Here is a 144179-nt window from a genome sequence, read left to right as displayed (position 1 = left end):
GGGGAAGAAAACAGAAGCCACAGGATTCTTCTGTCCCTTTTTAAAGGCTGGAAAACACCATACTATATTTTCACCAGTAGATTACTCACAACCTTTTCTCTGAAACTGGACCAGTGAATTCATCTGCCATACATTCACTGTGATAGGACAGCAGCTGCTGCATTTCCTGAGGAATCACAGCAATACAGATTATCTAGTCTAGTGCCTTCGTTGTGGACAACAGTCATTCCCGAAGAAATTTTCAGAGTCAACTGAGTTTCCATTCTTCATGCGAACACAAGCTTTCATTCTGCTTTAGTAATCAAAACAGAAATACCTCATGAGTGCTATGGTATTGCCTGGTCACTGTGAGTTCCTCTAAAACAAGGATTTTAGTGGAAGTAGAGCAGATATGTAGTTTCTCCAGCATCTCTCCATCTTCAACCAGAAAGAAAGAGAGAACCTAAAGGCCATAGTTATGAACAGAAGGTACTGACAGTTTTAACTTAGTCCTGAAGCACCAGGAGGGGGAATCCTTGCTGCTGGCCCTTCTGCAGGAAGGGAGTTGCAGGACTCTTCCACCTGAACCTTTCAGGCTCGTATTCTTAAGGGCAGACAATTGTATTTAGCCAGGGTGTAAGTTACACCACACCAAAGCAACCAGACACTGCAAGGAGCTTCAGTAGAAACAGCTCAGCGGTGCTTTGTCATTGATTTTCTCGTCTGTGGTCCATGGTGTGTTACAGGGGATTGGCTGGCTGTTGCTCCAGGCTGATGGCTGACGGTGTATGGTTTGAAACAAGGTGTCAGGCTCTTGTCCGGACTTTGCATAAAACCCTCACAAATGGCCGTATGTTGAGCTAGTGATAGATGCAGTGGAAGGACGCAACCAATCTAAATTTTTTCAGCTTGCGAAAGTTCATCTGACGGACAAGCCTCTTTAACTCTGGGATTTTACTGGAAAAATTACTTTATCAGAAACATTATCTCAGCATACTCAAAAACTTGTATGCAAATTTGGTCCCTTAAGAGAACAAATGGGTGTTTTAGCAGACTCAGCTGCAGAGGTTTTATTGGCAGGTTATTAAAAGCTTCAAGCTTTTGGATATAATTTCAAGAAAAAAAATGTAGACACTTAGAGGAGACTGATAATACTAAAATACAGAGGAAGAAAGAGACACTGGGCAAAATACACAAGCAAAAACCAGAGCTGTTTCTCCTCAGAGCTTGCTTTGGATAAATTATTTCTGATCTCCATAAAAGTCCAAGGATTTGCATAAATTTAAAGAGGAGTCAGTCAATGTATTTACTGCATAAAGTGAATGCACAGGAATTCTTTCTACCCCATAGATTCTTGGACAGTGTCCTGCCACTAGAAGTTACAAACCATCTAAGCATTGAAAGTGCTTTTCACCAACCACCAATGCCACTGAATGGTCTGGTTTATGACTTTTGTGTGGGATGATATCAAACTCTGGAATCAATCAATTTTTAACTCAAGGTGTGATCTATCTATTTTTTTCTACTAGGTAAATATTCTGGCAATTATATTCCTTTGGTATCTCAGCATCTCCATTATTTGACATTATGGACATCTGCCTGTGTACAAAATTTTCATAAACTACCCATAAACTTGCAGATACACATATAAATCATTCATCATTGTAAGAGAAACTCTGGCATGTTGGAAGTCAATGGCAAGACTTGCCTTGCCTCCAACAAGGATCAGATTTCGCCTCTCCCCCGCAATGTGTCTAGCAGGTGCCTCTGCCTTTAATGCCAACTGTCAGCAGGTGTCATTGCTAGTAGTTCCAAATCACAGCGTTTGCCTTATTATCCAGTATATTAAAAATGGATTTACTGCTGGCTCGCACTGCGCTTTCAGTCCAAGGTGAAGGTTGTGACATCTGCCCAAACGAGATTGCATGCTGCTGGAATGAATTCCCGGCTCCGTTCCAGACTCTAGCTCTCTGTTCCTTTGTGGCTTTGGAGCTAATAGAATCATAAATCGAAGCTGATTTGTATTCTGTGTGGCCAGAGAGTTGCAATAAAGCCTTAAGATGGGTGGATCTTCCAAAGCACCCTGCCAGTGAGAACTATTGCTTATGCCGTTGAGCTTCTTGTTTGGTGAACTGGCCAATACTGCATTGCATCCAGTAGGTTTCTACATGTTGCAAAGATGTGAGCAAACCATCTGGGTCTAGAAATAATAATATTAACAAATATTTTGGACCTCTAGCACAGCTTTCAACCCAAGAGCTTTAAATAACCAGACATGTTAATTAAGCTCATCCAGCTTCCGCTATGAGGTAGGCAGATGTTAATATAATCGTTTTGCAGATGGAGAGACGTTAGCACAGATCTGTTCAAAGACTTGCCTAATGGCTGATATGACTTCTGTGGAAGGTGGATCCTTTATCTCCAAGACTGTTTTTCATGTGCTCTTAAGCCACCAAAGATAAGCTGACTACATGTCTTTACATGTTCTGCCCAATTTCCCCCTATCTTTTTTTTCATTCCCAAAATAGGATATAGCTTGTAGGTGATACATGGATTCTTAAAACCGTCACGCTTCACATCCTCTGCTAGAAACATTTATGTTCACTGAACTGGTGACCTCTGCAAGAATTCATACATCTAATTAATGAAGATTTTGCCTTTGGGAAAAAGCAACCCACAGGGATATCTTTCTATCTTTCTTCAAATAAGTGCTCATTTTAGAAGAATGAAAGATTCATTTTCTGTCATCATTTTTGAGAGTCAAAGCATATCTAATTTTCCCCATCCTTTGTCAGAGTCCTCCCATTATACTCAGAAATTTTATGCTTCTTTCCCCAATGAAAATTCACCTGGAAATAGTGATATAAAAATAGGATGTTAATAGCTGTGGAATTCTGTTGCTAGTTTTGATCTCTAACATAGTTATATCTATCAGTCAGATGTGCAATTTGACCCATCTTCCTTCATCAGACCTCATCTATTCAAGTCCAATTTTAAATTAAAATAATCATATCTTTTGTTTTTACTGTTATCATAACCAAATATGTTATCTATTAAACCTGCCACCTATCCTGCTAAGATTTGAAATATCTTTTTAATGTTTGCCAGACCTAAAACTTATCCCAGTCAACCTTATCCTATTATTGCCTAAGAAATTAAAGGCATTAACCAGCTGTGGTGGAAGATAATTCATTTTATATTTTCGTTTGCATTCATCAGTTTTGGAGGGAAGAAAGGGCTGGTATTTTTCCAGTTTCCAAAAGCCAAAGATTCTGTTTAACTCCATGCTCCCGTAGAAGTTTAGACTACCACTTGTGAACATGGTATCTGAGATCATCCCATATGAAATCTATAATAATATATAAGTCTCTAGGAATTCCTCATCTCCCTATGACTTGGACACCAGTGAAGGCATTTAAGTTTGTTAAATTCTCAACAGTTTAAGCCATGGAAACAGAGGACAGATTTATTTTATACCACACATAACATTGACATTATCTACAGGTAATAGTATATCCATCTTGGAAGTTACAACTGTAGAGATCACTTTGACTGTGGTGTCACTCTGATGTCATCTGGAAGGCAGGTGGAACTTACCTAGAAAATGGTTTTATAGCTGATGTAGCATACAATTTCAGGGATAAAAAAAGGGGGGTGGGGTGGGAAATTCCTGGAGTTCTCGCATATGCAAGTATATTTGATTTTAGTATTAATTGCAGCGTGAACTCCAGAATAGAATTCTATTGCCACATTCAGATAGCTACAGTATGGAGAACAGTTTGAGTGTAGCCAATCCATCCCACTCTATCAAAATCCTTCTTGACACCTCCTGAAAATGCTCACATTAGACTTATTTCTACATTTATGAAAATGTAAAATGAAATCAATGAACTAACATCATAATGAACTTCTTCTTAATTAACCTGAAGTGATACATCTGACTTACCCTTGAGATTATTTCCAATCTACTAGCCAGAATGCTGCCAAGCCTCTTACAATCCATCTTTATTCAGGATCTGTACTTTCTACACACCTTCATAATTTCAGAGGTTTTAGGATTATGATTAGAAACATTCTTATCACCAAAATCTTTCTGTCCAACTCAGAAGAGGTATCTTGCCTTAGAATTAGCATTAGTACATCTTTTTATTCTTTATAGAACGGTCTCAGGAATTCATCGAAGCCTGGATTCCTGTGGCTTTTTATAGCTGAATTATTTCCAGAATCTCTGCTTAGTTATATTTCCATCCAAATGTTCTGTTTCTAGACTGTCTGTAGGACTTCAACTAAGTCAAAGTACTTCTTGTATTTTGCAGTGCTTGTGCTGTCTTTTAGTGTATAAATTTGACAAAAATTTTTAAACGCTTCTTTTAAAGTCATTGGTTAATATTCTCATTTTTACCAGCCCATTTTATTCATTAGATTCAATGGCATTTGAGATGTTTATTTCATTACTCATGTGTGACATCTGAGCATCACTTCTGACTTGTCGCACACCTCACCTTATAACTGCTATCTCCTTCAAGCCTTTAATTTGCATAGCGAAAGGAGGCAAGGGGCAGGGAACATGAGATGTGGCTGAGATCACAGGACATATCCCAAGTGAAACACAGTTCCAGAGGTGGGGTGTGTCATAATTTCTTCAAACACACAAGCAGTGTTTGTGCTGCTGATCCTTGATAAGGCTTCATATTCCTAAAGAAAGGCTGACCCACTGACTACGGCACTACCCTTAGGCAGGGAGTACCTCCTTCCTATGCCCCACATCTCTCACACACCTTCTGACCAACCTTGAGGCGAGGATTTAGCCTCATTCCAGCCACAAAATGGGAGCGGTACCTCTTTCCTACCTCACAAGGTACTGTGAAGATAAATATGTGAATATTTAGGTGCTAGTGTAATGATGACCAAATAAGCCACTGGCATAAGCTTATTGGGTACTATATTAGCATGGAGAGGAATTCTCCTGCTTGCCTGTAATGGGAAACTCCTAAAATCTTGCCTTAAAAGGAATGGACAACAAACAGCATGAATCCCTAAGGGGGATGAAGGAGAGGTCATACTTTACAATCCACAGAGGCATTTTACTTCCAAGAGTGGCATTTTGCACATATTCTCAGTACTTTTTCCTCTATAAACCTGAAAGCATTTTACTTCATGATGAAATATACAAATATAACATTTCTACTTTTTTATTAATAATAATAGTAGACCATGTTCCTTTTCATGTCCTCATCCCAACCTGAGTAGAAAACACACATCTGTTTGAGTATGTTTAATTGCTTTGATTTTACTTAAGAGAAAAAGTATTATGAAAAAAAAACCCAACCCACTTTTCTGAAATTGATATTTTGCTCTCTACTAAGTATGGGGTCCTTTCCACTAGTTTAATTTAAGCCTCTGATTCAGCAAAGAAACTAATAATGCATATAACTCAGTGTATAACACTTAATTACTCTCAAAAATAAATGAGATACATGTTTAATTACTTTATCAACTCAGTGCTGTAGAGACTTGAACAGAAAAGTTTTGCCTTTTCTTTATAATGTGAGATTCTATAATGCTAACATGGAAAATGTTCGGCAATTTCATCTTCTTTAAGCTTTTTCCATTTGCCACGGTCAAAAATGTAGAACCTCCAATATTCAGTTATCTGGGTATCAGCAACAGAGGACAGAATGTACTTCTGTTTCTTTGTTTGTTTGCTTCTGACCATGCAGAGTTCACAGATGACAGTCGTGGTTGTTCTCTGCTTTGATGTTTCATCATGATGATATTTATGTGTTTAGAACAATTATTTCAAATATATTATCCAGAAGTTAGCATAGTCCTTATGGCTATCACTTAGCTTTTGAAGGTAAATTACATAAAAGGATGTGGTGTGGTTCAGGGAGTTTAGCCAAATAAATAAACAAAGCAACAAGAACTGGCTGGTGCCAGTCAGGGTAAGGAACACTATTTACACCTGTGGTAAATAGAGCGCATTGGTCATTGCATGCTGTATTAGCAAGTTATATGTTCTAACTTTTTATTAGATTATATAAAAAATGTGCATTTCACTTCATTTTTCCTTATAACGTGAGACTAAGCTGATAACAATTCCAGGATGGATAAAAAATTGGTTTGTTGACTTGGCAGCAGTAGGGAACCGGAAAGTTTACTTCTCTTTGTTCTTTTGTTTGTTTTTGTTTTTAAGAGGCACACATAAATAACCTGACTAAAATTACAACATGTCCTTTATACCTACTGTTTCCTTTTACAGGTACCTCTCCCAGAAATAGCTAGTCTTGGCTGGCACTAGCAAATCTTCATATGTGCTAGTTAGAATCAGGAAAAATTTCAAGACAGAAATTCAGTAGTCTTAACAGAGCTTAGATTTCATCATAAATTTGAAATTCTGTCCAAGTTCATGGTGTAGAAACAAACCAGAGAGAAACATGCAGTGATACATAATTCTGTCCGGAAGGTCTGGCAAAATTTCTGTCTGGACCAATAATACCTCCCTATAATCTTCTTGGCACTTGGAGCCCTACTCTTTAATTTCAGTTCAGAGTGCTCCTACAAACCTCTTCTGAGGAGGTGGTTTTGTAGGAATTGCTTTGGCTAAAAAGCCTGAGAAGCTTATCACAGTTATAAGCCACTATTGACAAGAAACACATCTTGTGATAGTTCCAGTATCATGGAAGAAATGGCCTGCCATTACCCAGTGTCTGTGTTTACCTCAAAGCAAGTATCTCGCACATTGCCTGGCAAACAAAAACTAAATCACTGGATTTTCATGGACTAAACAAAGTGCAACAGCTATGCCTATTTGCAAGCAAGTTGCAATCACATCCCAATAGCCTCTGATAGCCGAATCATAAAGAATCGAGTTATTGACGTTCGATGGATGATACGAAATGTATTTTATACCTATAGAACAAGTCCAAAGTATTGCATAAACTAAAAAGGTAGGAAAATTCCTCAGGCATGATGAGGCAAATTAAAAACGGAGAAAAAGGAGAACTTGCTTTTATTGGCTTAAGGGAACACCTTTACAGCTAGATATTTAAAACATTGTGCTGGTTCCTAATTATTCAGTCATGTGTTTCTCTGAATAAAGTCCACAGGAATTGTCTGGTCAAGACCACCCATTCAGTTCTTAAATTTTAATCCTTAATATTTTGTGTTGATTTTCCATAAATTGTCTGTTCGCTTTCCATGTTTAAACTCTCCTACATGGCATGAAAACCATCCCTGCCCAGCATAATATGCACTGTGAGCTGCTACTCTTGTCATATGAGGAAAAGAGAGATTTTGCTGGGGAGTGGGTAGGAACAGAGCCCCTGCTAGTGGCTGGAAGAACAAACAAGCAGTGCTAAGCAGAGCTAATACTTACCTACCTAATTCACTCTCATGACGAGAAACACAGCTGAACCCCAATCCCATAGAGTAACTGTACAGAGTTTACAACACACGTACAGTTACACTGAAGTTACCACAGGCAGAGAAGCACACGTCCCCACATGCATCCTTAAATGCCTCCTGACCTAAGTATTTGGCTGAACGGGCGCCTGGCAGGCTAAAGCGTCTGTGAGGTCCGTATTGAAGCACCCGTTGTACAGCCAGGGAAGAACTCTCAGAGTGCGTTTTGACAGCAGTCCCTGCCTGCCTCCATCAGGTACCAAAAGGAACACATCCTTTCCCAAGGCTTCAAGGTGCTGGCGAGCTCAGGTAGGATGCTTACCATCTTGCTGACTTCAGCAAGATACCTGATACTTGACCCTGGACACTAGGTCAAGAAGAGGGAATGAAAAAAGAGAATACTTAGGTCTTCAGAAACGGAATGCCTAGTTGACCCAGCAGTGACCCAAATTACAGACCATGTTACCTGATCACATCAGATGGAGTGATTAATGCTTCTTCTTAAGCCTAATAGTGAGTGGTAACCTACTGAGAGCGTACCCAATGTGATCGATCCTATTTACTGTCCTCCAAACGGGATAACGCTTCATATTCAGGCTGAGTTAGCCACATGCGCTAATAGTAAAGCACCTGCAAAAGGCAATCAGAGTGATTCTTTTCAAAGATAAAATATACAAGATTTTTTTAGCAGCACAGAAATCTGATAAGCTAACGGGAGTACTGTCTGAATGATTCTGAATTTACTACGCTGGAAAAGAGAAAAAAGGCAAGAGGATGTCATGACATCCTTCTCTTCTGTTTTTTTCTGAAGCAACTGTGACAAACTTTTTTTTTCCTTTGGTGAAGAAATATAAAAATGCTTTTACCTCAGTGTTGCTTAAAGTTTTGGTTATGATTCAAGCATCTCAGAATATTGAGAATAATTGCAACATTGTGTGCTGCCAGCATTTGCAGTACAAAACTCTTTGTGTTTTTCTCACACTTTATTTCAAAAGAGAACATTTTGCACCTCAATAGATAGTTGTGGTTTTGGATCACAAAGCAGTAAGGGTTTTGATCTGATTCCTACCCCTTGTGTCTCATTTTTCTCATGGCTTAGAACAAAATATTAATGTGACTCATTTGTCATAAGTAATTTTCATATCCTCTACCCTCTCTTTCGGTGTGTGACTAGAGGAAAGCTGTAGCTATGTAAAAGTATTTGTGTACTTTGTGTAAGGGAAGATGAGAATCATAGGTACTTTAAGCAAAAAAAGAGCAATGTCAGGAGAAAAGAGTGAATTATAAATGAAAACAAGTTATATATATTGTAATTAAATGTAATAAATACTTTAAAACATGCTATTTCAATTTACTATTTCGTAGTTTTAAATACCACAGCTGTCATCCCTGCAACATTGGAAAAGGAAATAATAAACAGGGGGAAAAAAAAAAAAGTAGAGTTTATGGACTGGGTTGTCCAAAGTGAGTCCCAAATTTGATCCTGAAACATTTACAAGGACGCTAATTATGCTTGGAAAGTTGGTATTTGAAATTGCAAATATCAGTTCCAGGATGTCAATGTTTTCTGGTACAGTTTAAGAAAATCTATGTAGTGTGCTACTTTCAAAAGATCTAATTATGTGTACACATTCCTGTGACTTTTCTCCAGACCAGTCTTCTACTCCACAGTAGTTTTCTCTCACAAAAATTTTAAAAATTCACTAGAAAATAGCACAAACAATGAGTACAGCAGCGATTTTGCTACAGAGGCATTTGCAGCAATTGACCAGATTCCTCTTTTCTCCCTCAAACAGCAGATTGAAGTATTTTACTAAGTAGATCCAGTTCAATGCAAATCTCATTCCACAAAGGTCATTTGAATTTCAGCTGAATATTGAATCAGCAGGACTTAAGTCTATGCTTAAAATAGAAGTTATATTTATGTGACTACTTAAATTACCCAGGGGTCATGCTGTTTCTGTGTTAAGAGAGCAAATACAGTGATTTTCTGCCTTTCTGCTTTTGCCTTTCTGCACTGGAATTGCAAACACAAAATGTTAATACCTGCAGGCAGCAGAGTAGGAAGGAAAGCAGTGCATGACACCGTACTGTATTTGAATATTTAATACACAGAAAATAAATCCTCCCCTCTCTTTTCAGCTACAGCTTTGCACTAAGTAACTCTTAAAAGCAGAGCAATGAAATGAAACTCTACCAATCAGGAAATCTAATACTGAAGTTTCCTCTCAGGAATGGTTTCTCTCATTCACCTCTCTCATAATCCCTCCTTCCCTTGCTTCTCCAGGAAGCCTTCCAGGGACTTATTTTCTCCATAACTAGAAAGACTGTCCTGTGTTGCTTCGTGGTCCCCAACTCTATGGCTTTAGACTTGGAACTTCTCCAAATAGTTCTAATATATATATCAGAATCTCCATGTGATTAACATAGGGGAGGTAGGGATTGTATCAGTAGGAAATCATTCCTGAGATTATTTTTTCAGGTTAAAAAAAAATATTGCACCATAATAGGTTTTCAGTTCTGAAAGTAGCTAAGAGGAAGAATGCACACGAAGTAATCAGTCTCAGGACATGAAGAGCCAGATAATAAGATTAGATGAGTTTTAAAGAGAACATCTCAAAATTGCCAGGAGTTCCTCTCAGAAAAATCAGTGGGAGCCTGTTGAGTGATTTACTGGAACAAGAATTTGGCTTTTTGTTGTTTACACTGTGTAGCAAAACCAAACTCTCAGCACTAGCCAAGGGCATCCTTGGAGCCGGCAAGGCAGGCACGGGCAGAGGTGGTGTGGGATGGGGAAAGGCATGTGAGAGGGAAAGGTGGGGACTGTCAGTGATGTTGTTGGGGCTTTTTGAGGACCAAGGGGACTGTGTGTGGGGAGGTTGTGAGGGGACAGGGCACTTTTCCTGCTCCCACAGTTATCTCTTCTCCTTGAGACCAATTCTTTTCCTTCGTTCCCCTCCTGCCCAAAGGCAGGATGCTCAGAGACCTTCCCTTCACTTCCACTGCCTCCACCATCACCGCCTACACATTTTTCTACACTTTGTCAAGGAGGGCTCGGACCTGGTTTGGAGGGACAGGAACTAGGACAGGACGAGGGCAGAAAGCCAGAGAAATCCTGCTGCTGCTGGAGGTAGAAAGGGCAGATGTGGTTGCTGCTGTACTGGGGCCCTCTGGTACACACTGGCACTCCTTTACCCTCTCTGTAATCCCACAAAGGCAGTAACAGCAGCATGGATGGTACAAACAAGAGGCAGGAATGAACTGTTTGGCTGAAATGCCTAATCCCTCTCTCCTCTGGCACAGGCAAAGTAGCTTGCTGTCCCCTTTAGTCTGGCAGCTCTCCATTTTGCTCACTGTTCAAAGCTACTGCTGACTTTGTGACTTTCCTTCACCCACACAAGAAGCTGAGCCAAAGCCACTAACCTAAACACCTGCAAGCTGCAGAGAAGTTTGTTTCCAAAGCTGAACTGTGGAGCCCTGAGCCGTCTCTAAAAGTGATGAATGAGTGTAGATGTGTTCTGAATTATCGACTCATTGTTTGAAGGAGAAGGCCTGTTTGGCAGTACGAACAATAAAAAGCTACTCTTCATAAAACTAGGAAGCAAATGGCAATGAGATTGTGCATAATGCATTGGCAATTTCTGCTCTACAGGCTTTAGAGTTCTCTCAGGAAGGGTGCCAAATGCACATTTCTTTGTACAGCTTCGATGAATTGGATGAAACCAATTGCAAACAATCCACAGGACTTGGACGTTATCTCCTATTGGTTCCCCAGGTGGCAGCGCATCTGCTAAACTGCACCACAAGCTGAGCAGGGGTCCGTTTGCGAGAGACAAAGGGAGTCAAGAGAAAATCACCACGGATTATCTACCGAAGCAAGGGCGGATTGGAAGCCAGTGCTAGATCTGCTATTGCCAGAGAATTGAGCTGCCAATCATAAGAGAGATTTTTTAAAATAAATTTGACAACAGGGGCCAGAAAGCTTTATCATCACTAATCTAATCCCTAATCTAAACCAAAGGGCCTGGAAAGACACCAGTTACTCCCTGTGAGGGCTCTGGGCTTTGTGAGGAAGGCACCTACCTGGCTGCCATCCTGCAGCAGCTCCCAGGGCCGGTGCTGGGGCAGGGAGGGCAGCTGGAGCCACCTGAAATGCAGGAACAGATACCAGCCAGCGACCAGAAGCTCAGGAGCTGGCTGGTAACAATGTCTCTGGAGGTACTTAGGCTGATGTTTTAAGATCTCCTTTCAGGCAGAAAATGCTCTTCTTTCTACAAGATTCAAGCTCCTTTTATGAAAATGTACTGGTTTGACGAAAATTTAATTAATTCTTTTGTTAGATTTGAAAGAGAGATCTTAAAATAGCCCAGGTGTGGCACTCAGAAACAAGGTAGAGGGCATGTTTCAAATGGGCTGGAATAAATCTGAGGTAAAACAGTCAAGCTACCCGCAGGTTTCCCTTGTGAAATCAGTACTCCTTTTTGGCTCTCCTCCCTCTCCAAATGCTTCCTCCCTCTACGGTTAGCATAGTGCAGTGGTGGCTGGGCCACCCAGGGCACAGCTCCCTGGGGCCCACTGGGTTCAGCCACTGGTACACAGCACTGCTGAAGCTCAGCTGTGCAGAGGTTAGGAGCCACTACTCTTGAGTTTTCATTTTGCCCTGGCTGATAAAATGCTTAAAGTAAATGGAGAGATACCTTTGGGTGTGTTTGGCTCTCTGACTGATGGGAAGTCAGTGACTCTGGAGAGTGAATACACAGGTAAGGAAGATCTTAGGACAAATATCTCAATTTTCAACCACAAAGCAAATCAACGTGTAAAGACCATCACCCCGCTTATCAAAGGGGTGCTTTTCTAGTAGCCTGTGGGTTCGTGTGGGATGGACTCTGAGCAGCAAAGGGAGCGTGTTGTCAGCAAGTGAGGGCACAGGCCAAGCAGAGAGATGCTGGGCCCTCCCTTGTTCTGATCCAGCAAAGCACTCAAGTATGTGCTCACTCTCCAGCTGGAGCACAGGTCTCCAGAATTCACCATCCAGGACTTTATCACACTGAACCCAAATACCTCAATGGCAACTGAGCCCACCAAATCACAGAGACTCTTCCCACTCATATCAGTGGTATTCAGGTCAGGCGAAGCACATATGACTTGGTAGCAGCTGCATGAGAGTGATTAGCCTATAAAATAGATAAGGATATTTTACAGTTATATAGGATATTAGCATTGCCTGTGGCTCCCCTTGTTAGCATCCTCTCATTAGGAGTGCAGTCACGCTTGGGACTTTGCATGGGGGTTCCAAGCACACTGTATCAATCCAAGCCTCGTGGGAACTAATGACTTTATGTTGCACATTGCATGAAAGGGTTTCTATGTACTTGTTCATGGGGGCAATATATGTGAAGAAAGGTAAGGTTAAGTAAAAAATTTTCAGCTGCCTTTCAAACTGATCATTTTATACTTAGTAATCTGAAAAAGCTATGCAGTGTCTCTGCAGAAGGGTGGGAACAAGGCTCAAGGCACTTTTCTTGAAATCCAAATACATGTTTTGATTTACAGCGTAATTATTACTGCTTTGCCAACAAAAATACCAAACATTAGGATTTTTAGTCCATATCCAAACTGCTACATCAGTTTTCACAAGCATTGAGTAACTCAAAAAGCTACTCAAAGTGAATGAGTTGCCAGGTTTTCATACTTCTGAACAGTAGACCTTGAATAAGGATCCTGAATATGGAGTTAAAAGACTATGTTAAGCCACTATGTTTGAAAATCTTGGCCAATATTCCTTAACATTTCTGCAAAAGAAAGGATAGTGTGCTCATACATTTCTTATAAGCTTTCTTTTCGCCCTAGGGACCAACTTAAAATCAACAAAATAATAACGGGCCTAACACAATCAGGAAATCTAGGTCTCTTAAAGTGAAAAGCAAACAACCTGTCCTTCTTCTGCCCTTTCCCGAAATCTAAATGTAAGTATATCCAGCTTTGAAATCCTAAATGATTTATACATAATGCCAAAAACAAAGTGCAAAGGCTTGAAACCGAAGTTGTCTTAAAGCTATCACCTACACAGGATTTGATCAGTTATTCAAGTGTTTGCTATACACCAAAGCTTTTGAATATTATTATTTAGAAAAATATATGGTACATAGGTTTTGATGATCATCCTCAGCAGCATTTTTTTCCTAGATAATTAAAGAAATCTACCCTTTTAGTCATTCTGCATTGTTTAGTAGGAGAGAACATGTAATTTGGGCATTTCATGTTTGTTTAAAAAATCTTGGTTTAAATCGACTTTTATAGTCAGGAAAGAGTAAGAACAGGTTTCATTAAAAAAGAAATGTCCAAAGCCATTATATCCTGGGAACAGAGTGAACTGTGCTATTGATGTGCTTCTGATATCCAAAATGCATATGTACATGTGTCTGCTTCCATATGTACGCACATGTGAAAATAAACAGCAGTAACATTCATTGGGAAATCCGTGTTTAAGACAACGTTTAGTTTAGCTCAATAATGGGAATAATATGTTAAACATCATTCTGAGCCTTAATGGAAAAGTTTCTGACAACTAGACATTAGCTCATAGTATCCAGAGTCATTTTATGCCTATGACTATTGTTTGTTATCAAGTGTGACTTTTGGAACAAAAAATGCATTATTGCTTAACAAGCTGCATTGCAGCAGTGTTCTGCACTCTGCTTTGGTTTCTAGATAGCTAATTAAAAGAGTCCACATGTTAAGAATGAATCACGTAAATTCCTCAGACTTTCTGAATATCTTTGAAGGAGGATGAGCGCTACGTTCAATCGTGTTTCTCTCTTGCGGTCAAATCCAACACAAGTTGTCTGAAATGAAATGAGTAGAGTCACATAAACATGACTCTACATGCAGGCGGCTCTAGAGCGTCAGCCCTGGCAGAGACTCTGCTCTGTGAACCCACTGAACTTCTCCAGGCACCCGGGTGGACTGGCGCAACGCCAGGGCCTGAGGATCTCTGGCAATGTCCGCCGCCGGAGCTGTCCCTGGTAACCGTTCGCCCTACACCGGGTGCTATAAAAGTCTAACAAGGAAAAAAAACATTAAAAAAAATTGTATAGCCCAAGGCTCCAGCCTACAAAATATTAATAGAGAATAAAACACTTCCTAGCTAGTATTTACCTTGTCCCAGAGCATCCATAAGAAAGTTTTAGAGCCCAATCCACCTAGCAGTAAAACATCCATCCAAGAACGGCGGGGGACTTTGATAAACTCCGCTGCAAAGTTTCTATAGCAGCTGATGAAAAGACTGTATGAGAACACTGCTTCTTTTATTAGGAATTTCTTTAAACCTTACGATAAAAATCTTCTGGTGTTATATAATAATATAGAACACTTTGAAAAAAAAGTATCGTGTTTGGTATTTTAGAGTTCTTTACCTGCAGCAGGTGAAACAGTCATAGAAACTATTAAATTTAAACATAGAAACTACTAGACAGAAAAAAGCAACAGTTAAGCTAAGCATTACAAATTAGCACCTGCTACTTTTCATGCATGGCAAAATTGCTTCGAGAAAAGAAAAACAATGTCCTCAACAATTCACAGATATCAAGGAACAGAGAATTAAGGAGAAAAAAGCCTTAAAAAAAGGGTTGAAAGTTCTGGAAAATATTATTATTTCCTTTTTTATTTTTAATCTATTCCAGTGAATAGCGAAGAATTTCAGCAAAACATTCAGATCTGGATAGAAATATCCCACAAATGAAAAGGAAACAAAGCTCTTTATCTGTAGCAAGAATACAGAAAATGTTCAGACTTGAGCATCAACTGGCAGATAGACTTGAAAAGCATTTGGGTCCAATAGAAGTCCTGAGCTGCTACCAAAATCAACAGTCTAATTGTCTCAGCTGAAACTGGGGCTTAGCTTTTGGGTTTCCTGTAACTGAATCTTCCCACAAACAGCTCTGCTAAGTTTTTCCTCTAATAAAATAAAATACAGCAAAATTAAGCTAAATACAGGAGACAATGAGGATGAGTATGTAGTTCCCGACATAAGGCAGGGAGCAGATGTTAACAGAAAACTCGTGAAGATATCAAAATAGTACTTGTCGGTTCTAAATGGTTGATATGACAGTTCTTTAAAAATAAACAATCAAACATTTGAAAGTAATTGCTAGCCTAAGAGATTTAAGTTTATTTTATTTAAGCAATAAGGTATTTTAAAAATGTACTCAGAATGTCTAGCTTGCTTCAAATTGCTTTGGTTTTCTACACAGTGTCCTGGTAGTGACTACCCACCCAGCTGTGGTATTTCAATAATATTTTTAAATTGAAAAATGACAACTGAAATGAAGAAAGCAAAACTATTCAGAAAGGTTTCCAGAATGCAGTTTAACTTCAGACACTTTCTAATCTGATCAGGAAGCAGAATGAAAAAATGTATTGTGCTGAATTCAGGGGCACTGAGTCAGGTGATAAAGTTATACAATGTTATGTGCGTTTACTGAGGTCATATCTCAAATTCAGCAGAAAACCTAAGCGACCGAAAGTAATGTTTTGGTTTATGTAGTCCAGTGTTCTTTCTGTCCATCCTTCCTGTTGAACTGACTTTTATGCCTCTCACTATATAAACTTCTTGAACATAGTCATCTTCTTTGTCCTCAGTTTCCTCCTCATTTTCTCATGCTTTTTGTTCCTCCATTCAATCCCTGCTTATCTGATAATAATGATTAGTTTACTAGCCTGCCTTCTCCCTGTCTGACTTGGGGAGCTGGAAGTACTGGCTGATTTTTAGCAGAACTTGAACCTCATATTACTCATGTGTCTATGGAAATGTTACCTTGCGTTTCCAGTACCATTGATTTTAAACAGGAGTCAGTTGCTGGACTCCTTTAGTCACTCATGAAAACCTAGCTTCAGATTCCGCTCAGCAGCTCTGGATGAGAGGAAATTAAAAGGGAATTACAAAAGAAAAATCCTTTCCAAACATAGCAGTGTTATTCAATAGCTTAGAAATTTACTTCTCTTTTCCTGTTGGTGACTGTGGTTTCTTTAACTAATCCAAGCATTATTGTGAATAAACCCTATGGTTGCTTTTGTCTGTGTTTTGAAGAAGACGGACTTGTTTAGGGCTTTAGAAGCAATAATTGACACGTAAAGCTCTATATAGAACACAGAAAAAGAACAAGGAGAACTTTGCCTTCACAAATCATTAGAATTGGGGATATTCCATGGATACCTCCTGCTTGCTGTTAGCAACCATGATGACAAGTTTACGATCCCAGGGTGTACAAAGCAGAGACCTGAAGGACCTGTCGCTCATTAAATTCTCTGCTTCTGTAGTCTCCTGCTCTCCAGACAACCTCACATGTGCACACGTGTACACACTTACCTCTAGTCTTTGGCAACAAATGCACTGGTAGTACTTTGACTAGTGGTACGCAGTGACTGCCCCTTTGCAAAGTGAGGACAAGCAGCTAACTCCAGGTTGCTCAGGCTGGAAAGAGACTTCAAGCCAGCAGGCAGCAGATTTTTATACAGATAACAGGAAGTTCATGGAAGGCTAGAGCAATGTGCCTCTCTGATGTGGGAAACAGTTGTACCAAACAGTAAGTCTTTTTATGGGCTTGGCATTAAGCATAAATCCTTCTGTTCATGTGCTGAAGCATATGGTTTGTTAACAGATAGCTCATTAACAGCAACAGACAGAGCATAGAGCTGCAGTCATCACTTTGCAAATGTTTTCCACACATTTTCCATAGCTTCCACGTTCAGGGAAAAATAGCACTAAGTGAACAATCTTCTTTCAAAAGTCTCGTTGACATAATTTATCAATGTAATGATTCCTTGTGAACTCACTGAGTTTCTTTAGGAAACACCAATGTGTTTTCTATGCAGGAGTCTCTCTGGACATGTAGCCTTTTAGGACAGTTTTCTAGACCTAAAGAGTTCAGATGCAGAAGTCTAATACCTTTGTCTTGTAAAGTTCAGGGAATGCTACCACAGAATGAAATTTAATTTGAAATACAGTCAGAAGAATGAGCCAGCTAATAATAATAGTTCAGCTAAACTATTTGTTATATAATTCAACCTTCTATTTAGTTTCACAGGAGTTCAATGTAGTAGTTGGGTTTATTTAAGTAACAGGTTAAGGATATCCTTTTTCATAGAATCATAGAATTGCCTGGTTGGAAGAGACCTTCAAGATCATTGAGTCCAACCATTCACCCTGCACTGTCAGGGTCCCTAAACCATGTTGCTCAACACCAAATCCACACAGTTTTTAAACACCTCCAGGGATGAGGACTCCACCACCGCCCTGGGCAGCCTGTTCCAATACTTCACAACCCTCTCCGTAAAGAAATTTTTCCTGATATCTAACCTAAATTTCCCCTGGTGTAACTTGAGGCCATTCCTTCTCGTCCTGTCAGACGAGACAGGACAGAAAAATTTTGCCATTTTTTCACTTGCAAAAGTTACACAAATACTGTCAAATATTACAGTTCATAGTAGTCTTGCACAGGAACCATTTCACAGAATCACAGAATGGTTGAGGTTGGAAGGCACATCTGGAGGTTATCTTGTCCAACGCCCCTGTTCAAGCCGGTTGCCCAGGACCATGTTCAAATGGCTTTTGAATTATCTCCAAGGATGGTGGAGACTCCACAATCTCCCTAGGCAATGCATGCCAGTGCTCAGTCACCCTCACTTTTCTATTCACTCTACTCACTCTCACAATTTCTACTTTAGATATCTGAAATTTCCCCTGTGCTTGTTCACTGCAGCAGTCTAACTCATGGGGGTCTAGCTCATTCACAAGGGGGGGAATGAATGTTGGAGCATGATGCTGAAATCAGGGATATTTTAGTTGAGAAGCTGACGCAGGAGTTTACTAATGTATTTTTGGACCATTTACTCTGTAGTCACCTGTGTATTCCCAGTGTAAATGGGAGATGGTGTAAATGAGGTCAGTAGGATGGCATCAGTGCACAATGTGGGAACGTGAGCCATGCCAGCTGTGGCAAAGCTAAGGCTTTCTGTAGAATACTTGCTTTGTGTGCGAACAGCTTATTTTATGCTACTTTGCTTGCATTACAGCTATTTTTAAGCAATCCACAACATGGAGACTTAGTATTTTGAACCTGCAAAAAAGGTCTGGAATGTGCTCAGGTCCCCCCTCCTGTGCAGTGTTTGTGAAGCTGTCCCTCGATACATGACAAACTGGAACGACAAAGAAAAGGCAACAGCATGGAGCCTGTGCTGACAGTGTAAACAGAAATTTGAGTTTAGCAGACAAAGTTCGCAGTTTGCAGTGAAAGGTCATAAGGATTTCAGGCATTTCTGGTGTTTTGTCTCTGCTGTCTGCACAGTATCAAGCAAATAAAAAAACCCCGATAGACAGCTTCCAATTCTGTATACTTGGCATCCCTGCTCAGCCCGAAGGAACACGGGAAGCTCTGTTTGGCATTCTGCAATTATTTGAGGACACGCCATCCTAACAAAGCTTTAACACTTACTCAGCCTCAACTTGCTTGGTATTTTTTCATGTGACATTTGATAAGCTAAAAGGCTTACCCAGCTTCAGTGAAGCCAAGTGGCCTGCACTTTTCTTGTTGAAAATGCAGTATCGAATTTAGCATGATGAGGAAGAGTCCTAAAATGTTAACTCTTGACAGGTTATGTTCCTCTTTTCCCAGCCAATGTACAGTCACATTAAAATATCAAATGCTTTTATGAGAAATCTCCTACAGTCTGTAGTTGAACCAAAGGAGGCTTGGAGGAGTCTGATTTTTTATTATTATTTTTATTATAATTTTTGCCTGCAGCGAGTTCATTCCCTCCTCTGGATATTATTATAACATCTCCTTTAGGAAAGATTTAGCTCCGGCCTGTGAAACACTGGCAATGACATTTTTATTTCCTGGACTCAACTGCTTTTAAACCAAGTAGAGACTGTTTTCCTCGAGGTATACAACCTCAGAAATCCAAAGAAGAGTTTTATTACCTACGTACCTAAGAACTGAGTACAACCACTGCTTTTTCTGAAACCACTTCTTCCAATATTCAGGCCCGTACTGCTGAAGCAACAAATGAGAAAAAAAACGTTCCGTATTAATCTTGTCTTTGTGTGCATCTCTTCTGGGTTTAGAATAACCAGAGGTATCTTAGGAGTGTGAATGGGATTAAACAGGTAGGGATAGGATAGTAGGTGAGCCAGGTATTGGCTAAATTTTTTGCAAAGTGCAAATTTGCAAAAAATTTTGCAAATCTTTGTGCTCCTAGCTTTGCAACCTCTAGTCTATGTCAGCGTGTTCATACATTAGGAGTTTGGTGTCCACACTGAGTGCCAAACACTCAAGCCTACGCTGTGCCTGTGGGTGCTGAGAGGTGCCTGGCAGTGTTTTCCCTGTAGCTCTCACTGGCATACCTGACAGTGTCATGAGGGATGTCTTTCCAATCTTAGATGCTAGAATACCCGTTCTAGCTGCTCTGCAACATATTCCTTCATACCCTTCTTGAAATAGATATTTTGTGTCTTGAAATACAAAACATATTTTATTGTTGGGTCTCTTCATCACATTTTCTTTACTGTACCTGAACCTGATGTCCATTCTACCTGGCTTTAAATTACAGTAGCGACCTCCACAAGTATTCAGTGGTTGTGAAGAGCTGAAGATAGAAGATCTCTCCAGACAGTCCTCCTTTGAATTCCTTCTCCTTTTAGTTTCCTCTCCCCCCTCACTTTTTACCTTTTTATATATGGACAATTTTCTGTGAGGTTTAGTAGTGCTGAACAGAGCAGAAGAGATGCCTGAACATACATGCTACCTCCTCCTGCCATGGTCAGGTGTGGAATACAAACACCATTTCACATGCAATTCCTAGCCAGGAATTAATACGATCCCTAAACGGGAGGTGTAACTGCATAGGAACTGCAGATACACTCTAAATTCATTCCCTTTCTCCCCCAAATACAGAAAGATTAAGATCAAAGGGCTGGTGCTCACCATTTTCAACCCACCAGCAGAAAAATCTGCAGGTTTTGATGTGCTCAGAGCAAAGCATATTCCAACATGATACACTCTAGGATGGCTAGAAAACAAAGTCCCTTGCCTTTTGACAAACAAGAGATAGTGTTTGAAAAACTAAGCACGGAACTAAAAGACAGGAAGCCAGAATGGACTAAAAGGGAATATATTTGTTAATGCTCAACTTATATCATATTGGCCTTGGCCAATACCAGGAATATGCTGTTATGAGCTGTCTGTAGCTGATTGAAGCGACTGGGAGAAGATAGTACCCTCATTCAAAGACACAGGTGAATGCTGTGTCTCAAGAGAAGATTTTACCTTTACCAGAAAGAAATATCTTTATAATTTATCATGACATGATAGCTCTGACTCGAAGGCAATATAACACAGCAGTGCCCCAGCCAACACAGGCAGTAGCACCGACATAAAGGACAATTATGTGAACGTGGGTTTGTTGATTTGCGTTTTTTAAAAAAATGCCAGTGGAGTGTTAGGCCTGTGTCTGTGCTTGAGTGGATGGCTCACGCCACCTACGGGGCTCCTTCAGCAAGCAAGACGTGTCTGCTCTGAAGGACTTCTGAAAACCCAATACAGCTTCCATACTGATCAAAAATTGCTCCAACAGACATTGGAACTGGCTGTAGTATCTGTTTGTATTTAAATATATACACATCGATAAGAAACATTTCATCTTCAGATGCACAGCTAGAACATTTGACATTCCGTGTGCTTGATTTTATAAATGTATTTGCTAACGATCCATTTTTATCCTGATTACAAATAAGGATACGTAAACATCGAATTCTCTTTTGATTATTGCCACAAATTAGTAATGGTGACTATATGTGGAATTAAAAAAAAATCATACAAGATGGGTTTTAAATGTCAAGCCCATTTTGTCTACTAAAGACTGCAGTAGGGAATCTAATAAAAGTCCAAACAAAGCTTACACAGCTAATGTTCCTCCTAAGAGCTGGCTATCCCTGAACCGCCCAACGCAGTGTTTGCATTAAGCCCAGATGAATATCAGTGTGTGGCTTTGGTGCTAAAGAGAAAAATGTCGTAGATTATAGCTTTAGAAAAAGTACCTTTTCCTTAGGAATAACAATATTTCCTTTATATAACCATGCAAGTGCCAGCCTTTCCACTGCTTTCAGAGGCTCATTTCAATCACCTATTTCAGCTGTTTTTTCACTCATTAGCACTACCTAGTTGTTAAGTCGTAACAGGTGAGCTCCCAAAGCAGGGCACAGGCTGAGCAGCTAAGCCTTAAGCTGAGGCCACTGGTAGTGGTAGGAGTCCTTCCCCCAGCCCCCTGGCAGCAAAAGGCGGCAGGGCTAATCCAGAGGGACCAGGGTAGGCCTTGGGACAGCAGGCCCTAGGCTGGCCTGCTCTGCCACCCTGGGAGAGGGTGGAGGTGGAGGAAGCAACAACTGAATCGATGAAGACACAGGGACTGCAGCATCCCTTCCCCACCCAGCTGGAGCACTGGAAACTGCCTGTGGCAGGAGGCCAGTGCACGCAAAAGATGTGGCCTCCTCATGCATTTTACCCAAATCATGCCCTGTTTTGTTTTCTTTGTTCCTTCGGCAAACTCAGCTTCAGTTTAGAGCATGACAGGGACTTCTGTGATTAAAACCAAAGTTAAAACAACCAACTACTCCACACCTTATTACTCTCTTTTCTCTTTTAACGGACTAATCTACATCAGGTTAGATTTTCAGTCAGTGCTTCTTTATTCTCTTCACCTCCTTCTCCCCCAGGCTTTTACGGCCTCGCTGAATTTGCAAAGTTTGCAGTATGGAAGGCTCCTCTGTTTCTCAGGAGATGGACTAGCTACAAACAAGCAGCAGGTGTTGTTTCTGCTCAGCCATGTTATCCCAATTTTACACAAGGACAATGCCATCAATACAAAGGAAGATTCTTCTAAATTACAGTACTCAGAGATGAGTATCAGGGCCTAAAACTTTATTTCTCTCTCACAATGTGTAGGGTTGTTGTAAAATTTCCTTCCAGTATGACCTGTTTCTTCTTATAGTGTTTGGTTTGGTATGAAGTGAAGCACACATTTTTCTAGGACTGAAGCATTTCTGGAAAAGACTTTTAAAAAGGTTGCGCTGGTGGTTTTAAAACTGTAGTGAATAGGTATCTTACAGAAGCAAGCTAATTACAAGTGGCTCTAAATGATACAAATAGTGATCTAATCCAGGATAAGTGATAATGTCAAGACAAAGAAATGTGTCTCTTTAATCATAAAGTACTATTCCATCTCTGAACGGCATCATAGACTGCGAAAGCAAATGTTCTTGAAAGCTGTGTAATTAAAGATGTGGTGAGGATGCTTGCGTGGGGGTTAAAATAGGGTTCATGAATTGCATTTGCTCAGACCAAGCAGAGAAACAATAGCATGTAGAATTTACATAATACAGTGAGGATTTAAGAAAAACTGCGGATAGCACCTACAGTTTCATAGTAACTGCAACTAGAGTTCTAATTTGCATGGATGAAGTAGAATAACTGATGTGAATAATTGCTTTAGACACTAATATATATACAAAAGCAAGGCTGGAAAAAAGAGCAGGCAAAATATGGCACCTAGCATGAAAAAAAAAAAAACAGCTCCAGTCCTGGGGTCCCTAGAGACAAATCCGTCTGATTTTGCTTAAGCAAACAACGTGGGGGGGATGTCCTGTTTTAATTTCATTTTCGGCCTCCACTACAATGTTTATCTTGAGTGCTCATCTTCTTGACAAATATATTTTCAGGAAACTATTCTTTCAAGTCTCATAGCCCTGAAGAGAACCTGAATAAATGTGTCTGCATCAAGACTGACTTGTGGTCTCTGTGGTTTTATTTAAAGTTAGAGGTTCAGAGGGACCTGTAAACAGTCGACTGCAGGGACTGGAAACTCTGAGAAACAATGTAGTACATAAAATCGCTTACTGCCTCCAAAAGTTTCTTCACTCCTTAAATTAGTGTTACACATTCATGAGCACAAGAAAGAGAAGACTGATGACTGAGTATAGCCCTCATTAAAATGCTCAACGTGCTTCTTACAGCATGGCTCCGAGCTAAGTAAGGAGTTTCAGACCCATTTTGCAAATGAAGAACTGAAGGAAACTGGCAAAAGATGGCAATACCTATACAGCAGTCTCAGAAGCATCTGCAGTGTTTTGCAGAGGTTTCAAAGATACCAACTTCCAACCAGGTAGCATGGGTACCACTAGCCAGTCAGGCTGCACCATCTTCCTGCTCGCCACAGGCTGGCTTGCCAAGTTATTTCTATTCCTGCATTGTAGACCCCATCTGGAGTCCTGAACTCCAGATGTGTCCTAAATGAGATGTATGAGCTGAGGGACCTTAAGACGCTACGAGAAACTGCACTGCCTGTTGGTTTGCTTCTCTTCATTGCTCCTTTCCTTCTCTAATATAAACTGTAATGCTCAAGGTGAAAGAAACTTGCAAGCAGGATTTAGAACGTGCCAAAAAGTAGGAGCTGGGGAGCGATAGCAGGCAATATATACATGTGCAGAGAGGGAGAAACGGCTGGTGGATCAGGCCTGCCTTTTCCATAGGAGTGAAAAGAACCAGTGCTGTAACTTGCCCAAGGTCATAGATGTAGTTTTGAACAACCTTACACACATGCTTTAAAATCTCTAGTTCTTTTAAAACTTGAGCCTACTGCTTGAGTGATGGTGTCCAGACGTACCGGATCTGGACTCACAACCGGAATTCAACCACTCCCTACCGTAGTCCCGTGACGTGAGTAAGCAGGCAGGATTCAAGTCCAACATAGGAGTTTTTCTCAGAGCCAGGAGCCAATCCATTATTTAACTCAGCATAACCAGACAGTTTATAATCTGCCTTTGGTCTTTTTCAGAGATACTAGCATGTCTAAGTCTATCCTTAGGAATTCATTGGGAAAAAGTATAAGCCAGATATTTCCTTAGTTCTCTAGGGGCAATGTGTCCTCACAGGAGGTAGAACAGTATTTCACAATTATAATTTTCTAACCTCTCCCCTCTAGCACTATAGCAAAGAAGGAATATCTTACGAGAACAGTAAACATTCAGCATGTGCCTGTTTCACCATCCTGATTCAGAGCATCAGCCCCACATTCAGAGATAGCCACTGTGGGAGTCTGTGTTATATCTGCAGTAAAAAATGTTGGCTTTTCTGGATCTGGACACTGCCACCTCAGCTCATTTGTAACGCGCGTGCTTTGGCAGCACGCGGCTGAGCAAGGCCATAGATGTGCATTTTAAAATGTGGTAACCTTCAAATTGTGTTTTTCTTGAGAACCATCTATATTATAATGACAAGGAAAACAGATGGCACCACTGCATTTCTTTACAAACAATCCAGTTTAGGATTATTAGTCTTAGTGAGGTGTCATCACCAAGACTGAACGATGAGTAAGTTTAAAGTGTCTTGGTAATGAGTTTAACACATTTGGAAGCCCTGGATCCTCCCATGCACTTTTTTGCACCAATTTGCTGTGGTTGGGCAAAGATCAAACACAACAGCGTGCGTAGCCAGCACACAATATACATGATCACTTTGGTTAAATTACAAAAAAGGCTAACATCTAACTTGTCCATGTCATGTTATTTGGCACAACTAATGATATAATTAAATGGGTTCAAATATCAAAAACATATGTATCTGCTTACATTTAAACTTTTTTTTTCCATTTACAAAATAATGCTTTTGTTAGAAAATAAAACTCAATGAGCTTCATATGTGCTGGTGGAGTTCTGCAACTCAATTATTTCCTCATCACAATGGAAAGAGAAACTCCAGCACACATATAATCTAGAAGATATATAGACCTGATTGCAACACTGACACTTGGCCTACAGAGCTCCCTTGCAGGCCAAAGAGAAGCAGTCTTTTCCACAGGTATGAGGCGGGTTGGCTGATAGCATCAGCTAAGCCATCGTGAAGGATACGAGCAGAACCTTTACAGCCCTACTTCTAGCTAAACTAAGAAATCTTTGAAGTATGATATGTTGATTTCATGAGTGTTTAAAGCAAACTTCTGCAGGAAATGGGATCCACATGCATGTTTTCTTGGGAGTTCCTTGTAAAACCAACAGTCAAGTCTGAATATAAGTATGTATTTTCAAATTGATAGGTTTACTTTACAGGTTCTTCCCTTATTCTCCTACTGCCTGTAGGACTGTACATCAAGAGACATCCAAAGTCTGCTTTCATTTAACTAAATAGAATCTTTGTCATGAGTTTAAGAAAAAAAAAAGATATCAGATATATAAAATAACGTCTGTTCTCATGACATCTCCAGCCCAATTTCCAGAAAGAATTTGGGATAGTTTTAGATAGATTAAAAGAATGATAAGAAAAACATTTCCTTAAAAAAAATTAAAAGAAACCAACTCTCCCACTTACCTTCCAATTCTTCCATCTTTGAAAATTTTCCTTTTAGCTCAGAGGGGCCAGGCTAATAAAGCTGTTACATATCTGTGACATTCCATTAAATGTCATCATTAGCAAGATAAGATGCAGTAATAAAATGGATTCAATAGCAATCAAACTTCATTTGTCCACTTCAAACCACAAACATTTAACTCCTGCGATCGTTTCCACAGCAGAACACCAATGTCAATAAATTGAGCCCATGGAAAAGTTAGGACTCGGTGATATTGGTTATTCTGTTTATAAATAGGAATTACCTCCGCTGCAGTCAAAACGCTACTACACCCGAGAGAGAAACTGGGCCAATAGTGGATACCTGTTTACTTAGCTACACAATAGCAGGCCAGGGTTTGGATATTCTTAAGCTAATACAAACCAGGGCAATTCTAATTTTACTGCCTGGAAATGGGAATTTCATAGATCTAAACTGACATTTGTTCCTTGCCAAAATATTTTGCACTGGCACTTACTGTTGGAAAGACCAGTTTTTCCTACTGCCAAGACTGAATAAAACTCAGCCAAATTCTTCAGTTCTTAATTGAGCAAAATTCTCATTGTACTTTTGCTTGATTAAGAAAAACAGGGCACTGTCTACTGCATGGATAACTGTCTGGGTATATATAGGTTGAGATGTATTTAAAAATATTTAATAACTAGCAAATTTTATACGGGTTATAGTTTCCATTAAAAATTAATGGGGTTACCTATATATGTCAAATTGCCTGTCTGCACAAGTGGCCAGTTCCCCAACTGTTGAATTTCACAAGCTTCTAATGTTGCTAATTGTCACATGGAAGTAATTAATTGAGTCATTTGAGAAAAATCTGTTCCAGGTCATGTAGGGTTTTTCTTTACAGCTGTGAAGGCCTGAATTACTGAAGTCTAGGAAATACTCTTGGGTTTTTTACTTTAAAAAATAGCTGTTTACCAGTGTAATTGATGCACAGGAACTGATGGGACACAAGTTTCTCAAAGCTACAGTCACTACTGCATCTAGTTTTCCATTATGTCTGTTCAGTTTCTGCATTTTATCTGTGTCACAGATCCTCCCAAGGAGAATTACTAGACCTTCGTAGTCAGGAGGATTCATAAAATATTAAACTTTAGCAGTATTTTTCAGCCTGAGGCAGCCAAGGGAAAACTAGCCAGGAAAATTCTTCAGCGATATTGTGTTAATAATGTTGGATTTCCAAATGAAAAATAAGAAGGTAACAGTTATCACTACATTGTGAATGCCACACCAGTGTTGTATGGTTGCAATACACTAACTACTGCAAGCAGGGGAAAACACAAATCTCTCCCCCTCCTCTGAATGAGTTGTCATGGCTTAGTCCTTTGAAGACAAGTTCCTTTCAGGTGTAACATTTAATCAAGACAAGGACTTCATTCCAAACCAAAGACCTAACAGCACATAATCATTATTACAATATCGAAAAAAGTAAATCATTTTCAGCTGACCACTGTTAAGAGACTCTGTGTCATTTGGGGAATAAATATAAGTACAAGAAAGGATAAAAAAAGGTATAGCTATTAGTCATTAAGAGAAGAGAGATAAAATATGCAGGAATGCAGGAAGAGGAGAGGAATGGGTAAAATTTAACAGCATTTCTCAAAGGTGATATATGAGATTTGTACATACGTTAGGAGATAATCCAGTCTAGAGCCTAAATAGGCAAAAGAAACAAAACTGCCCAAAAAGGAAAGATACTGAGTTGTTGTTGGTTTTTTTTTTTTTTTTTTTTTAAATTTCTTAGTGATTTTGATTACTGGTGCTGCCTTTTAGGTTGAAAAGAAGAAAAAGAGGAGGGTGGCTTTTTTTTTTTCTATAGATACTCTTTGAAATTAATCCCTTCAACTATGCATTTAAAAGCAATGGCACTGTCATGTGGCAGTAGTTTGTACATTTTGCTCACTATGTCTTAAAAGAAGAGATGAAAACTCTCCATAAGCTTGCCTTACTTCCTTACTTTCAAAAAGCTGTCAGGAAAACAGTATCTAACCGAAGAGCAAACACAGATGCCACACAATCCCACAGATTATATAAACTCAGAGATTTTTGTTCAGCATGATCACTGATTTATTATTAAATTTATTATTCAATTATATGTAATTATTAAAATTAAAAATATTATTAAATTATATTTATTATTAAATCAGTGAAGACGGAAGAAATTTTATTATCCCTCAATTCCAAGCAGAGAGCTGCTAAATCTCTGGTATCCCAGCTAATTCCTTCACATGTTCCCTTCCATTCATAACCCAGCTTTCCTCCAGGCACTTCTTCCTTTGCCTGCCGTGAAGCTGCTGTGGTCCCATCAGCCAGCAGCGTGAAGCAGTTATGCACCACAAGCTATTCATATAGATGCAGTAATACTAGCAAAGTGGACTTGGGAGGTTTTGATTTGTTTATTTTAATTCTTACTGATCGGTTCATTTGTGTGCATATGCTTATGTGTGCATGTACGGGCACCATGTTGCTCAGAGTTGCTCGTATGGCTGCTTGACAGCTAGAAACACTTTGTCATTTAGTATTCCTTCAGCAGTAAAGTGCTCCTGCTCTCAACACAACCCAGATTGCACCCTGCATCCAGTACTGGCACTCACCAAAGGACCCCTCCAAGGCTTTTGGAGCTTACAGAGCTGTAAACACATCTTTTGGAAACATTAGTCCCTGGATGGCTTTACTAGCATAACTTGCGAGTACAGTTCTTTAAGGAGCTCGTTCCTGCAGGATCTGATCAGCCTTGGTTTTTAATTTATTGAGAATTTTGCAACAATTTTCAGGGAATAGAGCTCAGATCTAAAAAAAACTCACTCTCAAACTCTGAGCCTGTGGGCTATAATTATGCACTCCACATTATCTCTTTCCTTAGCATGGTTAAACAAGCCTTCCACAAAGTACGTTAAAATCATTTCTATTCAGAATACATGATTTCTGCTAACATCTGAAAATCCAAGCAGGTTTCTTGACCCAACACAAAACTAATTTAGAATTAATGTAGGTGTCCCATTTCACAGTCAAACAGAACAACCAAACAAAAGAAAATCATTGTAAGCATTGCTGATAGCCATTCTGCTGTTTGGAGAGAGAAGACTCCTTTTTCCTTACTACAGAAATATCTGCCTAGTGAATTTGTGGTTTATTTGGTTAAATCACAGCCTGTAGGTAGCCATGAACTTTTGGTTCTGATGTTCAGCAGTAAGAATCTGGTGGACAAAGTTTGTGGGGAAGAATATGATCTCGTTTAAGCACACTGACTTTTCTAACGCCAGATTTTGTGAAGTTAGTTATTGTTGTCTTAACTGCAGCAACTTGGGAATAGCTAGCACGTGCCCTAACTACTCCTTTGCATAGGTACAAGGAGAATCTTTAAAAATACAATTCTGCTTTAAAAAAATCCAGATTTTGAAACAAAAAAGGAGGCCTTAGTTGATTGACAATACAGGATATAGACCCTTTCAGATCCTAATCCATAAGGGGATGTTTGCATCTGGCCCCATAATGGACTCCACATGCCTGAATTAGAGGCCTGGACTCCACGCATGCGCATAAGGGGAGTTCAGTGCCTCGGAGTCACAGAAGCCACTGTTTGGGGAGATGCCTAAGCCAGCCAAATAGGAAAAGCTGAAGACTGCAGTTCATCCTAAGTCCTAGCTCTCTCCTGGGTTGAACTGCCTTCTGGTGAACGAAGTACACAGGCACAAGTCTCTCCACCCTCAGCTCATAGCTCACAATCCTCTTTTGAAGGCAAGTGCCAAATTTTTCTTTCAAAGTCAGAGCAGCCATCAGCAGCTCAAGCACAGTCTTAGGCTGTAGAAGAGGGGTCTGATTCCTTCCTTTAGCAAAGGGCCTTGAAGTGCGCATTTCCTACCTCCTAGGCATGCCCCCTCCAGCAGGCTCCAGGCATCAGCTCCCAGGAGCTGGGTGGGAGCTGACACAGGTCACAGCAGACCTGAGGAGGCCTGGGGAGGAGGAAAGCCAGGGCAGACTTCATCTGAAAGCTTGAGAGGCATCAGCAGGCAAAGGGAGCCTCAGGTCCATGCCCTGCACTACGGAAGGTTTGTGCACTGGGACCAAGCAGCCCTTGAGGAGGACTTTAGTGGCCTGCCAGCTCAGGCAACAGCTAACCAGTTGGGAACTATATCAGGGACTTGGATTTTGATTATGGACTGAAATGTTTTAATTTCCCCCTCCAATCCTATTTTGTCACCCGCACCTCTGCCTCGTAGCGCTGCAGGCAGCTGAAGGGAGGCTGGTGTCTCCCTCTGATCCAGTTCAGCAGCTGGGTAGCAACAGCTTCGTCAGCCCATCACCCCTGGCATGGTCCTGCATCCTGGCTACAGTACTGAAGAAATGCCAATGCCAGCTCCCGCTGCAGACATTTTATAACAGTTAGACAGGAGACCTGAGCACTGACCAGCTTTATAGCGTGTATATTTTCTAATCTCACAGTTACAGTGATCATGAGTCCAAATGGCTGCACCGAATGTTTCATATTGTTTCTCTTGGAGTAGAGTGGAGAGACTTAAGTGAGTGAGCGATAGTATTTGCTCTTCAGTACTTGGCTTTGCTTTCCTTTGGCCTTGGTTTGGTTATTCCAAGGTGACAGATAGGGTAATTTCAAGTCCTGTAAACCATAGCACATTAGATTACCTATAGGAAATTAATTCTGCCTCATGGTATCTTTGGAGTTTAAACAACTATCTATTTTCATGGGTCCAGGATAAGTATGTATGAGTGGTGGTGAGGTGCCTTTTGTGTGTGCGTGTGTATTTCAGGTAGTATTCTTTTTCTTTACTGTGCTTTTGAGAGACATCGCCAACATTTACTATAAATACTCACTGAATCAAACCTATGAGGAGTATTTAACATCTCAGGCTGAAAGTTTTTTTGGTGGTGTCATGCTGCCCTTCTTTCTGCACTTCTACACTGTGAAAAGAGTGGCATCTGTGTAGGCCCATACACGTTACACTTGTTAACAGGTAACAATGATTTCAATCTTTGTCTCTCTGCCCATTGACTAGTCAGGTGGTTATGTGTCAAAGTAGACTTGAATAAGAAGCAGTTTTTACCTGCTGCACAAGACAAAAAGACAGAAGGTCTTTATGGGCAGATCCGTCTGACGTGACACAGGGATGCATGGATGTGTGCATTTCAGCCATGGTAGCAGTGTAGAGGAGCACGCTCAAGTTTTTGGTGGCGATTGCACCCAAATGCCAGGTTATGAAGAGATGTACATTGGTAGATCCACTATCAACCATCTAGCAACTTCCAACTTCATGTCCACCCATAGATATGACACAGAGAACAAAGGGTCTTTTATAAAAGTTAAACCCCAGTTTTGAAACCATTTTAACCAAATGAGTCTTTAGTTGTGGTTACTGTCAACTTAGTCTTTATCAAGAAAAGTAGCATAAAAAATAAATTTACCCATTTAGGAAATATGATTGTGAGATAATATCTGCTTTATTTTTGTGAATGGAACAGAATCAGGTCATGACTAAGATCAGCACATCCTAACCAATATGATGGTATCTGCAATATTTTATAATAAAATAGGAAAATAACTGTTGCTAAATAATTTTAAACATCCTCCTGATTTCTATCTAGGTGGAGTATCTAGTATGATTAACTTTCTAACGCAAAATCATTTATTCCACTGTTTGAGCAAAGGTAGGAAAAGTATACAAAAGGCAGGAATCTTTTTAATGGCAAATAGCCTTCAAATAAAAATTGTCTGAGAGACAGGAGGTTTTTTCAAGAAAAATATTTTACAGACATTTGTTACTGTTTTTGTATCTCCCTTGGACTGGGACTTTGGGGTTCTGAGGAGCTGCAAAGTTAGAACACAGCAAATAAAAACAAAAGAGGGAGAAGCTGCTCTTTCTCTTGATAGGCTCATCAAAGCGCAGCAAAAGGAAATATTGTAAGTGGTCACAATTCATCTCCAAAATAGAGCCTCCAAAGCCTTTTGCTTTTATTTAAAAAAAAAAAGTCATGAAGCAGCATGAGGGTGAGAGCCAAGAAAACACAGTTTGTATGCCATCAAAGTGAGAAAAAGAACAGCAAGGCTATGCCGTGCCAGTTTCAGAAAGAGGCAATCAAGCAAGTCTTGTGGCAAGAAAGCAATGCGTAAGGCCACAGGATTGCAACAGGAGTCACAGAGAACAACAAATTGTTTCAAATTAAGATCAGGCCAAGTACTTCGGAGTCCCGCACGGATTTCTTGCTTTATAGTTCAAGAACTCCCAGGACTGTTAAAGCAAACACTGTCTGGGTTGCAAAGCCTAGAGTATGATCGCTACAAATGGGCATATGAAATAAAGATTCTTTATAACCAAAAGACTTCAACCAAAGAACCGGTGCAACCAGAATTAGACTCTTTTTCTTAATGAGATTTCATGATCTGGATGCCTTGTTAGGGGTTAGCAGCTCCCATCTAGATCATTGTAAAGCACTTCAAATTTGATCAGTAAGTGTGCAGTGCTAAAAAAAACACAGGAGGGGAAACAGAGTTCTAAACCTTAGAGAAGTCCCTGCTTCATCACTGATAATGAAGAGGCTAAAACTTACCCCTTTCCAAAAAGCCAACCCTTCTGCCTGCCTCAGGCACCTGAGAGGTGCCAGCAGCCCTCACCTCCCAAAACACCCCGCTGCAGAGTACCAGCCAAACCTCGGTGGTAATGGAGACAGATACCTGCCTTTCCCAAAGCTGTGGCTGGGCTCTATCTACCCAGGACACAGTGCAGCCTTTCAAACCCCAAAATGAAGAAACGGTGACAGTGGCCATGGCGTGGCAGGACATCACACAGTGGCAGGGCGCCCATGGGTGGCCCACAGGCCGTGCAAGGCAAGTCAGACCTCAAGGGACACCAGTGACTGAAACAGCACTTGGTGTGGCCTCAGGATCAAGAGAAGTACGAGAGCAGTTTTCAGCCACTTTTCCCTCATCTCCTCAGGTTCAGCACCAAGCACAGCTTAGCTAGTCTGAAAAGTCCAGCCTACACAAATATTACATCTGCATAATGTTTAATCTAGTAAAAAAACAGATTATCTTCTCTGTAACAATCAGGCATTGTCATTACCAAGAGCACTTTTATAATCAAGATTTTCCTTTCTATTGCCACTTCTTGGGAAGTGTTTAAGAAAAATATGGATTCAAGTACCTATTTGTGTCCTGCGGATGTTAATGAGTGGGATTTTTGCATACACATCTAAGCTTTCCTAAAGGTATCAAGATCTACTAATTCACACAATGCTCCCCCTCTAAGCAGTCTACCCAGACATATGAAAGAAAATCCTAAACCAGGCTGTATTAGAATAAAATATATAGCCTGTTGATCTTTTGTCTCTTTAGGACTCAACGCACGTTCACAAAGACCATATTTTATTTTTTCTACTTTTAGTACAATACTGTGTGTGATTAATCAAATGAGGGACTAAGAGTTCTCTGAGCAGTAAAACTGGCAGATATCCTTCAGAATAAGACTCTGCCACTTGTGAGTATTTGAGTGAAAATTCAGAATACATTTGATTTTATTAATTGCCACAGAAAGAGACAGTCTTCTTCCCTCGTCTTTGTCTACTCCTATACATCTGATAAGATGAAGCATTTCACCAATTAACAAGCTTAACACTAAACTGTGCAGATTATTCACTTGTCCTTTAGAGCCAGTTGCTAGCGTGTGGCTTGCTTACAAAGCTGTGGCTGGCTGTACCAAGAGGCAGCGCAATGGAAACTTCTTACACTTCTACCAGGGAGTATAATTCATAGCAGCACTGCTAGAAGCACTGCTTTGGATTAAAACAGTAAAATGCTGTGATATACTTCGCAAACTATTGTACCATAATAACATGCAAACAATTGTACCATGAAAATTTGGGAGGCTTCTACTGCACGCAGCCAGCATGACTTGTCTCAGGGCAGAGTAAGGCCAGGAGTCAGGCATGACAGCTGAGAAGGGAGGATTCCAAAGCAAGCCAGTAGTTCCCTGGCCACACTGTTATGCAACCAGTAATCTCCATAGTTCACTATCAACACCTTGAGGTTCAGCCTACTGGATCAAGTGCTTCAGTCTGAAGCGCATCTCCAGTTGTCTGTCTTTGCATTTATTTTGGGGTAGGGGACTGGCAGTAGATGTGAAGCATTTTTGCCAAAACAATCCCCAAACTAAGAACGCCCCAGGAGACAGTCAGTTGACTATAAAAGCACTTCCATGAAAACCAGCCTCGTTGCCGGTGGGCTGCCCACAGCAAACCTATTACATCTGATAAGGCAACTTCCTTGCACGGTATCAGTGCCTGTGCCCTATGGGGAGCTTCTTCTGCAGTGCTCAGTAGCACCACGGCTTCAGAGAAGGAGCCCTCAGTTCAGTTCCCACGTTGAACAAACAGCCCGTGCTCAGCCGCATTGGCTGCCAGTCCTGGGCTGGGCGCCAGGAGGGCGATTATGTGCCGATAAGCAGGGAGTCAGCTCTGTGCTTTGATCACTTTGTGTGTTCCACATTATTGGGTCCGGGTTTACATGCCTCACGCAGCCGATCACTGAAAGGGGAGCTAGTGGCAGTCGCTTAAGTGTCTCCATCAAAGCCACCTGCCACCAAGACTGTAGGCAAACTGCCCAGAAGAGAGCATTAGACAGAGGATTCAAGCGCATGCCATACGGCAGAGAACAGGAAAATGTATTCAAAGGCAGGTATTTGCTAAATCCTCCCTATAATTAATTCTAATCCCATAATTAAAGTCGCATGCTTTTCTGCAAACATTCCCCCACGTTGGTCCTTCCTCGCCACCCCGAGGTCAGACACCGATTCGTGCAAACAAGTACACACCACCACGCAAGAGAGCTGCGTCCCAGGGGATGGTGGTCACCCGGCCAGCGATGCCCAGCTCGCTGATCCTTGTCACGGCTCCCTGCCGTCTGACTGCAAGTAGCTTTCAGGCATTTTCCAGCAAACAGCTTGTGGGCCAGATCCTCAAAATCACGCAAGAGACTAGCTCCCCTGGAAATCAATTACTAGCACCAGGCATCTGAATACCATGATAAATTGTGAGCTTTGTGTTTGTGTTGAGTCGGCAGAGCCCTGTGCCTGGGAGTTTTGGGTTGTGGAGACATCAATCTAATCATGCCCAGATTTGCAGAAAGAGACGGAGATGCCTACTCAGGCCCACGTAGGTAGGCTCGCAGCAGACTGGGCACAGGGAGAAGACTAAAGGCAACATAATTATGTCTGCATGGCCTAATTTCTTCTTCTCATCATGGCTGCTTCCAGTCCCAGGATGTGTGTTTTCACACATATGCACACATAAATACCTGCACACAGACAACTGTTTTCATCTATATGTAGATACAGACACACATGCAAATAAATATACAGTTTGGCAGTAAGGAACAAGGGAAGTCCAAAGGTGCCATTTTCATACACAGAGCTGGGTGACCATCCAGACTGAGCACACACGTGAATGTATGTGCAAAAAGATTGGAGCAGAGGCAGTTTCTTTGTCTTTGAAAATGGATTTACAAATGGATAAACATTAAAAATGCCTCTCCCCAGGCATTGCAAGAAAAGATCACATAATTACCGCTGAAGTGAAAGATACCTTATAGACGATTATCAGGTTTTAAGAAGTCCTGTATTTCGATGTTTTCACACTTCTCCAAGAAAGCAACTGTAGGCAGCATTTTGAATTTTTAAAAAATTAGAAATAGGCATCCACCACATGCTGAATATTCCCCATTAGCAGCAGGTTTATTCATGTGTGCATTTTAAAATGTTTATTATGACAATCCTTGTTATGACTGCCTTAGATTTAGTAAATACCACATGATAATCAGGCACAGTTGTTAGACCTTGAGCAAAATATGATTTAATTTATTTTTAACATACTGAACAATAGCTGTTTCTTGGTAATCTAAACTGAACAGACACTCAACACTACTTCCTTTCCTTGGAGGGGACAGTGAAAAGGAGGGAGGGGAAAAAAATAATAATAAACCTGATCTCTGTGGGAGAGTTTCACAAGAGACAAGAAGGCAGGATTACATTTTCCATAAATCCTACTTTCCTCCCCACTGAATACACAGGCCCTTAAAGACCCTTTAGCAAGGTAAACTCTTTGCCTACTCAAGAAACAGGTATCGCCTTCAATGAAGCCACAGGTACCTTTAAAAGTAAGATGACGCGGGACCCCAAACCTGCTTGGGCTGAAGTCAGGCATGGAGCAACTGTCTCCTGCCAACAGCATGGCTGAGTCCCCGCACAGGGGCTGTGCTCTGCCTTGCCCCTCCTGCTCTTTACTGCTGGAAATAAGATTAAATCAGCGTAGGTAGTCTTAATTTGCGTTACAAAACTGGTTAGCTTGCAGAGGAAACTTGTGCCAAGTTGCATTTGGTTGCCTTCACTCCCTGTTTTTACATGGAGTATAACTGAACTTTGAAAAAGAAACTCCCCAAACTGAGTTTAATTTGTTTGATTGCAAATTCGAAAACTTCCGTCCAAATGACATAAAACCTTGTTTGGCACAGAAAGGCAGAAGAGTGCTTTACATGCAAGTGGTAATGTATGTATGAAATGGCACCCTAAGCTTTGAGCAAATACAAAATTATTTGGCAAGCAGAAGGTTGTTGTTTTTTCCTGCTCCTGAAAATACAAGTTCCTACTAAAATTTAGTCTCCGCGCAGTACAGGGTATCCTCAGATCCCTTCAGAAGTCACTCATTGACTGACAAGTTAGTCCTCAAGGGAGTTTAATGATCCAGAGATTAATTTTAGCTGAGATTAAGTTTTGAAATAGCGTCTTTGAAAATTGTGGACAACACTCTGGGAAGATCGCTGCTCAAGTCACCTACACATGACAGCGCTGCTGCTGAGAACGACAACCAACATTTGCTTGACTTTTCACATCTAAAGACATCCCCCACTTGAAGTCACCCCAACTATTCACTGGTGCTGAGTGACTACAGGAGCTAAGGCTGCGATAGCTGCTCTTCTCATTTTGTGCTAAAATTTCTTAGAAGAAAGGTAGCTGGCTGAAAGAATTAGTTTACAAATGACAAAAAAAAATTATATGCCCAGTGATTAACCTAATGCTTTCCAGACGGTGGGGACCTTAACAAAAATACGTATAGGAGTGAGGGTATGCATTTCTCATCAAGACTAATTTTGTCTGATCCCCCTTCCTTTGGGAGCAGGGGAAGAGATGAGCCGTACAGCTGGTGCCAAACACAGGCCACTTCCCAGGTACCTGTGGCAGATCCCAAGACCCAGACAGCTCACGTGAACATGTATAACCCAGCAGTTTAAGGGAACCATATTGTACAAAACAGGAACAGCACAGGTTATTTGTTACCAAAGTAACACTAAAAACGAAAATGTAAAAAAAAATAAATGGTTGTTGCCTTGTGAAGACTTTATAGCTTTCTCTCACAAATCCTTCTTTGACTCCGCATAAGCTGCCACGTAGCTCTGCCCATGAGCTGGGGGACAGGCAGGGAACTCCCCACAGAGGGCCACTGTGCATCGAACCCACCAGCTCTCTGCAACACAGCGGTGCTACTCCTTACACGTGGTAACACGCTATTTGCCATTTCCATTGCTTTACGCTGGCCCTGCATGTCTCTGTAAGACAGACTTTCATGAAGTTTACAATACTCCCGTGGGACTGGACCCATCCCCGTCCCCAAGATCCCTGGATACACCATTGTAGATATTTGGTAATATGATCAGTTACTCCAAAAATAGTCATGTTCCTAACTGCTTTTGATCTTGAGTCAAAAACATCCTACAGAATTTAGCTTTTTAGCATCAAATATTTTTAGTAGCCCTCTTCCGGCCACAAAATCTTCAGAGTCACTAGGCTTTTTATTTTGTGAGTTTTAAAGCAGACATTTTCCATGTGGAAACATGAGCGCTAGCAGTTTCATCCCCTCAGCGCAGTAGGGAATGAGTCCCTGCAGCTTTAGGTACCCCCGGTGGAAGAGACTCCAGGGCAGAAGAGTTCAGGTCACTGAGATCTACTCACGCCTTATGCCTCTTTGCAAAACACAGAAGTTCAAAAGCACCATGTGGTAAATGGAGCCCATAGGGCTAGTCACTGGGCAAGTATCTTGGAGGTTCCGAGACATGGGTAAATTCACTTAACCCCAAAATCAGTTGCAGAGCCATGACTTCCCTGCAAGAACCCATAAATCAAGGTCTGGCTTCCACCCTTTGCAAGGCCACCTATGATTTCAAGTCTCACGTGGACGGGCATCACTTTTTCCATACATTCTTTACACAATTAGGCTAAACCAGTCATTATTTCTTCACACCAATTTAAGAATTACAGCTGCTGGTAGATTTTGTTTTGTCTTCAGTTTCTACTGACAAATGTAAATAGCCAGAGGAAGGTCCTTTCTAGTTTTCTCAGGAGAACAGCTCTACCAAAGAGATTATTGAGAAATGTTCTCACTTGAGCTCTGCCCGTAAAAAATGTGTTTTTTCAGGGACTCTCTCTCACCCACAGAGCGAACCACACGCGTTCACACACAAGCAGCTGAACACTGTGGTTTCGGATAATGTTCCTTCGCCCTCGAGTGGCTTGTCCTACCCTAAGTAAAGCAAAACGTTTATTGTGTCTTAATCTGAATGACTGGTGCAAAATGACATGTCACACACTACGAAGGCACAGTTGCTTCTCCTCCATCTTCCTTCAGGCATGCAAACAGTTAAGGCAAAACTTTGCTTCCTCCAAGCCTTTGGCCTCTCTAAAGGTGCAGGCATGCGCTGATTTATGTGCCATAAATACGTAGACACATTCCCATTGCTTTCTGACAGAAACCCAGGAAAATCCCACTCCAAAGTCGTCTTATTGCTCTGCTGACGGACACCTTTGAAAGCACGTCAGATCGCATTACATGAATGTGTTTGGAGATGATCTCTAAATTGCTGGGATTTGGGTGAAGGGTGTGGGAAGTCTTATACTTTGGCTGCATCTCCAGCGCAGATTTTTCTCCTCCTTGCTCTGGTATTTTCCTTAAGTCCTGTCACTGCTGAGAAAATCTCCTTTTGCTGTTCATAAGCTCTGGAGGACCTGTCCAACGTTTAGGATCTATATGCTTCTTTTAAAAACCAAGATCAGGATTTTCAGAAGCTTTTATGCATTTAAAGATGCTGGTGGTTTCCTAGCAAGGTCTTCAAACAACCATAGCTGTGCTCCCAGGCATTCAGACACAAACTGCAGGGTAGAAAAGAGAGACCTTCAGCTTCTCTCTCACAGTACATAACTAACTTTTCAGAGAAGCTGAGTAGGATGAGACAGGCAGTGAACTACAACACCGAAGGACTATCCCAGGCATCTCTCATGCTTCGGGGCAGGCTTGCCTTATAGTGACGGTATCTTGATAGTGATAATCCAGCTGGACCCATTACCAGCAGGCAGTGAGCAGTAGCAGTCGCACACATGACTTCACCGCATTTCTCGTCAAGACTAATTTTGTCTGATCCCCGCTTTCTTTGGGAGCAGGGGTAGAGACAAGCCATACAGCCAGCACCAAACACAGGACGCTTCCCAGGTACCTGCAGCATATCCCAAGACCCAGACAGCTCACATGAGGCCACCAGGGAGGCTCTGACCTCCTCCTCCACAAAGATGTCGGGCAAGTTCTATCCAGCCCAAGGTTGTTCAGTAAGTAACCCCCACCTTCCACCTCAGCTAGTCACAGCCACCAGCCCCGGCCAAAATCAATAGAAAAGAAGCAATCTGTCATTTCCAGGCCACACTGTTTTAGTTATGATGGGTCAAAAAACGCTAAAGGAAACACAGATGCAGTGAGATCACCTCATTTTCTGGAGCCTTCCTATCTCTAGGAGTCTTGCCTGATCTAACTCAAAAACATCTCGTTTTTGATATGTTTTTCTCTCGTGGTCGCGCCTGTTGAACCGCAGGTGCGGTGCGTGGTGCTTGGCAGGGCCGAGGGAGCGCGGCTCCAGCAGTGGGAAGCTGCGCTCCCCCTGAGCGGCAGGCAGGCTGCTGTCTCCCCCCGGGAAAGTTTTTTCAATTATTTCAGATAGCTCCCACTCGCACACAAAGCCCGTGTTTTGTAATAAAAACAAGGAGAAAAATTACATCCAAAGGAATTTTACCTATTTCCCTCTCCACTTATTCCACTGAAGTTACCCTTTTTAAAAAAAACAAACCCCCCCAAAACAGCCACCAGAACAACAAAGTAGCCAAGAAGCTAATTTAATAACCTCATTCTTCAAAATCCACCCTGCCCTTCATACTTGCAGGTTTCAACAACAGTCCTAAATCATCCAGTAACTTCTAATATACATTTTTTAAAGGTTTCACTGCATTTCTGTCTTCGTACGGGCAACGCTTTAAAGTCATGAGAGATACACAGAATGCTGCAGGTTTTCCAGTAGCTGAGTTTTACTCTGAAAACTGAGGCAGGTGTTACCCTACTCAGCTACAGAGAGCCAAAGCTGCAGCCAGTTCCTCATTATGGTACAGGAAGAAACAGAAAGGCCAACAGAGACAAAAGCAGGGATACCCCACCCCCCAAAAAAAAGGTCACTCGGGGTCCATGGGCCCAGATCAACCTGCAACAGGTTAGTACGTTGCTACATCCCAGCTGAAGCACAGTAACACGCACAGCGATCGCACACAAGCTGTCCTCGCAGCCCAGTGCCATTGAGCTTTACGCAGAAATACCGTGTCCTCAGGCCCTAATCCGTTAGCAAAGCAGCCAGCCACGGGATAACAGCCACGTTAAACTCGCTGGAAGTGTTTGCTGAAATGCTTTGCTGTACAAGGATGAGCGACTGTGGTTGGGCTTTAGCTACACTTACAAACTCCTGTACATCTTGGCTTTGGTTTTCTTTGCCACATGGCAGCTGGTTACATCCAAGACCTTACATTCCTGGGAAAGAAAGTGACTGTAGAAACTGAGCTGTGCAACATATGCTCCATCTAGTGTTTATTCACTAATACTTCATTTTCTTAAATGGTTTGTTTTGCTGTTAACACACAGTTCCATCTTTTCTGTAGTTCATTTGGCTATTTAGGATCATTATTGAATATGTTAACCTTCTGCTGGTTAACGACACAATTTTGATTTAGCCTCAGCTTATACCTTCAGTAATGATGACACACTAATTTCCATTGAGAGATTAGATCTCGTAGAACAAAATGAAGGAGCAATGTTTTAAAAGAGCAGCCAGCATTTCTCCAGGTGCTTTGCTAACGCAAAATGAACACAGAACTTTGAGCAGGAATAAAACATAAAAACTAAATGACACCCAGCGTTACCACCTGGTCAATAACCTTCAGCACAGCATGGAGCAGCGAGAGCAGTGGTTTCTCTGGGATGTTCCATGCCAGCCCGCCTGATGCCGTACAGCGGCGAGCAGGAAAAACCTGAGTCACAACTCCAGGTCTGGATGCTCACGGTGCCACTGACCCACTCCCTGAGTGCGACAAAACTCGCTCACACGCTCTATCCACCTGGCATGAGTCCCTCATGGACGTGTTGCAAAGTCCCACCCTCCCAGATTATTCGGAGGCCCATTCCAGAGGCCTGCTGAACACCATGCAGCCTTAGAGGAGGCAAGCGGAGCTGCGAGCTGCCCCCTCCTCCATAATACATGTCCTCCCCCCAGCCCCACCTACCTCTCAGCTTGCCCCCTGCTCTCAGCGGCGGCCTCACCTGCGCGCAGCCAGGTCTCTGCAGGGCCCTGTGAGGACACGTCCAGCCCATGGCAGGTCACGCTGCCCCCCAGGCGAGGGGGGTCCTGCTACGGAACCACCCTGCGCAGGGTGACTGGACTCAGGCAGGGAACAGCCACAGCCGAGAAAGGAGAAAAGCTGCTCCCCGCAAAAGATACCTCCCAAGGCACAGGGGGCATGGTGCTGAGCCCCTTTGGCACAGACCACGGGGCTGCTTTGTCCTCTGTGCTAAGCCACACTGTGGGGGAAGGACAGGAAAATCAACAGGAGGCACAAAGCCCTCCCTGCCTCCTCTGTCCACCCTGGTCACACCTGGGCTCAGAGGGGCCGGCAGCTGCTGGGAGCAAGTCCTGACGAGTGGTTTGGCAAAGCTCTGCCGGCATCTGTGTGCATGGTGGGGGCTTTTCCAGGTGCACAGTCTTTGCATGATGGAAAAGCAGGGACCGGGGTGGAGGGGGCACAGCTGGCAGTTGCCATGTGCATTTGAAAAGAGCAGGACTTGCCTACACAGCGTGGTTGTGGGACAAACTGCAAAATACACGGGGAGAGTCTCCCTTGTTACCTCCGGCTGCCCTCAATTTTGCACTCATTTAGGGAGTTCCCAGCTCCTGATTTGCTGCTCACCTGCTAGGAATGCCCTTACTGCAGAAAGGAAAGCCAACAGCAGATGGGACAAGAAGTCCCGAGCTTGTTTTGATAAGGAAGAAAAAGAAAGAAAAAACAACCCTGTTCTATTGTGTTAGCTGGGCTGGTGAAGTGCTGGGATGGGCTGCTGGGGAGGGGACACAGTCTGCAGCAGGGGAGACCTTTAGAAAATAGTCAAAAAGAGTGAGTTGGCTGATCCTGCCCGGAGGCAGTGATGGCCAGACAGCCCCTAGATGGCTCAGTTCTTCTGGATGAAGGCTGAGAAGATCTGAGCCCAACCTAGGAGAAGAGCTGTGAAGAAGCTGTGATAGAAATGGAGAGCCCCTGGACTCTGCAGCCACAGGGCACAATCCTAGGCACAAATTTTAAAAATCTGCAGAAAGCGAGCTTTTATTGCTATGGAAAGCAGAGCAGAAGGGGCGTTGATAATTTAGCTTCCTGGGCAGAAAGTGTTTTAAGAGATCCTCACATGCCCCTGCCTGCTCTCCCCCTGCGCCAGAGCTTACAGCTGAGCTCCCCAAACCTTGTGTTGCAGCACTAACACAAGCTAGAAAGGGGCAAATTGCAGCTTGGAGATGGGAGGGAGCGGGTCTGCGGATGGAGAAACTGCTGAGGGTGCTGCCCAAGGGGTGTGGGGGGGTAGTATAAAACTAAATGCATATAAAGATATTTGCTATAATAGTTCTATTTGAGTAAGAGCCTCTAATAAAGCAGATACAGGCCTGCTGCAGGATGTCCTCCAGCGCAACACACAAACCATAGCTGGTTTGCAGAGGTTTAGGTCCAGTTTGCCGCAGAAAATGAGAGCAGGTCAGCCCCAATGGGAAACGCAGGACATCAAAAAAAAATTTTCTGCCAACTGTGGGTTTTGTTATGTTTTTTGCAGGTGATGGCCATGCTGCTCTTCCCTGTGCAGCTGCTGGCAGTGGCTGTCACCATCTACCTAGAGCTGGTGAGGTCTGTTCAAGGCGGTGTCTACTATGGGATCAAGCAGCTGCCACCCCAGGTGCCCCAGTATCAACCCCTTGGACAACAAGTACCTCACATACCACTGGGCAAAGAAGGCATCCCGATGCAGCACATGGGCAAGGAGGTGCCCCACATGCAGTATGGGAAAGAGTACCCCCATCTGCCTCAGTACATGAAGGAGGTCCCGCAGATGCCCCTGCTCGGCAAGGACATGGCTCCTAAGAAAGAGAAAGGTAGGCTTGGTGCGTCCTTCACCACCCCTGCATGGTCCTGCCTGGTGCCCCACAGCACCATCTGCCCACGGGGGGCTGAAGACGGGGAGCAGCCTGCTGCAGCCTGGGCACGGCACCCAGGTGCTCCCAGGGCTGGCTATGTTGGTATCTGGCCATGGGTAGATGAGATGGGCTCATATGAGCTGTACGGCAGCTGAGGTCACCAGAGCAAGACCATAGTCATCCTCCAGGCTGCAGCACAGCCTTTGAGCAGCCCTACCTGTAATGAGCCTCCAGCCCCTGGAGCTGGCCCCAGGTTTGTTTGGGTGCTTGCTCCAGGCTAGGAGAAACCTCGTAATCTCAGCTGCCTGCAGAAAACCTTCTGATGGGGCTTCAAAGGATGGCCCAGGTAAATGGGCTGGGGTCCTGCCTGGAGGTGCTCCCACTCCCACTGCAGCAACCGGACATGAAATAAGAGCTCAGAGCCCCAAGATTTGAATTTATGGGAATATCACAGTTTTGTCTGGATTTGTCCAGACCCTGTGATTTAGAGGTTTGCAGATAAAAACATGTAATTGCTCTTCTGACTCTGCAGTCCTCTTTCTGTAGGTTATTTATGGGAGTAACGGAAGCATTGAAGGCACAGGGCATTACTGCATGAGTCTGCATGTACAAGCACTTTCAGTATTCAGTAAAGGAACTTTGGACAATATTAAGATATTAAAGAAAACAACAAAAAGTGTCAAAAATACAAAGGGTAACTAGGAACACCCAGCGTCATAAAATCCTTGTGGCGACAGTGAGCGTCTGCGTGGCTTCAGACAGCTGGTTAACTCTGTGTCTTACTGAGGGTTCGGCGTGACCACAGCTTCCGCTGGCTTCAGCGGGAAACGAAGGATTTCAGGGCCCGTTTTTAGAGTGTCTGAACAAGCACGAGTGGCTGTAGTAAAACCAACCCCTCCGGTGAGCAAAGGAGGCTTTTTACGTACGTAAAACGCAACGTGCAGAGAGGGAGGGTTTCTGCCTCCCAAGGAACAGCTAATTCACTTGCCCTGAAACCTCATCTCTCCCCTTCCCCCAAACCTCTCACTTCTTTATCTGCTTTGGAGCCGGAGAGCAGCAGACTTTCCACTTGACACAAAAAGCCTGCAGCTTGAAAAGCAAACAGCCCCAGCACAACCACTCCCATGCAGCAACTCCCTCACCCTGACCTGACACACTAAGTGGTCACAGGCACAAAAATGTGGGTTTGGACAATAAAACCATTTTGTGAAGTGTTTAGAAGAGTGCTAACTAGACACCGCTTTGCCAAAAACCCGTGGGAGCGTAGCGACGCTGGGTAAGGCTGTAGGTTTCCAGTAACATCTTAACAGGAACCAAAGCCTTGATGAAAACACAGCCACACCTACAAACAAACTTCTTACTGATAAAATCTTTTAAAATTGATCTTCCTAGTGTAAGCACCTCCAGCAAAAGTACTTTTATGCCAGAACTCCTCCTGTAGCACAGGAGTACCAAGCGGCTTCGGTGTCCTGCAAAAGCTCTTAAAAGTAGATGAGTCTACAACACTATGGGACAAAAAGCGGACTTCACTGCTTAATATTACTGGTGTTTTCTACTTACAGGAAGTGCAATTGGCTTTTGCATGGCAAAAAATAAGCAACTATGATGCAAAATAATTATTTTACGGAAACAGAAACACGCGCAAGTTTGGGCTATGCAAAACCAGTAGGAACATCCTCTTTCTTCCAAACGCCAGCCTGGAACTCGCTGGCCGGCTCTGCCTCCCTGCCTACCACCAAACCAAGAGGCACCGTAACAAGCTCGTTCTATTCAAAGCTGCCGTGATGTGGCTCGCAGGATGCCACTGCAATCACCTTTTGTCTCTCCCCCTCCCCTTTTCTTTTTCTTTTCTCCCCGACCCAGAAATCCCCATACGCAGCCTGAGGGGTGAGCAAGGTCCCCCCGGCGAGCCTGGACCAAGAGGGCCACCGGGGCCACCAGGATTACCAGGTCATGGTGTGCCAGGAGCCAAAGGAAAACCAGGCCCGCAAGGATATCCGGGAATTGGGAAGCCGGGTTTGCCAGGGATGCCAGGGAAACCGGGGGTCATGGGGCCCCCGGGGCCACGAGGGGAGATGGGGCCAAAGGGGGAGATCGGGCCCATGGGGATACCTGGGCCACAGGGACCACCGGGGCCCCACGGGCTTCCTGGGATAGGGAAAGCGGGTGCTCCGGGGCTGCAGGGGCAGCCGGGGCCGAAGGGCGAGCCCGGGATGAAGGGGCCCCCGGGCATCCCTGGGATCCCAGGGCCAAAAGGGGAGAAGGGCATCGGCATCCCGGGTTTGCCAGGGCTGAAGGGTCCACCAGGGCTGCCCGGGCCTCCCGGCCCCGTGGGGCTGCCAGGGGTGGGCAAGCCGGGCATGGTCGGCTTCCCCGGCCCGCAGGGACCCCTGGGCAAGCCCGGGCCGCCGGGAGAGCTGGGGCTGCAGGGGCCCCCGGGGGTGCCCGGCATCCAGGGACCTCCTGGCGTGCCTGGCGTCGGCAAACCTGGCCAGGACGGCGTCCCTGGCCAGCCGGGCTTCCCGGGCGCCAAGGGGGAGCAGGGCCTGCCGGGGCTGCCCGGGCCCCCTGGCCTCCCCGGCGTGGGGAAGCCGGGCTTCCCCGGGCCCAAAGGCGAGCGCGGGGTGGGCGGGCTGCCCGGCCCCCTGGGGCCAAAGGGGGAGAAGGGGCACGCGGGGCCACCGGGCATGGGGGGGCCGCCGGGAGAGCCAGGCCAGCCGGGCCTGCCGGGCATCATGGGCCCCCCAGGCGCTGCCGGCTTCCCGGGTCCCAAAGGAGAAGGTGGCGCCGTGGGGCCACCGGGACCGGTCGGCCCCAAGGGCGAGCCCGGCCTGCAGGGGTTCCCGGGAAAGCCAGGCTTTCCTGGGGAAGTGGGGGCGCCCGGGCTGCGGGGGCTGCCGGGCCCCACGGGGCCCAAGGGGGAGGCTGGGCACAAAGGCTTGCCGGGGCTGCCAGGCGTCCCAGGGCTCGTGGGGCCGAAGGGTGAGCCGGGGCTCCCCGGCGCCCAGGGGCTCCAGGGCCCCTCGGGCATCCCAGGCATCGCGGGACCCAGCGGTCCCATCGGCCCCCCAGGGCTGCCAGGGGCGAAGGGGGAGCCCGGCCTGCCCGGACCCCCCGGCTTTCCTGGTGTGGGCAAACCCGGTGCTGCGGGGCTGCAGGGACCCCCCGGGAAGCCCGGGGCGCTGGGTCCCCCTGGCCAGCCAGGCCTCCAGGGGCCGCCCGGCCCCCCCGGGCCCCCCGGGCCCCCTGTCATCATCCCACCCACTCCGCCAGCCGTAGGACAGTACCTGCCCGAGGTCGGCCCAGGCATAGACGGCGTCAAACCCCCGTACGGCTACATGGGCAAGAAGGGAAAGGCTGGCGGTGTCACCTACGAGATGCCCGCGTTCACGGCGGAGCTCCTCACCCCGTTCCCCCGGGTCGGGGTGCCTGTCAAGTTCGACAAGCTCCTCTACAACGGCCGGCAGAACTACAACCCCCAGACAGGGATCTTCACCTGCGAGATCCCTGGCATCTACTACTTCGCCTACCATGTCCACTGCAAAGGGGCCAGTGTGTGGGTGGCGTTGTTCAAGAACAACGAGCCGCTGATGTACACCTACGATGAGTACAAGAAGGGCTTCCTGGACCAGGCATCGGGCAGCGCCGTTGTCCAGCTGATGCACGGAGACAAGGTTTACGTTCAGATGCCATCCGAGCAGGCGGCAGGACTCTATGCCGGGCAGTACGTTCATTCGTCTTTTTCAGGATATTTATTGTATCCCATGTAAAACAAAAACCAGACACACACACACACACACAAAATCAAACCCTTTCTTCTCTGCTTCAAACTTTCGCACCATGAAAGCCGCATTCTATGACTGTTTCGGACCATCTTGTACAAAACCAAAAAAAGTACCAAGTTTAACGTTATGCACAGCTAGTTACAAAAACAAGGTGTGGTGAACGTATCTAACGATGTGTATCAGGTTCACAAACGGCTGTTTTGCCCCCGAGGGGGACATGTTAGCTGTACATTATGTATTTCTGTGATGCCATGCTTACTCCATTTCATTCACAATAATTCAGTACGAAGGCTCCAAACTCACTCCTCTTGCATTGATCATATTTATGAGATGAAAACCAGTGGCTTAAACCAGAGTAGGTCAGTCTCAAATTACATGGAAAATTTTGAGTGGCTTTTTATTTGTTTGGGTGGGTGTTTTTTTGGTCTTCTGACAGCAGGTCTGCCTGACAAGCAAAGGTTCTCTTAGCTGGAGAGCTTTATTTCCCTTCCTCCATATAAAATATTCCTGCAGGTGTGTTTTTTTCCCTGAACAATTTATTTATGACAGAAAAGGAGTATCGATGGTGTAACTATTCCCCACGAGCCTCCTCCAGCTGTCATTGGACCCAGAACGCTGCCATTGACTCTGCCGGGCGCTGGGTTCACCGCCAGGTGCCACAGCACTCGAAAAGCCTCCGTCTGCGTTTGCACAGTTGAAGCAGCTGAGGTGGATCAGAAAGAAAAATGGAGGGCCCCCCGTCTGCCTTGTGCCACATGATGGAGATGTTGTGGCCGACACGTGGCAGTATGGCAGGGCAGCATAAATTTCCTTGGATTTGTGTGCTCATGCTGAGAACCTGCGTCTGTGTGGCTTGTCAGAAGAGACGCCTGTTCTGCCGCTCAGCAAAAGCGAAATCGGTTTACTCTTCAATGACTAGGCAAAGCAGAAGTAGCTCTGTTTGCTAATTAACTAATTTGTTCTTTGAGATCAACTGCAACTTCACCAGCAATACTGATCACGCAAATTTATCCGAGAACTTCATTTTATGTAGAAGCTGATTTCCAATCCTTATTTCTACGTTACCGATTGTCAGGGAGAACCTGCAGGCCTCGAGCTTTTCCGTACCAGAGGAAAGCAACTCCTCTGCGAGAGCTGCCTGTTCATCAGTGGTGCTAATCTCACTCCAGAGTATTCGCTTCCCGAGGGCAGTGTACTTGGCTGTGTTTCCCGGTACAGTGCTGCACATCACACACTGTTACGCTAGCTGAGGAGCTACATACGCATCACTCCTTCCGTGTCTTTAGCTAACGCTACCGCTTTTGATTCAAAAATGAACTAGATTTTTCATGCAGAACTAAGATTGGATTTAACTGGCATTACCATTATTTAAATGCAGAGTTTAATGCAGTCTAACATTGACTAAGGACTCCAGTGATATAATGTGGTGCTTTATCTCAGAAATTTTATGGAACGGTGGCAGGAACGGACGGACAGTTTACCAGGCATTGGTGACTTCGGTATGTTCCCAGAATATATGAGATATGTCAAAAAAGCAAATAATTTTGTATTTAAAATTTTTGTACTGATTTGAAAAAAATATCTTATTAAATATCTTAAAAAAAAAATCGAAAAATCCCGTCTTCTTTCAGCAGAACTGTTAAGAGGAACGTTCAACCCACTGAATTAATGCATCAGACCACAAGGGCTCCGTGAAACCACTGATGGTCTGATATGAAAACCCCACAATATCCTTTTTCTTTAGTTCCCCTCCACTGGCCAGACCTGACCGGAGCCCCTGGGGGGATGGGAACACGCTGTCCCCACGTCGCATTTAGTGGGAGAGTGCGGCCAGGGCGAGGGGACGGCGCAGAGCCAGGGGCTCCCGCGGAGACATCCAATGCGGGAGTGCAGCTGGAAAAGGCACGGGGGCATCAGTGGGAAGCCACAAAACTGGACAAAAAAGGCACGGGGGCATCGCGTGGGAAGCCACAAAACTGGACGTCCTAGAGTTTCGCTTTGAGGGTTTGTGCTCACCTAAAAAGCTGGAGCCATGTGCACCACGTCCCAGGCTCCCCCTGGCATTTGAAAACAGCTTTTCCCACTCCTCTCCCTCCTTTTTTCACCTGCAGCAAAAACCCAGTGCGAAAGCGGCAATGCGTTCGTCACTGAGCTACATCGCTCTTCAGCTGTGGCTCCACCGCGGGGAGTAAATCACAGCCCGCGGCGTGGCTCCCCGATCCCACCTCAGACAGGCGTTTCCTCCAAGGTGCCGAACCCGAATGCCTAAACTGTCAATGCGAAAACGAACGCATGGAACGCCTACTTGGTCAGGCAGTCATGTCCTAAGTGCCCCTTAAACTCCCCGAAGCCACTGGCCAGGCAGCTCCCCGCTCCCTAGTGTCTGTTTTCACTGCACAGAGAAAATGAGTGAAGTACGACAATCCGTGTCTCGCACTTCCTATCCAGAGTCTTCTGTCACACACCATCTTCTTAGTTAAACGTCTTTTATTTTAGCATTTCCCTGAAAGCCCCCAATAAGACAGGCAAGATTAAAAAAACATGAAAAATTAAAATCAGGAGGACGCTGCTCTTGATCTTACCCACAAAAACTATGTGCCTGCTTTGCTTTCACCCAGCCTGGAGTGAGATCTCCACCCGCAGGACAGCTCAGCTGACCTCGGTTCAAAAATTTGCAGCCCTGTTTGCTCTACTAAGCACCAAAGTTTGTTCTGAAACTCGACACCGGATCCGACACCGCGCGTGTACTTTACACACCATTAGTAACAGGACTGGGCAGGCACGCGCACCCTGCACACACATGGAGAGAGCACGGACCCTGCAGAAAGGAGCCTGAGGGCACCGTCTTTAACACGATTTATTCACAGGAAAATTCTCTTTCCATCCATAGCATTCAAAATTTCACTCGAAACGGCTGTAAGAACGTCTTCAAAATACAGCTGGCACTTTAAAGGCATATAAAAGTTCAGACAAACGGCGCATAAAATAGGTATTTACTGATACCAAAAACAGATGTTGAGCTTCGTTTGTTCTTAAAAATCAGACTTAAAAGTTCAGGTACTTATACTGCCTCCCAGGGCATCGTTAAAACGGGAAGCTGGCACAGGAAACAAGAGGTACCACACACTCAGTATTAAACACCAAAGCTGTGATTCTGTATTGTTATCACCAATAGTCACTAGAAAGGTCATTTAGTGATATCTTCTGGGCACTCTCAGATTCGTGTTCAGTGCAACAGTTTGTGACCTTCCTTCTCACGTCGTGTCTCCGTACTTCTCTTAGTTATTACAGCAAAGGAAAAAATACTTTTCCAACAGAAAATAAAGAAAGAAACCCTCCTACAAGTCTGAGCCAAACAGAGCGTTCAGCTGACGCGTGTCATCCTGCCCACTGCGTGCAGCTTTGGGCACTCAGAGCTGGGCCTCTCTGATGGTGCAGCGTTTCGAGGGGCGCAGCAGACAAAACGCAAGAGCACCTTTGCTGTAAGATGCTGCTGTCTAGAAATTCAGCAGGCTGCTGGAGAGCAGGACAGAGAAGCAAGGGATGAGACCATCTCGCTTTGCAACCGACACAGGAAGAAAATTCATGGGAGACACTGGGTGCCTATAGTTACACCTTTACCAGACATGGAAATAAAGCTGGCAGCACCCTGGGATTCAAAATTTGACACCTTCGCTACTGCTGCTGTGATTAAACAACCAGGGCAGCTTTGAAGGAAAATTTCAGTGCAGAGACTTCACTTTCAGAAATGGCAAAAAGGGAAAAAGAAAGTCTGAATAGCAGCTCACTGTCAGAAAAGATGGAAGTATCTGGCGTTAGCGTGATTGCTTGTTTCAGCAAATCCCAAGGCAAGTCTTTGGTATGGCAAACGCCCGCGAAAACGCACGCCCCGACCGAACAGCCGCTGTGATCCGCGAGCGTTTCTGAGAAACGCGCTGTGTATCCGCATTCTCGCGGCACGCTGTCAGTGTGAAGGCGATGGCGGTCCTCGGCGCAGAGGAGCAGAAAGGACCGTGTGAAGCAGGTGATGAAGCAGGGCTGATGGACACAGAATCCTACCAAAACATCTTCCAGGGGGAAAATTAATCACTTGGCTCACTGCTTCTTATTGAAGAGAACAGCTACTGGCCTGTAAGCTGAGCTTTCAAAAAACCCAGTACTCCGTGGTTTACCAACAGCATCAGCTCTTGGCTCAGTCCTAGGTGAACAGGTCTGGCCCTAAACGTTACTGTCACCCTGTGACAGCCACCAAGCACCCGCGGACTTAACATCCCTGCAGGAGCAGAAAAGTGGGAGAAAAATATCCCTGGGAGTGTTGCTTCCTTCAGAAAGAAGTCAGTCATACCCATGAGAAGGTTTACTAAGAACAGGTAAAACGGAGCAGCTGATAGGGACAAATGCTTGTAGACAGCATGTTAAATGCATTGAGGATATCAAACACATTATCCAAAACAAAATGACTAAAAAAACGCACCAAACACTAATCTTAGGGAGACCAAAAAAGCTGATGTGGTTAAAAAAAAAACAATAAAGGAGTCTATTTTAAATAAAAAGTTTTGGGGATGCCATTTGTTTGCTATGAAGCCTTTTTTCCTTTTTTTTTTTTAATTGTAACTATAGCAGAACAATCACCCCCTCAAAAAAACCCCAAAAACTTCCTAGGAAAATTAGGAGAAGGAAACAGTTTAGATTAGTGGGCAGACGAAGAGGAAACAAAGCAGAGAAGATAAGCACATATGCAGAAGCACAGCTCCCTACCCACCTCCTGCCACTGGGGACAGGGGTGAATAAGCAGAGGGAAGCAGCCTGCGCCATGGCCAAAACCAGGCACTGGGCAGAGGGGGAAATTCAACAGCTCTCCTGGAAAAAAGTCCTCACAGCCAGTGTACTGCCAGATGTTATGTGGATGCAGCCGGACCCACAGTGGCAGCCCATGGAAGCGCTGGGGCAGATCGGCTCTGGGAGCAACTGCAGGTTTCAAGGGGGAAGAGGCCACCCTCCACTTCTGCCTGGCTCCACTCTCAGCAGAGCCTGAGGTCTGCCGAGGACTTCCACTGAGAGAGAGCTCAGAAAACACTGCGAGCTCTGTGAACAGCCTTCCGTTGGCGGTGTTTCCATGTGGAATGGCTATTGTCAGTAAACCACTGCAGGTCTGGGGCTGCAGAGGCACACGCAAACCTCAAACCTTTTTGATTAACTGAAGTAATCACAAGAACTGACGGCTGGTAGAACTAAAGACAGTAACACCACTGTTCGCTGGTGCAAAACCCCACCTGTTTGTACACAGATTTTTGAGCGAAGACTTCCTCAAAGGCAGAAATGTGCGTGTTTAAAAGAGAAAAAAAAAAAAAGGAAATGCAAGTATCTGAGCCCTTCTGCCAGCCTTGTGAGGAAATTCTTGTTTCTTCCATTTCCACCAGAGTCACCTGCTCCAGTGTCCCCAGGATCTCTCATGCTCCCTTCTCCACAATCTCTTGTGTCTCCTTGCACGCAGCTGGACAAGGGGCCACCCCCTGCACCATCACCTGCAGCAGATGGGCCCCATGGCACAGCCTGTCCATTGCTGGGCACACGGCTGGGTCCTTCCCCGCCCTCTGCCACACATTTTTGTGACAGCCGCAGTTATTTCAGGTACGTCCAGTTTGGTTGAAACGGACCAAAGCTCAGGAGTCATTAGGTGAAAACGCCACGTGAGAGCACAAGCCTCCTCCCCTCTGGCTGTGGCTCCCCTCCAAATCACGCTGCACTCACTGATTTCCAAACGACAGCGCCCAGGAGCTAAAGAAGGAGACGAGAACTACAGGAAGGTGGGGTTTTTAAGTACCTATTGCACTCCACAAGCGAAATATGAAAAAGGAAAGATGACTCTTTGGTGACTTCAATGCTTATTCCTCTACATCGCTGTGTTCAGTCCTCCTGTGATCCTCAGCTTCTGAAAAACACAAGTACTGTGCTCTTGACCTGCTAGAGAGGTTTGTATTCGTATTTTAATTGTTTGCACTGCTCCTAAACATACTAAAGCTCTCTAAAACATTTTATTAAAAAGCAGCAAAGGTTTTTCTACCAACTATAAAGACTTTTTTTTTTTTTTTGAGGTGGACTTCTTTGTGCTTTTTCTAGGTCAAGATAACCACAAGATCTTGAAGCAAACCCGCCACAATTACAAAAAATATATATACACTCTATGAGAGAATTAGAACAGCATATTACTTGCTCTTCTTTGACAGTTGTCAAGGACAACAGGCAGATTTAACTTATTCAGCAGGCTTGTCCAAGACAAACCAATACAGGAAACATAAATGTCCCATTAAATGTTTCAGTTAAAATCCCGAGTTAAGTTCCCAGCGCTAAATGATTTAGTTAAGCCACATCCTTTAAACCTAAATGTCAAGGCAGGAGAGGTAAACGGAAGCCAAATGATAATTCAGCTGAGGTACATCTTAGATATTCCCAAGCACACTCTTCGGCCGAAAACAGGAACACTCATGGCTCATATTGATGCATTCCGAAGGTGGAAAGGCATTACAGCATCTGAGAAAGTAGATTGTGCTGGTTTGGAAAAACACACCTCGATTCTTGGGGAACAAACAGAAAGATACACGAGATCCTGCCCTGGAGATCCAGGAATCCAACAAACGTTGGCTCTAAATTTAAACTCGGGTGTGAACATCTCCATCCCAGCTCACATTCCTGTTGTGGTCCAGGGGAAGTGGCTGACATGCAGGTAGTTAGGACAACTGTTCAGTCTTCATACTCCCTCTTTTCTAAGTCACCAACTGTAAAATTTATTGGGGCACAGCACGGGGGGAAGGTGTTCCATAAACCGGGTACAACACAAGCACTGTCAATACCAACATCTCCGCAACTCGGACCGAAGGGTCTTCACCTTTGGCAAAGGCAGGCAGCAAGTCGGAGTGGGCGGCCAGTGCAGGAGCTGTGGCTTCTCTGCTGAAGGTGGACATCCCCTCCTCAGTAGGGCAGACTAAAACCTGTACACTCTGTGTGTTGCCCCTTCTCCAACCACACAACAATGATTTATAGGTATTGCTTTGAAGCCATTTTCATACTGCGAGACAGACATTCAACACTTTACATCCACCTACTAACGAAACACTGGTTGTCTCCATCTCTTGACAGTGTAACTCTTTTGGAGGACAGCATTGGAAACGGAAGTATTCCAGAGAAGTAATCATTTGGAAAAAGTTCTTGCTGATAAATAAGTGATGTGCATCATACATTTTTATATATCCCTGATACTTTCAGCTGAAAGTTTCATGGTTTTCCCATTATTAAATAGCTTCACAGAAATTCAGTTAACTCTCTTTGCAATAGTCCATTACCCTTAGGCTTAGCAAAAGCTTCTGCCTTGGTGAGGTTTCTGTGCTCCTTTTAAACAGTAAACAGTTACGCTGCACTTAAAAAATAAAAATGTCATACAAAAAATAAATTTTTTTTCCAAATCTTGAAAATAGTGATTGTATTTTCCATTTCTCTTTCACGTCAAATTGACCACAAAGTTCTTGTCTATAAGCTTCTTCAAAAATTTCTGCTCAGCGTCGATGTTGTGGTATTCATTCTAAAGAGATGTGAGGGAATAATAAAAAAAAAAAGAAATTCAAATTATTACCAGAAGCATTACTTCATTGTTCTTTCCTTTTAATTACCTGTGATAGCTGGGAGATGCCAAGAGTAGGAAAGCTCTGGGGAAAAGACTTCTTAGCAAAGGCTGTAGCACAGTCTCCCAAGAAAACAGGTGAGTTTTGCTGTTGCAAATTGCTCAAAACTAGGTGAGATTTCCCATTAGGACATAAACCCAAAGGGATGATCCTTCAGTGGCAAGGTGAGATGTGATCTCACAGAAGTCCCTTCTGTTACTAACTCTCCCAAGTCCTCCCCGTGCTTAGAGAGAACAGCTGCATAATCACATTGACAGCACAAGCAGTCAGAAAATGACTGAATCTCAAAGCTCAATGCAGGTTTTGAAAAGCACACACTGAGCATCTGCAAATCAGATGCGTCCTGCCTATCAGTTTCAAGAGGTCAAAACCATCTTCTGTGCTGCATCCAGATCCTGGGTACACAGGACATCACTCAGGTTAGTGGAGGACAGCACAAGGGAAGTCAGCTTACTGGCTGCCTTAGACACTGAATCCAGTAAATTGAAATGAATACAAACACTGCATAAAAGATTATGCATGTATAGTATAATATTTACAACTAAAGAATTAATGATAAGAGTTTTGTTCAGTTGTTTGGCTTTTAAAAACCGTCAAGATCTTAGAAAACTTATGGATGTCAGTTCAACTCGTGATCAACCTTACGCTAGCTTTGTATACATTGCAAAAAAGCACCTGCAGAGAGGAACCTCAAAATGAAGGCGAGGTCAGTGTCAGAGGAAAACTATCTCAGAGCAGTGGGCACCTAAGCGTCCTCAGAGACATGAGTGGCTCCTCTGGACATTGCCCCATCCTCCTTCTTCAAGAAAGGGAGGAGAGAAAACAGTCCTCACTTACACACACTGGGCATGCACATGGGAGAGAAAACTGTTCGCATGGAGGTAAAGAGCTGAGATGGAGTTGCTCAGAGTACAGAGCTGAAGACACGAGCACAGACAGAAAAGAAAACCGAGGCATGACTGCAGCAAAGCAGGAGGGCCCTTCTCTGCAGGATGGGAGGAGGAGGCACCCCTGATGTTTGCAGCCTCCTGTGGCTCACTCCCCTGGCAAGTTGTGGCTTCCCCCTCCTGTAAGCAGTTTCTTCTCTTCCTACCCTCCTCTAAGAACTACTTTGCTTTTCTGCTTTCCAGTTCTGAAACTCAGCTCTTTTCCTAATTGCAAGCTTATAGATCTTTAACTCCTTCCTTTCCACTGCACTCTTCTTTCTCTTTTTTAAGAGATTTGGCAACTATGACAAACTGTGCCAGTAGCTGCCAAGGAAAAAAGAGAATGCAAACAGAAGCAACACTACACGTGTTCTGACAGTGCTAGCAAATATGCTGCATAGCCTAAGGAAAATGCCAGTAAAGCAAAACGGAACATACAAATGGACATATCGCATGCAGACGTTGCAGAATACGGTGCAGCACAAGAGAGATCGTTATCCACGTTGTCATACCTGCATCATCTGAGCCATCGTGTCGTTGCCATAGTAGTGCAAAGAACTGTTTCTGTCAGTGAAGTCATACTTGAAGCCTGCCAGGTGAACTTCATGGCATATGTGAAATGCTAGAGTAATAGCAATTAGCCCCGTCGTCGGATGCTTGGGTTTCTGAAGTGGAACACAAAGAGCACACGTACGTAAATAACCAGCAGCTGGATGGGAACAGCAGCAGAAATCAGGCAGCCTGGCTCTTCGACACACATCTGCTTTTGTGGTTTGATCCCCTCATATACCATAACAAGTAAGGTGCTGCCCCCAAGTTTTCCATGACTGGGGTATCTGCCATGTTGGCCTTCCCAGGGATTTGCTGGTTTCTAGTGAGGGCTGAGCCCACACTGCAGTCCTTCCCTCAGCAGAGGCACCACGGAGGTCTCCCCATCCCTTTCACGAAATTGGTCAGGCTTCAATATATTGCAGACCATTTCACCCCACCAAATTCGACTGCATTAGCAGATGTGTTCAGAAGTTTCTAGACAACAGAGATCCAAACAAGCAGAAAAATACCATGCCTCAAATCTTGATAACATTATGCGACAAATGAACGAATGCTACTGCTGCACTAACTTGGCTACATTTTAACTTTTTCAGAACAGGGAAATTGCAGAAGAACACAGCTTTAGACCTTCCCCCACTGTTTCCATCAGAAGAAAATAAACTGTAAAATTGCTTATTTCTCCTGAGAGTGAGATAGCTCAGAAGTAAACGTAACGTAAAAATACCAAACACTGGTCACAAACGGGTTTTAACCAAGCAAAATTAAGAGCACCTAATCAAAAATTAGCATTTCTTACAGGAGCAGAGAACAACACATTGCAACTACCTGTCCTGTCTCGTGATCAAGCATATGACTCTTAGCAGCAGCTAAAATGATCTCAGGCAGTAAAAGAGGCAAGGTTTGTACAGCGCGGTGAACTCTTCTTCCATTAGTCTCAGTGATGAAGCTGAGGGGGAAAGCGCCCTCAGAAGTGGACAAAACTTTCAGGCACTAATGCCGTTAGCTAAAATAACAATTTTATCAGAGACTGAATGAGCTAAACACTTCCAGTAGCTGCAATCAAACCTCAGCTGAGCACAAAATCGTGTGCTTTTCTGATGCCCCAGCCAAGGCTCCGTTCATTTGCCTCTGAAAATGAAACAGGCAAACTAGTACTGAAACACTCCGCGCAGAGAGAAGGGACGCGCACTCCATGGTACACAAAGATATTTCTTTGCATGGTACGATACCAGAACAAATACCCAGGCAAAGATTACTAACATCAGCTCCGTAAGCCTAATTTAAGCCACAGAATTAAAATATCACATTTTATGTAAAATTTTTTCGTACCTTTATACGACTTTTGGAGTATTCCAAAAATAGCATCAACTTAAAACGCACCCCATTGCCCAGGGCTCCTGCCAGTCGGCAAAGTAACTCCCTGCCCTGGGGGCCCAACAGCATAAACTTGGTGGTGACTCTGTCGCAATGTCCATACTAAACAGGATCCAAAAATTATGGCAGGAATGCTACGTGTCAGGATTAGCGCTATTTCTATTTGGAGTATCAGGAACAGCACAGGGTGCAGCCAGCTCTGTTTACCTTTGGCTATCACAATGTTCCCCTTAAAAGAACATACCAAAAAGAGCAACGCTACTTTTAAAATGTGTTGTCGCACCAGCACCCTGCCAATAGCTGGATATCCTCGGCCTGTAATGAAATTTGTTCAGCCAGTCACGGTTAATGGGAACAGGCGCAGTCCTGGAACGACTCTGCAACGCTTTCTGACTTCAGTGCTGCTCGGGCAGCACATCTGGTTTTACAGCTGTTCTTCCCGGCCCTGCTAACACCATCGCAGTTGCTAGCAAAGAAACAGGAACACTTGCTGGGCTGCACGTGACACGCAGAAAATGCCAGGATGGCTTAATGGAAAAGGCAGAGACAGCGGGAAAGCGACCGCGGCCCTCGGCACCTGCTGCAGGCAGAGGGGGCTGAAGCACAGCAGAGCGAAGGCAGCACCAGCCCTCCCCGGGGATGCCCTGCGGGGACAGAGGGCTCCAAAGCTGCCCCACGAAAAGGCCACCCGGCCAACAGGACCCCCCGAGGCAGGACCTGCAGCCTAACCAAGCCACTACACAGCAGCTGTGCCAGAGCAGCTGCAGATGTTCATTCTTCCAGCTACAGCCCGCCTTGGAGATGGGAGGAAAAGTGAGGACAAGCATGCCTGAGGTTGACCATTGCTGCCGCCTGGGACAAGGGGCTGCAAAAACCCTAGGACGGAGCAAGTGGGACGTGGAGGTGGTGGAAAGGAGCTTCAAGCATGGGCGCACTCTGTCCCAGCTCTGGGCAGGGATGCCCAGCGAGCAGGAGCGGAGCAACGGGCGTGCACATTACCCCAAGTGACCAAGGGGTCGGTGGTACCAGCTCCAGGACACTGCGCTCATCTGTTTGGCTCATTGGCAGCACTGGTCTTGCTTTTACCCGCACTGAGAGGGGAGCACAGGAAGAGACAGGAGGGATTTCTGGAGCCATGGAGGCCACAGACGTTCTGTGGCTCTTCAGGAGATCATTAGATGCCCAACTACTACGCTGCTTTCTTCCCACCCTCTGTTGAAGAGCTGAAATGTCACAGAGCCCCAGCAAGCATGCAGCCAAACTGGGTAGTCCAGTTTGAGAGTTAATAAGGGAAGAAAAAGCCACTAGTAGGCTCAAAAAAAACCCCACCAACAAACAAATAAAAAAAAAAGAGGAAAAAACCTCAACTCCCTCAAATATTAGAAAGATTAAATTAGAAAAAAGTTGTGGTAGATACTCCACAGTGACAGCCTGTCAAACGTTTCCACATGTGTCAGCTGGCTGATCCCAATGAAGCAGCTCTGTTCCCTGTGACCCCAGGGAACCGTATTTGTGCCAAACAGCACATGGTCAGTCCAGACTACGCAAGGGAGGTCTCCAGCTTGAAGCCTTATCTTTCATCAGAAACGTTCTTCAGTCATGAACTGACAGTTAAAATGTATTTTTACGTCCAAATTGTTGGTTAACTCCTAACAATGCTTGGCATTGCATCGGTACGCCCAAGAATGCTGCTAGACACGTCATTAGCGCAGGCTGGAATAGCCTGTGTGCTCCCTAGTCCCTACCCGCCCCCAGCAGAGTGAAACTGCAGCAGCGTTAGAGTTACTGGGTTGTTGGGGGGTTGGTTTGGTGTGGAGGTTTTTTGGTGTTTTGGTCTTGTTGGGGATTTTTGGTTTGTTGTTTTGGGGATGGGGGTTTTTTGTTTGTTTTTAAGAAAAACTATAAAACATCCTACATTTAATAATTCAAGACTCCTTAGTACTTCTACAGACTCTTCAGATGTGCCATGTACCAATGCCTGTCTGCTCTTCCCAATTTTGTAAAATGAATTATGTGTGTCTGCAAAAGCAGTCTCGTTTAACACTAACTACAGTATCCATAAAAAAGAGATTTTTGGCATACAAGGCTACCCACTTTCTTTCTAGATTCTATTTTCTCATCTTTTTTGAGGACCATCAAAATGCAAACTAATGCAACGTGAACTTAAAAGATGTTCTAACATAGTCCACTATAACGAAGAGATAATTACCTCTGAGTACACATTTGATTGCACAAAACTGAAAGGCACAGAAGAAAAAAGCCCACCTCCTTTTTAGGAAACCTGGTTGGGAAACGAAGCCATTCATAAGCCGTTTTTCTGGTGATGCTGGGATCAAGAATTCTGATTTGACTAGATTTGTATATCATGTTCAGAGCTGGTTTCTTCCAAAAGCCTTTAGCACTCTGTAACAGGCAAGCAAATACACATTTTTAACAGCTACAAACAGTTGATTTTGGTTTTGTAGCAACTCTAACCAGAGTAAAATCCAAAGGCAGGAGATTGAGGAAGAAGAGAACTGTCGAACCTCTCAATGCTCAACAAAAACACATGTCAAATCCGGCTCCTGCAACAGGCTAACCCACTACAGGGTTATAAAGAAGGGTCTGAGGAGGCTGGGTTTGTTCAGCCCATCTTCAACTATCGGGTAGGATTTTACAAAAAAGACAGCATCAGACTCTTCTCAGAAGTGCACAGTGAAAGGATGCAAAGAAATTATTTCCTGTGAAGGTGCTGCAGCACTGAAATAGAGGTTATAGAAATACCCCTGGAAATGCTCAAAACTTATCTGGATGAGACCTTGAGAACCTCGTACAGCTTTGAACTTGGTCTTTCTTTCATTCAACAGGGTTCTGGACTAAAGACCTCCAGAGAGAGGTCCCTTCCAACGTTATTCTGCAATTCTACCAAATGCACGGGATAAAATAAACTGGCGAATGTCTGGACCACGCATATCAGAATACAAAACAGTGCTAGGAAGAGGATAAAAAGGTATTTTCAAGAGAAAAACTGCTTTGAGGTGAGGCACCGATAAAATATGTGGGTGAGAAAGAAGATAGAAGCATTTACAGGAAAGGAGAACTGAGCAGACTGACTGGGAGATCCAGTGCTCCCAGCTAGGAGGACCAAAGTTAAAAACAAACCAGGTATTTCACGAGAGGCGTGTAGCAAGCTAAGCCAAAGTGCATGAATAATTAATAATTACACTTACTATTTTCTGACCACTTAGTATCTCCCAAAGCCACTTCAAGTCACGTGGTTTGAAGACGATGAGGACAACAGTCGTGTTAGGGTCGTAGTGGATCGGATCTGAGAAGATAGATTCTGGGTAAGAGAGGCGGAAAGTCGTCCTCCTCCCAACATCCTCTTCATACCCTATAACAGGGCCATTATTCATTCTGCAGAGGACAGAGACACAGAGATGGCAATGACGACCCCACCCATGTCCTTTTACTAGGCAGTGACTGGCACACAGGTTAGTTTGTGGGGCAGAATGTGCCTCCAGGTACAGGAGGGTTTAGCAGCCCAGCATTTACCTGTCACATTACATGGCAGATAAGCAATTATCAGGTGCACTCACTCTCTAACCCAGAGGGATCAAGCACATACGGGAACTTGGCCAAGGTGGTTTAGAATACAGTCACACAATGGCTTATCGTGTGTCACTCACGCAGGCAGCCTTCTGATTTAGCTCAAATGCAGAAACTGGAGAAGACCGAAGAGAACATCTGGCTTGGAGAACCACCCATTGCTCCATCCATGCTGCTAGGTTATCCAAGTCACACAGGAGGCAATTCAAGAATGTTTTAATACTCTTCACTGTCTACAGCACACAGGGACAAGGATTATGACTGTGTACCTGATGCTGATACATCTTTAAGTATGGGCTATTTTGTTTGTTTGGGATTTTTGGGTGGTGGTGGTTTTTTTTGTTTGGTTGGTTTTTGTTTCTGTTGGTTTGTTTTTTTTAAAATAGTGCTTGTGCTGCTGCCACTGCTTTGGGATATAACAGATTAATGAGCAGTGAACAGGTGGGTCAGGCCTCTTCTGCTCTGAGGTGTTAGAGAGGTTGTGTTTAAGTCTCTATCTTGCAGTTTTTGCTTGGTGGCTATGTTGCATATTTTTTTGAGAATTCAGGCAGCCTGTGCCTGCTCCATTCCTGCCACTGTGACTGACTTCTCTGAATAGGAGGCATGCTGCTTAGGCGCAAACATTTGCAAAACAAGACACACAGACAAGGGAATATTTCAGAGTTTTATCAGAAGAAGTTATTAAATACAGAATGAAAACATCACCTCTTTGTCCCTTCACAGAAAATAAATGCGTACTGTATTTCTGAAACAGTTTTGAATTTAGAGCTGGTTTTAAATACGTGACACCAGTCTACATAAAGATTTCCATTTACTTGCCATAGCTTGAAAATAATTCATAGAGCTTCCTTCCATCATCATACTACAGTGAAAAAAAATGCAACACGTTTGTTTGGGGTTTTCTTGTAAAGCACAAAGCTGCCAGGCAAGTAAAGTTTCCTAAGAACAGGGATATTATCTCAATCACTTTCTATAGTTTTAAGTTTGTAAGAAGAGCAACAACTGAAAAATTCCATGTATTCATTATTAGTATGTTTTCAAATGTATGTCAAACTCTAGGCTTTGTATAAAACTTCTGATGGTAGCACTTCAAGACTGAAACACTATTGCTAAAACGAGCATTAGGATTGATGGCAAAGTAACAAAAATGACAGTTTGTTCAGTGTTCAACGCAATGTTGAAGCAGACAAACTGAAAGGGCAGCTCAGAGGTTTTAGCGAAACAGGGTTCAGGCACACTATCTGACATGGTATCTACAAGAAGAAGGGCTGCTTCACCAGTAACTATCTCTGTTTCTGCAAAGGAAGAACTGATTTATCTTTTTCTTATTGTGCAGAAAGTTCTCTCATCATTAGCCAAATAGACCTTTTCCAGTTTGCTTGGCATTTGAACTTTATTCTTCCTCCTCCTTGTCTGTTTCTCTGAGCACTTCCCCAGTGTCCCTAGTCCAGATGCCTCTTCCTCAGACCCCAGCATCCTCTTGTAGGTCAAGACATTTCATAAGTTTCAAGTATGAGCTAACACGTTTGAGCTAACAGGGCAGACATCAACATCATCCTTCAGCTGACGTGTACCTTGAGGTAAACTTCCCAGTATAAACGTCAGATGTAATCCCCATGCCAGCACAGGAGTAAGACAGGCACGGTGTGGAAGGCAAGAGGGAAGGCTGCCCGGGATGCTGGCTCACAGCAAGAGGCTCTGGGCTATCACATGCTTGGACACATCGCTGATGACAGCATCTTGCAAGTGTGTGTATCTGTACATGAGGCAGACTGGCCACTCAGTGATCCTTCCCCCCTCTCCCATATCAGTCTTTGTAATAAAACATTGATTATTTTTTTCCTAAAATTTTTTAAGTGTAGGTCATGACAGAGTACGTAAAATGGGAAGTTTTATGCATTTTCATTGTATGATAACTGAACTTCAAAGCTACTGGCTGACAGCAAAAGTTTGTTAATCTTTACACACACAAAATGAAAAGGGGATACCATTTACCTTATTATCACGTCATACGAGTCAATTTTCTCCCCTAATGTCTTATTTCGAAGTACTCCTCCATTACCGACCACAACACACCGTCGACAGGCAATGCTGAGGAACAAACAGAACTTTAATTATGGACAACTTCCCTGGCTTCACATTGCTATTAACGATATATTTGCATTTAGCTGATTTATTTACTAACTAAGGTCCAGTATCTTTTAGGCTTCTTGTCCCCTACAGAGCCATCTCAATCCTGTATCACGTTCTAAGGCTGCTTTAGAAAAAAATGCAGCTGCATTATCTCAGGGACTGCTAAAGTCAGAAAATGGCTTCTCTCATGTAAAACTGTACTTACACATGTCCTTTTTCTAGTGGTTTGCTGTTTAAGATCATCTAACCACAGCTGGTGATATGTGTGCTGTTAAGAGAAATTATCTTCCACAATACTTCTAATTTGTCCTAGTCTGGATACATCAACCAGGATCAAGTATGTCTGGAAACACTAACTCAAACCAAGGTGCTTCTGCAAATTGCACAACTCCGCAACTACAGCAATCTCCAACGCAGACTATAGTGGCAAAATTTATGTTCGCAATTACCTTACAGGCATCTGAATTGTAAATGTGAAAAACCTTAGTCCAATGACATGTGATGGCTCTTCACACGGATATAATTATGTTGGTTTTCCTCTCTCTATTTAGAAAGGGCTGCCTAAACATGTTTAAATGTGTGCCAAGAAGTGCATGTTGTCATGACATAACACAAGTGGTATGCTTGATTAAAGGCTGCATTCTCATGTGACTGGATTAAAATTAGACAGCATTACTAAGTATATAAACACTTTAATATAATAATATATCCAATCAAAAGAGTAATTCAAATTTAGAATATATTTGCAGATAAAAAGCACTCGAGAAGGTATTACACAAATGCTAAACTTATGAAAGGAAATTGTAATCATAAAATCTTCCAAGCTGTCGTCCCAGGTTTTCCAATTTTATCTTTTACTCTGTATCGTCTTATTTCAATGCTAGCAAAATGTGTGCTTTACTTAAGAAACAATGCCTTGTTAGGGGAGGTTTATATCCAACGTGTAAGATTCCAAACTCCTCCTTACAGACCAAGCACATCATTTTTTGCCGCAAAATGCCTCTTTGTCTGGAGCAAAAGCAGTTCTTCAACTTGGTTGCAGTAGGAACAATGGCAAAATACAAATGTAGGTATTCACCTCGGACTCGAACACGGTCACAACTTACTGAGGATGAGCAACCTCCCAACATCCCACCCCTACGGTTCTTCAAGCAAGAAAAAGGCTCTATGACATTTCTTACGGTAAAGGACCTCAGAAGTCAGTCACAAAAAAATGTTGTAATCTGTATTAAATGCCCAGTGTGGCCCTTCATGCAGACTAATTAACATCTTTCTCCCCAGGTAGTCCAACCTGGTTTTTTCACCCGAATATTATTCACCCTGTTTTTTCACCTGAAGAGAGCATTATTCAACATCAATGAAAAGAGACTGTTCCAGCCCCGACTGACCAACAGCCCAAAGAGGTTCCCTACACTTCCTACAGAATTGTTAACACAGTTATGCCGTACTGCATGTGGGCAACGGAAAAGAAACTGAGACCCAAAACAATGCTGAAAATCTGAAGCTTACAGAAAAGGTGAAATGAGAATAAATGCCAACTGGAGAAAGCACTGTATTTCAACAGAAGTGCTGGGATGGCACCTTCTCACCTGCTGCTCTAGGGTCACATCTGCAGAGGCTATTACTTTAAAATTTTTTTATATATCATATATTTATTAAAATAAATATTATACACGTGTATATATATATAAGTGTGTGTATATATAAGAGCAGCTTTCAGGGTGGAGGTGACATGGAAAAAGCTGGCACACTTTTCTCTAGTATTTGCTGAGCTGCAGCCAAGCATTCATAAAAAGATTTCCAGCTAATGCCACAAGTCTGCATGACTCAGTACCTAAGAAATAAGAGGGGTGAAAACCTGTTACACCATCCTGTTCTCAGTATGCCCATTGCCTCTACACTCACAAAACCTCTCCCTCTACTCCAGGACTGCTTCGGTCCATTCATTTTCCCATCAGTTGTTCAATCTACTTTTAAGGGACCCTGAGAAGGCAGGCTGACGAACACATGCCTCTTGCAAAGTTTACAGTGGGAGGAAGGGAGCAGAAATTACCCTTTTCCTGAATTACACTTTGTTACTTGCAGCTGTATCATAGAGCTCAAAGCAACATCCTGGGCTACAGAGAAGCAACAGTGAGGAGAAACAAAGGAAAGAGGAAAACTGGATAACAAATGTGATCAGTAAGTGATGAAGGTGGGATGAAGGAGAGGGGGAAAGTGCAGAATTAGCATATGGTTGTATCACGTTTTCCTGTCATTACAGCATGACTCTGAAATCACCGAAAGCTTCAATCATCTCAAACCTCTGAACTCAGCGTCACCAAAAGTTACATGGCCGCAGCTGGGTAACTGAGGTACCAACCTCATCACCACAATGCAAATCCTAAACTGCTATTCATACTCCAACTCTTGATGGTACCTCCTGGCTAGAGCATCCATCGTCTACAGACTCCCTGGTTTGGCAGTGACTGACACACCATGCACGAACTTATCTTTGGGTCTCAAGAAAAAGCCAGAGAAATTGCTCCTAATCTTGCTGAACATTTTCTTTTATACTCTCTGACTATTTGGTGCCAATTCACAGAAATTATGTCAATTCCATTACAAGTAATTTGTATTATTCTGACCACGGTAAGCAGCGAAAAAGTTATTTTGAGGAGGCACTGCTTGCTCTGTCCCATGTAGTTGAACTTCAAGTCATCCCTTATGCTATACACCTTCCACTTTTCAGCAGAGGCTACAATGCAAGAAGCTTTTTCACTATGTCAATCAACTATTGACATAATGCCTTCCGTGCCAGCGTGAACCTGAAGAGTTCTTTGGTTTCTCCTCTCTGCACTGTGCAGTTGCGATGTAGCAGGACGCTCAGGGCAGGGAGGGTAATATAAAACATGACTTTAGAGCTGGGCAATCGAGGTTTGCGCAGCTACAGAAGCCAGGTAGCTGCTCAAGTCAAATCTGAACTCTCTTCTTTCTCACTGATGGACGCAGACCAGATCTGGTTCACAGCTAAGGGTTGAATAATACTACTTAGATGGAAAACGGAGTGAAATTCGAAGTTGGATTAAGCTTTCAAACTCCAGTGCCCTTAACATGCATACTCAGAAATAAAGTTATCAGTTGCCTTCAAATAACCAATAAAGCACCTAACATAGATAAGTGAACTTTCGAAATGGATAAAGTCAACAAGCAAACCAAATACTCCAGATGAATTGTACATGAACTGTACAGTCATACAGTCAAACAAATTAGAAAGACCAGCTTTTAATCTCTGTCAAGCTCAGGAAGTCGAAGCGGGCCAACTCAAACAGGAAGTTTGGCATGAACATGCTATTTCTGAGTTGTCTCCTCCCCTTAGCACCCCTCAGTATTCCAGCATCTCCAGTTACGATCACAGGTCTACGTCCACAGCAGCACAGATTCCATTGACAGCAGTAAACAGGGAGGGAAATGGTTTACGTAAGAGTAAAAAAAACGGAACGTAATATCATAGGAAACCAATATATGAAATGGAGGTAAAGAAAATGTAATAAGGCTGGACTGTATTCAAAGATATTTAAGTTAAATAAACTGACCTGTACTTACTGTAGATCACAGAAATCAGCACAATGATATTCAGCAGACTGTTATTCTCAGATATTTCACCAATCCACCTTCTTAAAGTTTCCTTTTTCAAAATATTTTTACATTCAAAAAAACACCCAAACAAGTAACACTCACTCTTTCTCCGAGTCAATAAATTGACAAGAAGAGAAGTAAATTCCCAAGTCCTTAAACAACATCAGGAGTGATGCAAGTGAAATATAACAGACTGAAGTGTCTGGAGGTCCAGCTTACAACCACCAACATAATATTGATGAAAGTGAAATAATATTTAGACCTCAGCTATAACAATTGCTCTAGCAACAGTTTGAGTGACTAAGGGATTGCACTTCGGCATTAGAGATCTACTCAGAGTATAAATGGATCCTGATGCAAATCACACATGGTAACTGATCTCCAACATCTAAATGCAATCCCTTTAGTCCCTCAAACCATTGCCCTCTTCACATGGTGTACAAGAGCCTCTCAACCTCAAGGCCAGGCATTAGTTCACATATTTTGTTTGTATGTTGAAATGCTAAGAGACACATTTTCCTACAACATAAAAGAAAAATATCATTAAATGGAAGTATAGCCTTTAAAGGTCAAAAGGCTTGCATCCTCCACATTCCACTGAAATACTGTTTCTCTGGAAAAGGAAAAATAAGATCTCAACCTCAACTCTTAACACACATCCCTGTAGTCAGCTGAAGAATGCAAATTATTTCCTTTGAGGTTATTTGGTAAGAGGAGGATGCAGAGGTCACAGTTGGTTGACTCAGGTTTGTGTAAATGCATTTGTAAGAATTTACTGCTGTTGAGCTTAGAGTCCTGAGAGTCCTCAGCGAGTAACCATGAGGAAACAGGCAGAGTAGGTGTTCAGAGCTTACTCTGTGGATATACCCCTCGCCTGGGAAACCCTTCTCCTATGGGCTATTCCACTGAAGTCAGTGACACTGTTCACTTCCAAGCAGTTTTGGAGAACTAGACCTTTACACAGTGAGAATTCCACTGAAGTTTGGAAAAAAATCTTTTGTAGCTCACTACGTACAGTTTTACTTAAGTCACATACAAATACAGCTATATGAGCACCATAGATTTTATTCTCAGATAGTCTAATATTTGTTAACATGCTTTATAACAGGTTCCTCCACTTTGCCTCAATAAATGTTTATAGGAAAATTCTGTTCACATTTTGCCAAGAAGGCTGAATTAGGCAGCAGCAATACAGAACTGCCTAATAATTCTGTTGCCATATTACTGGAGAATGTTGTTAGGATTAATTTCCAAAGTGTTTCACGTGTAAAAGCCACTGTATCTCAGTTAAATATATCTATAAAAGCTCTTCCTTACTACAGGGATTCATGCCATAACAGTGATATACACAAAATCTGATGGATCTAGAAAGAATACATTGCATGAAGTCATTGTACATTTGATTTATTCATACTACAGCCTATTAAACAGTAGGGGTTCTCATTTTGCTTCAGTACCACTGAAGTATATTACTTTTATTAAAATGAAGCATACTTCGCAGAACAAACGTATAATCTATATCTCGGAGAAGCTACATTCAAAGAATACTGGTCACCTTACTTCAGATCTACAGGACAGACACTTCCATTTAAAAGGTGCTATGCTGTACTTCAAGTGTGTCTACATACAGTCAAAACGATTATAATGCTGAACTTGTGACTTCAGGAAATTTCTAATGCAACATTTGGCATTATCTGCCAAACTCCAGATAAAAGACTAGACTTTGTCAGCCAATTCTGTATAAAATTCCCCAATTATCACACTCCTGATAGAAAACATGTTTTTTTCCTTCCCCCCCAACTTAAAGGTAAATCTGAACATCCTAGAAATAGATACTAAACACAGGGAAAGGAAGGAGTACAATAGGTGAAGAAAAGGAAAACCGGGTATTAAAATCAAGGTAATTTTTTAGATTGAACACCAATTATTATGTTCATATTCCACGCAACTTTAATTAAAACATGATCCTGGCACTTGGCTTGAAGCAACAATTTCCTGTTTGATCTCCTTGACTAAAAAACCAAAACCAAGTGGAGTGAACCTCACCATTATTTGCATTCAACTCTAACAAGAAGCCTGCATATTAACACAACGTATGGCAGGTTGTCAGCCCATTCGCTAGGCTGCAAATCTAAGAAGTCATTTGCATCACTTGGTAAACATAGGGGTTTAGTATACTTGCCAATCCTACCACACTATCTCCAAAAAAACCAAACAAAACCCCCAAAACAAACCCCAACGAAACAAACACAGAAAGACCCTCCAAAAATAAACAAAAAAATCCTGGCAGAAGTAGCTTATATCCAAGAGGTTTTCAAACAGGACAATCTAATGCACGGGAAGCGAGTTATCTAAGGCATGCTGCACTCCGTGCCGCACCCTGGTTACTCCCGAAATGCCAGGAACAGCCGCAGCAGGCCAGCGGATGCAGTGGCACAGGGATATGCGTAAGATTTCTTTTGTGTAGAAGCAGCCATTGGTTTGCATCTGCGTGTCTCAAACACTCTCTTACACTAATAATGACTTTGAAAGAGGAGATAACATTCAATTTAAGGGGTGGTTTCACCTTCCTCAAGTATCAAAAGCTACTATGGGAAGATAGGACACATTCAGCCAGCAAATTCCTAACATGCTAATAAAAACAAATCCTTAAGCTCCCTCACAGAAATATTATTCTTGAATGCTGGTGCCACATATGTTTAAAACCAAACCTATTTAATTCTTGGAATCAGTTACATATTGCTTGGACACCGTCGGTCAGATCTGCATCGCAGCTAACGAGCAATTTCAGGATAACGCCACAGACTTCCCTTTTCAGATAAATACTAAATATTAAAAATACAATGAACAGAGACAGTAGCAAATAAACCATCTCACCTGTCATCTTCACTGAAAAGTCCACAGTTCTGCAGTCTTGAAAGGGCTAAATGAAAAAATTGCTCTAGAAAGCAAATATAAAGAAGATTAATGAAAATGTTCAGTGCTTTCCAATACAAAAATCAGTATGCTATCCTGACTACAGCGTTTTCAGACACAGTAGTTTCTACATACTGTGCATAAAAAAACCTCAAAATAAGAACACTTGCAATTTAGGGCCACAGGTCAATCAATGATGTCAAAGAAATTCAGGTTTATCAGAGCTCCTCTCTGGGAAACTTTTCCTGCCCCAACACTCCCTTGTTGGAAAATAGCATGGGATTTGTATCAAAACAATCTTAGTTACAGTAAGTAAACGTAGAAAGAAATTCCAAGACCTGCATCCTAATTGACTTTGTTTTTTCTTCTGCCCATCTTCAGCCAAAACAGAAGCAGCCTTGACCCAAGAGGAGAAGCCACACAGCCAGGGATGTTAACAGCACTATGTATCTTGGGAGAAGACATCAAACCAGCCTGTGCTCACGGGCAGAGCTGGGCAGGGGCACCCTCCCAGCCCTCTCTCAGTGGGCAGCTGCCCGCTGGACACACGTTGAACAAGTCTGTGAGACGGGACCTTAACTCATTCCCAAACGTACTTTTCCTCACCGCATCCCCAGAGGTATGGGAAAACGCACCATCCTTGTTATGCTGATGGAGGGCAAACCGAGAGCCCAGATCCGCAGGGTACTAGGAAGGCGCACTTTCGGCATTAAAAATTGAGACTTGATACTTTACAACCCTTTCCAAAAGGATGACTAAGACCCTTAGGGTCTCTGGCCCTGTCTACTCTGCCCTGACCAATGCAGGCAGCAGGCATGAGCGGGCACACTTTGCATGGGTACAGCAGCCACGGAACAATAGGAATATCCCCTGCAGCCCCAGTGACACCTTCCTTGGTGGGAAAAGCTAGCCCAGGAAAAGGAAAATTTTGCTGGTGTAACTGCCCTAGACTGGGGACTTCTGCCTCAGTAGGACTCTGGATCCCATTCAGCTTCGGTGTGTTGACTGAACCCCATCACACTGACCCAGCTAATACTTCACCTAGCAAAGCACTAGCACTACCTTTAGCACCCCAGCCCACATACCAATAAAAGGAAGCTGAAAAAGCTCCACTGTTCCTCACTCCCACCTTTTTGGAGCTTCTCTGCTAAGAGAGGCAACCCCAACACAGTGTTTTGTTTGTGGAAAACAGGAAGGTGCCAGGTCAGAGAGACTAAATGAAACCATTAAGTCACTGCTAGATACCCCCAAAAGGATTGGCATCGGTGAATAGGAAAGACCAGGGCCAGAGATTCAGGTGGCTTGACATGCCGTTTAGGTATTTCTGCTTAAAAACAAGGTACATTGGGAACACAAACCTGCTCTCTTTATTCCATAAGGCAGTTCAAATTTATCGCTCCCATGGAACTCCGCCACGTTGATAAAATCATTAGCGCACAGGAATGGGTATATTTTGTCAACACTAACGAAGGGAAAAAGTAAGAAGTTTCAAAAATCCACATGATGTATTTGAATAAGACAATAATTCATGCAATTGCTTTTTAAAAAAAAACTTTATCCTACTTCAAGTATTATCAATTTTTAAAAGAAGAAAACTCGTGAACACATGGAAAGAAAGCAGGTGACAAAAGAGGAGGATTTTGTAATGGAAAACATAGGTAGAGAGTGAGACAAAATGATTTATCTGCTAGTATAAGTTACACAGGGTCATTAAAATCACATGGCTGAAAGCTTACACCATAAGTCAGTATATTTAAGAGAATACGTAACCCAGGAAGACAAAGAGTAACTTCAAGTTTCCAGAGTACATAACAGAAGCAGGGAGGAAAATTAAGAGTTGTTATTATGTATGACAATTTAATAAATAAGAATGGGATTTGAAACAAGGCGTTTTAACTTGAAAACACCATCTCCTGAAGATGTCAACTTAGCTGAGATGTGCTCCCATTCCAAAAGAGGTGCTTTATGGCTGTTTCGACATCAGTAAGTCTTTTGGGGCAACAGGGGTATATCCATACAGCAAATGAGTATGGAGTTCTCATGTTCACATTACACACATCGCAGGTTTTTCTGAACTCTAGACTAACTCCAGTAGGGTCCCACAGAGTGAACACCCCCTAGCAGCTGCAGCATATTGGGCGTGCTCCTGGAGTGCATCTTCTGGCTTAGCCAGAAGTCAGATGTCTGAAAAGAGTCCAGTGCACATGTGCCAGGGCCACCCCGCGATGAGAAGCACAGCATGTGGGGATCACAAGGAGGTTTGCCTCAAGCGTGCATTCCTCCTGCAAACTAGAGCGTGACAGCATCACACCTTATAAGCCTCAAGACAGAAAGAATGAGTCACTTCTTTGAAGAAAGACAGTAACCACAGACAAGAGTTCTCTCATAGCAGGGAAGGGACTCTTATTTGCAGAGTCCATATCTGCCAAGCCAAGCCAAATGAATGAACCGTAGACCCAATCCTGACACATGCTATCACGCCCTTGGCTTCACCTTGGAGTTAAGTCCACATGCACTCACTGAACTGGTTGACTTTGTAGCGATCCTGCATACTAGGTCTTCTATTATAACCTTAACCCAGAAGTATACCGTCACAGTGAGAGAACCTAGTGTTGATCATAAATACCCACAGTCAGCACATGACTCGTTTCTCCATTAAGAATATTAATAGCTGTTAAAAAACACCCCATCCCTCAGTTTCACAAATCAAGTATCTCACTCTAGGCTCTACATATTCAGAAGATACTAACAGTAAAAAGGAAAAAAATACCAAAACAAAACCAAACCAAACAACAAGAACACCAGAGACCACATATCAAGAACTGGGCCATAGGTTAACTAGGCAAGACCAGCTAACCCTGAAAAGTCATGCACTAAACACCCATATTAAATTTAACACTTGCCTTGCTGTTCGAAAGCAGCTGGTAAGATTAGACATAATAAATAATTTACCTACTGCAAAGAGATTCTTAATTTAGCTCTTCTAGCTCTGGTTCCTTTCCAATAAATAATTCTGCCAGGTTAGAAATCCCTTCAACCTCCCCAGGCTATTACTGAAGTGCACAGACCAGATCTTCAGCTCGCACACGCTATCTCTGTAAAGGTGCTACGGAAACACGCAAGAGACGCTTCTAGCTCTGCACCTCCGTTCTTCTCACTGCACATCTCCGGGCCCGTTCCCGTCCCCTCGCTCAGCACCAGGGCCGTCCTGCTGTGCCCGACAGAGAAGCCTGGGCACACTCTGTGGGCAAGGCACCTAGGACCACATCTAGAGAAGCCTGGGCACACTCTGTGGGCAAGGCACCTAGGACCACATCTAGAGAAGCCTGGGCACACTCTGTGGGCAAGGCACCTAGGACCACGTCTAGAGAAGCCTGGGCACACTCTGTGGGCAAGGCACCTAGGACCACGTCTCTGGGCCAGGCAGCTAACCAAAACTCAGAGACTACAGGAGTGCTCCAGGGAGGCCAAACTTCAGATCCTGCCACATTATTTAAAATAATAATAGCACTGAATTAACACCATGTTTTCTTGCACACAAAAAGGACCAAAAAAAAAGCAATGGTATCTCTGCTTAGAGCTTTAAGACTGCTTCAGCCAGGACTTGGTTTAAACACCTTTCTGAGCTTTCTCAGGGCCATCTTCAATGTTCGCTCAGGTGAAACACAAAGCCAATGACGTAGCCTGTCTGCTTCTGGTCCTGTAGCACTTCCTTGACCTCTAGCATTTAAGACTTGTGCTGCTAACAACAAAAACTCCCAATATTTTCTCACAAACATCTTGGATGCACTTTTGTGACCAGACACCTCTCTTGTTTTGAGTTGAAGTTCTTCCTTTTTTCATTCAACTGCTTCTTTACAAAGGAAGCTTGAGTACCTTAAAGTGGAGGTACCTACACAAAATTCAACAATACTATCAGAGGAACAAAACTACAAATAATCCCAAATTTCATTGAAATTAAACTCCATTGAAATAAAAATTCCATTGAAGGGCAAGAATCATATATTGTTACAGATTTGATGAATTTTTGCACATTTCATACTCCTCTTTCCAAATAAAATGAAGGTATTTTCAAAACTTCTCTGGTCCCTGGCTGCTACAGAAATATTTAGCTACCAAAAAAATCTTAATCTTTTAAATCCAGGTTCTTAATAGCAGAATGACTGAGTTTCAGTCTTGGACATGAAAGCTTCTTTTACAGGAAATGCACAGGGAAAAAAAAAGGCTTGTATTTCAGTCATTAAAATATTTTCACTGTTACTAGCCACCGTATCTGAAGAGGAAGTATTTATTTATTCAGTACATACACAGCACATTGAGCTAGTTGTGTGGTATTGCTCAGATGCTGATCAGTGGCAAGCTAAACCATCTGTGTCGCCCTAACCAGGAAAAGCAGCAATGAACCCAAGCCCAAAATCTGTACTTCCAGAAGTGAATCAAAACATTAAGTAGTCCAGAATATGTAAATAGCCCATTTCTACCTCCATCAGCACAGCCTTTCCTTCCCCCCACTTCCCACAGAAGACTCACCCCAGTAAAGATTCAAATGCTGGTTTCAGGAGACAAGTGTCCAGCCCATTCCTTCTCTCCACAGCTGTAGGTGGCAGCCTGCAAAAGAAGAATTTCAAAGAAATAACAAGAATGGGTAGCAGCAACAAGGTAGGGACACTTGGACAAGCTAAATTAGTAAAAGCTAATTACTGAGTTAACGCCACACCAAGTTTTCATGATTGCCTCTGTCTGTATCAAAGATGGATCTTTTGCACTGCAGTGTGATTAACCATTAATGCTTTAATCTCACAGTGCTGCTCCAAGGAGTCTGCAACCTCCCTTGCTCGGCAGCTATCAAAGCAGCCATAACCAGAGGTGAGATCTCAGGCCCACCTGCAGAGAAGCAGGACACGCGGGCTGAATCACCCCTGCAGCCACACCAGACAGCATCACCAGCACTACTCAAAGAGGAGAGGGGAACAGACAGCACCACACAAGGTACTTTAAGGAAAATGAGATTCTTTGGGGATAAGTCATTCCTCTCATAACAAGGCTAAGACACTTCTAAGCCCATTCCCACCTTGTCAATTTAGCCCAATTAATAACCAGTACGAAGCCCAGAAGTGAGGGTAAAGTTCAGCATGAGCAATGCATGCATCTGGGCTGCATTAAGAACAGAAGGATGAAACCACCACTTTAGAACCACAAGCCAAACAGATGATTAAGGTTAATTGCTTTGGCAACCTCAAGTTGTCATGTGAATACTGACACTGATAAAGCACCCTGTGAAACCTATCAGCTGGCCAGTTCACTGCTTTCCAGCATCAGCCTCACAGACAGCACTTTGCAGTACAGCTTCAGAGAGAACAGAGATCTGCTTTGAAGTTTTGGCGCAGGCACTTATTAGTCCCACAAACCTAATTACAGGAATTTACTAGCACAAGATCTGCTTATACACACACTTGCACATCACAAATGAACCACACCTCTGATATATTAAATTTTAAGCACAAAAGTGGCCCTCCTATCTCTGCTAATTTTATTCAAGTATAACTCAGAATTGCAGAAATTTGGAAGTTGTCAACAAATGTCCTTCCAACAAGTCATTGCTTGTTACAGTCACTGCAAGCGGCCATAAATATTAACAGAACACTGGAAACATGACACAGACAAATTTCTTTCTGCCAGACTTGTTACAATTGTGTTCATAACAGAAACAGCCAACGAACACAGCTGTACAAAAACCAATTGAACAGGGAGCCTAGGGACAAAGGATACAGATTTTAGTCTCAATCCCTCCCACCTGCCCAAAAACCAACCAACCAAAAAAAAAGCCCATAACAAAAAGACTCAACTGCTGAACTTACTGGGTAACTCCACTAGTCTCATAGGAAGGAGGAGCCCTCACAGAGGAAGTCTGTCCATAAAAGCTAATCCTGCAAAAAGGGAAATGTCACAACACTGTGGTTTGCTTAAACAGAAACCACAACAAAAAGCCATTCGTATCAATTGTATGCTATAAACAAGAACAATAGAGGCACATCAATCACTGCTATGAAAAGCTATCACTATTATCTTCATACCACTAAACACACTGGTCAATCTTGGTTACAGTATGCCAAGGCCAATGGAAACTCGACTTCTTCGATAAGCACCCTGAACTTCAGGTCCCAAGTCACCTGTCCCGTGCAGCCTGGAGACAGCGAGGGCTCACGTTCCACAAGGCTGCCACTGGGACTTGACAAATTGCAGCTTTTCAAAAGGTGCCCACTACACCTGCGGTTATTCCCACCTGTGGAGGTCTCTCCCACGTCATTTATCAGACATCTAAAGGAACAAGCTAACGCTAAACACAGGAGGGGGTTAGGGAAGATACGGACATGACGCACACAAATAAGATATCTCTCCTCACCTGAACACCTATTTTAATGAAACTCAGAGGGGCTCCCTATCTCTGAGGTCCTCACCTCTCCATACAATGAGGCTCAAAACTACTAGGTTTAAAAGCGACAGGAGAGAAGGGGCAACAGGACAGAACTATCACATTTATTCCCTCAGGATACAAAAAAAACCCAATGAAACAACCACAAAAACAAACACATACACAGAGTAGTAATCACTTCTGTTAATTACTAGTAAGCAGCTATTCAGCAACACAGCAACTCACAACCACATTTCTCACACAGTCGTGAGGGTGTCTGCATTATAAGGGAACAAAGCATCACCATACCAGTAGAGGTTATTTCTCCACAGATTTCCATGCAGTATACCATACATAACAGCAGCAGCCAGGATAAAAAACAGAAGAATTCGTCTCATGACTGGTAGACCTGAAATGTAAGAAAAACAAAACAAGAAACTTAAATCCAAGTTAGGCTATTAAAATAAACTTTTATGAAGCAACATGAAACCTACAAAAGGAAATCATCATTATTACAGCCATTCTCCACCACCACAAATATGACAGAGGGTCACTCCGGTCTGATTTCTCACACAAAGTCCCAGTGACAGGAGCTGAACGCTGCTCTGCACCTACCACACGTGCATACTCTGCGCAGTGACACAGAAGCACTGAGAGGGGCTCACTCTAGGTTCCCTCTGAAGACAGAGGGAAAATGGGCTCTTCCAGAAGCAGGTCAGAGTAGGAGCTCCTTTCAGTCCACCGGCAGCCCACAGAAACTAGCCTCCTGGGTCAGAAGCTGGCCTTCACAAGCACCTGCCCTTCTCTTTCTTGTGCCACCCACTATCAGTTTCCATAATTACACAGTTAAACAAGCACTGGCACTTTGCAGGAGGCAGATAGGCTGATGTTGATGAAGCAGACGACGGTATGAGCTGCCACAAATTGCTACTGGCTCTTTTAGGATGCCTAAATGTTCTTGAAGTCTAGTTTTGGACATTTAAAGCTGCACTGAAGCTGGCTGCTTATGGCCTCGTGTCCTGTACAGTCTCCAGCTCTTGACACAGACCAGACTTCATTGCTCAAGCGACAGAAAAATGCTATTTTCACACATCACAAAGTGAGGAAGAGAAGTTAAGACCCAATCTGTAGAACTTACTAAGTTAAGGAGAAATAGCAGAGAAAGTGTTCATTTTTCAAATAGAGTTTTCACCTCATTGCGCAGTCTAGTAAAAGAAAACTAGAGAACTATCAGAAGCTCATGTGTGTGGCAAGACATGCTGTAGGAAAAGCAAGTTCTGTATTGCTCATGTCTAACACTGAGCTGCCCTTTCACTAGCTATGAATGAGCTGCTGCTGCTTAATCTTCTGAAAGTCCAAAATAGCCATTCTGGCCACAAATCACTGGAAATTTACTCGAGAGCTATATCCTTCTATTATTTTCACCTCTCCCCGTATCATGGTAAGCAGGTTCAATGCACACATGCATAAACACCTACTTGGATACTTGTATTTTAAAGTGAAGGTAACAAAAAGCTGTCTAGCAAAACCAAGCCATATCCAAATATACTGCTGCAATTTCCACAAGCATAGCCTTTGGCTTTATGGTTGTTTTTGTTGTGTTTTTTTTTTTTCCTTTAAATTTTTTTTTTTTTTTTTGTTTTCTTTCTTAAAATTCCATGTTGCTTTTTAGAATATATAAAGTTGCTATTATTTTAAACCTGCGTTAAGCAGCACTAAAGCAATAAAATCCAAGGTAGATATAGTTCAATTGATTTACAGCAATATGCTTTACACTAGTAACATCTTAACATCATACCTGGTATTAGCAGTCAAGAAACCACCAGAGAGAGTTGCATTTTGTTATTAGAAATCAAGAAGCAAACTACTGCTGCTCACACAGCTTCATCCCCAAAAGAAACACCTAGCAGTGAACTATGTGACAACAACTTGAGCGCAACAAACTGCCGCTTCTTCCTCCTGCCCCATACGCTTCACAGGAATTTAATTGTAGGGTCAGAGATGGGGTTTTTTAACAGCACTGATCAGTACCAAAGCCATGCAATGAACAAGCTGTAATCTATCAATGGTAAATATATCCTTCAGGCTGTCCTGCTGTGTTCTGGATTAAATGCTCATAGGTTGCAGCTGTTGCAATTTCAACCTCTCATCCCTCATCAGGAAGTAACACTGCCTCCCTCACAGCTCCAACCCCCTAGACTCTTCAAGAGTCACTGCATTTTTTTTTTATTTTTTTTTTTTTTACAGTCATTCTCAACTTCTAGAGCAAACTCTTGAGTTTTGGTAATAATTTTTTAAGAGTTTCTCCCTAAAACGGCGAGAATATTACAAGAAAATTCACCTACTGGGTTTAGTCAAGCGTCATTAACAGCAATTAGCTTATTTACTTGAAAAAGATACTGCGCTGTTCATGTTTTTTTCCCTTTCATTGTCAGTACTTTTACCCCTTCCTGCTTTGCAAGAGTTTCCTAAAATATCCCACTAAAGTGGAAGTCAACTGTTTACTTTTTTTACTCTCTAATTTAATCAACGCAAACTTCAGTTAAACAACAGAACATAATGAACCAGCTCTTCAGATAAAGTTTCTAAATTAACAACTGATTAAAACGCTGATTCTGCTGACTTCAGTGTAAAATAGAACTCTGCTGAAGAATCAGGCTAAGCTACAAAACAGAGAAAAAGACAAGGCAAAGCTGCCCACAAAGGGTCTTTTTAAAACAAAAATATTATTCATAACAGTATTATTCACAGAGGGGAAAACTAGTGTTCTGTTTGTAAAGTATTTATAAAGATATTAGTACAGTCTGAAAAAAAAAATCACTAAAACATAAGAATATAAGTCAACATCAAGTGTACAGAATCTGTAGCAACTTTCAGTATCTTATGTAGGACATTCAGCCTGGCACACACATGAGAATGTAGCATCATTAAGGGTGTACTTAGCTCTCAGGAACACAAAATGGTCTTTAATTATATAAGTGTCTTATCACCATTCCATCCCAGGCTTCATTCAGTGCTTTGAAGAGAAAGTTCTGTGGTCAAGAAAGACAGTGATTTTAGTTAAGACTTTCATAACCTGGTTTAGTAAACAGAACCATTGCCTTGTTTATGGTAGAAATTATTCTGGGTGTATTTTTAACAGCGACAGCATTTTCCAGCTCTCCCTATTTTAAAACAGCTGGGCGTTATAGAAAGTTAATCAAAGGAAAACAGACTCCTACGGTGCAAATTCTGCACTAGAAAATTCCCAAAGTCAGAGATGCAAGAAAATAGGCAATTGAGAAGACACGGTCATGTTCCAGCTTATTTATCACAACACAAGACCCGGCATCTTGATTTAAGCTCATCAAGCAGATTGACAGAGGTCATGGCGCCCTCAGGTCAAGGTCAGTCAGGGCTAAGCAAAACAAGGACAAAAGCTGGAACTCTACTATTTAATTCCCTTCCTCTTTCTAAAAAGCCTACAGTGACACACACACGAAAGGGGAGAGGAACACAGCAGGCCAATGCCTGACGTTCACAGAGTTAGCTGGTCAATTTTCTGAATGCAAGGCAGCAATGCGATGTGTAAGTGTTGTAAAAAGACTCACGAGTATTTCTTAATAGGAATCTAAGCTAACTTCTACTGTCCAACTTCCCACCCCTTCCAAGGCAGAGCTATAACTACAGAATTGGACGAGAGAGACTGTTACGGTATTAAGTGATCTGAGATCAGCCTGCAACTCCTATGGACAGATGGGTCCACCCTAGCTCCCCACAGAGACCCATTTGGATATACAAATTAGCCATATAAGGCCAGAGGCTAATTTTTAATTCCCTTGTGGGAGGCGGGGAACCAACATCCTTGTCAGAGCTGCATCTTCGATACAGTCTCTCACAGCGTTCTGGTTGAGAAACTGGTAACTGCTGGCCTGGATAGGCACACCCTCCTTTGGGTTAAAACTGGCTGGATGGCCGGGCCCAAAGAGTGGTGGTAAATGGGGCTAAATCCGGCTGGAGGCCGGTCACCAGTGGGGTTCCCCAGGAATCAGTGCTGGGTCCAGTTCTGTTTAACATCTTTATCAATGACCTGGATGAGGGGATTGAATGTACCCTCAGTAAGTTTGCGGACAACACCAAGCTGGGAGGCTGTGTCATTCTGCTCGAGGGTAGGGAGGCCCTTCAGAGGGATTTGAACAGACTGGATCGTTGGGCTGAGGCCAATGGCATGAGCTTTAATAAGGCCAAGTGCAGAGTCCTTCACTTGGGGTGTAAAAACCCCAAGCATCGCTATAGGCTCGGGGAAGAGTGGCTGGAGAGCTGCCTGGTGGAGAAGGACCTGGGGGTGTTGGTTGACTATCGGCTTGATGTGAGCCAGCAGTGTGCCCAGGTGGCCAAAAAGGCCAATGGGATACCGGTGTGTATCAAGAATAGTGTGACCAGCAGGAACAGGGAAGTGATCCTGCCCCTGTACTCGGCACTGGTGAGGCCGCACCTGGAATATTGTGTCCAGTTTTGGGCCCCTCGCTTTAAGAGAGATATTGAGCTCCTGGAGCAGGTCCAGAGAAGGGCGACTAAACTGGTCAAGGGCCTGGAAAATAAAACTTATGGGGAGCAGCTGAGGGAGTTGGGGCTGTTTAGCCTGGAGAAGAGGAGGCTGAGGGGAGACCTGATTATGGCCTACAAATACTTGAGAAGGGATGGTGGGGAGGTGGGGGAAGGGCTCTTTACATTAGTGATGGGTGATAGGACAAGAGGAAATGGGTATAAGCTTAGTCAGGGGAAGTTCAGGTTGGATGTTAGAAAGTATTTCTTCTCTGAAAGTGTTGTCAGCCACTGGAACAGGCTGCCCAGGGAGGTGGTTGAGTCTCCATCCCTGGATGTGTTTAAGAAAAGGGTGGATGAACTACTTAGGGATATGGTTTAATGGGAGATTAGGGATGGTTGGACTGGATGATCTCTAAGGTCTTTTCCAACCTAGAAAAAAATCTATGAGATCTATGAAATCTTTCCTTACAATCAGTCTTTACTCTGCTACGTCAGTACATGTAGTATGTGATATGAGCCGTTGTCTAATAGCCTCTGCTTATCTTTTCGCTTACATATGCAGTTGATGTAGTCATGCCACTGAATAAGATACTCACACAGGAAATTACAGCTGCTGGACTGGGCAACCACATGACCACACTACGATCACCTTTTTTCATAACACTTGAAAATCTTCCTTCTGTTTTCTTGCTTAAAATTAGGTTGTTAATAATACAATGCAGGAGGTTTTTACATCTGTCCTACTTACTGTGTAAAGCATCTTTGACTGTTACTACAATAAATAGTTAATACATATTTAACTAATATGTAACTAAAGAGTGGTTACTACTAAATTAAATACTACTCCTTTTAAAACAATCTTAGCTCCATACATAGTCTTGTGACAGTTTAATTTCTAGCTGCTGCAGTTAACTGACAGAATAAAAATTTCAGCTCACTCAGACCCCAAATTCCTAGCCCTTGTAGTTGTGGGGGAGGAAGTGAGCTTGAAAGCATGCTTTGAGTAGACCTTGAAATTTAAAGGGACAGGGGAGAAAGTTCACAAAAGCCTACTAAAGTTTAAAAAGAAACAGCAGGATTTTTAAGAGGCAGTCAGTATTCCGTGGGCTTGCCTATGATCACCAGTCCTGCAGCACTGCTCCGTTTCGGTCAGGATGCAATGCATGCGCGCTGGAACAACGACGTAGCAGAAGGACAACTAAGGAGGGAGCTTTCTCACGTCACCGTTCGTCTCAAGCTGCCAAAATATGAGCGCCTTCCAGCATGTATTACATATTTCTTCTGCCAAATGTGTACACTATTCATCATTAACTCTTCCAGTTCTTGCTCGAAGTACGTGCATAGTTCACTAATTCTCTTTTTCTTCCTCTTGGAACGAAACACTGTAGCAGACACTACAATAGCACTGTAAAGTCTTAAAGGTACCCAAGTGGCTGAGCCAGTCCAGTGCAATCCCTCACACACTCCTTACACTTTTTCATCATTTCCCTTTCAATTTTAGTTTATTAAGGAACAGAAGTCCTCAGAAACACTAAGTTTAAATGAGGAAGGTAGATATATTGGATTATTCTACCGAAATGGCCCTGAAGTAAAAACTATATTTGCAACTCTCCTACAACAGTGACTTGGTTTTGAAGCGAGAAGTTTAACAGCATCTTATTTGGAAAGATTCTTGATTACCTGCCTGGCCCCACACAAAACCAAAGCAGTTATTCCTGTTCCTGAAGGCCTGCACAAACCATGACACCAAAAAACCTAAGGTTTAACTGCGTCACAACATCACTGGGGACTTCCATTATCACACCACAGGTGCAATCTTTACCAGTAGTTAACAATTTCTCCTGCACTGGAAGATAAGATGTTTTCAGGCTCTTTCTGCCCTAATCTCACACAGCGCTTTGTGTGCGACCAACACCCGTGTAACTCTTCTCTGTAGAGTGCAGTGGTGCACAAGGCTCTGGGCTGCTCCGCTCCTTCCCTTCCCAAAGCTGCCAGCACTTACACCCAGGCCCTGTTGGCCCACACCTTCGCCCTGGCTAAGGGCTCTCAACACACGCAAGAACCACTTGATATGCTTGACTGAAAGACAATGAGAGCAGGTATGGGAACCTCAGTGCCAGGCCATCATCAGAGAAGGGACAAGTGACCTTTCCGAGCCCGTTGTTACAGGCAACAGCAGCCTGGATACTCTCACTCTATAGATCTAGAAGTCATAGAATCATAGAATGGTTAGGGCTGGAAGGGACCTTCAAAGGTCATCTAGTCCAACCCCCCTGCAAGGAACAGGGATATCTCCAACTAGATCAGGTTGCTCAGGGCCTCGTCCAACCTGGCCTTGAACATCTCCAGGGATGGAGCATCCACCACCTCTCTGGGCAACCTGTTCCAGTGTTCTACAACTCTCATGGTAAAAAATTTTTTCCTAATATCCAATCTGAATCTACCTCCCTCTATTTTAAAACCATTACCCCTTGTCCTATCACAACAGGCCCTCCTGAACAGCCTCTCCCCATCTTTCTTGTAGGCCCCCTTGAGGTACTGGAAGAAGGTCTGTCACAATATTCTCTTGTCAGTCTTTTGAGGACAAACAACATCTCATTCAAACCATTTATCCACACAGGATTAGAACTGCCACACATGTTAGAGTCTGCCCTCCCTTCCTTCGCTGCACTTGCCTCCTCATCACTAACACTCAGTAGAATGCCAGAGATGGAGTCACTGCATCACAGAGTAGTTGAGGTTGGAAGGGCTTCTGGAGATAATCTAGTCCAAGCCCCCTGCTCAAGCAGGGTCACCTAGAGCAGGTTACCCAGGACTATGACCAGTCAGGTTTTGAATAAGGGTGTTCTTTACACCTTCCCTTCAGGTATTTTTAAGTCTCCAGCTTCTGTTCTCCATCTGCCCTCTCCACCCAGCTTCAAGTTTGCATTTACTGTCCGGTGCCAGAATTGACGTGACAGAAGCTTTCTTCTGGCTTTTTCAACTCTATGTTCACACCTCATTTAACTCCTACCTGCCCTTAATTTCCCTAAGGGAGGAGAACAACCTTCCCATGCATTTTCAGGCTTTCTGCCCTAATCACTTTCAAGGATGAGGGGATAAGCAGTAGAGGAAGAGTTTGCTGACTATGAAAACTGGAGCCTTCTTCCTCTCCAACAGCATACCAAACTAGCCATTTACTTCCACAGCAGCCTGATAACTGTGAAAAAACACAGTCTTCCTCCATATACAGGTTCTGTTTGTTAAGGAAGGTCTCCAAGGTTTCCCCTAACATTTCCCCTTTCTCCAACTACTGCAGAAGACGTGAAAAGAAATAGTAAGATAGTCTTTTCTCCAAGTACTCAACAACAAGCAATAACATCCAGTAGATTCAGTATCACAGTAGTAGTGATGCTTAGTAGATTTAGTCAATTCTTGTTCTTTATCAGCTACTACAGCCAGAAATGTAGCCTCTGCCAACATTGATCGACTGGGGAGAGATGTAGACTAGAGCTGTGTCCACCTTTGACCTTTTGCACGGCTCCACACTACTTCCAGACAGGCTGCAAGAGTTAACGGATTTGGTGTAGGGCCCAAGTGCTTGCCTCCCTCCCCTTCATCATCCCACTAATGGTGAAACCTAGTCTGTACCACAAGAGACAGCAATACATTTATCGGTTTATGGACAATTCATAATTATTTCATTCCATTTCTGTCTTTCAAGTATAGACACCAGTCTTTTGCTCCTCACCAGAACACGCCCACCAGCCGGGTCAAGCAAGGAAAAAAAGCAATTTCATCCATATTTTTCATTGACAATCGCCATTTCAGTTTGCTTCTGTGCAAAATCTTCAGGGAGATCTCTGCATCACTTTCCCTGTTGTGTGACCCTTCAGTCCTACTTATAAGCTCAGAAACTTCCCACGCAAGTGTATCCTTTGGCTAAAAGGTACTGATAAAGAATCCCAGTCCAGTCAAATCTACTGTATTTTCACCCCCTGCAATCCTAATTTACCTAGATGGGACAGCCGGTGGAAGAGGGAGGTAGCTCTCTTTCAGAAGGCTGCAGGCAGGCCTGGGAATGAGCACAAATCATCTCTGGGCATAACTGGCAACGCAGCACCTACACCCCTCCAAACTGTACCTCCAGCCTCAAGCTCTCACCTCATTCCTCCTGTTACCATCTTTAAATGCAAGAAATAGGGTACGGTGGCTTGTTGTAGCCAAACCCAAGCCCTTCAACATTTCAGGTAAGATCTGTGAAACAAGGGTTTGTAGCCTTCCACTCACGTGCAGGAGAGATGCAGCAAGACACACTAGCAATAGGGGGAGTTTGGCAAAAGCTACAAAAGGCCTGCAGGTCCTGACTTACTCCGACGTGCTCAGACTCTCTTGTTCTTCCCTCCTTTTTATCTAGTGCAATACCATCTGTTCAATGGTGTAACTCCTTTTTCACTCCTCTTCCCTCCCTCTGCCTGGGCACCCAGGAGCTTTTATGTGTGCCCCATAGTGGGGGCAGGAACAGAAGAAATGAAAAGGTCAGAGAAAAAGAGAGGTTGCACACACATCAGTTTCTTGGATAGCAAGAAGACATGTCTACAAGCCAGGCCAAGTTACTACATGCTTTTTAAACCCGAGACAGTCTCCCTTTTGGCTGCAAAAGGCTGCCGTGATCCTGTTCTCAGAGGTACTGCCATCAGTGATGAACGTCGTTTCAGAGATAGTACTTTTGGACCTTCCAATGCAAAATTTAATGTCACTTATACTGACACCAATTACTAGCTCCAGGGATGAAAAACTGGAGTACAAAGCCATCAGCCAGTGCATCCCACCAGCAAACCCTGATGAGCAAAATACAATAGAGCACAGGCACTAGGTATCACTGAAACGGTCCTCAAAAAGGAGCAATACTTGATGCAACTGTCTGATGCTGAGTTAATCAGCCCTGCTGAGACGCAGAACACATTACCTCCAACTATGACAGCACTGCTATGCCACCCTTAAGATCCGAGCTAATATTTCAGCTCAGATTATCACAGTGCAATGTGGATCCCTGGTACCAGCTCAAGGTGACCACATGCCCCATCGCATGGTTTAGACACACAATTAAAACTGCAAGCATAAAAGAGATAGCTGGTTTTCCATTTCTCAGCTGGTGAATGTTGTTTTTAATTATTTTTCCCCTCCGAGTTAGAAAGCAATATTCCCTAAAGTTCCAAAATGGCTTAGGGCTCATTCCAGCAATGGACACACTTTCGTAGCACAGTTACACACTGCTAAATTGCGTTTAAAAGTCAGCCCTGGATAGATCCAAATCCAGCTTGTGGCTTTGAGGGGAAGAGGAACAATAGTAACTCCTGGATTCTCATCTAACTGGTGCTTTCCAAGCATCACAGATTTCCAGAAATCTTGCCTATAATTAAAATCAAAAGCAAAATCAAGTCCACAGCCTCAGCTTCTTGTCTGCTTTTGTGCCTTGAGATGAGGACTAGGAGTGGTCAATTTATGCAAAAATGCACAGAAGTTGGGAACAGACGTTTCCCTGTGCTTTCCCCATCCTGTCCCTCCACAGGCCTCCCCACCAACACAATTAACTTTTTCTGGTTTTGTTTGTGTTCCTTCTTCCTCCAGAGCTCTTGAGCACAGACCAGCAGTTATTGCCATGCCCAGCAGCCACAGAGCTGCAGTGCAGTACAAAACCAACTACTTTGCTGGGATAGTTTAGTTTTTGACCAAATCCAAAGTCCAAAGCAGGTACGAGCTGAGCACAGATAGCTCCGCTTCCTCAACTCCCAAACCTTTAATCAAAGCAAACACCACAAATCGAGCTCTAACTACATCTTTAAAAAAACATATTAAAAAAAAAATAAAATCACAAATTCACTAACACAACCTCCTTAGCTGAAAGATTTCTTCCAGCCCTGCTGTACTCTCCTATAATAACCCTTAAAGCTGTAGCCCACTAAGCTAGGCTGCTATTTATATATTACACACCACAGGTGTCGGTATAACACAACAGAATAAGATACAGAGAACGGGTGCTATAAATCCACGCAGCTCCTCCTGCGTACTGTGGTGACAACACTGCTCCTTCTCGGCCTATGTTTCCCCTCTCCCTTCAGCTCTTCTTTCCAGAAAGACTGCAATATAAACAAGCCATGCAACATGTTCTGGGGATCAGAGTTCAAGTCATTTTCTCCTCATACCTTGACTTGCATAACTGAAAAGGTTTCTGTCAACTTGCGAGAGCTGCTTTTCCTGAAGGAACAAAGCATCACGGTTTTGAGTTGTTTTGCTTCTTCACCTCCTTTTAAACAACCATGACGACATACATCCTACACCATGATTGAGCAAGCAGAAAATTATTAATAAGACAGACAGACATCCCGCTACGTCAGTTACTCGTTCACACCCACTGTTCTCTGTACATGACTGCCTGCAGAGTCAGAGGCTCGAGGTCAAACGAACGATCCTTCTTAGGTTTCCCAGAGAGAAAAGATGGAAAAAAGTAGAAAAGGCTGGAAATAGCTTAATTAGTCAGGCTCCAAAGCAGTTCAGCTCACCATTTTTCTCCCCAAGAACCATGATCAATCTAAATAAATAAAAGTCCAACCAGATAATTTTGTCTGTATTACACGTGCACATTTGCTACAGCATTACAATCACCTTAAAACAAGGCGTGCTTTGTCTTCTAATAATGCCTAGGATATCTAAAACATCCAGCTGTGCCCGATTTGCAGCTAGTGAGTTAACCTCAGCTCTCACAAAAACAGCTGGGAATTACCAAACTAAATCTGCCAGTCAGCTTGGGGAAAATAAAGAATAATCTCAACCCTAGGCTAGATAAATTACAAAAAAAAACCCCACCCAAATCCACTCACAAGCAAAATTAGGGCTCAAGGAGTAGCAGAGAGAATAACAAAACAAAAAAACACAATACAATCTGAGAGGGTTAATTTACTTGCTCCACTACCAGCACTTGGAGAATGAAAAGCTCCCCATCTACATCAACAGCAGGTCCCAGGTAAATCACACTAGTTTCTCACTTAGTGATAACACTGTAAATCCTGATCCTCTGAATCATCTGGTGTTAGAACCTGCCCCAGAGACACAGGTGGGTTTTGTATGACTAGTTTTCACAGTAGCATTTGCAATCCCCAGTCATTATTAAGTCCAAATACGCATGGACTGCCACCATCTGATGCCACAGCTCTCTTCACTGCAATTTTTAGTCCTCATATTTTAGAAAGCAACAAGTTACACTATGGAGGTTTGTATGGATTAAGAGGCCCAGCAAACAGGTGTGAACGTGCTCCTACCAGCATACAAAACTGAACAGTTTAATTTTCATTTAAATAACATGCAAAGCATACCTGTAGTCAGAGCCCCAAACATATTACGCTCACGGATTTTTCTGGTGTTGCTCCTATCCTCCCTCAACTGCTAAGGAAAAAAAAAACCAACAAAACACCCCACACACAAAAAAAACACCCAAAAAACAACACAACACCAAACCACCAAAAAAACCCAAACTCCCCAACCATTTGAGTTGGAATTTACCCAAGCAAGATTGGGTAAGTTTACCCAAGCAGATTCTGCAAGTCCATCTGCTGTGATGCATGTGTGCCAACAGCAGAGCCCTGGGATTCTCAGGAATGCAGAAAAACAAGTCAGCAAAAAGCATAAAGCCAAATTAATTCAGGAAGGGAAGAAAATGGAGATAAGTGGCAGCACTTACCCCACACTACTACTAAGTCTTGGAAGTTTCCCAGGGCAGCGATTCTGCAGCTCAGAAGAAAGCTGCAGGACATGAACAGTTTGAGCAGCTTCTCTGATAACATTATTGCCTTACATTTCCAGTGCTCTCAATTCAGCATTGCAACGAATAAATTCCCATTGCCCTTGGATCTTGAAAATGAATCAGAACACACACCTTAACTGCTAACTACCATGAGAAAGTTAAACCCGAACTGGAAAAGCTCAAATACTGTACATATTAAGGCTGTTTTCAAAAGCTTTTTTTTTTTTATATGTAGCTTTGTTTTCTTAGCACTAAAGCTCAAAAAAAAAATACTATTTACAACAACAAAACCCCTAAGAAGAAAAGTTCTATTGAACAACTACTGAACTATAAGAATGCTTTGTGGACATAAAGTGGTTTTGAGCTAACAAAAAACTGCTCTACAGGTTGCAGCAGAGCCTGTATGTGACCCCCTAAAGATTTTTTAATGCTTTGTTTCACTTCTTAAACATGAATAAACGAAAAACTACCACATACAATATCTGAACAGTACTGATCCGAAGGATTTTGAGAGCTATGAGATACATAGCATAGCTGAAAAATGTAGTCCTGAAGTACATTTAATGCAGCACATAAAGTCCTAACTGACATGTTTTCTGTATGGGAAAGGCTGCAAGTAAGCCTACGTGTGTTTAAAAAAAAAAAAAATTATATCTAAGGTACTGAGCTTTCCAAGGTGAACAAAGACATAGGTGTATCCAACTTCGGCGTTCAGATTAACATTAATTCTGTGTCTCCTTAGACAAAGCTGAAATCAAATTCACAATAAAAAACCCAGGACAAAGGAGCAGGCCAAAAGACATAAAAACAGAACTGGATTTCTTCACAGATCAACTGTTAGTTGTTGTAAGTGAACTCAGCTCCTTATGGAAAAGTTTGCACAAGTCCATTTACATATTTCTGCGTATACAGAGCTATAAAACGACATTACAACAGCCTGTATCGCAATGCTAACTTTTAGGGGTTATAGTGGAGTTCATAACCCTGAATTATGCACCTTAGTTTCTTTACCTATACAGGAGGAAAGCTAATTATCTCTGATGGTAATCTTCAATTGCCATCTGTCTGGAAGGAAAGCTGCCTAAGTTAGTCAGTAGGGAATGCTGGGAAAGCTTATATGCTTTTCTCAGTGCTACACAGAGACGCCCACTTAGGACTTTCAGACCTCAATCCTCGATGAAGGTTAAACACAACACATTTCCTCCCCAAAACTGAAAACTGATGTATCACTGGTTTGGGGTTTTCTTCCCCCCCCTTTTTTTAAAAAAAAAAAAAAAAAAAGACAGTCACTCCTAAAACTGAAAGGAGTCAAAGGTACATTTCACCCCACCCACAGATCCTCTTTCAGGGTCTCACAGCCCTTGTGCTGGGGTTGCCTGTTGTGGCTAAAATGCCTACGAGCCCAGCTGCACCAATGGCTTCACGAGGTACCTTCTGCTGCCAACCATCAGCCTTCTCCATCGTTTTCATTTGTTACTTTCTAAGCCAAGTCTGGTTTGCTGCAGGTGAAACAGTGTCTAGTTTTGCGGTTTGATTCTCAGTTTCAGCAGTCCTTAAGTGCTACTGCAAAAGGAACCGGAGTTTCTTCAGGACTGTAGTATTTTTAAACAGATTAGCTGTCCTCCTGTACCTGATCGTACCTGATCTTTGCGGAGCATCAGGTTTGCCCAGGACTGTATGCACGGGTATCTTCTCTGAAGGCAAGAGAGTAGCAGGTAAGCCCTGAGACAACATGGGGCTCACAGCAGGACAATGGACTTCTTTTGTGGCACAGATCTGCTCCAGCCACAACCAAACTAGTCCATGCTGCAGCAGAGATAACACATGAAGTCTGACATGAGATTTATGCAATCATACCCTGTATGCATGTGTGCATGCCCTTTCTTTCCTTCCCTATAAACTTTTAAACCCCTTTGGCTAAATTCAGTCAAATTAGACAGATTAGGAACTTAATGCATTTGAGACCTCCGCAAGTTTTGCAAAAATAAACAGGCAGCTGGGTGGAACAAAGAAACCATGTAAGCTCATCTTTCATTAAAGATCAGAAAGTCTACACACAGAAAGACATCAGAAACTTGGTGTCATTATATTTCCTTGTCATACAATTGTGTGGCAGAGATATTATAAGATCCTCTGGACATCAGAAAAGAAAAAATTGCTAAAATTTTGAAAAGCCTTGCACAAACATAGAAGCATCCTAATTTCCCAAAACAGTTGCCTGAAGTTGAATTCTTTAAAGTCACTCAATAATAGATAAAGTGTTAGCTGACTTTAGTCACCCAGCTTCAAAAAATGTCACTCTGAAACCAGCCAATATTTACTATGGGAAATACTCTCTGTGAAATATGAAGAATGAGATAATTATTCTATTTCACTTCACCGTTCTTTCCAAAAAGCTCTGAACAACATTCTCAATTTAGATTAGAAATCTCTGAACTAACCTCAAATCTTAGGTTTTGTATTAAGCCATCTAAGAACCGATGTCCCAAGTTCAAAACAAATTACGGCATGCCACTAGCACAGAAGAAAGAAGGAATGAAAATAGCTATTCCATTCAAGTTGCTCCAGTGAAAATGAAGTAACTATTTCCTTAACATGTTTTGCAAGAGAAGGCAGTCAATCTTGAGAAACTGTACAAATGGTATTTACACTGACCAGTATTTTAACCATCTGGCTACTCGAAACCCAGGTTATACACCTGGCCTACGCTCCACTACACAAGATAAGCAACATAGACGCAAGAAACACTGCTACATCAGACCAATGTCCATCCGGCCCACTAGTGCGTCTCCAGCAGTGACCGAGTGAGATGCTATTTAGGGACAGCACGCTGTGGACAGTTTGTGGTTCATTCTCCTTGTCCACACATTCCCTTTGCAGCACCTACAATTGTTTAGTACAGGAGTTGGAGGATAACACCCCTGCCCACTCCTTTTAGCATCCTTTTATGGACCTGCCAATGTGTACACTTGGGAACCAGGGCAGAAGGACAGGCAACCCACCAAGAGAGACTCAAGTGGTACTGCTACATCAGAGCTGCTGAACCACAGAATGCTTCACTACAGACAGTCCTGAAGCCCTTGACTTTTTGAGAACAGGGAATTAAAACTGCCATGGGCAGTTATAAAACTGGGGGGCAGGGAGGATAGGCTGGTATAGCCTTCCAGATTCTTCGCTGAGGCAAGTTAACAGTCACCCTGTCTCATTAAATATTGCAAAACATTTCAGCAAGCAGAGCTAGCTGTAGTTTTCCCTTAACTGTTTCCAGCAAAAACAGGCTTTTCCCAGCTAACCGAATGAGAAGGCAGTAACTTGCCTACACAAGGGGCACGCACGATCAAAACGAGCTACCACATGCTAGCAAGCCTTGTACGCATTCACCAATATGGACAAATCCTAACTTGCTCTGGCGCTTCATCAAGTGGATTTAATGTTATGGCTCCACTTAATCTTGTGCAAGTGTTATGTTCAAACAAACCCTACAGGGTATTCTCCCATCTACGCCACTAATCCTCCTCCTGGTCTCAGTCCCACACATTGACTTCAGACTACCTGAAGCACTGTGAAGATTGAGGTGATAATGTTTCCAGGGTGCTTAGACGTGACACTGCTGGATGACAGAGACAGGTAGGTTCAAGAACTTCAAAGAAACAGGAAACATCTATTTTGACTGCCAAAAGATGAATAAGGTTATGGTTGCGTTCGGCAACAACAGCTCTTAAGCAGCAAGCACCTTACTCTCTCCTCCTTGCAGGGAAGAAAACCCGCAAGTTCCTTCCCCTCATCGTCCCTTGTGTTATTCTAGGGCATTTGTATGCTCCTTTCCCTGGACAGATCATTTCCCCAAACAGGTCACCTGCATAGCCAAAAAACAGTGTCAGCGCAACACAAAAATTAGCTGTCCAGGAGGGAGCCGCGTAAACCAACAATTACATTGGAACAAAGATAATGGCAAAAACACAACTTCCATTCCTTTCTTACGCTGGGAAAGGGACAAGTCCTCCTCCATCCCACATGCGATATAATTTGTATTTTATACACACACACACTTTGTACTGACTATTAAATGGCCACTACATATGCATATTTCCACTGCCCACCTCTGCTAAGACTCCGGTAAGCCAACGACAGGCCACTCACACTGTTCTCATTTCACTGCTGGCCACAGGACTCTGAAAAGCAGTACTGAAAGAAAGCTATGGCCAGCTACCGCTGCACTGCGAAAGTGTCAGCCTGCAGAGCCAGTCTAATGAATAAATTTACTGAGCTCTGCAGCAGCTGATCCTTATTTTAGTGTTTCCGACCTGTACTCACAAGGGCTAAAAACTGTTCTTTTAAAAGTGAGTAGAAGAGTCTGTGGAAATCTAAGACTCAAGGCCACCCACTTCACAAATCAAGTTTCCTACTGGCTAGTGGCCCAAAAGAAAGCAGTCTTTCTGCTAGAGGAATGGAAACTTGCACTGTAAATCAACAGATGTTAAGAGGAGCTTCAATGATTAAGTTTGAACTTCATTTCATTCCTGTCTGCTCTTAAAACCAGTACCTTGATTACTCCATTCCTGCCCTTCTAACAGAGGAGAGTCAGCTTCACGGCTCCTCAAGTTTTCCAGCCTTCCCTTCCCAGTCAGGGCAAATGGGGGCTATTCAAGTTTTTGCCTTGCTCCTCCTGGCTCCCCACGGATGCTGGAATGTAAAGAATAGCTCTAGCACAATCTACTCCAGCTTTACTGCTGGGACTGGGAGCAAAGGCACCACAGAACAGTTACACACAAACTTTGGATATTATCCGGGGGATGCTTAAAATTTGCTCACTGTGTTGCAGTGCTGTAAAGGGTCTTCCTCCTGAGCTACTGAAGCTTCACTTTTGCCTTCAAGACCAAAGAACGATCGACTTTGAGAACTGGAGAGCCACCCCACCTGAACAAAGTGAACTTTAAAAGGACACGATATTTTAAGACGATAGGTAGAGAACATAGCAAGAAGCACTACCGCAAAGTATTTTACCACATTCTTCCCTGCATTTGTTCAATGCATTTTTCAAAAGGCAGTGACACCACATACCAGGCACGTTCCCTATTTTCGCTTCATAGCACACGCTAGCTAATGCTGCCCATCACCATTCAGCTTTTACAGCTTTCTGCACAAATCGGAGCTACTGATATCAGCAGCTAATACGCTGAACCGCAAAGTGAGAGCAGATTAGTTTCCACGCACGCCTGAAAGATGACTTGTAAAGGAAACGACACCTCACACATAACGTTTTCCTCCGGACCTCAATACACATCAAGAAAAGCTGAGGTTTTAGGTTCTTCTGTAGGAGGATAAAAGAAAGATTTAACACTTCAAGAAGTTCACACGCCAAATAATTAAAAAAATAAATAACGGAAGTTTTATTTTTAATTTCCCTTTAAGACTATGAATAGGTACAGAAGTATACATAACGTAACAAAAATGGAAGTAGAAGAAACTGGATTAATGGGGAAGTTTGGGGGAGGGTTATTCTGCTACAAAGCTTTTGGTCTTTTGAAACTCTGAAAAAGAAAAAAACCCTGCACACTCAGCTACCCCATAAATTAATTTCCCAATATTATTCACTAGCCTCTCTATAAGGCTAAAGAAATTGATGAACAAATTATTCAAATGAATAACAAATGAGTTGTCATAAACTTAAATTAAACTCCTCTTAAATGCACAGTGCACGTTTCAAGTAATTTAGCTAAACCAGTGCAAGTACCTGTATGGAAAGACATCTGTAAAAAGAGGTATTTCAAGTAACCTTAAGCCCGTTTCTAAAATGCACTTAACTAGGGAGCCACAGTGGGGAATCTTGCATCGTACACACAGTAAAAACAATCCTTCATGCTTATAAGTAAAATAACTTTAATGTTAAGGTACAAAGACAAACAAACCAAGATCCTGTGATACAGCTCAAGCTATGCTGTGGAGGAAAAAAAACACAAGAGCCTTTCCTTACAAGCTTGAGTCAATGGTGTGGACTGCCTTGTAGAGACTCATGGTGGTTTTGCAAGTTATATCTTCAAGTGACCCATCTGATTGTGTCCTCTTCCAGGCCAAAACACCTGAACCAACCCCGAGCAGCATATGAAGCAACACACAAGAAGCGGAAAACCACAAATCAGCCAAAGCCTATCTTGGGAAGATAGATCAAACTTTTACTGAAAGGCATCACCCACGGTGTGCCCAGCAACTAACAATGAAAACAAGCCCAGGACAGAAGTGTTAACGGCACAAAGAAGCTATCGTAAGAAAGACTATTCCCACTCCCTATCTTCTTCTATCCAAAAATGATCGCACAAGGAAGAAAGCAGTGGTCCAAAATCCTCTAAAATCGTCTCTGCCTGTAAGCTTTCAAAGGTCTGACGAGGTGGTGAAGAGTCACTTCAAGTGCTTGTCACTGTGAACAAGACCCAACACCAAGCTGGCTGTTGCATGTCCCTCCTCAGTGAGGCAACTCCCCTGAATAATTACTAAAGCCATTATTTAGCAGCACACACAGTACATGAAAAAATAACGTCTCACCAGTCACCTTGTCTAGCCAAAACACCGTAACTCACTATTTCCCCACTTCTTTATGACTTAGGACTCAGGTACTTGTGATCTTCCTGTCAGCTTTCATGCTCCGCTGTCCTGCCTACACACTCTGCAGCTGCTCCCATGGATACTTCCACATTTGGCAACTGCTTCCACAGAGAAACTTTCCTCCTGGCTTTGAACAGAGGGGTATTTGGGCACTTGGGAGTCTCACAGGTCCCGGGGGGATGATTCATACATCCCACAAGCAGGAGACGTTTCCTACAGCCAGGAAGGCCCTCAGGGAGGCCATGGGACTTACCCACCTTCAATACTGCTGGCTTTAATAAACAGCCATAAGCTTAAAGAGTAACTTAATTGACTGTTTCTGTTTAGCAGAGGGACAGACATGCTAAAGAAGCAGGTACTGCATCAAGCTGGAAAGAAAGATCCATAGATGTCTTTCAGGTAGGTGGGAAGAAAAACAAGGACATGGCTGGTGCAATCCTACCAATGGAAGGAAAGTTATTTTAGTTTCATAAATATCACTTCTGTGAACTAATCAGATGGGAATATTTCCTCTTCAGAAATAGATGGGTAGGAATCCTCACTCCATACATATTTCATTTTCCTTTAAGCCCTCCCTGAATTTAGGTTTTTTTTTAAGTTTAGGAGTGACCAGTCTAGTACAATGGCATCCTCCACAATAAAAGTTATATATTTTACGTTTAACATTTTTACACAGTTTAGCTGCAACAGAATTGCCAGGTTAAAACAAGTAATCTCATCCCATCACAAAGTTCGTCCTTTGTAAATAGTTTTGCAATCACATTGTATGTAAGAATAGCTTGGCATAACGTGGGTGAAGAAGAGAGAGACAAAAACTGAAGAAACGTGGACAGAAAGTTTCAGTCAGGCAACAGTGCAACAACCACAAATCCCAATAGATCAGTTGTTCATCTCACTGGAAATCTTAACTCGAGAAAGGACAGCAGGACTGATCTCACAGCTTGCAGTAACTAAAATAGAAACACCACCCCCACTGACAAATAATAATCCAAAGACTTAAAAAAAAACAACAAAACCAAAACCAGAGAGCATAAAACTTCCAGGATTTGTTTTTCCTCTATACTACCACGAACGGATCTGCATAGCTCACGGCAGAGCCTACCCACAGAGCCATTGTTCCTTCTCCTAGGCCTTCGGCATTTCCCAGGGGCAGTCCCTCCCTTTCGGTACCCCCACTAAACTCAGTCTTTTAGCGGGACCTGCCCGACCGGCCGCCATGGCAACACGGTGGGATTACTGGACCCAAGCAGCTTAGCAGACGCCATAAAACCTCCCCTCGAATTTTATTTACGGGCCACTGCCGGCCGCCGCTAGCTCTGCCCAGAAGCTCCCCTCGCTCGGGGCTGTCGGGCGCACAGCAGCCCGCCTTCCTCTCTGCCTTGCCCTGCCCGGCCCCGCAGCCCCCCGCCGCCCCCACCTCACCCCTCAGCAGCCGCGCCCGCCCGCCGCGACTCACCGCCCGCGGGGGGCCCGAAGTGGCTGCGGGGCTGGGGCCGGCGCCGCCTGACGCCCCGGCCCAGGAGCGGGGCTGCTCCGAGAGGCCGGGGAGAAGCCAGCGGCTCTCCCGCCCCGCGGCCGTCAGGGGCCGCCGGGGGAACAGGGACGGCCCCTTCCCCCGCCCCGCCCCCGCAGCCCCCGGGCCGCCTACCTGGCCGCCCGACGGGGAGCGCCTGCCGGGAGGGCCCTTCTCCGGCCGGGGGCGAGACCCGGCGCCGGGCAGCGCCTCAGCCCGGCCTCTCCCCCGGTACCGGCCGCCTGCGTGCGGCATCAAGCGCATCCAAATGCCGCCCGCAAGCCGGGCGGCGGCGCTTCAGCTTCTGTCAGGCTCATCCCCACCGGTAACCGGGTCCCGATGTTCATTTTTACCAGGAAGTTCCCAGGAACCTCTGGGAAAGGTCTGGGACATCTCACCTCACCAGGTCTCAAACCGATTAAACTTGTATCCTCTTCAAAGGAGGCTTGTCGAGGCAGGCTCCATCCCTCTTGGAAGTTACGTTAATTCCTTGAATGCCTTCACCGAGGAACACGCCGATGTATCGGCATAGCCATCTCTGCCTTCGAACACGCGGTAATTCACATCGAGTAGCAGTATTGTTGGCAGCGGCTGCCATCAGTGCTTACCCGAAAGAGGTTTTAAAATTGGAAGCCAGACTTAGGCATAGACTCTACGTGAAGTTAGCTGGAAGCTTTCCCGTCTGAAAGAACGCAGGAGCGTGCTAAGAAGATGTCTCACGGCAAAAACGCCGGCAAACTCAGCAACAAGTCCTTTCAGCGTACCCAGTCCTACGGGTTCAGGCACCACGCACAAGATCCCCTCAGCCTACGCGGGAGTTTACAGAGCCAGCAACGCTTTATAAACGAGGGGTGTTCACTTACCAGTCGTCAATAGCACAGATGTCTTATCTTTAAGTCATCCGAGACGAGAGGACAGAACTTGTCGCTTCTTATCAGGGCCGCCCAAGCTGCGTTGGCAGCTTCAGCTTTATTCCCGCACGCTGGTGTTGAGGATAAGGATGAAGAGGAGGGCTTGCTTCAGCTGAGCCCCGTCTGCAAGAGACAACGTAAAAGGAAGCACGTTGTGTGCTCAGACAGAAATGCTATCTGGCTCAAGTCTGATGAAATTCCTCCTTGATTTATACCAACGCTGTCGAGGGGGAGGAGAGACTCACGTGAAGAAGGCTAAAGCGCTGCTCCGTCTCCCAACGAGCAGCCTCTTCCCGGCATGACTGCCAGCTGGAGCTGGAGCCGCAGCCACTGCTGCTGCTGCTCCTCCTCCTCCTCCTCCTCCTCCCTCGCCGGGGGCCGGAGCCTTCCTCCTCCGCGCCCGCCCGACAGCCCGCAGGGGGAGACCCGCCGCACTAGTGCTTCCCTCAGCCTGCAGGAATTAACAGCTAATTAACAAACTGATTGTCACCGGGGGGGGTGGGGGGGGAGCCGAGCAAGCTGAAAACCACAGCAGTTATTTCAGATGCAGGAGTGCCCTGCCCCCTCCCAGCAAGGCCCAGTTAAAGCCATTAGGGGAGGAACTACACCTCTCCCCCCCACGAAGAGCTACTGTGAGGAGCAAAATGAAGCCTCAACCTGTATGACCCACCCGAGGGGAAGTCATGGGCCTCCTGGGAAATCTTCCCTCTGCACTACAGCAACCAGCCGCACGGGACCGGGCATTACTATTTGCAAAGAAAGTTAGTAAATAATTCTGCCAGGATAAAAGGGACACAAAAAAAAAAAAAAATCAGTTTGTCTGGAATCGTGTGCTGGCTGCATCAATGCTGTATTTTTGCCCAGAGGAGTGTATCAAGCTAGAAGAAATCTGAATGAGTTGTTAATAATTTTTTAATTGTCCTCTCCTGTTTCAGACGTTATGATCAAGACCACTGCTAATCGAAAACTTTTTTATGTCATGCTTCAGGGAGGTTGCAGTATGTTTTTAGCATTGTATCAGAACAAAATGCTTCCTGCATTGGAAGAGCAGCTCCTGTTTTGGTTTTTTTTTTGGTTACTATCACTGGGAATGACCAGAGGTGGAGTCTCTCAGCAGCAGTTTTATACAGACTGTATGTACAAGTAATAAAAATAACAGATTAAAAGCAGGGAAATTTTGTCTGTTCTTAAGAGACTATGCCACTTTGTAGCCCGCTGAGATGACTTTCAGTGTGTTCTGGGCTGGGAACCAAAGTTCAGTCAGTCCTCTGTAATTTGTCTTGCCTTGAGCTGAAAATACCTTTATACTTTTGCCCCTCTCCCACAAGGTTCCTCAGGTCTTCACCTTTCACATCCTGACCTTTACAAAACCAAGCTGCTTCAAAGTATACAGCTAAATTGTCTACCTTCCAAAATTAGTTTATTTAACTCTACTACATCTTTTTCCTGTTAGCTCTCTTCTCTTCTGTCCTTACCCTTCAATTCATCTAAGGATTACAGGGACAAGCTCGGTTTTAAAGAATCATTAAGGTTGCACAATGAAGGAGTCAGAAAATACCAGAAGATGGGTTATGTGACCTCAGTTCAGTCACCTTGCTCAGATATTTCATGATAGCTTTAAATCATGTAGTCCAGTATTATTTTGTTCTGGCTTTGCTTTATTTTGCAAGGCCTCATCTTTGTTTAGGGTACAGGATGGACTTACTCTCGGGATGTGCCAGATTTTTGCAGAACAAGATGCTGGGACTATTCACTGCAGGGGAGAGTAGGAAACCTTGAGGAAATGGATGTTATTCCTGCCTCTGTTCCAGACAGGATGCATATGCTGCAGCTGCGTCTTTTGTGCATGAGTTCATGGGCATGAGCTAATTTCACACTAGCTAACCTGGGTATTGGTAACAGTTAGCACGGATCTTTAAGCAGGCTGAAAAACATCGGGGTGAAGAACATGAACGTGCTGTTAGCAGGACTGAAACACTGGCTCAGTGAGGCCAACTCGAGTTGCTGACACACCTCTGAAGCTAGTTAGACATGCAATGTCCCTATGGTGATACTATGTGATGATTTAGAAGAAGTCATTTGACTTCATAGCTGGCTGTAAATTATGTGCTTGTCAATTCCCTCGGAGTCTCACACAAGGCATCTAACTCTAGGAAGCGCGAAGCGTTCACATTTTCAGCCAAAGTCCATAGGGGATATAGTGCTGTAAGGACCTGTTGCTCACAGTTTTATCCCTTGCATTAAAGGCAGCGTGTGTAATAAATACGAATAATTGGACCTAAGATACCTGAATACACCTCTATCTGCAATAAACTGCAGAATCACGAATTCTAATTACATTCATCAAATAATGTAATACTCTAATTTGTAATAATGTAATTTCACTTCAGTTTCTGCTGGTAACTGTAACTGTCCAAGACCAGCACTGAATGAAAGCTCGTGTTTGTTGTCATCTAAATATGTCAAACTGAATGCAAAGATTCAAACGGCAATTTGAACAATTAATGTAGAGCAAAAGAAGTTTACTTCCTAGCTGTTTTCAAAATGATTTGCACAAGCAAGAAGTTAATAACTAATCTGGAACGCTGATTAATTTATCTGGCAAAAAGTATAAGGATCACTTCTCTGAGATATATGTTATTGCACACAAATGGTATCGGTGAAGAATGACTAGCAGGAAGTCAAATGAATGCTCCTGCAAGCAAAAACAATGCATGTGACCAAAAAGTCAACAGATTTATTTTCTATTTGAATTCAATATCAACTCTCCTGAGACATAAGCCTCTCCCCAAACCAAACATAAAACCTACAGAAACCTTTAAATGCAAAGCAATAACTAAAATAAATTCAAATAAAATGGAGTTGTACTTAAGTTCCAGAAGAAACTAGGTACCTCCTGAGTCACTACTAAACCAAGAAAACATCGCAGCCATATTCTACCCTGGCTTGAAAAAAACAGAGAAAAACAAAGAGAAAAATTACAGGAAATAGAAGAAAAACCATGGACCATGGGAAAAGCAAAACTGTGGAGAACAGGGAATAAACGGAATGGAAAATTGCAGCATCATGAAAGCGATTTCCTCCCTGGCAATCCAGTAAGCAAAATTACTAATCTGGCTCTACGTATGCAAGGTACCATGCAGTCTATCATACACCTCTGGTCCTAGAATTAAAATGACACAGAACTGTCTCCCTTTATTAATTACTTTATACAATTAATGTATGTATAGAAAGACAGACTGTCACAAGATCCCTCCCACACTCATTTTCTAGCTTTACGACCTACCGTCACAGTCTGATCATAATCTTCCTTACCATCACATTGTGAAAGCAGCCCCAAGTTTCATACAACCTCAAATCTATGCTACTGAGCTCCAAAACCTGTCTCAGCACAACTCCACTCCATGGAGTTTCTCTCAGTCCTTTTGCCTCAGATGCTAAGGGACTGCGCTTTACTGCACTGACCACTCAAGTTGTAGTAAGCACCAGTCCTCACATAGCTTGTTTAGTCACTGATTTGTGGTTGCGTGATATTTCTTCCAGAGACTTTTTGCCAGGAGACAACTTGCTAAAGCCTGTCCCAGGAGCTTTTTAAAAAAATCTGGTTACTTTGCTGTAGGACATCTCATCAGAACCCACAGCATTTGTCATGAGTTCATAGCACACAACTCTCACCTAGATGGAGGCCACTTTTTCAAGATCGAGTCAGCCAAAGAGCTACATTAGGCTGTGACTGCTCGCATGGTCCGTAGGGACTGCTTTTTCTGGGAAGTGCACAGTGCTTTCTCCTGCCCTGGGCTGTGCAGCGCTCCTGTACTGTATCTGGGAGAGACGACACAAGCAAACAAAACATACAAAGGCAAGAAACCTCATGGAGGTAACTCAGGTAGGCTGAGACAGCCTCCCTGCCAGTCAGTCAAATGCAATCTGAAGTGGTGAGCACATTTGCAAACGCTATTTGCCAACCAAAACAAAGCCCTCAGGGCGTGTATCTATACATAAGAGCATCTGCAAACCCATAAAGAAATATAGGATCCAATAGGCACTAAACATCCTTGTGCTTCACTAGGCATGCACAGAGGAAGAAAGAGGTCAAAACACACCCACTTGAAGAGCATTGAGAGCAAAACAGCAGGAAGGAGAAGAGGAAAGGGTTTGCAAGATTATGGAAAATGTGTTCTGAGCAGCTAGTGGTTTTCACCACGTCAAGAGCAACGTTAAACCACAGATTACTCCTCTCCACTTGTTGCCTTGCTTCTGTCAAACTATACCGTCATGTGGAACTCAAGATACGTTTCCCACTTGTCTTCCCCATCTTTCCAATGGATGCCAGTATACCAGCATGACTCCACCTCTATGTGCATCCAAGGGTAACCCAAACTGAAGCTTCGCAGCACTGAAAGCAGCCCTTCCCTCAGCAAGAGGACAAGAGCTGATGCTTCCTCCTCTGGCAGGAGACAAACCTCTCAAGATGCAGTTCTCTCACCCATCTGACAAGGACGTGGCAGTCCCCTCCTTGTAGCTCAGAGGCACACAGTAGACATTGGCTGTGGCATCTGGCAAAAAGGAAGACTGGGAGGAGAGAGGGGAGGTGGTGCACAGGAGGGAGTAACCAGCCCCAGGGGTGGCAGGGCAGAGGGAGACCCTCATTTGCAGTCTGCTGCTAGGTCACAGCCCCAGTGCTGACTTGTTCGTTCTCAGCGCAGAGAGAACAAGAAGTCCTTGAACCTGTGGCACTGGGTCCCTACCCACTCAGCCTCATGGGCTCAGCTGACTGACACAAGCTGCTTTTGGAAGGTGAAATACCTGTCCTTTTATAATAGCTCTGTCATTCCTATGGTATCATGCCAGGACTCACTGCTCCCTGACTCCTTTCCAAGGAGAGGCCAGTATGCAAGAGGTACCTTTGCCATTTGAAGCACACCTTAATGCCCAGTTTCCTTCTCTGTGCATTTTATGATAAAAAAAAGACCTCTCTGGTTTTCCCTCTAGCTCCCCATTGCACAGCCTATCATTCTGGCTTCCAGATCCCCAATTTGTGTCCTGTGCCCTGTTGACTTTACCTGTACAGCCGAGTCATTATTACAAGCACTAAGGCAGCTACTGAACTTCTCAGATGTACCACCTTTCAACTTCAAACTTTTGGCCTACTTCACTGGCCTGGATTCCTTTACTGGTTTGCAGCAGCCAAAGATCTGGGAATAGATGCATAGTTTTTCCTCCAGGTACTTGTCAGATTGGGTCTGTGCTTAAAAATATGATGTACAAGACAGGACGCAAAATAGGGCTATAAAAGTGATGCAAATAGCTATGATTAGACTCCAAGATGGAGGAGGGTGAGAATGGTAGGTGAGCCAGTATCAGTCAGGAATGGTTTGACAGAAGCTCATACACGAACAGCAGGCTAATTTCAACGGCAGACAGACACGGGCTGAGAATAGCACTTCGCATGTTTCTTATGTTTAAGAGTTGAGCTGCACTCAAAGTCTTGGATGTAGGTACAACAGCTGGGAAAAGTTTAAATGCATTTCTTCCCCTGACTGACTTACCAGCTCACAACTTCTGCCAGGTAATGACCATTACTACAGGCCAAAAGGTCTCCACTTGCAACAGGTCAGAAGACTCCAGTAGGTAATCACAGGAAATAGGGCTGGCGGCATGGGAGAGGGAATCCTTCCTTCGAGGCACTCTAGGCTGAACAGAGCAGCCTTACAGCAGAAAAGGCTGGCTTGGTCTCCACAACTCAGGAGAGCTATAGCTGCTGGAGCGGACTTTTCTTTTTTACTGCTCTGCTCCTGTTCCACATGAGAGCCAGACCTGACCCATATGAACATGATCAATAGGCCAATATCCAAGACATTTGCAATCTTTGTACAATACTCCTTCTATTTCAGTCATTGGGCATGTCATCCAGACAAGTGGAAAACATCAAGTGATCTTTGCAATTTATTAAAAAATGAACTGTCATTTAACTCGTCATCATTTAATTCATTATAGAATTCCCCGTTGTACACAAACAGGAAGCTCCACTTCCAGCAGCCCAGACCACCCGCTCACAGCCTTTAGATTTTTGGTGGTGGCTATTTCTGATCTGGACACCTCATTGAAATCTGGCCTTTCTTGTCTGCAGCTAAAATATAATGGTACAAGAAGAGGTCTGTCACTGAAAAGTTATTATAGAAACACTACTGGGAATTGTGCCATGGTCAACTTTAACTTCCCAGGTACTATTTGGGAACCAAATACTCCCATTAATAAACTTGGGCCCAGCTAGCCAGGTGTAGGATAGCTGCCAGATTTCTTCTCAGTAGTCACTGAGACAAAGAGAGACAAACCCAATGAAGACATTCAGAAAAAAGGTGGTCATAGAAGACTGCACTGGGCTGAGTACTCAGCTGTTTTCATTTACATGGAACAAAATAACAAACAGAAGCAGCTTGGTAATTAAATTTTTCAACTTCAGAAGGGCAAACTGTCAAATTAAGGACACACATTAGTGAATTTACCTGGACTGAAGAGCCGAAAGACTTGAATGTGGAGGGAGATTGTAATATATCTAGATCAAAGGTATGAAAACTATCCCATGTATATACCCCAACCAAGAGAAAAATCTTCTTGGGAAGCACTCTAGGCCTGAAAAAAACCCACCACTATATAGCAAATAATCCTGGTTAGCAAAGAAAGCTGTGGTGTCAGGATAGAGATGCATAGGATTAAGGCCAGATTTGTCAAAAGTCAAATGAGCTAGGACATGCAAAAGATGATTGAAGTAAACAACAAATAAATATTCAGCCATTCACAGAAAAGGAGAACACGCCTGAGGTAAAATAATATCCCTCTTCTAGAGGTAGGGAGGCACTGATGCAGGAGTACAAAACTGTTTCCCCCAGAACACAGCATATGATTCGGGCTTTCACACTTGAGAAGAAAACAGTTCTGGAGAAGATGCAGAGAAGGGTTAAACAGAGAACAGACAGCCTGCCTTGTGAGAGCAGCTAAACAATGCTGGCACAAGAACAAAGGGGTACAAACTGGCTGCGAATTTAACAAATTCCTTGCCATAGCAGAAACCCGGAGACTCGTTGGTGCCCTTGCTCTGCTTTTTGGCCCTCTGCAGTATATTATCCTGTGGCTCACTGGCCTTTTCCTACACACCTCAAGTTTGTTGTAAAGCATTGGAAAGGACCCTTGGCACAACACAGATCGGTGGAGTATGAGAGAAATGTTCTATAGACATTTTTGAACAAGAAACTTGCCATGCAATTCAGACTTTCCAAGTCCCTGAGTACTACAGCTCTCCTAGTACAAAATCTCTCCTCTTGCTCTTTGCATCCACTCCCATAAAGAACTCCACCCCATTAACATCATCTTCAAGTCTAGCAGCCATTGCCTTTGATCTTGCTAGAGAAAACATCTCCTCTTCCTCTGAAATCTTTTACTTACCTTTTTGGGGGAACTCTCTCTCCTAAAAGGCACAGGCATACCTCTAGTCCTTTCCCACTTTGTGGGATAAAGCCTACTTAAGCCAGTCAGCCAGGAATCAGAACCTGGGGCTCATTTCCTTTCTTGAACCTATAAAAACCGGGACAGCTGCCCTTCTAGGCACTTAAAATGCCCACATCTGTTACATGTAGTTGCCTGTGGTGTGGGAGGACTGAATCTGATGACACCAGTGGTCTTCTTGGTCCTGGTGAGCACTCTTTAACGGTGAGACTGGAAAATACAGGAAATCATAAGGATAATCACAAGTGAAGTTCAGGTGATCCTCCTTGCAGCAAAAGGTTGGGCAAGAAGTTCTGCTCATTTCCTGTTGATAAATAAGTCTGAAGCAGGTACCTGCACTCTTGGCAGATGGGACTCAGTATGCCTCTCCTCCTGCCTTTGCCTCCATGGTATTTTTGTCTATGCTCTGGATCTGTGTTATAAGTAGGAAAATTATGGTGATCCACCTGAAATTAATGAAAACAAAAATTTTACAGCAGTTCAGTATATAATAAAAAGGTGACTTCTTCAATCCAGACTCTCAGCAGTGCTTAGAGAGTTGTGCTGTACAAATAATTCAAATGAGCCTTTAGCTCAGCAGAGGAGCCTGCCTGTTCAGTCAGCTCCTACCGGGTAAAAGCTAAAAGCACTAACGGCAGCTCTTAGACAGCTCCGACTGTCCCTTCGTCCTGTGCTGACCTTGGCACAGGCTTGAACTACACTCTACCAGCTGTCTGCTACTGCAGGCATATTTAACCCTGATCCTTAACAAAATGTGGGCTCTTCTGGCAGTAGAGGTGAATCCAGAACACTTGGAGCTGGATTCCCTGCTCCATGGAGCTAACAGTTTGGAAAATACAACAATGGGATCAGAATCGAGACCGCTGTTATGTCATTAACAGTCATGTCAACTAACAGAGAGGTGCAGCAAGCAGCTCTCCTCCCGGGCAGCTGGCTCTGCAGGGAGCACAGGGTCAGGATATGTCTTCAGTGCCTATTTTAGGAACTGGCTTGGAAACAGCCTCGCTAGCACACGTTTAGTATAACTCCACCCAATGACGCCACTGAGGTTTTACAGCATTGTTACAGAAATCATGATTTGCTACTTGGTTTTGTTTAGCTGGAAGTGAGATTTAGAAAGCAGATACATTTCTCTGCCCCAACATACTATTTTAATGTACAGGTAAGTGGGTGAAAGCTCATCAGTGTGAGATTGTCCTCACATAATGGGCATAATCTGAAGCCCTATGGGCTTTCACTTCTCTCCCTCTTCCCTTACAAGCATGGAACGGCTAAGTCAGAACACCTTCAAACACAAAAAACTCCTGTTTTTCCATAACTGGCCAGTGTTCATAGTGACCTAGCTGAGAAGAGGCTGGAAACTCACATCTTCTCTTGCAGAAGTATGACCAGAATTAAGCAACTTTCAGTTATGTTGCCCTCTCCCTGACACAGCTGATGCTTACATCATTACTCGTGCTTTTGAGCTGGTTGTTGAACTTGGTATGACCATTGGAAGTGTCTGTTAACTCCAGCAAGCACGAGTGAAGCCCAGCTGTCACTGCAACGCCAGCAGTGAACTAGATGTTGCCCTTCAGTTATTCTTGTATAAACCTAGATTTCATGTCACTGAAACAACTTTTCTTTAAATCAGTACATCTAAGAGCAAAATCCACCTCATTCCCAAACATTTTCTATTCCCTCCCCCCACAAGGATTCTATTTTTTTTTTTCTTCTTTTCTGTTTTAGTAACTGGGAAGCTCAGTTTTCCAAAAGGCCTCTTCACTATCTTGTGAGTATAACTGAACCAGAGCTGATTCTTGCCCTGTAGGCACATAGGAAAAGGGAAAAGCTAATTACAGAATTAAATTACCTATGATAACAGTCTCACTTTGCCAGTTTATCCAGCTATCTCATAAGCTAGAGCAGTTTGGGTAACACAGTATCTGGGACAGTCAGAAGTCTCTACTCAAATCAACTCTAATGTACATATGTAATAGTTTTTCCAAAAAGAATTCTACTTAAATAAACAGCTCTGTTAAGGATTTCCCAGTACAGTGCTTGGTAGGAAGTAGCCTTGTATCCCTTGTATCTCCACAGCAAACAAAAACAATCTTGATGTACTGTTGCCTGTAAGTTTTGCTTAAACATATAGTTAGACCTAAACTGAGAAACCAGAGGATGCTTTATTAAGTGAATAGCTACCTTTAGGTGACAGAAAGATGGATCTAAAATCAACAGAAAAGAGTCCACATCCTGCAGGTGGATATGTGCTTGTAACTCCTCTGATGCCACAGCATCATGAACACGTGGAACAAACATGACAATTACCCCAATGCTGCCATGCCACTGTTACTGACAAGCAATCACAAACAGTGATTTACAATAGACAACAGAGAAACAATGATAGAGAAATTTGAGAGCCGAATCTGAAACACTGATACTGCAAGTCAAAAGTCCACTTTATTGGAAAGAAAGATCCAAATACCATGGGATTCCAACAGTTGCAGTAGTTACATGCCCTTCATCTCTTAACAGAAGTGGAGGTGGTCTTTGCAGAAGTCACATCAAGGACGAGAAAAGTGTTTTCAGAAAGAAGATGACTCATAAGACACTACCTTTTCCAGATGGAGCTTCTTTGCCTTGACTCTTTCCAGCTTTTCCGGTTTTCGTCTCTAACTGGAGGCTGTTCTTCCAAAAGGGATTCATTCGCTGTCGTGTCTGCTTGTGAAGAGACACGGTGTTTCAGCATGTGTAGCAGGTAACATGGCCTGCTTTCTGAACACGGTTTTTTCCATCTAAAATGCCCACAGAGTAACTGACTACTAAAACCTTCATACCAACTTAACTATCACTTGTCACTAGAGCTTACCTGATATTTTTAGAACGCTCTCTTGAAATTTATCAGTCTCTTTCAGTGTTAAGAAGTTTCTGCAAAATAAACGCGACTGAATGCTGCAAGGTGCCACTCTCTGAGTGGAAACCTTTTGCTTTCTAAGAACGAAACAGGTGATTTGTTTCCCCTCTTCAAAACACAGGCACAGTTGTGTCTTGAAGCAAGACATCAAACTCGTGCCACATAATCGATGACATATATATCGATTTTCCAGGTCTTTCACACCAGCTGGCAAACATAGAGGAAGAAGGCTAGGCTACATGAAGGGAAAGAAAAAGGGTGGATTAAAACCAAAGAAAGTTGTTGAAAAGTTTTTTTGACATTGCACAGGTTTAGTTAAATTTTTCAACAAATATTACCTGTTTTTTGACAATAACTTCTACCTGTGTCCAAAGTGTCTGAAAATAGAGAGTTTGAGTGTTTATCCTGTGGGCAACTATCAGATGACTCTGAAAGCATTTCAGAATTTAGGAATAAGATGATCAGGGTCAAGCTGTAGCTATTACACTGAGGAAAGGGATCAGTTTTGTTTTAAGCCAGTGCAGATCTGATGTCACCATAAGACACCAAGAGGCAGAAATTCTGTGAGATTTGTATTAGCTGCATCTGACTCTACAGTCGGTCACTCCTGATGACGTTCCCTGGGATGTTCAGCCATCGTTACACAGACCACTTGAGTTTCCTCATCCACAATTACAGTTGTTAGTGAACTTTTAAGGGATACATTTTCAATCAAAGACAAGAGGCACTTTTCCCTTTGGAGTCTGCTTGAACTTTTGCTGGTTTACTCATTGAGCTCCTCAGAAGTTCAGCAGACAGACTTTGGGAAGTGCTTCTGCTGTCTTGGCCTGCAGACAGCCTACTAAGCAGATTATTTTTTTCCAAAGTTAAGAATATCAGATTATATACCAATCCTGGCAGCCCTCTTGGGAAGCAGTGTCCAAGATTTTCAGATTCCTTGCCCCAGTAGTCTAAAAATCAGAGAATCACACATGCCTCCCTCCATCTCCTGCCATCCCACTACATGGGCTGAAAGGGAACAAACAAGCCGCAGCTTCTCTGGCAAACCCAAGGGCTTTTGAAGCTGGAAGCCTGCACTTTCTTAATCTTTCTCAGTCCTAATTTGTCGAAATTAGCAAATCAACATTTTTCAGATTGCTGTTCTGTGGGGAGCTTAGAAATTATCTTTCACTGCAGTTTGGAATGAAAACAGAATTGCTGATTTTCAAATTCATCTGTAATGTGAATTTACTGTTCTCTCTTCCTGCCTCTGATTTGGAAAGTGTCAGAATTGTGTCTTTGGAAAAACAAATGGGTAAATAAGGTCTGAACAAGAATCATAGAATGGCATAGGCTGGAAGGGACCTTAGAGATCATCTAATCCAACCTCCCTGTCATGGGCAGGGACACCTCTCAACTAGATCAGGCTACTCAAGGCTCCATCCAACCTGGCCTTGAACACCTCCAGGGAGGGGGCATCCACAACTTCTCTGGGCAATTTATTGCAAAGTCTTACCACCCTTGTACTGAAGAATTTCTTCCCAAGATCTAATATAAATCTGTTCTCCTTCAACTTAAACCCATTTCCCCTTGTCCTATCAGTGGACACTCTTGTAAAAAGTCCCTCCCCAGCCTTCCTGTAGGTTCCCTTCAGGTATTGGAAGGCAGCTATTAGGTCCCCCCGAATTCTTCTCTTTTCAAGGCTGAACAATCCCAGCTCCCGCAACCTGTCCTCATAGCAGAGGTGCTCCAGCCCCTGGATCATCTTTGTGGCCCTCTGAACATGCTCCAACAGACCTATGTCTCTCTTATGGTGGGGACACCAGAACTGGACGCAGTATTCGAGGTGGGGGTCTCCCAAGAGCAGAGTAAAGGGGGAGAATCACCTCTCTTGACCTGCTGACCACGCTTCTCTTGATACATCCCAGGATGCGGTTGGCCTTCTGGGCCGCATGAGCACACTGCTGGCTCATGTTGAGCTTCTCATCTATAAACACCCCCAAATCCTTCTCTTCAGGGCTACTCTCAACCCACTTTGTGCCCAGTTTGTATTTGTGCCTAGGATTGGCCTGACCCAGGTGAAGGACCTTGCATTTTGACTTGTTGAAGCTCATGCAGTTTGCACTGGCCCATTTCTCAAGCCTATCAAGGTCCCTGTGGATGGCATCTCTTCCCTCAAGTGAGTCCACAGCACCACACAGCTTGGTGTTGTCGGCAAAGTTACTGAAGGTACACTCAATGCCATCATCCATGTCACTGACAAAGATGCTGAACAGCACTGGACCCAGAACAGACCCCTGAGGGACACCGCTTGACACTGGTCTCCATGTAGACATCGCACCATTGACCACAACTCTTTGAGTGTGACCATCCAGCCAGTTCTTTATCCACTGAGTGGTCCATTGGTCAAATCCATGTCTCTCCATTTTAGACACAAGGATGTCATGTGGGACAGTGTCAAACGCCTTGCACCAGTCCAGGAAAAGAACATCCGTTGCTTTACCCATGTCAACCAGCACTGTAGCTTTGTTGTAGAAGGCCGCTAAATTAATCAGGCATGACTTGCCCCAAAGAGGTAATTCATAATTGTCTGCAGATATTACACTGGCTAATTTGAAGAGGAAAAGCCTCTGACAGATTAAAAAATACACATTTCAAAAAATGACTCTAACCTTTGCCATAAGAATAGGATAGATTTAAAGGAAAAAACAATATTAAAATTACAGTGAAAAAATCGTATGTGTAGATTTGCAGAAGTATATCTAGCATGACCACTGTTACAGCTAGTTTCACCTTACTACTTTAGCACTTTTTCAGGGATCAGTTCTACTGAAAACGTCAAAGATGCGATGTTTGGCTGTTGAGCTGATTAAACTGAGCAAAACCAGCTTTCCCTAAACAACAGGAGAAAAAAAAAAAACACCTCTGACTAGGAAATAATTTCTTAAACTCAAATACCATAAACCAGAATTCAACAGGGAGCCTGAATCAGATTTTTTTATCTACCAGCATCTTTAAAATGAAATGCATCCACAGTCCTCAAAGGCAATAAAGAGACAGTCAAGACGATTTAAATAATGGGCAAACAAAATGGATGCAGATGTGACCATCGTGATGTTTGTCTGCGGTCAAAACCGATTCTACTCCCAGGCATGTGTTTAAATTCCATACTATGAACTTTAAAAAACTTTTTTTTTTTTTATCAAAGCAAAAAAGTAATGATGAAAGATGCTCCACTTTGGAGTAAGTGAGCACTCATTTGATAAGTGTGTTTGATAGTCATGCTTGCTGAAAAGGAACAGAAAATGCAATTGCCAATGTAAAAAGAGAATTAAGCGATGACTGGTAACTAGTCCGTGGACCTTTTTTCCCCCTCTAGTTGATAAAGCAATTCTGATTGTTATTAGTTCTTACTTTCAGCTAAACAAGCTACTTTTTTTGGCAAAATTGGTACAGATTTCTTTACAGGTTTCACCTATGCAGGATGGTCAGACGCATTTACTAATACTTAAGATATACCAGTGGAAAAAGAAAAAAAACACCTCAAAACTTATTCATACTTACAATACAAATTTTCTGCTGTTTGTTTATATGCCTGGGGGCTCAGCTGCATGTAAGGGTTTATCTTGCTATGTGTTTTATCCTTGAACACAATATGGTCAATTGCCAATATCAAATCTGCCAATAATATATTTTGTAAAAAGCAAAAGACCCAAACCTTATTATTACTAGTAATAGCATATTTGTAGACTAATGAAATATGTTTGATAAGTTTATCTATTTGTCCTGTTCTTCAGTTGCCTACAAACATCTCGATATTGTAAATTTCCTCATTTGTAATTAGTACTGTAATTTTGCAGGAAAAATTACAGGTGGATTTGCAGCATCTTGACTCAAAATTGGTTGTAGTTGGCTCATATGAATGTAACCACTAAAAAACAAACACAGAATAACAAAACAGAAAAAAACCAAGGGAGGCAAGCTCAGTATTTAGTTAAGAGTTTCGCTCAAAAATAGACCTTGACTTTTTATAATACTGTAGTAGTTGCAGGGGTAGTTCACTTGGGATAACATGAGAAACATTTTGTGATGCAAGCAGGCCTGGGTATGGGTTGAGGTGGGGAGGTGACAAATAGCAAGAGGGAACTCACCAGTGAAACTTCTAATCAGGAAAGGACATGACTCAGATTTTTCAAGAACTGCCAAACAATTGTAGAAGTCTGTTCCTGGGGTAACCTAACAAGCGTTTGTCATACTCAAAGTCCTGTTCACTCCCTGAGAAGAAAATCACTGGAATACATTGTTAATGTAAGTAGCTAAAGAAACAGTCAAGTTTCCATTGCTTGAATTACTCAATGAGTGTCAAGTTGCACTAACGAGTCGTACAAATGAAAACACCTCCAAGAAGCAAGAGCGGTCTGGTCTGTGCCACTTGACCCAGATGGCTTCTAATACTAATGGTGAGAGTCCATAAAGTTTTTGAACACAATCAAGAGTTTGTTTCTCCAACACAGCCTTGGTGCACTGGCTAGCCAGCACAGCTTCACAACCCAGGTATTTCTGTTTGAACTCATATCTCCCAGTAACATCCACAGCAGCCAAATCAACACTACTGAATGGCCAAAGTTTAAAGGAACTAACTGAGGCAAAACTGATGTTAAATTTGAAACTCAAGTTAATAGTCCTGGGTATTAACATTCTCCCTCTACCTATGGAGCAGAAGCTCAGTGGTTTCTACACAGTAAGTAGAAACCCTTAAAAAACAGTCACAGCTACCCAGAAAAGCCTTAAGCTCTCCTTGATCTGTCTTATCAACTGGATCATGCTTTAGCTCTCTGTAATGAAACTACAAGACAGTCACGGGACACAGTCAACCACACACCCTTAAGGAGCCACATGTATACACCCACTATTCCCTCTCCTTCCTTCATTACAGCCATTTTGGGTTTTAAATCAGATCTCTTGATTGTGGTATAGCTGGTATGCCACAAATTTCTTCGCAGTTGAAGATAAAACGAATAGAGAACTCTAGTAAAGCTATTCTAGGCCAGTATTTCCACAAATGAAGAGCTATACTCGCTACGGCACCAATTTGTTCCAATTTGTCATGTATTTATCTATACATGAGCTGCAACCTACCTCTTATCTTGGGTGACTATTTTCCACATAGATGCCCTTTCAGTAGTCCTGTTCTCTTTCATATCCTCTCGCCAAGCACCCTCCTTTCTGTTCTGCTCTAAAGCACGCCCGTTCCTATACTTTATTTTTTCTCCTCAGACATCCTATCCTTCAGTATTCTCTTTTCATAGGAAGGAAAAAAAAAAAAGTAACACATGTACAAAAGGCTTCTCTCCCTCCTCAGTCCTCCTTTCACCACCCACATCCCTGATTTCTGTCCAATTCTTTAGCCAATTGGAAAGAGACTTCCCTGATCTGCCCTCCTAAAAAAGCCCCTTGAAAAGCCAGTCCTGTATGGTGCTATACCCACAGCTCTCCATTCTTTGCCTGGTGCATCAGTTTGCCTGAAGTCTTTTGGCTCCAATCTTGGAATATCTTTGAATAAAAACTTTAAGCAAAACTCTCCTACTACGATCAGTTGCATTTTGTAAAGATCTATTCTGCTTGACCTTTGCTATTCCTGTTTATGTGGTACTGAATCCACATCACACGCATGCTTTGTCTCTGCTTAGGCTAAGAAGAGAGAGCATTCCTGGTGTGATGGCTACACCTGTTGCAATGACAGTCAGAGGCAGACCTACAGTATAATATTTTCAGCAACTGTGGCTCCAGGTCTGGTTGTTTTCAAAAACAGTTTAACTGAACTGCTTTTAAAACTAGCTAGGAGTTTTAGAAATTTTTCATTTTAGACCAGTCCTTCATGTAGATGACCTCTTTGTTCCTGCAACAATTATCAGCACTTTATGCATTATGACTGTGCTATATATAACTAAATACTGTCCTGGAAGACGGTATTTATGCCTCCCATCAAGCACTACCACTGCTGTAGCACCAGGGCAACCAAAATGGTGTTCATACTAATGATTAGTGTTCATAAAAGATTTCTTGCACAGAATTTATTAAAGGACAGGTTTTCCACTTGTTTTACAGACACACATGAAACTGAAAATATCACCACAGCTAAAAGCTGCTCCTTCAGCTTCAGTCAACAAATTGTGGAACTTAACTGTTTTCTTCTGGCACTCTCAAAGTAGTTAGAAATGAGTATGCAGTTTTTCATAAATAGCTCCAACATCTTCTTTGACTTCCGAGAACTCTTGATAATGACCTAACTTGTCATCACAGTCGGGAACAATGCCAGCAGACACTTTCATGTGGGTAACAATCTCTGAAAGTCAAATGAGAAATAAAAGAGGATATAAAAGAGAAAAATATCCTAAAGAATCCTGAAAATGCTTTTGTTGTATAGTGTAGAACCTATGATCCTGATATAAACCACTGAAAGCCTCTTGAAGTTACAAGTGGGCTAAGTATTAGGCTTTACAAAGCAGAACAAAATAAGAAGACACAAAGGTACAAAGTAAAAAGCCTTTAATACATCTTTAAAGAATAGTTCATCGGGGCTGAAAGATGGGAAAATAGATGAGGACAAAGCTCTTGACATTAATCACAAACAGCAACTTCACCCAATGCTCCTGCGCTTTTCAGATAGTCTCCGAATAACTCTCACTTCAGCACTTGGGTTCGTGTCACAGAATGGCCTCAGAGCGCATGGACTGGATTTCTTTTGGAGTAAACGATATTGGAAGACGTGCCTGATAAGCTCACCTTGGGTGCTCCAGCTGCTAAAGGGCAGTCAGTTCATGGGACCTGACTAGTGCCGGTCCAAATTAATCACCTTAAAAAAAGCACTGGGTCTTCAGCACTGTTTGGTTCCACAAATCAATTCCCATTGCACTGTGCTACTCACTAATGTAGACATAGCCATAGCCACCTTGAGGTAAGATAGATCCATATACACACAAATATGCAAATACTGCCTCCACAGTGTCCGTTTAGGGAAGAAGACAAGGCCTCATCACCAAAAAGTGTTTGGTGTTCTTCTAGTTTTTTATTAATTAGTGCTTCAGGAACTGACAATTCATTTAATTCCCTTTTACCTGGAAGGTGTTTTTCACTGAAACAGCATTTGAAGATTTGCAACCAGCAAGGCTTCTATGGACTAGCACTTCTGTGAGGCAGTGAGTAGGAAACTTGGGTTGCTGCACCCCTCTGTAAACACTTTTTGCTAGAAGAAAAAAGAATTATATTGCTGCACCATGCTGTTGTTTTTCTTGCCAGATAAAATTTCCTATTGATTTCATAAGCATCTTCTTCGTCTGCTTTGTAGGCTTTGTTTTAACACTGTGGGGCCAAATGCCCTTTTCCGAGTTAATGTGCAAATAGAAGGCAGCATGAAAATAAGGCTTTTAGTGTTCAAACATAATTATCACATGCAAGTTTGAGAAATATGGTTAAGTATTACATAAGAAAATCCTCTAGAGCTGTATCTTTCTTAGTTGTTTTTTTTTTTAACTATTATTTTGCTTTTATATTTCTCATTGTTGCTTACAAAGCTTCACTCAGGTTAGCAGTCATGACAATTTTCCACAAGGTCCCTCCCAGCTACAGGTGTTATTCCTGCAGTGTCCTGTAATACCACTCAGAACATTTCTAGTCAATAAAACATAAGTACCCATAAGTCATTTTATCCACATAGTATTCCCAAAGATACTTCGCCATTATGAAATATTTCATGGTAACATTAGACATTCTGCAGTAGACATTGAGTAAGTCAGGAAGATACCCAGCTCCTGAATCAGTGGCCCAAGCACAGCTCCTCTAACTGTAACATTTGAAGTCTTATAAAAAGTACCAAACACAGCATTGCTCCTGCAAAAATGGAAAACGTACCTTTAGGCAGCAAGCTGTTCCCAGAGCCAGTGACTGAGAAGGAGATCCATCTTTGCACAATTGCTCTGATCCACTACTGGTTTTTCTGACATTCTTTCCATTTTGATCAATGTAACTTTCGTCATGGCCTGAATGGGAAAAGATGAATTCTTTATGACAGATGCTTGTTTCTTCACCGTCAGAATTTCAGCAATGATCCTCATGCTCCATGGAAGCAGACAGCTGGCCAAGACTTGGGTCTACCCACTCACTTGACTCTGACAGTTGTACTGATTTAGCTGCAGTAGCTACCTAAGTAGACTGACAATCTGAAATTGAATTAACAACAGGCATTAGACTGGATCGGCTTCAGCTGTTTATGACTTAGGAAAGAGCCCACAAAAGGTACCCACACTGATTAAAGTAAATGGATTGAGTCAAACTGATGCAGCTGTCTTGATCATCTTCCTCTTGGTTTTTCAATCCTACATTATGTAAGAGGGACCCTGACATAGGATTTTTCCTGGAAAATGCAGATAAAACAATTCTCTTTGTCTGCTCAGAAGACTTTTCTAATTAGAGTGCATGTGGTGATCATCTGGAAAAGATCATGACAAGGTGAAATGAACAAAGAGAGAAGGCATAAAAACTGTTATACTTAAGGCCTACCACTGCTTGGCAAAGCCTGTTTTTGTGTGATTTCATTAATTGAGCTTATGCACTTGCTGCACTATGTCAGCTAGATTGATGGTTTAAATATAAAAATATTTAATGATGTTTCCTTCAGATCTAAGCACTCTCCAGTCTGTCTGGGTCAATAAAAACTGAACAACGGCAGAGCTAGAAGGAGAACATCTAGGTGAGTTCAATGTGTCTGGATTAAAGTAGTTTTCTACTTGAGACCTCACAGTATTCTAATAAACACAGATATAACAGAAATAAATGTATGGTTCTAGGCAGTTTCTTCCATCATACCATATTGTTTCACCTACTGGCATATACTATGCTAAGATCATATATATGCAGTACATACCAACATACTAGGGTGGGTGTAAGCTAGTGAGAAAACTAACTCATCTGGTAGGAGAGTAGAAAGAACAGAGTGGACTGAGGTGAGCTGGAGGAAAAAGACAGTGACAGGAAAAGATACAGGAAAGGGAAAAAAAAGATGATAAAGAGGAAAATGTGCATGATCTGAAGATGTATTGAAATAATAAGACTGAATTAAGAGAAGAAAACAGCAAGATATTCCAGAATTTCTCTAATAATAATGCTTGCTTCCTGAATGGCTAGAAAAATAATAAACACATCACCCACCCCAAACCCCCCACCCAAACCCCAAAACTAAGAGGGATCGTAATTCAGGTTAAGACAGCCATCAGGCCAGTGTAACTTGGGCTGGCTGCAGTAGTTAAAGTTTATAGAGAAGACCATAGTTGAGCAAAAGAGGCTTACCCCAAGTTGTACTTGGAATTGATCTGACTTCACTGTTATTTGAGGTGAGTGCCAATGTAAGTTCATCACAGGCCACCTTCTGGTATGTAAATGTATCTTATACCTTTCGGGCAATGATAAGTGATGGATGATGTAGGAACACCAATTTCACTTCAGTAAGGACAGATAAGTTAAGCTACATTAGTCTAATTAATCTAATATCATCTGATTTGGTTTAACCTGCACACTGGGCAATGGAAATAAAAGTGTAGATACAGTCATGATACTCCTTTGCTATATATGTAAGGCTCACATGCGTCCAAGACCCAACCTCGAACTCAGATCTTCCGTGCTTTTGAGTATGTGGCAAAGGTGGTGACAGGCTGTAGACCTGCTGTGAGGTCTGCATGTGCTAACTACCAGTTCCCTTTGCAAGGCCCAGTTTTGCACTTTGATAGAAGTTTTGCATTTTGCCATTTAGGAATGCAGGGCTTTGAGGCCACCAAAGAGATTCCAGAATCAGTCCACTCAGACCTCATTTTTAAAGTCATGAATGTTGCTGCTCAGAGAGGATAAGCCATCAAGATTACATTAAAAAGAGGATGGTTACGTACTGTAGTTCTTTATAGTCCTCAGCAACATTCACTTTTATTCTTCCAGTCTTCATGAGAGTGCCTGATCCTGGCTGGTGTTTTGCAAGCCCTGTTTGACACACATGCAGCTCCCCAAAGAAAGGTGGGCGTTCCATTAAGGAAGCACTCATTTACACACAAGAGTGCGGCTCAAAGAAGTATTTTACTCTAAATGTGCTGCAAAATGTGATCTCTGTATGGCTATAAAGACGATTCATCATCATTCCTTTAGGATACAGCAACAAGAGGGTCTATTCATATTCTTAGGAAGAACTATTAGAAATACCATCTTTCCCTGGCGATAAAAAGCAATTGAAAAGGACAATAATGCTACTCTATGTTGCTAAATAACGTAGTATCTGGTATCTCTTTCTGAAGGCTAACTTATGCAATCATATGACTACACGACCTTCAACTCCCTTGATAAATGTAATTTTTTCATCAGCTTGGTTAAAGATCTAAAGCTGAAAAATCTGAACCCCTGGGCAAGACGGAAAATAGAGAAGAACACCAAATCATTATGTATTTTAAACAAATCTTGTGACTCTGAGTCATCTTTGAATGGATAGCTTGGGCAACTCAGCATCTCCTAATCTTTCCTTATGCTTTGCTGACAATCTCAGTGCCCAATGACATTACTTATCAGGCAATATCATTTTAAGATAACTGTGTGGAAAAGATTGTACTTTCCAGCATGTTTGCAGAGGATATGGCAGTAGGAGGCCTCATTTCCAGTTGCACACTGCAGCGTTGTACATGCCATTTAAGCAAATTACACATCAGGCACTGCATCAAATACCTTTTCTCCATCTCATTGTTTTTCTTTTACTTTGTGGGGAACGGCTGTGTATAGAACAGAATAACTGCTGCAATGGATGGCCGGCTGCTCAAATAATGAAGGGTGAGGTCTTGGGACTCTGGATCTCTATATTCAGCTCTGCAAATATTTGAAATGTGGCTCTGATGAGATCAGAAGCAGCCAAACTATATCCCTTAGCTACGGCTACTATTAATATCTAATGTATTGTGCTCATAAGACTCTCAGATCCAGACTCCTATAATATTACACACTGCATAAATGCAGAACAGGAGGACTGGCTGAGCCCTCAGAGAGCTTACTACCTAATGACTCACACAGTCATTTTTGGATACTCGGCATGAAACACGTTATGCTAGTTTTCTGAAGTCCCAAGGGGAAGTAGCTCTCAGAAGCAAGAACCAGGGCTGCAGGTCCTTAGCATCCTTCAAGACAAGGCTCAAGAAGCAAACAAATTCTAAGACTTGTGGCCAGCATTTCTGGTTGACAATGTTTTTTTTAAAGGTATATAGTCTGCCAACAGGAAACTAAGCTGTTTTAATAGGGCTCAACACATGGCAAATCCTCCAGATATTGAAGCTCACAACATTAGCAAACCTTCTGAAAATGTTGGTAGTTGTCCTTCTGCACATTAGAATGTATGTGAAGCAGGACTTACCTAGTCATTGCTCAATGTTTTACAGTTAGTATGATTTCACCAGCATGCCTCAAGAATACTAATAACAAAAAAAGGAATGACCAATTTCTTCTCAACTAAAGCACCAGGCTGTTCCAATAAAACAACAATAAACATGAACAACACAAAAAAATCCTAAAAAAAAAAAAGCAGCAGTCTCAAAGTGCTGCTGCTATTAATTTCATGCCAGCGCTAAGTAATGCAACCATATGATAAAAGTTGGTGAGGAAGGCTTTTTACCAAATCTGTACAACACAATGTAAGAAGCAGAGTATCATCACAGAGTCACTTCCTAAGTGGAAGAGAGGCGATTACCACAACTTCCAGGAGGCTATAAAGTGTATCAATGAACTTGAAGTCCTGAAATCCTATTCAGTGCCTAGCACAGTTCTATTTTGGCAAAACCACACTGAAGTCAACTAGAACTTCTGTTCAGTTGAAAGATAAGTTTAACACAAGTAAACCAGCTATGTTATCCCTCTCTTCCTTCAGTAAGGCTCAGCCCTTATCTGCAAAAAGAGGTTTGGGCTCCACTCTCCCAGGATCCTCCCATGCTAAGTCTGGAACCTGCTGGAGGCTTTGAATACAGTTATTGAATGTGTGTCCTTTATCTTTTTCTTTCTTTCATTTGGGACTCCAAGCCTATCTGAGATTGTGTTCCAGGGCTTAATTTTGTTTCCTTTTTCATCTCGTATATAGTACACAGAAAAGAGGCCAGCATTTCTTATTTAAATGCCAGTTATTTTGCTTCTGATTTCAGTGAAGTTAATTATTCAGTATGTTTAGCGGGTCTGTTTCAGCCTCATATATCCCACATACTCAACTATTTCTGCATTTTAATCGCTTACATTACAACGTCAAACCAAACTTTCCATAACGCTGTTTACAGTACAGGCATATGAAATGGCTGTCCTCTGCAGTCGATACTCCTTCACAGGTGCTCAGCAAGCACAGCAGTTGAAGAATTTGAGTTCAGCGAGGGTCTAAATGCCTTGCCAGAGAGTCTCTGAAAGGTATGCTTTTTAGCAAATGCACATAACTTGCTTTCATATATTCTAAGTTAAGCATCCAAGGTTTTGAAAATGGAGGCCACAAAGCAAAACAACTGCTATACCAAATTAGCTGAGCAGGTCGTCACTCAGTCACACACATTTTTTACACTAACAAGTGGGAAGCCTTGATTTTCTTCTCTCTGCCAATGTTAGTGCTTTGCCACTTCTCCTTAACACTCTAACTAGTTACCCTGGAGTATCGTTTTAAGAAAAGGTCAAGTCGATCTTCAAGGGAAAAAAAAAGATGTCATTAGGTATATGGTTAACAAGAAAATTGTATCTTACGGTTTCCTTTGATGACAGTAACTAATGATTTGTAACTAAAAAGAGGAGGAGCTTATGTTTAGTAAGCAGGGCTGTTATTTTTCTAAGCAATTTTAATGTTGCCAGGGACATTTCCCTGAACACGTGCCCGCCTTCCTCTGAAAAATGTGCAGTGGGTTTAACAAGCCTGGTGCCTCTGAATCTTTCCAGAACATATATCTACCTTTTTCACAAGAGAGAGGCAGAGCGTGCTTTGCTCCTCCATGTATTTGATCTGTCTCTCACCTTCCCTCTAGTTTCAGTGTTCTTTCAAACCCTTTCACCTGAACAGAGCTGCAAAAAGAATCAAGATAACAAGCTAGATGCTGTCTCACATTTAGATTTAGCAAAACTCGAGTAACAAGTGGAAAATGTGACCTATTTTCTATTTGTGGCTCTAATTGCATATATGATACAGGATGTGGCTTCTAACATATCCGCGGCAAATGCAACAGCATATATAGGTCTTTTGAGCATCCTAAAAGGTCAATTGGCTTTGCAAAGTAAGACATGCAGCCGCATGTGAGTCCCAGCTGGCAGACATAAACATCTCCCAGGCTGATAAAAGGCAAGAAAGATAAGCATGAAAGCAACTCCGAGGTCAACACTTCTTCCTCTCCACCCTTTCCTGCCACCAAAAAAGAAAAGCACAACTGTCTGACACGAAGGAGAAAAGTCTTTTTCAGCCACTCCATTCTTGACAACAAAATAAAAGGTGGATTCTGTGATGTTTGTGCCTGAGTTAGGACACTTGTTGAGTAGCAGACACCAGCAAAGTACAGCATCATCCGTGAACACTTTTTGCATTGGTGCTAAACAACGTGGCAATAAAGTAGTTATTAGTTCTATGTAACTACATTATTTTTTGTTTGCATCATCATAGCATCAATGGACCCAAATGGGGTAGGCACTGGAAAAATCCAGAGACTGAAGATCAGCCTTCTCTTGTTTTAAAACAATAGTCAAGAAAGGGACATCTATGTACCCTTGGTATTCTGTAGGATGTGTATTTTGGGTAAGACACAGCTGGAATTTCTAAATTAAATCTCTATCTGATCTTAAGAACAGTTCTTCAATAAAGCATGAGGAAGAGAATAGAAAGAGAGTGACAAAACTCAAACGTATTACTAAATAAAGCATTGGTGTTTCTATCTCTTGCAGAAGCAACCAGAGCATTGCCTGGAAGGGGTGAGAACGCCAGACACTCCTCTGCAGACCCTGGAAAAGCAGTCATGTGGGACAGAGAGCAGGAAAACAGAGAAAGAAGGAAAATGTGTCAAAGTCAACACGTCTGATGTAAGATGAAAATTTTCCAATATCAACTAAATTATAAATAAACAGTTTATAATTTGTCCTTTTCTCTAGTGGAGAGCTTATACCCATGAAAGTACCCTAGTGTAACAATTTCATCAGAAATGGCTGAAGAGTCACGCTCTAAAGACAAACAAGGCTTTCACCTTGCCAAATAAAGGTGAAGTAATGAGTTGCATGTAATTCTCAAGGAAGCTTGACATATATACAACAAGACCCTACCATTCTCCAACTCTCTCTCCTTGGAACTCTTGGTATAGTGGAGGATTTATTTTACAAAGGTGTAAGTACCTTCTTATGACAACAAAACCAGCAATCTTTGAACTATGGCCTTGCCTGTATCACAGTGAATCTGAAGCAACCCCACTGTGTTCTGCAAGCTCTTTCCGACACAGGCAAAACAGAAGTCAGGCTCTGGAGCTCAGGTCCCAGCCTGCGTTGGAAATGAGACAGAAAAGTACTTCTAGCTCCACAAAAGAAAAGCTCAGTATACTGACAAGATAGTCACCTTCACTTACTTCCTTGAATTGACATGAGGCACTAAACAGCGCCTATTTTAGTACTGGGAACTAATTGGAATGGATTGCTGTAAGACATTCATAAGAAGTTGCCCCTTTAATTTGTTTTTTCAAAGTAATCGTCCATATTGACATGCCATTTTGCTTCTGCAGGAGCACAGAACAGGGGCACTGCTTTTACTGTGAAACTTGTTTTTTCTATTTCTGGCAAGTATCCTATATTTTGTAATTTACTATTCCTGACAAAAGCACTGGAAACATTTGAGATGATTCTCATGAGATTAAGGACAAACTGTGGATTACATTCTTGGCATCAGACTGCACTGGAAACCTGCATCTTTCTGGCTGTCCTGAATATTTGTGAGCTAACCAAATAAGACCACAGCAAAATCAAGAGTAACTTGATGTTGTTTATACTTTTTCTTCTCAAACCATCCTAGGATCTAATGCACTCCTGTCCTTAGTCTAGGGAATGTGTTTAGGTCAAATAGATGTGTTTACGCTCATTAACCTTGCATATTAGCAAAGCTGAGAATAGGTGGTGCTGTGGCTGAGGACGTGACTTTTACTTTTTTTTCTGCACACTCGAAAATGTGTACTCGGCCATGAATCCTGCTCCTGTTTCACAGATGTAGGGGGTCAGTAACATAAGGACAGCCACAGTGAATCAGATCCAATCTATAAAAAGCCAGGCTCCTTCCTCTGACAGTGGAAGTACCAATAATGGGTACTTTGGAAAAGAGCATGAAAAAACAGGCAAGATTGACTCTTCCTCTAACATGTCCTAGTGAGATCTGGTAATTTGCTGTTCAGGGACAGCCAGAGTCAGAGGCTGGTTTTGCATCTGTGCATTTGAAAGCATTCGTATTATTTTCTCCAGTTCCTTTTTGGAGCCCATTTATTCTCCTGGTCTCTGCAACACCCTGTGCCCATCAGTCTTGTAGTTTGTTTCTACTACGCTATGTAAAAAGAACTTGCCTTTGCTTGATTTAAGCCTCATGCCTCATAAGTTCAATAGGCACTCTAACTTCCCGTCCTGTGATAGAATAATCCCTTCCTGACCACCTGTGGACCATATGGTAATACCAGGTCATCAGCAGTAGAACCACTATCTGTCCCACTACCCTCTGGTGGTACAGGGGCTGGATTTAGAAGTATAGAAGGAGATATAGAGACAAAACAATAGAAGTTTTATCTTTTGCCATCATTATACCCACAAATTACAAAGAAAACTTTCAGGGAAAAAAAAATACATTGAATCTCAACAGTTTCTGAACTTACTAACCAATAACCAAAGCCCTCAGAGATCTAGTAAGTCTGCCTTGCAGAACAAGCCCAAGATTTTGTACTTTAAAAAAAGAAACTGCTCAACCTAATGAATGACAGCTGTTAGAGTTCACCTCCCAGTACTTCCAGGAAGGGCTGGATAACACACTAGCTCAGATGTTTTTCAAGACCCAAAGACCTCAGCACTGAAAAAGTCAATCAAATATATCAAACTGCTTGAAGGCAAGCTCTAACTTGCTATCTGAGTTTGTGGAGAACTTGTCAAAAAATTATACAGGTGTACAGCAAAACTTAAAACATGTTGAACTGTTGAACAGTTTAAGTAATTTGTCTTTTACAGAAGTGCAAATGAAATAACTGAGATACAGATCATACATCCAAAACATTGACTTTAAATCAACAAGAAATTAGTCAGTTTGAAAATTATAAGAACTTAAGAACCTTTCCTATTTCCTATATTGTAAGATTATTCTTCAAAAAGGTGTATGTTCTCTAAAGTGCTCACGTTTTCATGAAGCCCCCAGAGTCATCCAGTATATAATACTGCTGTAATCCTGTGATAAAACTGCCCCGAAAATGTAACAGGAATGAGTCAATATGGTTTTAGAGCAGTATCTTCTACAATTCCACAGACTAATAGAGAGTACTAACACTGATACATGTTTTCAAATTATAATATGCTAATATAAGTGTAGAGAATTATGTAATGCTCCACACGTTTATCAGACTTGATGCACAGTTCTAGGACAGGTTAATATCCAATATCCCTTCCCTCACTTCTTATAGCTAGATAAAAAATGAGAAAGAAATGGATCAAAATGATAGAGGAGGGTCACACTGATACCAGGGTGAGGCAACGGAACAACAATTCAGCTAGTGCATCATACCTGTATCCTCTGCTTTCCCCAGCTAACAGATATAGACCCTTATCTGTTTAAGATAGACTGTAAAAACACTAATGATGGATTAAAGTCCAGGTTTTTAATGCATTTTGATACTGTGCACTCAACTTTATAACTTAAGAGGCAGCATATCTTAAGAATCAACAAAGGCAGGTAGGGCCCTATGCCCCATGGTTTTCACATGGCCCCTTGTTTCAAAAATAAAAGTCATCCTCTTACATCTTCCTTTGATAGGTGAAAACAAAACTTTTCCAAGGTCTCTTATTAAGAAATTTAGCAGGAGAAATTCTGTTTCTCCAGGAAGCAGGCACCGTGCTGCTTTGACTAGTCGTTGTCTCACATGAATGGTGAATGAGGAAGGCCAGAAACTTGTGGGAGAGAAAAATCTCCAGTTTTCTACAAGAGTAGAAGACAGCTTTCTTGTAAAAAGCAGACTCAGGATGACTACCCTAAAGACTTGTGTTTGTACAAGAAACAGGGCCCTTGGGGAAAACCAGTGATGAGCATGTGATGGTCTAGCCAGGGACTTTCAAGGCAGTTTTGAAGAATTGAGGAAGTAAGGCATCAGGACAGGGCTCTGGGTTTTATTACACTGAAAAAGAATGAAACTGAAGAAGTACTCAGAAGGGGAAGATAATGCAGTGCTGAGATCTAGTATTATTTGGGACACTCTGTTTCATTTAAAAGCTGAAAAGACAATGAAATCCCCCAGAACTCATGACAAGGCATGCTCTGGCAAGAAGGCTGAGTTATATAAACAGACAAAAATGAAGTCTGATGCTGAGGTGGTACAGATGCTCTACAACATCCTACACCTCATCAGCGTTTTTGAGATCTGTGGTAAGAAGCTGTACAAAGTTCTTGGCAGACACTAGTATCAGTAAGAAATTGATTCTGTGGCTTTTGGTATGCTGGCCTGGTCCTCAAATCCATTTCAGTCCTTGCAAGCCACACCATATCCAACAGGGCTCCATTGGAGTAGTCTAGCCCACTTGGGAAAACTAACTTTTAAAAAACATCGGTAGTTTTCAAACTAACTGTCACAAACTGCCTCCAGAAGCTTCTGTTCTCCGCCCTTGCTGTCCACTCTCCCTGAAAGTACACCATCTACATTCATCTGTACACAGCTCCTCCACTTCTCCACTCAAGCCTAGTCCCCAGAGTTGCTGCTCATATTCTTGCCTCTGTGGTCCCCAGCCTCATCTCCTGCATGATTTATTTCTGCTTTGGTAACATGGCCCCATTCACAGAGCTAGACCAATGTGAGATGGAAGATCATAGATCTATGAGATCTATGAAAAAACATTGTTCTTGTTACTCAGAGTTTCAAGACAAGAAAAAATTTGCTGAACACAGTAGGTTAATTTAGAAATCCACTAACCTGTTGATGAAGATCTGCAGTGTTTCACTTAAGAAACACATGCATTTCACAGGTAAGCAATGTGTTCCTGACACATACTTTGCACATGGTGACAGTGGTCACCATACAAGGAGATAATGGGCTAGGATTCTCCACCCTGGCGAAGAGACACCTTTGGGAGGCCTAATGGCATGGATAGGAACAACTCTTCACTGTCTCTTCAGATATCTAAGAAGGAGGAGCCATCAATGAAGCTAACAGAAGCTGGGTTCTAGACAACCCCTATAGATCACAGAGCTCCTTGCTGGAAGATTTTCTAGCTGCAGAAAATTCTCAAGTGAGACTGAATGACCATTTAGAAGAGAGATCTATTGATAGTCACTAACTAGATAAACCACAACAGCTTCAGGAAATCCCTAAAGTGAAAACATACATATGCTAGGAGAGTGTCCAGGAGAAGTATCATTCCCCAGTCTTCTGCCTTCCTGGTGTTTGCTTTTGGGCTTAGTTTGCTCTTAGTCAGCCAGCTCAGTTCGTACTTGGTACAACACTACCAATCTGTTCTTGTGCATATTACAAGGGCTGAACCGTTTCTGTCAACACCGTTTCTGCCCTGGGGGATGTGGCATGTCTCACCAGGCCACTCCTAACCATGATTCTTGTGCACTAGAAGCACTTGTATAAGAATCATATACTGAGTTTATCACAATTCTGCTCTGAGAGGCTCTCCCACCTGCTCTCCCATAATCTCTTCTTGCAGCCATGATGCTGTCCCCACGGAGCACATTTGCTTCCTCACCTGCCAGCCTGGGCACATGTGCGCTAGGCAGGGCTTCCCTGAGCTTGGACCAGCTGCTTCCCAGAAAGCACCCTTTCGTATGCTGAGCTCCCAGCAAACCATTAGACAGTGAGCTCGGGGCCATTGCTGGAGATGGGGAGCAGGCAGATGTTTGGTCTGATCATTTGTACATATGTTACTTTAAAGGCACAGCCCTAATTGACTCTCAGGGTCATGCATGTGGAGACCTGATTCCACCAAAAAGTGCCTTTGGGTCACTGAGAATTGTAAGTGTTTTCAAAACAGAAGAAATACTGAAGAATAACCTTACTATCCAACCAGGTTTCTATGCTGAGGTAACAGACCTTCTTCTACCCTACCCTGTTCTGCATTTCATACCCACCCTGCAGGAGAAAAATGACTATATTATATTTAAACCAATGGAGAAAACCAAATTTGGTCACTGAATAATGGCCATTGCAAGACCCATAGTTATAACTTCTATGAACTAACAGCACGAGGAAAGAGTATCTCTTACTTGACAGTAATTAATGTCATAAGCAGGCCTTATCATTAGTTTTCTGGAGGCAATGCCAGAAAACTTTTTCATAAAACTCCTGCCTGACCTTACCCCTGCAGTACAGTGTAAGGGTAAGATTAAGCCTACGGTTCCACCAGACAGTAAACCAGCCTCCCAGCACCAGGTTAAAAATGCCACAGCCAGGAACCATCACAAGTCCTGAACTGCCAGCTTCTATATGACCACAACACCCCTCTTTGTGTACTGTCTCTTGATTCTTACACTGGTCACCTTCCTTGTCAGCGAGGGTGAGCATAGCACCTTTCTGCATGGAAACTGCTTTCCCACTCTAAAGCTCTCTGTTGATTGTCCACATATGCATCACAACCCTCCTGCCACTAGTCTTCCTGTTAATGCTGTCTTGGGTGGTGGCACTGATACAGCTGCTACTTCCCTAAGATTTCTATTTGAATAACTGCAACTATTAAAAAGCTGCTGAATACTATATGATGTTCACTTACGTGCACCTTACAGAAGTTTGATCAGCAGGTGCAGATTGTGAGATTCTCTGATTTCAAAATCCTGAAAACTGCAGCAAGCTATACAAAACACATGCAAACAATTATTTTAAAGTTACTGGTGTGAATATGATTTAGTCCAGCTGATTAGAGAACCTAATGACTAGAACCTAAAGACATAGCTTTCCTCCTGCCACCATGCCTTACACCAGGAAAGGTTATGGACACACAAGATACTAAGACAGCACTGCAGCTCTTTAAACCCAAGTTGCTGCAGTTGCCACAGCCACAGTGAAAAATTTTAGCATCTCTCTCTTGTGAGAGTGGGAAAGATCTTATTTTACACCATGATAAAATGTGTAGTGCTTTCTGACACCCTTGGAATCAAGACTTCTTGATGGACACTCTTGAACTTAAGGGAGCATAAGCTCATGATTTTAGATCTACAAGTTTGAAGTTCAGTTCTGTAATTATACAGGAGCATTTCAAATCTCTGGAGCTCTGTAAAGCTGCCCAGAGTAGAGTAGCTTCAACCATGCTATCACAGTGTATGTCTGTTACTCAGAAATAGCTGCAGGCACAAGTCTCTCAAGACTTGTGAGCTAACTCAGCTGGTCCTTTAGCTTAACCATAAACAACATACTGATTATTCCAGGGAAGATGTAAGGGTGTGTATTTTGGCTTCTGGATGGACTTTCATAAAAGCAAACATTACATTTAGTCTGTATAAACAGTTACAGTGTCTGCAAGAAAAAAAAATGCGACACTAGGGCAGAGGAGTAGTGTGTTTGACCTGAATCTTGGTACAAAAAAAGAAATAGGGAATCCACTTCAACAGATCACTGCTGCTTGTTCTCTCCCTTTCCTTGTAGGCCTGAGAGAGAGGTCGAGCTTTGGCTTTTTAGCCTTGATGAAGCCACATATACAATAGCCATGGTTTTGGAAAATTTGTCATGTTTTTATGAAGATGGTGCTATGTAATAGCAAACCTGAAGGCAGAGCTAAAGGAAGGTCAAGGGAAGCAGGAAAACGGTGGGGAGACTTCTCATCGCAGGGAAAGTCTTAATACCTGACCTGGAGTACTAGCACATTTCCAGAGGAGGTTGCACGCAGCACATTTTGGGCCCTGATTGTTAGTTCCAAGTCTCTTCAGGGAACTCTCTCTCTTTGGACAACACTACATTTCACTTTTTCTCTTCTCTTTTATTAACTTTGTAAAGGTGATCAAGCGTTAGAGGAAGAAAAGCTTTCCTAAGGCATTTTGTAGCTTCTCTTACCTTCCAGGAGGTAGCCTGAAGCAATTTCAGCACAGCAGATTCTTGTTCTGTAGTTACCCTTTCCCTCCTTCATGTACCCAGGAGAATCAATCCTGCATTAAAAAAGAAAAGAAAAAAAGGGGGATTCTATGAACCTGCCATCCAGACAAATTACTGAGATGACAGATATAGAAGGAAAGCTTTTCATCTTTCTCTTACAAACTTCGCATCATCTACTGTTTCAGTTCAGTCCCCAAAACTCTCTCTGACACGTACTGAAATACTAACTTAATTCAGCTTACGCTGTCATGTAAAACTTTGAGCCTGCCTCTACTAAACAAGAGTACTTGTCCAACTTTGCAAGCCCTCAGCATCGCTTTGAAGTCACAATCAAGGCTTTGTGTGATAGAATAAACTGGACGAGATTGTCTCTTTTAACAGTAGAAGTAATAGAAATGCCAACTTCATGGGGAATTTTTCTGTTCTCAACAAATCTTTTTCTTCCAATTTTCTGATAAACAACTGCGTTAATTCAGTGCTCAGAACAAAAGTATCAAACAGCCTCAGTGAAAGCACGAGCCTGTCTCATGTGAATCAGACCTGATCATGCTTCACTACCTTAGAGCATGCAGTGTCTCTTGTTCTTTTGTTAATACTCTATTTGTGCATAAATTCTCATAGAAAAGAAAAACAAGGTAGACAGCACCTAAATACATGCCGCAGAAAAGCTTCAGAGCTCTTTTAAAAATACACGTTAAAAAAAAAAAACAACAAAAAAAGGACATTAGTAATAAGCTTTTTTTCATTGGAGATGACCTTACACAAAAATGTAGATAAGAGACTAGTTCTTCAAATCTTCTTGAAATCACTGTAGCCCTACAGCCTTCTCCAGAATCACACTGGTTTGCATTGCTAGAGGTTTTGGCTACAAAGCAACTCTAAACGGCTTCACTCTCATCGAAAACAAAACCCACCACAAGACTCTCACTATCACAACACAGACAGGTATGAAAACGGATGACCCACTGTCCCGCTTTCAGTTGGGACAGAGCTAGTTTCTCTTTTTAGCAGCTAGAAGAGCTCTGTGTTTTGGTTTTAGTCTGGGATTCGCTATGAGAAGAATGTTGCTAGGGCACTGATGTTTACAGTTGGGACTGAGACCTCAAGGACTTTTCAGCTTCCCGTGTTTTGCCAGGGTGCAAGTGCATGGCAGGCTGGGGGAGAGCAGAGCCAGAATAAAGAGTCCACAACTCCCCATATAATTTGAATTTAGATTTAGGATTGAGGGATAAATTGGCCAATTAAGTATTCTATATCATGCAACGTTATGCCCAGCATATAGATGAGGGTTGACCAGAAAGAAGGACTTTTTTCTTCTGGGGGCTGTCACGCTTAGACTCTTGGAGAGCTCTCTCTCTCTCACTCTCTTTTCCGGCCTCTCGCTCGTCCAGGATTGTGGTGTAGGGACTTATCTGTTTCAGAATCGTTTACTGGAATGGGACAGGCATTGGTCACTGAGTGGTGAGCAATTACACTGTGCATCACTTGTTTGTATATATTATTATCATGATGCATATATATTCATACATTATTATTATTAAATTGTTCTTATTTCAACCCATGGATCTCCTTCCCTTTTCCCCTTTAATTCTCTTCCCCATTCCCTGGGGGTGAGGGAGGGTTAGCGGGCGGCTGTGTGGTGTTTAGTTGCTGGCTGGGCTAAACCACGACACCCATTAAGTGAAATAATATTCAAAGTCATGTCCCTATGTAAATTTCCAGTCAGACTTTAAAAATTTACATGGAGATTTCAAAGGAAAGTCAAGACCTTGGAATTTCACCTAGTGCACTAAAAAAGGGTGAGGTACATTTCCTCAGGTTCAATTCTTGTTCAAGCAAATGCAAGAACCAATTCCAGGTTTTCCTTTTGGCTTTGATCTAAGCTCCAAGTGCCTTTTTCCTCTTCCTTTTGTATTTCTAAAGAAACAGAAGAGCACAGAAATTCAATAGCACACAGACAAGCTGAAAGCCCCCACCCTTCATACCAACACTATGCACTGAAAATGCAGACCAAAACGTAAGCTGTCATTTTCCTGCCTCTCATCGCTGTTGAGACAGTGTCACACATCAGTACGTGCTCCTGTTCTCAGTATTGTAGAGAGAGGTAAGCCGAAATAACGTGGTGAAGCACACTAGTTCAAACACATTAAAAGGAAGCTTGAGCTACTCTCTACAATGCTATTTTTACTTGCCAGCATGGTTTGGCTGTACATGTATAAACGGGCTACAAAAAAATCTCTCCTGTGCAAAGTGCCATATTTGATGCCTTGTCTGCTAATTGCACCTTCTGCACTGCTGCAAAGGGAAAGTATATGGCATTTGCCTGACATTTCAACCTCAAACTCCTGTTAGAGAGAAGGCCCTCAGAAGGAGTTAACGTGGAGGACGCAGCACAGAAACCGAAGTATCAATTTTACACTCTGTCATTCCTCCTCACCTCCACCAGAAAGTGCAGCCTAACCACACTCCAGCGTCCAGCCCAAGAAATTCCAGTCTGTAAAGAAGTTGTGCTTCCAAGGTTCAGCAGCAAGAGCAAGATGCCGACCTGACAATGTGGTTGCAGCAAAGGAAATTCTCACTAGACACAAGAAAAAATTCTTCCTGGTGGGGGCGGTGGAGCGCTAGGGCAGGAGCCCAGGCACAATGGGGGTGAGGAGCTTTTCCAAATGCAGCCGCACAAGGAAGGCCCTGTACAACCTCATCCAGCCTGGGAACAGTGAACCCCTGGGGTTGGAATAAAGACCTCCAGAGTTCTTGTCCAGATGAATTAACGGATGTTATCAATCAAAGTTTGCACTCAATGTAATACAGAAAAAAATAATGAAATGCTCATTAGCACGAATGCATTTCAGATGTCTTTTGGCTCCAGCATTTATTTATTCTTTCCACTACAGTAGTGTCTAAGAAACCCACGCAAAGACCAGAGCTTTACTACCACAAGTAGCATGGAAGTGCACAACGCACACTGGTTATCACTAAAACCTTTAGGTAAATCCAGTGGATGCAATTCAGGAAGAAACTGAGCTACCACAGACAGCCCTGGATAAAGAACTGCGTAGAGAGCTGCTTAGTGCAGCCAAATTAAGCAGACGTACCTCAGCCCCTAAGACAGTAGTGCCCTCAGCCACAGATCTCTCCTGCAAATAGAGACACACTCCTTTCCTCATTCATGTCACAATGACTCAGGTCTCCTGGCTCATCAGGGATCCTGTCCTCCAGTTGATGGCAGAAAAGAGTCTAGCTCAGAGGTCTCCTTCCCTTGTTACTTGCAAAGCTTCAGCAGCTTCACAGCAACCTCTGCTGCCAAAGAGCAGAATCAGCTCAGAAACGAGAAATTGGACTAAGCCTTTGAGTGAACGTTATCACTTTACACAGACCTGCCCCTCCAAATACCCTACAATGGAAAGAGATAGATAACGAAGCCCTGATCCATATTAGGGACAAATCTCCTTGCTTTCCACAAGAGCCACTCTTGAAACGGATCTGCTCTTCGGGTACTACAGGTGCAAAACAGTCCTGAAATACCAGAAGCTCATTGTTTCCAAGGAACAGTTCCATATCAGAGCACAAACCTTGCAGGGCTGGTCTTTTGAGGCAGCTGTTATTTTTCCCAGCTTAACCCTCATATGGTTCCTCAATCAATGGCAGCTTTAATAAATGTCATTAGTTATTAGAAAATAATAATAATACGCTTAGTTTTAAAAATAACATTAGTAAATCAGCTGTTTGATTTGAAAGAAAACTCTCATAGCTTGGTTCAACACAGTACCACCATCAACGGCTGCACTGTCACATGTTTATTTGAAGAAAGTTGTCGTTTTATTTGTTTGTTAAAGAGCCAGCTGAGAAAATAGAAAATCATTTTAATGGATCTAGTGCCAACATCAACACCAAGAAAATCAAACTGAACTGTAAGTTGGTGCTATGCAGTACCTTTCAATATCTAGCTCTACATAATCCTTCACCTTATTACTCTGAATTCTTATTTTATTAGGAAAAAAAACAGTGTTTCAACTTAAGAAAGAACAAAGTAGGCATAAGCATGTGCCCTCTCAAATCCATGAGAAATATTCCCATTGCTCTAACTGGCAGTCCCACAAACTGCTCAGATTCAAAAAAAACTCATTACTGCAAGTATAAAACCAGCAATGCCATGCACAGCTGAGCAATTCCACTCGGTTCATAGGACAGCTCAACAAAGTCCATCTTCATTCCTATTCCAGCCATGCCGAGCCCTGTACAACTCTTTACTCACACAACTCTGCAGCCTCAAGCAGCTGCATTGACGAAAACGGGTTATTCGATACTAGTACTCAGGAACGCGTTATGGGCGCTAGGACAGAAGCCCCTTCTCCCACCGCCGCACCGAGCGCTGCCTCCGCCGCCGCCTCTCCGGCGGCAGCACCGGCACGGGGCGGGCAGTTCGGCGCGAACCGGGCTCCAGGGCCGGCCGCGGGGCACCCAGCCGGGAGCGTTACGGGGCGCTCGCACCGCCCCGCGGCACCCAGCCGGGACGAACTCTCCTGTCCTGTCCTCTCGGTACCGCGTAGCACCAGCTTACAGTTCCGTTTGATTTTCTTGATGCTGATGTTGGCACTCGATCCATTAAAATGATTTTCTGTTTTCTCAGCTGCCGCGACATCAGCTGTATCAACAGCGGGACCGCGCAACAAACCAGCTAGCCAAATAACAAAATACTTCAGCAAACAAATACAACGGCAACTTTCCTCGAATAAACGTGACAGTGCAGCCGTCGATGGTGGTACTGTGTTGAACCAAGCTATGAGAGTTTTCTTTCAAATCGAACAGCTGATTTACTGATGTTATTTTATAAATAAGCGTATTATTCTTTTCTATTAGCTAATGACAGAGACGTATACCCACGTACGTAAACGGACATCTCCACACCGCGCGGAGCGGCGCGGCGCGGCCCGGCCCCGCCCCGGCCGGCCCGGCCCGCCCCGCCGGCAGTGCGGCGCTGGTGCCCGTGATGGCGGCGGCGGCGGCGCAGCTGCTCCGCGGGGCCGCCCGCGGCCCGTCCTGCCCTCGCCCTCGCCGCCGCGGTGGGGCGGCGGGCGCTGGGCTCCGTGCCGCCGGGGCTGGCTGCGGGCCGGGGCGGCCGGCGGGCCGCGCTGGCGGCAGCGGGGGCGCTGGGCGGGCTGGCGCTGGGGCTCTGGCGGCGGCAGCGGCAGGCCGCGATGGCGGCGTCCCAGGAGGACGAGGATGAGAAGGAGGAGGAGGCGCTGCGGCAGCGGTTCATGGCGCCGCCGGTGAGCGGGCTGCGGGAGCTGCGGCGGCGACGGCGGGAGCTGCGGAGCCGCATGGAGCTGCTCATCATGGAGACGCAGGGGGAGGTGTGCCGCGCCCTGGCCGCGCTGGACCCCGGCGCCACCTTCGCCGTCGACACCTGGGAGAGGAAGGAAGGTACGGGGGGGGCCGCGGGGGGCACCCCGGGCACGGGCACCCCGGGCACGGGCACCCCGGGCACGGGCACCCCCAGGGGCGCCGGCTCCGGCGCGGTTTGACCGTGGCGTTGGCAGGTGGAGGCGGCATCAGCTGCGTGCTGCAGGACGGCGAGGTCTTCGAGAAGGCGGGCGTGAACGTGTCCGTGGTGTTCGGGGTCCTGTCCGAGGAGGCGGCGCGGCAGATGAGAAGCAGGGGGAAGTCTCTGAAGGCCAAAGACGGTAAGGTGCCCGGTGGGCAGGTGAGGCGGGCAGTCAGGGTGCATTCACCCCAGTATTCCCGTGCGGGGACTTTGACAGCAGAGCCTGGCCTTTGAGCCGAACGTGAGGAAGGCTGGACTGATCGATGCTCAGAGAAAGGTGTCATTTGTACCACGGTGGTTTTCAGCCAGTAAGCCTGGCAGGTGAACTTTAATGTCCCTAAAAATCAGGGCTATCAGAGTGCTTCCTCCGTCTGTCTTGCTGCCCCATCCCCGGAAGTGTTCAAGGCCAGGTTGGATGAGGCTTTGGGCAACCTGCTGTAGTGGAGCGTTTCCCTGCCCATGGCAGGGGGGTTGGAACTAGATGATCTTTGAGGTCCCTTCCAATGCAGACCATTCTATGATTCTGCTGTAGGCACAGGTTGTTTCTCAGTAAAAACACTGTAGCTCAACAGGGAAACAATGCAGGAGTTACGTACCAAAGAGATGGAGGGAAATAACCAACACGACTTGAAGGATAAAGAGGATTCAACCCACATTCACGTAGCAGAGAGTAGTTCTGAGGACTGCAGGTGGTGGAAAGCCTTAGTAGTGCCGTACGTTTTAAGCGATCTTCATCTAATGGGTGCTCTGACATATTGGTACGTTTTAGGACAAATACAAAAAAAAGGCATTTAGTTGGGTGCACAGAAGTGTCTGGATAAGAAGTAGATTGCACATTGATTAATACTTATGGTGACCCAACATCAGAAATTTTCTTGTTGTAGAACATAGCTTGGAACCTAAGGAAAAATAATGATGTTCCTTAAATGATAATAAATGAAGTTGTTAGAAAAGCTGAAGGTGTTTTTCTGTGCATCTTTTTATGTAGGGAAACTGCCTTTTTGCGCCATGGGCGTGAGCTCTGTTATCCATCCAAAGAACCCTCACGTTCCAACCATGCACTTCAACTACAGATACTTTGAAATCGAAGAAGCAGACGGTAAGAATTTAAATCCAGTGAAGTACGTATGAAACGTCTGACTCTACGTGAAAGACGCGTGAACGCGTGGCTAGGGTAAGATGTTAAGAACCAGTCCAGGTGTGTTCCCAGCTGTGCCAAGAGTCTGTGGTGTAGCACTGAAGCGCTTAACCTCTGGGCCTTCATTTGTCTGTTTGTAAAATCAAGGTGATGTTTGCATCTGGCACAGTAAGGGTGTTTGCACTTTACTTTTTGCAGCGTACACCAGGAGTTGCAGACTTGAGTTGAAGTGTAGGAGGTTATAAATAAGTGTGAAATATTTGAAGAGCAAGTCTGGAATTTAGTAGAAGAAAGGGCTGTGTAGGACTGGTAAGCATTCTGGTGAGGATGTACCTTTATCTCAGAAGCTGAGAGGACGTACTGTCAGAAACATTGCTCTCCTTTTTTTCCCTGAGTTTCCGCAACTTGCTGCTGTCAGAAGCAGGACTCTAGACTAGGCAGTCTAACACCGAGAGCTCACCTGTCCCGTGTGACAGTGTACCTACTGTCAGAAGCTCAGAGAGAGTTTTCTTTCAGTTATTTTGCCAGATCATTACGGATCGGTTCTAGTTAGTTACTTCTCTGAATTTAAGGAAGATGTTTCCTTTCTTTGGCATGCAGTAAAATGTTTCTGGATTCTTGAACAGGAGTTGCCAGCCCATCTTTGAAATTGGTATCCTGTAGTCAGGGTCAGCAGTCCAAAATACTGAACAAATGGTTTTCACTGCTCTGAGATTTTTTTCATGTTTTCCTGAAGTCACTGGAAAGGTAGTCACCGCACTACCTCAAACTCAAATTTTTCACGATTGATGTCTGGGAACACCACTAAATAATGATTTTGGTTTGTATTGTAAAAGTAGTTGTTAGTTCTTGGTGAACCACTAGCAGTGTACTTCTGTTTGGAAGTTCAGAAGTAAAATGTTGCTGCTCGCCTGTCTCCTGTAGGAACTAAACAGTGGTGGTTTGGTGGTGGGACTGACCTCACTCCAACTTACCTGAATGAAGAGGATGCCGTTCATTTTCACCAGACTCTGAAAGAAGCCTGTGACAAGCATGATCTGAAGCTGTATCCCAAGTACAAGAAATGGTATGTGGGGAGAGATGTTCCTTTTGTGGGAGCAGAAGGTGGCACTGGATATAACCAGTTAAGTGTACTTTAGGAACAGCAGGTTCTGCTGCCTTTTGAAGAGTACCAGCAGACCAAAGGAAAATCAGTAAAGGTGCACTAGGACAAAATGTAGTCTAAAACAATCGCTTACTTACAGAGGCCTGAGTTTTTCAAATGAGAGGGCTGACAACTAGGATCAGAAGTCTATAGCCCAAATAAAAACCAAGCTGACACGACAAGGTTTTGTAAGCCACAGATCACCATGCAACTTAAAAATTCCTTTTAGCCCCTGATGTTAAACTAGGCAAAGACTTTTTCCCCATGGACTTGCACTAATTCTGCTTACAGTGAACTCATGGTAAATGTGCATAACCAGTGTGAGCTCTTGGCCCGCCCTGCAGTTCTGGGAATCCCATTCCAGTTTTTCTGCCTTCAGTCTGGTCTTCATTGCTTTTTTTTTGGGTTCATCCTTAATGTAGAAGCTTTATAGCTTTGATGGAGCTGTACTTGTCTTCTAGTGACACGGAGAGTTCAACAGCGTATTCTCTAAAGTTGCAAACTTTGAAAGTCCTTCTTGAGCTGAGAGATACAGGTGATGGGATCCTTCACTGTTCAGTGGGAGCTTGCTGCTCTGTGCCCGATAATCCTATCTGCTACAGGCTCTGGTGTCCAGGAAGGAGGAGTTACCCCTTTGTAAACTACCAGGTCTTGTCTGAGGACAGGAGATAAAGTGGGTGTTGTAGCTCGGGTGTGAAGCACTTAGTAGAGAAGTAGATACTATAACCTTAAGACTACAGTCTTGTTCTCTGAGGAGTTTTTGCATGGTAGTTCAGAGTGTCTGCCTTAATGGTCAGATTGTTTCAGTGGCTTAATGCCAGCTGCAGGGGGTCAGGGAGAAGGAGTCTGTTCTTAGTCTGAGGGTAGCTCAGGAGAGGACAAAGGCTGTTTTCTCAGTTGCAGCATCAGCGTGTGCTGTAAGCAGCAACTGTGTAGGGGCATGCGGTTCTCACTGCCAGAGCAATGTGAATCATCTCTGAGCTTCTACTAATTAGCATTGCCCCTTTTCCCACCTTTCTCAAACGTAAAAGCTCTCGTTATGTTTACCATGCTATCTTTCTGATATAGCTTTAAGATTTTTGTCAGGCTTGTTCTCTTTTGCATTTCTGACTCACCCATTTCTTCCTAACTCTTCCTGCTGCTATAAAAAAAAAAAGGCTGATCATCCCAGTGAATAAAAAAATAGCATAGGTTATCTGTTATATCTCCACATCTCTCTCACTGTGGCCATGCTGTTTATATTGCTTGAGAACAGCAACTGTGGATGGATACATGCATGGAAAACTAGTCCTAAAGGAAGGCAGGGTTTCCTTGCTGTTGGTTTCTGCCTCCTACTTCCCTTCCGTTTCTCCCCCGTGTCAAGACTCACAGAGCATGATTGCCCAAGCCAGCAGCTATAAGCAACACAGGGTGTGGACACAATGAATCAGCTAATTTATAGTAATTGCAAGCCTACATACTCCCAGTAAATACAAAAGAGATTAATCGCCTCCCTGCTGTAGGATAACCTGCACTTACTCCTTCATAAACTTGACCATGAGCCATGAAAAGCCACTGCTGGAATGGCTCCAGCTTCCAAGGTTAACTATTGAAAAGCCTTTTTCCAAGGAAGGCTGCTCACTTTGGATTTTTCCTTAAGTGATGGTGGCTTTCATATCTGGTCTTGGGTTTGTAGGTTCTTTTAGTTTTGATGCAGAAAATAATTTTTTTCACTAGAATGGCAAAAAGAATAAGTTATCTTCCAAGTTTATTTTGAGTTCATCTAAAAGCTGTACAAATAATTTGGGATCTATATATAATTCTGCAAATGAAATCTAGAAAGAACTGTTAGGGTGAAGTTTTGACATCAGATGTTCTTCCTCCTCGTAAGTGGCGGACATGGATGGGGTCATTCCACATGAAAGCATCTGCACGGTGTTTTGAGTATTACGTGTTCAGTGACTGTGCAGCAATACGTAGCTTTGCAGAGAGCGTTTCGTCAGAACTTTCACTGTAAGCGAACACAGGAGTGCTTTCCAGATGGTGCAGAACCGTCCTGGCTCACAGCAATCAGTGAAACCGTGCGGTACCCGGCACTGCACAACTGGCTTTGCCTCAGTATTTCACTAGCGCTGTCCTGTGCCACGTAACTGTCTGGAGTTCTGTTCATTTCTTAGAATATTGTGGACCATATTAGTAAGTGCCTGCTACCTCTTCCAGGTGTGACGACTACTTCTATATCAAGCACCGTGGTGAGCGAAGAGGGATTGGAGGCATATTCTTTGATGACGTGGACTCTCCCTCCAAGGAGGAAGTATTCCAGTTTGTGAAGAGTTGTGCCAAAGCTGTTGTGCCTTGTTACATTCCCATTGTGAAAAGGCACTGCCATGACTCCTTCACACCAGAGGAAAAGCTGTGGCAGCAGCTTCGGAGAGGACGGTGAGTACTGAAGGAGCAAAAGAATACATGGGAGGTGGATTTGCTGGCAAGAAAAAACCAGCTAGTTCTTCATGGTTGCAGGGTTTATGTCCTGTTGTGCTGTGGGCCGAGTTTGTATAAGCACTCTAAAGCTTGCCAGAGAATTTCAACACTTTTGTGTACAGAACTGTTTTTGAAATCCAATGCTAGATTGCCGGGGAGAGTACTAGCACACCCTCATCTGTATCCCCCACTCTCCCATGTTTCAGCACAAGCAACCCATACTAAATTCCATGGTTTCTCTGCTACTTCTTCAAAACCAAGAGAAGCTGCTGCTTGTAACAGGCAAAGGGGTGCACGTTGTCCTGAATCCTGCCCTCTCCTGCAGCCCAGTGATGTGGGATACAGGATTACTCCATGACATGAGGAGCATAAGGGTGAGGGAGTCACGCGTCCTGCTCAGCAATGAAGCTAAACCCCAGAAAGTCCTGGAATAACTGTACCCAAGAGTACTTTCAGCTTCTTACATATTTATCCTTTCTGATCTTGGCATTGAACTGAGGACCCAGTGAACTCTTTGTAAAGGAATAAAGATACAGAGGGGTTTTGTTTTTCTACTATGGTCCAAAGTCACTGTAACTTAAAAGACTTTGGAGGATGCTTAGTCGCATGAACAACTGTTAATGCTGCAAAAGCTTAAGTGTACTGGTAGATACAATGTGTAATCTTGTACACAATAAAAGTACAAGATATTGTGTAAGCATATGGAGAAATGAGAACACATGTGCTTTGTGCAGAACTGCGGAGTCTTTAGTTTCTGCCTCTCCTGCAGGGAAATCTGAGACTGGCATAGAGGAGGCAAGAGCATTCCATTTTAGATCACTGCCCTGCAGCTATTATTCAAATAAGCACATATGCTTAATTTGGTGAGGCTATTGCTGAGTGTGTTGGCCTTTCAGGATCCTGCTAAGGTTATAAGGGGGAATAGCTTCTTAAGGTTGCAGCCAGGACTGGTTCATGAGGCCTGCTTATTTCCCTGAATCTGTTTGAAGGTTACTGGGCTAGGCTAAGCGCTGCATTTCTGCAAATAGATAAGCACTCCTCCCTTCTTGTACCTCTGCTAAGCACTAATACCTCAGTACTGGTTACTAAGATAACCCCTGCTCAATTGTCACTGCTCTGTTCCTATGCTGGGGGCAGAAAACTCTCTGTTCTGGCACTCGCAAGTCCCAGCCAGCACTCTGAAGCTGTCTGACTTCTGTTACTTTTCTACTCTCCCCAAGAAACAGAAAATCTTGTTCTGACCTTGCTGCTTAAGTGTCTTTCAGCATGGAGGACTGCACAGTAGAGTTTTTCCTGTGGTCATTTCCAGTTCCTTTAAGGTTCCTCTTACGTATCACACCACCACAAAAAGGAGTACTAGCATAACCAAGCTAAATTTGGTGTCGAGCTTGCCAGCAGGCTTGAGGTCTAGGAGAAGTAAGCTAGTGTAACACCATGCAGAATGCTCTCCTTGAATAGTGTGTCTGCTCATCTGTTACTTCCTGTGCTTTGTGGAGTGGCAAGGTCACACTTGCATTCCTATGCAGAGGATGCTAGAGAACAGTTGGCCCCAAACCGGGATTCGTTCTGACACCCAACACAGCAGAAAGACAGGCTGGTTCTGTTTGGTGTCCGCCAGCTGAAGGAGGCGCAAGTAACTTCTGTTTTTCTGTTGCATCTCTTCACTCCTCCCATAGGTACGTGGAGTTCAACTTGATTTATGACAGAGGTACAAAGTTTGGCCTCCTGACACCAGGATCAAGAATCGAAAGCATTCTTATGTCTCTGCCACTGACTGCAAGGTAAGGACATAGATAAGTGGAGTTGCAGGTAGGCACTGTTCTTATTAAAATACTTTATAGGATTCAATCAAAGCTCTGTCCTGATGTCCAGTCTCTTTAACAGTGGTTAGTTCATGCTTGATACAAGAACTGGCCAAATAACATGCAGGTGCTCCTCTGGTCTGCTACACTCGTGCAGTTGCTAGTAATAACGAAAGTATCTAGAACATAGCCTAGATACTTTCTGATAAGAAGAAAATAGGTATTTTTTGTGCTTAGTACCTCTTGATAAATCTCCCCTGCTTGCTCCACGGGTTTTTGTTTAGCAGTTCTTTGAAACTGTGCCAGGACTGCTTATGGCAGTCCTGACAAGCCTGTGGTAAGGAAGTTCCAGAGTGTAACTGTGTGTTGTGTGAAAAAGTTTCTCCTTGTTTTCTACTTGCACTTGATGACTTAATTCAACTTTTCAGAGAGTAACCAGATTTTCTTCCTGTTCATTTTCTCTGTAACAGTTTTTATTTTACACGCTTCTGTTTTTTTAATTGTTGTTTTCCAGCCCAAGTCCTCCGCTTTTTAGTCTTTGTACAGTAGCTGTTCCATAGCTTTGATCCCATTTGCCATTTTTCTCTAGGCTTAAGTATTCTAGGCCCTTTCCGAATTGGGGATAAGGAACAGACAACATAAACTATGTATTTGTATCGAAGATGCAGGTGTGCTGATGACTAACACAGTGGCACAATGACGTTTTAGTTAATTATTCCTTTCATAATCCTAATACGTGCTTGCTGGTTTTGACCACTACTAAGCATTGAGCTGACTTTTTCATAGAATCGTTATGATGTCAAGATCTTTTCTTGGCAGTAAAAGTTAACTCAGTCTCTAAATATGCACATAACTTTTTTCTGTGTGCATCACTTTGTAGCAATCAACAGTGAATTTCACCTACCATTTTGTTGCTCAGTTGCTTGGCTTGATATTAACTCTTTTCAACTGCCTTTTTAGGTTTTAACTGATCTTGCTTAGTCTTGCCATATCAGCAAACTGTAATTTACTGTTTATGCCCCTTTGTAGGTTGCTTTTAGATATGTTGAATAGCACAGGCCGCATCATGAATTTCGTAAGACTCCATTAGTGGCTTCCCTCCACTAGGATAACTCATCTTTGCCTGCTACCCCTTAACCATAAAGGCAGTCCTGGTCATACTGTGTAGCTTCCCCCCACTGCCAAAACCTGATGTGTCCCTCACCTGGTGGTGTAGCATGGTCCTACCTTTTCATTACGGGGATGGTCTGGTTCTGCTTCTTTCTGTCAGCATAAATAGCTCCCTTAACAGCATGAATGGGATCTTCCTGGAAGAAAAAAGTCGAAAAAGGTTGTACCCATTCCTTTGTGACTGCTGACACTTTTGTTCCTGTCATGCCTTGTAATTGCCTTTTCAATAAAAAGTGGTCTCTCATCAACTTTTTTAAAAACAAAGATTCAACAAGGACTTGTAGCGCTTCCAGTCCAGCTTCTGGAAAAATTTGCCCTGGGTGGCTGAAAGTACTGCATCAGGATCAAATGATAAAGTTTGAAGCTGGCATTTCCCTTAGGACTCGCATCCTTGCTCTCTTTTGTCTGGGTTCTTTTTTGGCTCGTTCTTCCTTGTGACACTAGTGTGTCACAAGAGACTGTTAAAAAATCTCTGCAAATAAACCTTCATGAATTGTGGGGTAGGGGGCATTTCTTTTTTCTTTGTTCTTCCAGCCTTTCCGTAAGTTGGAAGGAAGATCGAGTTAACATTTCTACTGTCTCTTCCAGTGTTATTTGTGTTTATTGAACTTAATGGTGTGTAGCCATATCTGTCTACCTGATGCGAGAGTATCAACTGTGTATTTAGCTTTGCATCCTCAGAAAAGGCAACTCAAGTCCAGACACAGCCTAGTGCGGGAGAGACGGCAGCCAGCTGGGCAGTCTGAGTGAGTTTCCCCTCTCTCCACAGGTGGGAGTACATGCACACCCCTCCAGAGAGCTCAAAAGAAGCAGAAATCCTGGAGGTTTTGCGCAATCCCAAAGACTGGGTGCACTGACACAGACTGTGAACAAGATGGATTGCTTACACTGAGCCATTATGAAAGAACAGGAATGCCTGCAAACCAGCTCATTCAAGCTGCTGTTGCATGGCATTTTAGTGTATCTATTTATACTTTTACCTGATGCCTTAACAATGCTGTAGACTTGTTACAACTTGCAAATATGTGAACTCATTCTTTAAGATTCATCAGTTAATGTTATCACCCCGTGTTGATGTTGCCCTGTGAAGGACTGGTGATGCCCTCACAGGACTCCTGTGCATGCTTAAGAACTTCCTCAACTGATTTCGTTTGACCGCAAAATGGTAAACTACTGTGAAGTGTTCTCCCAGTGCAATGAAAGCATTATCTGTGCCTAAATATCCCTGCTTACTCATGGAAAATGTTGAGTGAGATGTTTTAGAAATATTTTTGTAAAGAATAAAGGGAATATTTGATATGATTTTAAACCTTAAAGTCTGCTTTCAGGAAGTTGTGAAAAAGGTGGTACTTAACTATGTGTATTTTGAGGCTATCTACACTGGCTTGAGAAGGGGAAAGCATTTTAAAATGTGCTGCAGTAGTATAACTTGCCTGATCAGTAACTGGGAGATTCTGCGTGGCTGGGGTCCAAGTCTCACCTGATGGGAGTGGA

General features: G+C 43.3%; 3 protein-coding genes across 7 annotated transcripts; 2 read left to right on the top strand and 1 right to left on the bottom strand.

The window, feature by feature from the left end:
* Positions 1 to 43068: 43068 nt before the first annotated feature.
* On the top strand, positions 43069 to 47193 carry COL8A1 (collagen type VIII alpha 1 chain). Of its 2 annotated transcripts, none has more exons than XM_086623355.1 (2): positions 43069 to 43381; positions 45287 to 47193. In XM_086623355.1, exons 1-2 carry the CDS (start codon positions 43069 to 43071, stop codon positions 47191 to 47193), a joined length of 2220 nt encoding a protein of 739 aa, XP_086479481.1. The 2 variants fall into 2 exon arrangements, with proteins under 2 accessions (XP_086479481.1, XP_086479402.1); XM_086623276.1 differs by having other exon boundaries at positions 43069 to 43390.
* Positions 47194 to 53006: 5813 nt separating this feature from the next.
* Positions 53007 to 97751, bottom strand: ST3GAL6 (ST3 beta-galactoside alpha-2,3-sialyltransferase 6). Of its 4 annotated transcripts, none has more exons than XM_086617002.1 (11): positions 97687 to 97751; positions 76713 to 76812; positions 75850 to 75918; positions 74522 to 74599; positions 71350 to 71453; positions 69953 to 70016; positions 63320 to 63415; positions 60946 to 61132; positions 60002 to 60139; positions 56323 to 56475; positions 53007 to 54784 (listed from the first exon to the last, which is right to left on the bottom strand). In XM_086617002.1, exons 2-11 carry the CDS (start codon positions 76799 to 76801, stop codon positions 54704 to 54706), a joined length of 1059 nt encoding a protein of 352 aa, XP_086473128.1. In that variant the 5' UTR covers positions 76802 to 76812; positions 97687 to 97751; the 3' UTR covers positions 53007 to 54703. The 4 variants fall into 4 exon arrangements, with proteins under 4 accessions (XP_086473128.1, XP_086473136.1, XP_086473144.1 ...); XM_086617010.1 differs by lacking the exon at positions 97687 to 97751 and adding an exon at positions 97222 to 97668; XM_086617018.1 differs by lacking the exon at positions 97687 to 97751 and adding an exon at positions 96767 to 96794.
* Positions 97752 to 134416: 36665 nt separating this feature from the next.
* On the top strand, positions 134417 to 143699 carry CPOX (coproporphyrinogen oxidase). Its single transcript, XM_086622830.1, is given in 8 exon segments — positions 134417 to 134464; positions 134466 to 134850; positions 134967 to 135110; positions 135960 to 136070; positions 137034 to 137175; positions 139453 to 139671; positions 141390 to 141494; positions 143455 to 143699. Coding segments are annotated over 8 exon segments (1242 nt in total). The 3' UTR covers positions 143543 to 143699.
* Positions 143700 to 144179: the final 480 nt, after the last annotated feature.

The sequence above is a fragment of the Tauraco erythrolophus genome, chromosome 1, assembly GCF_009769465.1.
Source record: "Tauraco erythrolophus isolate bTauEry1 chromosome 1, bTauEry1.pri, whole genome shotgun sequence".
NCBI classification, from domain to species: domain Eukaryota; kingdom Metazoa; phylum Chordata; class Aves; order Musophagiformes; family Musophagidae; genus Tauraco; species Tauraco erythrolophus.
This window is presented reverse-complemented; position numbering and strand designations above follow the sequence as displayed.

Bases quoted from the DNA above. Each gene is read 5' to 3' on its own strand.
- COL8A1 (XM_086623276.1), top strand. From the start codon at position 43,069: ATGGCCATGCTGCTCTTCCCTGTGCAGCTGCTGGCAGTGGCTGTCACC. The intron at 43,391-45,286 runs GTGCGTCCTTCA...TCCCCGACCCAG, and splicing joins GAAAGAGAAAGGTAGGCTTG to AAATCCCCATACGCAGCCTG.
- ST3GAL6 (XM_086617002.1), bottom strand. From the start codon at position 76,801: ATGAGACGAATTCTTCTGTTTTTTATCCTGGCTGCTGCTGTTATGTAT. The intron at 71,454-74,521 runs GTGAGTCTTCTG...TCCCTTCGTTAG, and splicing joins GCATTTGAATCTTTACTGGG to TGTTGACAAAATATACCCAT. The intron at 54,785-56,322 runs GTATGACAACGT...ACATCTCTTTAG, and splicing joins CGATGGCTCAGATGATGCAG to AATGAATACCACAACATCGA.